The sequence below is a fragment of the Somniosus microcephalus genome, chromosome 30 (genome assembly GCF_052327205.1).
Source record: "Somniosus microcephalus isolate GS21.2 chromosome 30, FLI_Smic_1.0, whole genome shotgun sequence".
NCBI classification, from domain to species: domain Eukaryota; kingdom Metazoa; phylum Chordata; class Chondrichthyes; order Squaliformes; family Somniosidae; genus Somniosus; species Somniosus microcephalus.
The window spans coordinates 6,385,596-6,528,548 of NC_141016.1; the positions used below are offsets into that span (position 1 = coordinate 6,385,596).

The 142,953-nt window shown below is 48.4% G+C and overlaps 3 protein-coding genes across 9 annotated transcripts; 2 read left to right on the forward strand and 1 right to left on the reverse strand.

Annotated features, from left to right (window-relative positions):
• Window positions 1-4,485: 4,485 nt before the first annotated feature.
• Window positions 4,486-38,958, forward strand: LOC147097882 (phospholipid phosphatase 5-like). Of its 4 annotated transcripts, none has more exons than XM_085970931.1 (8): window positions 4,486-4,567; window positions 21,087-21,198; window positions 22,430-22,538; window positions 23,449-23,539; window positions 25,177-25,240; window positions 31,581-31,705; window positions 33,258-33,428; window positions 35,568-38,958. In XM_085970931.1, the coding sequence occupies exons 2-8, from the start codon at window positions 21,128-21,130 to the stop codon at window positions 35,732-35,734; spliced, it is 798 nt and encodes a 265-aa protein (XP_085827057.1). In that variant the 5' UTR covers window positions 4,486-4,567; window positions 21,087-21,127; the 3' UTR covers window positions 35,735-38,958. The 4 variants fall into 4 exon arrangements, with proteins under 4 accessions (XP_085827057.1, XP_085827054.1, XP_085827056.1 ...); XM_085970928.1 differs by lacking the exon at window positions 4,486-4,567 and adding an exon at window positions 15,955-16,026; XM_085970930.1 differs by lacking the exon at window positions 4,486-4,567 and adding an exon at window positions 15,982-16,006.
• Window positions 38,959-47,200: 8,242 nt separating this feature from the next.
• Window positions 47,201-90,745, reverse strand: LOC147097883 (triacylglycerol hydrolase DDHD2-like). Of its 3 annotated transcripts, none has more exons than XM_085970932.1 (18): window positions 90,725-90,745; window positions 82,187-82,566; window positions 80,024-80,234; window positions 78,898-79,091; window positions 77,183-77,272; window positions 74,834-75,044; window positions 71,553-71,694; window positions 70,185-70,393; window positions 68,188-68,294; window positions 66,828-66,917; window positions 61,241-61,336; window positions 58,863-59,030; window positions 57,209-57,259; window positions 54,420-54,575; window positions 53,233-53,335; window positions 51,375-51,551; window positions 49,470-49,641; window positions 47,201-48,449 (listed from the first exon to the last, which is right to left on the reverse strand). In XM_085970932.1, the coding sequence occupies exons 2-18, from the start codon at window positions 82,547-82,549 to the stop codon at window positions 48,368-48,370; spliced, it is 2,622 nt and encodes an 873-aa protein (XP_085827058.1). In that variant the 5' UTR covers window positions 82,550-82,566; window positions 90,725-90,745; the 3' UTR covers window positions 47,201-48,367. The 3 variants fall into 3 exon arrangements, with proteins under 3 accessions (XP_085827058.1, XP_085827060.1, XP_085827059.1); XM_085970934.1 differs by lacking the exon at window positions 90,725-90,745 and adding an exon at window positions 85,497-86,356; XM_085970933.1 differs by lacking the exon at window positions 57,209-57,259.
• A 15,537-nt stretch (window positions 90,746-106,282) lies between these two features.
• LOC147097884 (matrix metalloproteinase-21-like) lies at window positions 106,283-121,393 on the forward strand. 2 transcript variants are annotated; one of them, XM_085970841.1, is made up of 7 exons: window positions 106,283-106,426; window positions 107,007-107,697; window positions 109,928-110,067; window positions 110,463-110,604; window positions 112,555-112,812; window positions 117,257-117,429; window positions 119,699-121,393. In XM_085970841.1, exons 1-7 carry the CDS (start codon window positions 106,283-106,285, stop codon window positions 119,993-119,995), a joined length of 1,845 nt encoding a protein of 614 aa, XP_085826967.1. In that variant the 3' UTR covers window positions 119,996-121,393. The 2 variants fall into 2 exon arrangements, 1 of the variants encoding a protein (XP_085826967.1); XR_015074230.1 differs by lacking the exons at window positions 106,283-106,426; window positions 107,007-107,697; window positions 109,928-110,067; ... (1 more) ...; window positions 112,555-112,812; window positions 117,257-117,429 and adding an exon at window positions 119,053-119,145 and having other exon boundaries at window positions 119,699-119,786.
• The last annotated feature ends 21,560 nt before the right edge of the window (window positions 121,394-142,953 follow it).

Consider the following 142,953-nt stretch of genomic DNA (forward strand, 5'->3'; position numbering starts at 1 on the left):
TATAATCGCTCCACCATTGGCGGCCGTGCCTTCTGTTGCCTGAGCCCTAAGCTCTGGAATTCCCTGCCTTAACCTCTCCTCCTTTAAGACGCTCCTTAAAACCTACCTCTTTGACCAAGCTTTTGGTCACCTGTCCTAATATCTCCTTATGTGGCTCGGTGTCAATTTTTTTTGTCTTATAACGTTCCTGTGAAGTGCCTTGGGACGTTTTACTATGTTAAAGTCGCTATATAAATGCAAGTTGTTGTTCTTGTTGTAAGATGCCAGATGCAGTGTTGCTGAGCATCCAGTATACAGCTCTCTACTACAGTCCAACTCAGACTAACAGTCCTCCCCATTCCCCACCCCACCCAACCCCAGTGCTTAGGACTCAGAGCTGCGGTGCTTTTTTTTGTTCAATAATTTTATTTTGACACAAGATGCAGGTTAAACGATCTGAATTTGATTCTTTTCAAATGGAAAGTAACTGGTCAATGGCATTCAGTGCATAAGATAAAATGGCAGTGTTGGCACGTGAGGTCGGGCAGGTTTACTATCTCAAATGCTGGTGACCTTCTGCCTCAGTCTTCACATTTCCCCGTTCTTGGAGGTGAAGCCATGGTTATCGGCATGTTCGAACCAGGTTGTAATTTCTTGAGACCTGAGTTTTTATTTGCTCAATTATCCAGTCAACCGTCGCTCGTTACATATGAAATTAGTTTGGTTTGAAGCACTGACTCTTCCATTCAAATCAATGTTGGAGAAGCAGTACATACTACCCATTTATCTCCTGCTGACAACGTCTCCTTGACTAACCCTTTGCCGCGCTTTTAAAAAATCTTTTCTCTCTGTATATTTTTTGAACAAAACTGCTGCAGCCGCTTTTCCGGCCAGTCACTCTTTTCAGCCCAACAGCAGTTCCCTGTCAGAGGTCAGATGACACAACACACTGACGTAGACAGAAGCAAGATGAGTCCTTCACAGCTGCCAGTTCTAAACTTGGGGCTCTGTGAGAATGCTGTCCATTAACCTCAGTTTATCTCTTGCTGCAAGAAAATGTTTGCATGCCCTTGAAAGATGGGACTTGATGTACCGGATTGACAAATGGTGACAGGCTGAAGCCTCTGGAAACAGGGACCTCATTATTTGCACAGAGACCGAATGCTGGGCAAGGTTATGCTTATGGCAGTGAATAACAGCCATGACATCTTGAGGCCGCATCTCTTGGAGTGGAATACCACCGACTAACTTTCGACTAGTCATTGAAAATCCTCCATAACATTGCCCGAATTCACTCCTGCCTGATCTCATCATCTACTGAAACACAAATCCATGCCTTTGTTACTTCTAGACTTGATTATTCCAATGCTGTCCTGGCTGGCTCCCATTTTCTACCCTACATAAACCTGAGCTCATCCAAAACTCTACTGCCCGTAATCTAACTCGCACCAAGTCCCGTTCACCCATCACCCCTGTGCTCACTGACCTACATTGGCTCTCGGTCCGGCAACACCTCAATTTTGAAATTCTCATCCTTGTTTTCAAATCCCTCCATGGCCCTCGCCCCTCCCTATCTCTGTAATCTCCTCCAGCCCTACAAGCCTTCGCGATCTCTGTGCTCCTCCAATTCTGTCCTCTTGTGCATCTCTGATTTTATTCGCTCCACCATTGGCGGCCGTGCCTTCAGCTGCCTGGGCCCTAAGCTCCGGAATTCCCTCACTAAACCTCTCCACCTCTCTACCTCTCTCTCCTCTTTTAAGACGCTCCTTAAAACCTACCTCGTTGACCAAGCTTTTGGTCATCTGTCCAAATATCTCCTTATGTGGCTCGGTGTCAAATTTTCACTCCTGTGTAGCACCTTGGGATGTTTTACTACATTAAAGGTGCTATATAAATGCAAGTTGTTGTAGCCCTACAAGAAGTCAGACTTTTTGATTCTTCAACTATCTGGTACAAGTCTTTCCTGACTCTCTGCTTTGGCTTTGTGTGATGAAGGTGTAACAGAAGAGTCTGTTTTTTTTCATGAGGCCTTTTTGGCCAACAACAGAACAACATGCACTCAGAGAGGGTCTTCAGTGAAGAAAAATGTTGCAGATGGGAAACATAGACAGCGAGACATGGCGAAGAGGTGATTGAAAGCTTGGTTGAAGCTGAGTTTTAAGAAGGCTTTTCAGCGTAGAGAGGGAGAAGAGGAGAGGCATTGGATTTAGGGGAGGGACTTCCAGAGAATGGGATTGAGGCAACTGAAAGCTCTGCCACCGATGGTGGGGCAAAGCGAGGGGCTGGGGACGCAGCAAATGGGGCTAGCTGGTCCCAGCATTGAGGAAATATCCTATCCTACAATGTGTCTCTTATCTCGATCAATTATCTTCTTCGTGTGTTCACTGTGTTTTTGAATGTATGGTTGCAATCAGCTCCAACCGCCTCCCTTGGAAGTCCATTCCGTACATTCACCACCTTCTGTGGAGGGAGGGAAGAAGTGCTTAGTCATGATTTAATCAAGGATATACTTGCATTGGAGGCAGTGCAGAGAAGGTTCACGAGGTTGATTCCTGGGTTGAAGGGGTTGACGTATGACGAAAGGTTGAGCAGGTTGGGCCTATACTCATTGGAGTTTAGAAGAATGAGAGGTGACCTTATTGAAACATATAAGATTCTGAGGGGGATTGACAGGGTGGATGCTGAGAGGATGTTTCCCCTAGTGGGGGGTATCTAGAACTAGGGGGCATAGTTTCAGAATAAAGGGTCGCCCATGTAAGACGGAGATGAGGAGGAATTTCTTCACTCAGAGGGTGGTGAATCTTTGGAATTCTCTACCCCAGAGAGCTGTGGAGGCGGAGTCAGTGAATATATTCAAGGCGGAGATTGACAGACATTTGAACTACAGGGGAGTCGAGGGGTGTGGGGAGAGAGCGGGAAAGTGGAGTTGAGGCCAAGATTGGATCAGCCATGATCTTATTGAATGGCGGAGCAGGCTCAAGGGGCCGATTGGCCGACTCCTGCTCCTGTTTCTTATGTTCTTATGATGCTCCATCGTGGTGTAGGGCGGGCTCGATGGACCAGCTGGTCTTTCCCTGCGCATCAATTTTGTACGTTCATTTGGCGCAAGATCCTACTTGTTCTCTTTACTGCTGTTGCACACTGTACTGCTCTATCCACTGGTACACCCGCAATTCAATAAACGTCTTTCAACTTTTAATCACGTTGAGCGATGCCATGAGCTGCCATGTGTAAGGTACATCCTATTAAAAAAAATCACTGTCTGAAGGCACCTGGAACAGAAATAGTGCAGAAGCTTTGTACCTCACCTCTCCTCTCGACTGACCAAAGCGGGTATTGATGGAGATCTGGACCCATCAGTCACCGACCCCCTTTCCCCCACAATCCACTCAACCTCAGACACAAGGATTTGAAGTTGGAAGGACAAAATTACAAGACACTAATCTACTGTCAGCTTACACAACGTCTTAAACCATGATGGGGAAGCGGATTCGGTTTGCTGGTTAGTTGAGTTCTGAGGCTGGAGTTAAGAAGTCATTCTTTGCTAAATAAACGGTGTGTGTGCTTTTTAAAAACCTTTTCTTTGGATGTTACCAGTCAGTCCCATGGAATGGACCCAGACATGGTTATGTTGAATGGAATTTGTAGAAGATTTCACCATCTCTCAGGTGAGGGGGGGAAAAATACAACGAGCTCCACAATGGGGATAACGTAATTGCTGAGGACTCACTGTGGACCTCACGTCCACCCTGCTCGTTGGACCCAGTGACATGGGTGATCTGTGCTCATTCAGAGAGACAGAGAAAGCCTGAACAGAAACAGCGACCCAGCCCAAATTGTTCAACCTCTTTCTCCTTCAGATGCCAACTTGCCCGGCTTTCTCTGCATTTTCTCTGCTCCATTGTGATGGATTCATGAGCTGGAGCTGACATCACGATGTCCTCCCACTGTCAGGTCACACGAGAGTGTCACATCCTCCAGCACATCAGCTGAGCCGAGTTCCCATTTTCCTTTGTCTCTTTTCTGTTCCCCCTTTAGAATAGTTTGTCGCTTCAATTTCCACCCCAAGTGATTGGTTCTCTTTCAGCTTTCGTAGTAGAGGTGTTTAAGGTAGGTAGCTGGTCTGGCTTCTGATCTTGATTTCTCATCATGTTCCCTGTTGATGGTCGGGCTTTCATTCTGGTCTTTCATTCTGGTCTCCAAGAGTCAAGGCTGAGGGATGGGGGCGCAAGGATGAGGGTTCCAAATGGAGAGGAGGGTCTTGCACAAACACCAGGTTTTGAGTCTTGCTTCTTTCTTTCTCTCTCTCTCTCTATCTCTTTCTGAGGAACATTAATGAAGAACCCAGGCTGGAAAATAGGGAGAAGGTGAAGTAAATTCAGAAGCGGTGCTTAGGGATTTCTTTTGCAACCATCACCATGTTGGGGGGCTCGCTGTACTTTTAATAAACAATCATTGGTTTGTGCGCTAGACCTGTGTCGGTCCTGGGCAATGGAGAGAGTGCCAGAGGAAATGGGAGAAACAGCAAGCACAAAGAAGTAATGAAAACCAGCGCCAGGCAACCAGGGAAAAGCAGCAGAGATGCACAGTGAGTAACACAAGTCTGCATTACACTGTAATTGTTGTGTATGTACCTTTAAGAGAAGAACTGATTCTATACTGCAGTACCGGCAGTGACCACCCCTGTATATAAATCCATAGCAGGCTTCTGTACGTCAGTTTTAACTTACCCTCTGTTCAGTAAATACCTGTTATTATTGTTCTCCTGCAGTCCGTGTATTATTTATACTCGGACACTACACTGGCGACGGGCAGGTTCGAACTCACCTGCAGTACTGCATCACCTCACGGGGATCTTTCCCTGAAGAGAAGCTTCTTGGAGGTCGAAGTCAGAGCAACGGGCGTCGACCGCGGGCAACCGCCCAGGAATCCATCGGAGTTCGGAGAATTGCAGGGGAGGCTGTGGAGAGCTGGGCTTGGCTCCCCAGTCGAGGTGTTCCAGCAAATCGTGCTGGTAGCAGGTAGCGCGCTGACCCTTCCGGACTGTGGCGGGCTTGGGCTCGATCGAGCGGCTCTGAAAAAGGAGCCGTGCAGCGTCGTTGGGAGGAAAAGAGAGAGAGAGAGGGTGGAGCGCATAGGGCGCAATCGGTGCTCAAGAACCGGGCAGCGTAGCAAAAATAAAACAAGGGGAAGGAAAAGTGAGACGCGCCGAAGCCGCGGGTCGCCGCCATTACCCTGCAGAACGCTAGGAGCAGCGTGGCAGCAAGGGGAAGAAGGAAAAGTGCGGGAGGCGCCATTTTATTCCATTGAGGAAAAAGGAAAAGCGCGGGAGGCGCCATTTTAATCCATTGGTGAAGAAGAAAAAGCGCGGGAGGCGCCATTTTAAATCGCCCAAGATGCCGAAAAGTGGCAGTATCACTGCTTTCGACAACGAGGTAGAAGACTGGACCACGTATGTGGAAAGAGTTGAAGTGTACTGCAAGGCAAATGAGGTGGCCGATGGAAAGAAGGCGTCGGTATTATTAAATTTGATGGGCGCGAGAACGTACGGCCTATTGCGGAATTTAATTACCCCAGCTAAACCAATGGAGAAAAGTTTTGAGGAGATTGTTAATATCTTACAGGAACACCTAAACCCTACACTGCTGCTGATAGCAGAAAGATTCAAGTTCCATAAAAGAAACCAGCACAAAGATGAGAGCAATGCTGACTATCTTACGGAACTACGCAAGTTACCGAAGCACTGCCAGTTCGGAGCAGGACTGGCAGACACCTTATGGGATAAGTTTGTCTGCGGGCTCCAGAGTGAAGGAACCCAGAAACGACTACTTTCGGAAAAGGACCTGACGCTAGAACAGGCTTTCAGTGTGGCAGTATCCTACGAAGCAGCAGCACGGGGAGCTGTGGAAATACAACAGAAACCACAGGAATACAGCGCTAACGAAATGGCGTATGGAGCAGAGAAGTGCTATCGCTGCGGCAGAACAACCCATGATCAGAAGGACTGCTGGGTTAAGGACAAAGTATGCAGGCAATGTGGGAAAATGGGACACATAGCAAGAGCCTGCAGGTCGGGAAAGAAAACCAACACTACAAGAACTACTAAGGAAAAGTACAAGAAAGTAAAGAAATTGACAAACAGTAGTTCGGAAGATCAGGAGAGTGATAAGGACTCTGGGAGCAGGAGACTAAGTTGTCTAAAGTTACACAACGTGATCACAAAGGAGGATCACCGAACCATTTGGGTCACCCTCATGATAGCAGGGTCCCCAGTAAAGATGGAATTGGACACAGGATCAGCCCTAACTGTCATGAATCGACGAGACTATGAGCGGCTATTCTCACACATACCCTTGAAGGACACGTCCATTGTATTGAAGACATACACGGGGCAAAAAGTCTACCCCAGAGGAAAAATAAGGGTGCCAGTTGAATACAACGGCAAGGAAACACAGAAACTGTATCTATATATACTGCCAGATGGAGGACCACCATTATTGGGACGTGAATGGATCTGAAAAATACAATTGGATTGGCGTTCCATTCAGGCGCTAACTGTGACTGATAAAAAGTATGATGACGTCACACCTGGACGACTGTCAAAGATTCTAACTGACGCGAAAGAAGTGTTCCAACAAGGACTTGGGACTCTAAAAGGAGTAACGGCAACGATAAAAATCGAAGATAACGCAAACCCAAAATTTTTTAAGGCCAGACCGGTACCTTACGCGATCCGCCCAGCCGTTGAAGCAGAGCTGGAGAGTCTGGAGCGTTCGGGTGTGCTGTCCAAGGTGGACTGGAGCGAGTGGGCCACACCCATCGTTCCTGTAATGAAGAAATCATTGAGCAGCACGCCTGGGGAACCGAAGAAGGTTCGCATCTGTGGGGACTTCAAGGTAACTGTGAACCCAGTCCTGCACACAGTACAATATCCACTTCCACGGATAGAAGATATATTCGCCTCACTATCTGGAGGGAAACGCTATACAAAGATTGATCTGGCCCAAGCGTATCTACAAATGGAGGTGGAAGAAGCGTCTAGGAAATACCTCACGATAAACACTCACAAAGGCCTATACCAGTACAATCGACTGGTATTCGGGGTAGCATCAGCCCCGGCTATTTGGCAGAGGGCGATGGAACAAGTCCTGCAAGGGATCCCGGGGACCCAGTGTTATTTGGACGACATCCTGGTTACGGGCGAAAATGACAGTGAACACCTTGCCAACCTGGAGCAGGTGCTCACGAGATTACAGGAATATGGGCTACGAGCCAACCGCCCCAAATGCAAGTTCTTCAGGAGACAAATCTCGTATTGTGGCCACATGATTGATGAGGAAGGGTTGCATAAGTCGCCGGACAAGATTGAGGCTGTAGTCAAGGCTCCAGCACCGGAAAATGTGTCGCAACTGAGGTCGTTCCTCGGGTTGGTGAACTACTACCATAAGTTCTTGCCGAATTTATCTACAATTCTGCACCCACTGAACGCTCTACTGCAAACTGGAGTAACATGGAAATGGAGTGATGAGTGTAAGCGTGCCTTTCAGAAATGTAAATGCCTAATCACTTCAAAAGAAGTATTGGCCCACTACAATCCAACACTACCGATTCGGTTAGCATGTGATGCGTCTCCCTATGGCATCGGAGCGGTGCTGTCACACAAATTCCTTGACGGTTCAGAGAGGCCAATAGCCTTTGTGTCGCGCTCGTTAACCTCAGCCGAGCGTAACTACGCCCAGATTGACAGGGAGGCCCTCAGCCTGGTGTGGGGGGTGAAGAAGTTCAATCACTATCTGCACGGGCAGAAATTCACCCTACTGACTGATCATCAGCCCCTGCTCTCCATTTTTAACCCAAAGAAGGGCGTTCCGGTGATGACGGCGCAACGGCTGCAAAGATGGTCACTTTTTCTAGGGGCACATCAGTACGACAAGGGTACGAAACAGCATGGAAACGCTGATGGGCTGTCGCGCCTACCGTTGCCTACGGTAGAGGAAGCACCCTGTTGAGATATTCCATGCGACCATAGTCGAATGTCTACCTGTTACAAGTATAGAGAAGGAAACCCGAAATGACCCGACACTCTCTCGGGTCTATGATTTGACGGTGAAGGGATGGCCAGCACATGGCGACTCACTGTTGCCAGCATTCTCACCAAGGAGAGAACAGCTGTCAGTGTGCCGGGGGACCTTGATGTGTGGATCCCGAATGGTAATTCCACCCAAGTTGAGAGATAGAGTGCTCAATGAGCTTCATGAGGGTCATCTGGGAGGGGTAAAAATGAAGAGCCTAGCCAGGGCGTTTGTGTGGTGGCCGGGAATCGATCAAGAAATCGAGGATATGACCAAGAGATGCACAGGATGCCAGAAGGTCCAAAACGCTCCACCACAGGCCCCGCTACATCCATGGGAGTGGCCCTCATCTCCATGGCAACGGGTACACATTGATTTTGCTGGTCCATTTATGGACTCAATGTTCCTAGTCGCTGTGGACGCCCATTCGAAATGGCCAGAGGTCATCAAAATGTCCTCCACCACCACGGAGAAAACTATTGCAGTCCTACGGACCATCTTCGCCAGGAATGGCTTGCCAGAACAGATTTGCTCCGACAATGGGCCACAGTTTGTGTCCGAGGATTTCCGGAGGTTTCTGAGGAATAATGGGGTGAAACATTACACATCTGCCCCATATCATCCAGCCACAAATGGATTGGCTGAGAGGTTTCTTCAGACCTTTAAAAAGGCCATAAAGGCAATGTATAATGACGACATACCACTGCAACACAAGGTGGATAATTTCTTGTTTGCTTACCGGAATGCAACACATGCAGTCACCAACCAAGCTCCAGCCGTAATGTTCTTCAACCGAAGGCTAAGATGTCGCCTGGATTTTCTCAAACCAAACATAAGACAAGATGTTGAGGATAAGCAATTCCAGCACAACAATGAGAAGCCAACCAGGAGCTTCAAGATAGGGCAACCAGTCTTGGCCCGCGACTACCGAACAGAAAAATGGCAGCCAGGAACGATATGCACACAGCAGGGACCATTAATGTACACAGTGGACGTTGGAGAGAGCATCGTGAGACGCCATGCTGACCAGATTCTAGAGTCACAGGAACAAGCCAAACCCATACCACGAGCAGGTGCACCTGGTAATCAACCCGAAGTACAGATTGCGTCTACCTCAGAAGCAGTGGTATTGGAAGCTGACGAACCAACCAATGACAATGAGCCAGAATCAACTCCGCCGCAAGAACAGGATACTCGAGAAAGGCGCTATCGAGTCAGGATCAGGAAGCCTCCTCAAAGACTGAACTTATAAATTATTATTTCAGTTGATGTATATAGTACAGAGAAAATTGTAATTGTAATTAGTTATTATTTTTAGTTGTTAAATGAATGTTATGTACTGTTTATCTAAAAGGGGAGGAATTGTTGTGTATGTACCTTTAAGAGAAGAACTGATTCTATACTGCAGTACCGGCAGTGACCACCCCTGTATATAAAGCCATAGCAGGCTTCTGTACGTCAGTTTTAACTTACCCCCTGTTCAGTAAATACCTGTTATTATTGTTCTCCTGCAGTCCGTGTATTATTTATACTCGGACACTACAGTAATATTTCATCAGATCACATTGTTTGGTAATTTTATAATTTCACCATGGGTCTGTAGACTAATGGATGGAGATTGATGATGAGCCAACAGCTCCATTATCATTGCATGATGCGACTACGAGGATGGTGGAAGGCGATCCAAATAGACCTTGTTGTCTTCTCCATCTAGCAATTCCTCCGTTCCTAATTCCCTTTCTATGCTTGCTAATGGGCACCAGAAGTAATCTTTTGATAACCTTGTTTTGACACATGTTCACGGTATATTAATGGTGCCTGACATGAATCAGTCATTCATGAAAGAAAGACTTATGAAATAATACTGAGCGGCCTACGGGTGGTGCTGTCCAGGGAGAATATAAATACTCGGGCATGGGCCCAGCTTGCGCAGGACATTCTTAACAGGAACTAGTGAAGGACACAACTAGACCTCCATGTTGTAAAACAGTTGATTAAAGCTTTGTTTAACGCTTAGACCAAGTGCCTAGTAGTTTTCTAACGTCAGTGCCTACACACGGAAATAAAGGTACAGGAGGAAAGTGCGGTTCGCAGGTCTGGATATGATGTAAAAGCGCTTCTACAATGAGCTTTAAGCACATTTTCTCTGCAACAGATTTAGACGATCTTTATGGTGTTGCCCCATGACTTTTGGTGACACCGGTCAGTCCTTTTTGGAGTATTTAGTATGGATCTGTACATTGCCTAACTTGTTTCCATTAAAGTTGGTTCACTCTTTCGTAACAAAGACTCACTTTAATCACAGATTCCCCCCCCCTTCGACTGAACCTACGATACTTGCATTGACATAGTAACATAATAAAACTCACTACGCACTTGGTTTGAGTATAAGACAAGGCTTTAATCAACTTGTTTCAAAACATGGAGGTCTAGTTGTACTTCACTAGTTCCTGTCTTACAAAATGTCCCTGAGCAAGCTGGGCCCATGCCCGAGTATTTGTACTCCTTGGACAGCGCCACCAGCTGGCCGTTATTTCATGAGTCGTTTCTTTATGATGATGAGATTTATAACACATAGCACCTTTGACATCCCAAAGCCCTTCACCTCCAAAGAAGTGGAGTGATTCTTCTGATGCAGGGAAGCAGAAATGGAAAATAGATATTGTTGAGGGGAAATAGGACAGAATCGGACAGATCTAGTATGGCAAAAGCTAAATACTGCGGATGCTGGACACCTGAAATAAAACCAGAAAATGCTGGAAACACTCAGCCGGTCAGGCAGCATCTGTGGAGAGAGAAACAGAATTAACGGTTCAGGCACCATGGACTTTTTGTTGACATTTTTAATGCTATAAATGTTCCAGGTCAACTTTTATGATCACAAATGATGCAGATTACAAACTGTAGTGGAGGTAGCATCAGTTTCCACATGTACGCTGACGACACCCAGCTCTACCTCACCACCACTTCTCTCGATCCCTCTACGGTGTCTAAATTGTCAGACTGCTTGTCCGACATCCAGTTCTGGATGAGCAGAAATTTTCTCCAATTAAATATTGGGAAGACCGAAGCCATTGTTTTCGGTCCCCGCCACAAACTCCGTTCCCTAGCCACTGACTCCATCCCTCTCCCTAACATGTCTGAGGCTGAGCCACACAGTTCGCAACCTTGGTGTCATATTTGACCCTGAAATGAGCTTCCGACCACATATCCGCAGAATAACTAAGACCGCCTATTTCCACCTCCGTAACATCGCCGGTCTCCGCCCTTGCCTCAGCTCATCTGCTGCTGAAACCCTCATCCATGCCTTTGTTACCTCTAGACTGGACTATTCCAACGCACTCCTGGCTGGCCTCCCACATTCCACCCTACGTAAACTTGAGGTCATCCAAAACTCGGCTGCCCGTGTCCTGACTCGCACCAAGTCCCGTTCGCCCGTCACCCCTGTGCTCGCTGACCTACATTGGCTCCCGGTTAAGCAGCGCCTCGATTTCAAAATTCTCATCCTTGTTTTCAAATCCCTCCATGGCCCCACCCCTCCCTAACTCTGTAATCTCCTTCAGCCCCACTACCCCCCCGAGATATCTGCGCTCCTCCAATTCTGCCCTCTTGAGCATCCCTGATTGTAATTGCTCAACCATTGGCGGCCGTGCCTTCTGTTGCCTAGGCCCCAAGCTCTGGAATTCCCTGCCTAAACCTCTCCGCCTCGCTACCTCTCTCTCCTCCTTTAAGACGCTCCTTAAAACCTACCTCTTTGACCAAGCTTTTGGTCACCTGCCCTCATTTCTCCTTCTATGGCTCGGTGTCACATTTTGTTTGATAACGCTCCTGTGAAGCGCCTTGGGACATTTGACTACATTAAAGGTGCTATATAATTACAATTTGTTGTTGTTGTATGGATCTATGTTCACTTTCAAGAGACACTCCTTAAAATGAGCCTAAGTTAGTGCCACTCCTGTGGCTGATTGGCTGTGTGTCACACAGAATACGGACCAGACACTGCGATGTTAATTAAAATAACAGAAAATGCTGGAAAAACTCAGCAGGCCAGGCAACATCCGTGGAGAGAGGAATAGAGTCAACGTTTCAGGTCGAAACCCTTCGTCAGAACTGAGAAAAAAGCAGGAAATGAAATCCGCCTCCGTGCCCTCTTGCCAGGAGGCGGGAAGCCTTCCTGCCCCGGGTCCCATCTCCTCGAGGCGGGAAAGGGTTTAAAGCCTATTAACTGCCTGTTAACAGGTAGTTAACAGGCAGAAATAGGATTATCCCCATTTTTCGTTCCAAAGTGTGGGCTTCCCGACCTCGGGGAACCCCGCCAGGATGTATGAGCTGAGTAGGAGGTCGGAGGGGGTCAGAGGGGTCTGAAAGTGCAATGTAGAGGTGAGTGATGGGTGCAAGTGTGGCGTGGTAAGTATGTGAGGTGAGTGTTAGAAAATGTGAACTTACCTTTGTTTCTGCCTACAGCCTTCAGCCGCTGTGGAACCGGAGTCCTGACATCTCCATTATCGAGATCACAGACTGGCTGTTGCATCCTCCGATCCAACAGTCATCTGATTTCTACAAAGTAGAAAGGTTTGATGAATCCTGAACACAAGGTCTCATCAAACTACACAGAATGTCAGTGTTTGACAGCTTCACAGAGCTGTCAAATGATGACTTTTCTTCTTTCAAAAATTCTTGACAGATGACACGTCATACGTTGACGTGCTCTGTCACTGACGACCCTCTAATTGGCCTGCTGAGCCCGCTGGGCGGGCTTAACAAGATCAATCAGGGGAAGATCCCGCTGGTTGGCCAGAGGCTGATGGAGGTGGGACTGAAACCAAGCAAGTAGCAGTCACGCCTCCAACACGTCTCCATTGAGAAAATCCAGCCCAAAGTATTTGTTTAATTTCCCTGCCATTTCCTTATTCCACATTATAATTTCTCCTGTCTCAGCCTGTAAGGGACCCACATTTACTTTTGCTAATCTTTTCCTTTTTACATACCTATAGAAGCCTTTACAATCTGTTTTTATGTCTCTCGCTAGTTTACTCTCATATTTTATTTTCCCTTTCTTTATCATTTTCTTGGTCCTCCTTTGCAGAATTCTAAAATCCTCCCAATCCTCAGGCTTGTTGTAAATTATGTATTAATTCTTTAAATGCTAGCCATACCTTTTAAAGTAATTTTCTAATCTACCTTAGCCAACTCGCCTCTCATACCTACGTAGTTTGCTTTGTCTTTAGATTTAAGACCCTACTTTCGGATTTAACTAAATCGCTTTCAAACTCAATATAAAAATTCTATCATATTATGGTCACTCTTCCCTAAGGGAGGGTAGATTTTCTACATGACTGGAGCACAAGAGCTTGGCAGGGCAGAAACGCTTGTTGCAGAATCAGGTACAAGCTGCTCACTAGCTCCCCTCCAAGTCACACACCATCCTGACTTAGAAGTATATCGGCCGTTCCTTCATCGTCACTGGGTCAAAATCCTGGAATTCCCTCCCTAACAGCACTGTGGGAGCACCTTCACCACACGGGACTGCAGCGGTTCAAGAAGGCGGCTCACCGCCACCTTCTCAGGGGCAGTTAGAAATGGGCAATAAATGCTGGCCTTGCCAGCGACGCCCACATCCCGTGAATGAATAAAAATGGTTTTTGTTGTGGTTCATTCTGTTTGAATCTCATGGACCTTTGTTAGGCAAGGGCTGTCATTAGTGCTGCTGACTGGTTGGATACATCCTGAGTCAGAACATGAAGGGTTTAGAGAGAGTAAATAAAGAGATACCGTTTCCAATGGCTGAAGGGTCGATAACCAGAGGCCACAGATTTAAGGTGATTGGTAAAAGAACCAGAGGCGACAGGAGGAAAAACTTTTTTATGCAACGAGTGGTTAGGATTTGGAATGCGCTGCCTGATAGGGCGGTGGAAACAGATTCAATAGTAGTCTTCAAAAGGGAATTGGATAAATACTTGAAGGAGAAAAAATTGCAGGGATATTGGGAAACAGCAGGGGAGTGGGATTAACTGGATTACTCTTCGAAAGAGCCGGCGCAGACACGATGGACAAAATGGCCTCCTTCTGTGCTGTGCTATTCTATGATTCTGTGAAGAGCTGTGGGATCTATGCAAACCAACAGGAACATGGATTTAGATGTTTACAACAGCTTGTATTTATACAGCGCCTTTAACGTAGCAAAATGTCTCAAGGTGCTTCACAGGAGCGTAATTAAAAGAAAAAGTGAAAGGAAGATTTGCATTTATATAGTGTCTTTCATGACCACCGGATGTCTCTTTACAGCCAATGAAGAACTTTTTGAAGTGTAGTCACTGTTGTAATGTAAGAAATACGGCATACAATTTGCACACAGAAGTTTGATAATGACCAGATAATCAGTTTTACAAATGTTGATTGAGGGATAAATATTAGCCAGGACAGAATTCCCCATCTCTTCTTTGAAATAGTGCCATGGGATCTTTTATGTTCACCTGAGAGGGTAGATGGGGCCTTGGTTTAACGTCTCATCCAAAAGACGGCACCTCGGACAGTGCAGCGCTCCGTCAGTACTGCACTGGATTGTCAGCCTATATTTTTGTGTCAGTCTATATGTCTCTGGAGTGGAACTTGAACCCACAACTTTCTGATTTGAGAGGTGAGGGTGCTACCCACTGAGCCACGGCTGACACAGGCATATTCGACAACATTTGAGATGGAGGCACATATTAGGAGAGGTGATCAAAAGCTTGGTCAGAGAGGTAGGTTTTAAGGAGCGTCTTAAAAGAGGGAGGAGAGGTGGAGAGGTTTAGGGAGAGAATTCCAGAGCTTGGGACCCGGGCAGCTGAGACTTTGTGGAAATAACAACAGAAAATGCTGGAAAAACTAAGCAGGCCAGGCAACATCCCTGGAGAGAGAAATAGGGTCAACGTTTCAGGTCGAAACCCTTTGTCAGGACTGAAAAAACACAGGAAATGAAACAGATTAAAGGTCAGTTTGGGGGCTGGGAACTGGAAACATAGAAGATAGGAGCAGGAGTAGGCCATTCGGCCCCTCAAGCCTGCTCCGCCATTCAATGCGATCATGGCTGATCATCCAAATTCAGTACCCTGTTCCTGCCTTCTCTCCATATCCCTTGATCCCTTTAGCCTTAAGATGGGGATGAATGAACAAAAGAGAAGTGAAGAGACATTAAGAGGTATTCAAAATGAGAGGAGATGGTGATAGGACTGGTAAAGAGACAAAAGATGGCTCTACCTAATCACAGAAATCACAGAAACCACACAGTGCAGATAGAGGCCATTTCGGCCCATCGAGCCTGCACCGACACATATCCCACCCGATCCCCGTAACCCCTACAGCAACACATATCCCACCCTATCCCCGTAACCCCACGTACTCAATCCCCCTAACACTAAGGGTCAATTTATCATAGCCAATCAACCTAACCCGCACATCTTTGGACTGTGGGAGGAAACCGGAGCACCCGGAGTAAACCCACGCAAACACGGGGAGAATGTGCAAACTCCACACAGGCAGTCGCCCGAGGCTGGATTCGAACCCTCTTTTGTCTCCACCAGTCCTATCACCATCTTGTCTGGTTTTGAATACCTCTTAATGTCTCTTCACCTCTTTTGTTCTCTCCCAGCCTCCAAACTGGCCTTTTAATCTGTTTCATTTCCTGTGCTTTTTCAGTCCTGACGAAGGGTTTCCACCTGAAACATCGACTCTAATTTTTCTCCAGGGATGTTGCCTGGCCTGCTGAGTTTTTCCAGCATTTTCTGTTGTTATTTCTAGATTAGACTTTGTGGAGTGTGGAAGCTGGGGTCGGGGTCGGGGTCGGGGGGTGGGTCGTGGTGGGGTTGGGGGTGCAGGGTGTAGTACCGCGCCCAGCCTGCAGGGAGGCAGTGTAGCTGGAGGAGCGGCAGGACCCCCGCGGCCCGGTCGCCTCTTGCTGCCACGTCAGGGGTTTCCAGGTAACCGGGCGGCCGAGGCGGTGAGTGAGGGGAGCGGGCCCCGGGAATCAGCTCACACCCGGGGATCGCACCGGGGCCCTGCACCCCGGGACCGGGGAGGAGGCGGTGAGTGAGTGAGGGACCCGGGGACAGCGCACCCCGGGCACCGGCACCGGGGAGGAGGAGGAAGCGGGGACTGGGATCAGCTTACACCTGGACACCCCGCACCGGGGGAAGGCGCGGTCCGGTTTTTTCAATTATTGATGCTCCAGGGTTTAATTTTGTACAAATTAAACCTGCAGCATCTTAAAATGGATGAGCCGGGATCGGCGGGGCTGTAATCCGGGGCAGCTGTGTGTGTTCGGGTGGAATCGGCCCATTCCGTCTGAGAGGAACCGGATTCAGTTCATAGATTGTATTCCAGCAAGGACTGATCACTGAGCATTTGCAGATCATGTCTTGTCACGGGGCAGGGTCCTGGTTAATGTGTTCCCTCCCCCCATCCCATCCCATGTCACTTTTCGATCTCCTAAACATTGGGAATACACAGCAGGTCCGTCCGCACAGACTAGATGGGCCAACTGGCCTCCTGTGCTGTAAAATTAGATCTGATGACGAATACAGCACAGAAGGAGGCCATTTGGCCCATAGCGGTTTTGCCAGCTCTCTGCTGGAGACATCCAACAGTAATCCCACTGCCCGTGCTCTCGCTCCACTGCCCCCAATCTTTCTCTGTGCCAAATATTTGTAAGTTTTCCCTTGAAAGAGGCAGTGGTCTCTGCTTCCACCACTCCCTCCAACAACTGTGTGTGTGAAGGATTTTCTCCAACCCCCTCTCATTCTCTGTGACCTTTCCAGTTCTACACCCCCGATGGTAGCTTTTCACTTCTGACTTGCTGGGCACTTTGAGTATTTTATGATTTGAATTAAAATGTGCATGTGAGAGGGAAGTGTTGCAAATCGAAAATAGATATTTCTTTTGGTGATTGTAGTCGATTTTGTGTTCAGCTGAACAGTGCCTCTTGACACTTTGGTAGGTCATGACAGCACGAGGCAATGTTTGTGCCATCTAACGCGGCTTCCTTAATAGGGGAACTAGAGCTAGCAATAATGTTTAAAACGGTGTAACCATATGCGGGGGAAGAGGTTAGAGGATGTTGTGGACAGTGTTCCCTCTCTTTTTTGGCTGTGTGGTCCATTCAAATTTTGCGCAGGCCCGATTTTTCCATTTAAAAGTTGGTATGCAACCTGTGCGGGACCTCCAGACCGCTGCACAGCCGCGGAACTTAACGCGAGCATTGGTTGTGGACTGTTTCCACTGGCGGGACCTGGGTGTCCTTGTGCACCAGTCGCTGAAGGTAAGCATGCTGGTATGGCAGGCGGTTAAGAAGGCAAATGGTATGTTGGCCTTCATAGCGAGAGGATTCGAGTACAGGAACAAGGATGTCTTGCTGCAGTTGTACAGGGCCTTGGTGAGACCACACCTTGAGTATTGTGTGCAGTTTTGGTCACCTTATCTGAGGAAGGATGTTCTTGCCATGGAGGGAGTGCAGCGAAGATTCACCAGACTGATACCTGGGATGGCAGGAATGACGTATGAAGAGATTGGGTCGATTAGGCTTATATTTGCTAGAGTTTAGAAGAATGAGAGGGGATCTCATTGAAACTTATAAAATTCTAACAGGGCTAGACAGACTAGATGCAGGAAGGATGTTCCCGATGGCGGGGGAGTCCAGAACCAGGGGTCACAGTCTAAGGATAAGGGTAATAAGGATAATCCATTTAGGACTGCGATGAGGAGGAATTTCTTCACCCAGAGAGTGGTGAACCTGTGGAATTCTCTACCACAGAAGACAGTTGAGGCCAATTCATTAAATATATTCAAGGAGTTAGATATATTTCTTAAGGCTAAGGGGATCAAGGGATATGGGGAGAAAGCAGGGACAGGGTACTGAATTTGGATGATCAGCCATGATCGCATTGAATGGCGGAGCAGGCTCGAGGGCCCAAATGGCCTACTCCTGCTCCTATCTTCTATGTTTCTATGGAGATAATTGGCAAAAGAATCAGGGGAAATTAGAAATTTTATTACACAGCAAGTTATGATGACATGAAAGGGCGGTGGAAACAGATTCAGTCGTATCTTTCAAAAGGAAATTGGTTATGCGCTTAATTGCAAGACTATGGGGAAAGCGCAGGACAGTGGGACTAATTAGATAGCTCTTCCAAAGAGCTGGCAAAGGCAATAATGGCCTCCTACTGTGCTGTATGATTCTGTGACTGCACTATAAAAACTGCAGAGCAGATTATGGCTGCTAAATTCATCGTGATAGTTTGAAGCTGTTGGTGATGCTGCAGAGCGAGTGATCCAAGTTGTCGTTCAGTGACTGACGTCAAAGTTTGAGACGTGCCCAGTTAATTGGATAATGGTGGAAATTAGTTTGACACGCACGCAGTGTTATTCTGCTGCGATCACAACAGGCTCCATCTTCACTCCACGGAGCTTCGCCTACACGAGTCTTCTGCATGGGGTTTAAAGGGTTAAATTATGAGGACAGGTTGGATAAACTTGGCTTGTATTCCCTCGAGTGTGGAAGATTGAGGGATGACCTGATCAAGGTGTTTAAAATGATAAAAGAATTCGATAGGGTAGATAACAGAGAAACTATTTCCTTTGGTGAGGGAATCCAGAACGAGGGGGCATAATCTTAAAATTACTGTTAGGCCATTTAGGAGGGAAATCAGGAAGCATTTCTTCACACAAAGTGTAGCAGAAATTTGGAATTCTCCCCGCTTCCCTCCCCCCGGTTCCCAGAAAGGCTGTGGACGCTAAAAGTCAATCGAAGTTTTCAAGACTGAGCTCGATAGATTTTTGTTGGATAAGTGTATCGAGGGATTTGGAGCAAGGATGGGGAAATGGAATTGAGGTATAAATCGGCCATGATCTAATTGAATCGGCTTGAGGGGCTGAATGGCCCGCTCCTGTAACTATGCTTCTGTGGTATTAAACTTCAGTTTGAGGAGTCTGGTTTTTGAATTCGAGACATCCTGGAGTGTGAAGCTGGTACATCAACTAGTCTCAGAGTGGCGGCCGCCTAACTGGTAGCAAACCACGCGCAATATTGGTTTCTTACCGACCGTGGCGGACAGGAAAAGACTCTGGTCCATCCGGCCTGTCCCACAACTGCGATGTCTTGTGCATCACAATATATAGAGTCCCCACCAATGTTCCCTGTCAGCTGCGCTTTGTTCTGCGTGGCCGGTTTCTTTTAATGCTCACGGTCCCTTTAAATGTCTGCGCGTGTGCGGTATTTACACTGTAAAAACCGGTGAGCGGCCTGCGCGGGACCTGGCAGATTACTGCGTGGCCGCGCAAGCATGCAGCTTAGCGGGAACGTTGCTCCCCACCCCACCCACAAGCCATCCCGGGAGAGGCGGGAAAACAGATATTCCTCTCCATCCTCCTTAGTGGGCTCGGTTTAAGAATCCTCAATCAGACTTGTGTTTTAACTCTTGCTTTACAATGCCATATGACGCCACTGTAATCCTTGCCAATGGGACTTGAAAATGATTTACAGCATATCAAATACCTTTTATTAATTTGGTTTTTGGACAACTGACTTGCGCAAACCAGAAGCTCCAGGGGTTTAGAGGAAAGCGCAGAGATTACGTCCTGTATCATAGCATTGTAGAAACTTGCAGCCCAGAAGGAGGCCATTTGGCCCATCATTCCTGCGCTGGTTCTTTGCAAGAGCTCTCTATTTAGTCATACGCCCCTGGTCTTTCACTGTAACCCTGCTGTGACACCCGCCACTGACAAAATGAATAAAATTGCACTCACAGTAGAAATTAGAAAGAAAGAAAGAATTGCATTTATATAGCGCCTTTCATGACCACTGGAAGTCCCAAAGCGTCTTACAGCCAATGAAGTACTTTTTGAAGTGGAATCACTGTTGTAATGTGGGAAACGCAGCAGCCAATTTGCACACAGCAAGCTCCCACAAACGGCAATGTGATAATGACCAGATAATCTGTTTTTGTTATGTTGTTTGAGGGAGAAACACTGGCCAGGACACTGGGGAGAACTCCCCTGCCCTTCTTCGAAATAGTGCCGTGGGATCTTTTAAGTCCACCTGAGAAAGCAGACGGGGCCTCGGTTTAACGTCTCATCCAAAAGACGGCACCTCCGACAGTGCAGCGCTCCCTCAGCACTGCACAGGGAGTGTCAGCCTAGCTTTGTGTGCTCAAGTCCCTCAAGGAAAGAATGATTCAAGGCTGTAACTTTGGTGTTGGCTGCAAATTGCAAGAGCCTTTTGTCCTGTCATTTAAACTCGTCAGAGATCACGACCTCTCCACTTGCAAGAATCAATCTCCGCTACACGCAGGCTACCTCCGCTCTGCTCCTACAACGATGACGGATATTTACATAGTAACGTATATTAACGTAATAAAACGCCCACCTGCAGGTAAATGTTGAAGTCACAAGCCGATGATTCAAAGCTTGGTGCGCTGAATCACTTTTGCACGCTTGTCCAACACACGTTCCAATCGCTAGTGTGTGAAATTAGCAATAAAACTAGTTCATAATACAGGAAACTTTTTTTTATCCGGGACCGACGTGGTGCCAGTTCATCAAAAATTCCGGATAACCGAAAGCTATAGTAAAAGATACGGCGTATAAAGCAACAAACCCTGTTGCTTAGCAACAGCTTCAGAACAATGGCAACAAGTTCCAAGCGTCTCTGTAGCTTAGCAACAGCTACAGCCACACCCTTGCACAGCAACAGATAGAGGAAGGCAAGTAATAAAACTTACCTTAACCTACTCCTGAATTTTGCCGGTTAACCGAGATTTCCGGTTATTTAGGTGCCGGTAAATCAAAAGTTTCCTGTACCCGCCCCGGGGGATATCAGAGCAAAGTGTGGAAGTTACTTGTTGCCTTGCATTGCATTCCTTTCTGTGACTTGTATAAGGTGCAGATGGAATATGGCGGGGGTGGGGGAAACATCACCAGAGAAAAGAGCCCCTGAAAATAACTGAAAGCTTGCGAGCGGTTCTGGTAACGGGACATCTAACACGGCGGTCTTGTCTTTCCAAACAGATTGGCACTGAAACACCGGACAAAATAAAACTCGGGTCAACATGCGGAAGAATGTCGTGGTTAACCTGATCTGTGAAGTTACACTAAGATTACTCCTGTTTGGAATATTCCTGTAAGTGTTTCAGATTACTGGCAGAACTCCCCAGAAGCAACCTCCTTTCTAGTGGTTTGTCCCGCATTAAATTTTGAGCATGGTCACAAACTGTCAGCAGCCATCGGTTCCAGCAAGTTTTTCTGGAGTTTTGGCACTTAAGCTACTTTTTGTTTTGAAAAGCAAAAAAAAACACTCAAAGTGCCAGTTTTCATGGTGCGTTTAAAAACTGCCCTTTCACCCAGATCCGTGGTTTAAGAAGCATGGTGAGTCATGCTTCTGTGGAGCTGGCTGTACTCTGCATTCTTTTGGAGAGTGACCGACTGTAGCTGGAACACATGTCGAAACCAACTCATTAAAGGGTCAGCGGTCTCCAGCATCTTCTGGGTGCGAGGGCCCTGCATGAAATGAGTTTGTGCAATCTTAACCAGTTCCTAGTGGCCACAGCACAAAAAAAAGACTTGCATTTATAGAGCGCCTTTCACGACCACGGGTCATCCCAAAGTGCTTTGCAGCCAATAAAGTACATTTTGAAGTGTAGTCACTGTTGTAATGTAAGAAACGCGGCAGCCAATTTGCGCACAGCAAGCCCCCACAAACAGAAATGTGAAAATGACCAGATAATCTGTTTTAGTGATGTTAGTTGAGGGGTAAATATTGGCCAGGACACCGGGGAGAACCCCCCCAGATCATCTTCAAATAGTGTCGTGGGATCTTTTACGGAACCTCCGAAAGACGGCTCCTCCGACAGTGCAGCACTCCCTCAGTACTGCACTTGGAGTGTCAGCCTAGCTTGTGTGCTCGAGTCTCTGGAGTGGGACTTGAACCCAGAACCTTCTGACTCAGAGGCGAAAGTGCTGCCCACTGAGCCACGGCTGACCCCTAAGTTCACTGAATTAGTTTGTGGGGGAACTTGGGGGCAAATGTCAGTGATAGGTGGTAAGCTTTTCTCTTCAGAGATTGAAGCTAGGGCGCATTGTTGGGGCTGGGGAGAGGGAGCGTCACCTTGCGTGCAGTGGGCCAGCACCTGACCTGGAAAGGATTGATGCTGTCACTGAGTGTTGCATTCCCCAGCACCGACGTCTTCACCTCGAGTGCAAGAGGATTTTTATTTCGGTGAAGTATTTAAAAAAAAAAACTGTTGTCCAGCGGCGTACGCTCCTGACAGACTAAGGGATTGATACGGTGTATAAAGACATTGAAGAAGCAATTCTCGCAAGTCTTAAACTGACCCTCTGTGTGTATTCGGCAGGATTTCCGAGACCTTGACGCCATTCCACCGAATTATCCATCCAGAGGAGATGTGGCTGTACAAGAACCCCCGGACCGAGAGTGATACCGTCCCTACGTGGCACATGTTTGTACGTAAAATATTGTAGCACTGTATTAAAGTCAAGTGCTGTAACGTTTCGTTTGGCAGAATGAAAAGAAAGACTTGCATTTCTATAGCGCCTTTCACGACCACCGGACGTCCCAAAGCGCTTTACAGCCAATGAAGTACTTTTGAAGTTTTGTCGCTGTTGGAATGTAGGAAACGCAGCAACCAATTTGCGCACAGCAAGCTCCCACAAACAGCAATGAGAATAATCAGAGAATCTGTTTTTGTTACGTTGATTGAGGGGTAAATATAGGACACCGGGGATAACTCCCCAGCTCTTTGAAATAGTGCCATGGGATCTTTTACGTCCACCTGAGAGAGCAGACGGGGCCTCGGTTTAACGTCTCATCCGAAAGGCGGCACCTCCAACAGTGCAGCGCTGAGGGAGCGCTGCACTGGAGTGTCAGCCTAGATTTTTTTTTGGTTTTTTGTACTCAAGTCTCTGGTGGGACTTGAACCCACAACATTCTGACTCAGGGGTGGGAGTGCGACCCACTAAGCCACGGCTGACACTGAATGACTTGTGCCTTGCTTTTAGGCGACCCAGTCCAGTCAAACAACCCACTTCCTGGATAGAGATGGGCAATGGCACCCTGGCAGATTGTTCTCTCTCACTCAGGGACAACGAGGCTAATTGTGGTGCGCACCCCCCCGCACTGACACCTTGGCTCACATTCGCGAACTCTGCACAGTCTGGGATGAAGGTTCATTATTCTGGTCTTTATAATTTCACATATACAGTATCTTAACCAAGAGGGCCAGCAGAGGAGCGTGGCCTATCATTAAAACCCCTCACTGGTAGTTTAAAGCCTGTCGTCTTGTACAAGGTGCACACCCTGTGGCCCCCATTTTATAAATTCGACAAATAACGTTTTCCGTTCTTCCTTCAACAGGCCATTTCCTTCCTGACTCCATTGATGACGATACTTCTGATGAAGCTGCTGAATAGAACAGAAAACGGGGATGTGAAGGAAGGTTGTTTAGGTGAGGGAAACCCATCGGTTCGGTCTTGCGTGCCGTCAACTTCAAGCCGGTGAATATTCTTATTAAAATCCTTCTGGTATTGGGTTACGTCATAAAAGGACAAAAAGAGCCTTTCACCTCCTCAGAACATCCCAAAGTGCTTCCTAGACACTGAGTTATTTTTGAAGTGCAGTCACTGTTGTTGTGTAGGCAAATGCGGCAACCAGTGTGCACAGCAAGATCCCACAAACAGCAAATGACATAGATGATTAGTTCGTCTGTTTTTAGCAGTGTTGGTTGAGGGATGAATATTAGCCAGTGGGAGAACTTCCCCTGCTCTTTGCATAGTGCCAAGGGGTCTTTTACATCCACCTGTGAGGGCAGGCGGGCCCTCGCAAGACGGCACCTCCGACCGCGCAGCACTCCCTCGGCACTGCACGGGAGGGTCAGCCCAGATTATGTGTTCAGCCCCTGAAGGTGCCAGGTTCTCGCCCATCCTGTGCCGCATTGCCTGATGTTAGCCAGGTTTGTTGCAGTTGTGCACTGCCGTTGACCCGTGCGCTACTTTGGTCAGGGAGTGGGGGCGGAAGAGGAAATCTGCTCCTGATCGATCGTTGTTGTCCAGTGACACGTGTGGTGCGGAGAAGATTGAGCTCAACTGGGACAGCGATTGGGGTGCGATTATGGGCCTCAACTCTCCCGGGCTAGCGAAAGGAAAGGAACTCAGCTGGGCTTCCTGCTCTGCACTGACTCCTGGAAAAGTGTAAACTCAAAATAACAACAAAGTCATCGACCTGAAACGTTAGCTCTGTTTCTCTCTCCACCGATGTTGCCTGGCCTGCTGAGTTTTTCCAGCATTTCCTGTTGTTATTTCGGATTTCCAGCATCCGCAGTATTTTGCTATCGTAAAAGTGTAGACTTGGTTGTGATCGATCAATCTGCTGGATCACATAAGGAATGACGACGTCTTGGCAAGATTAGAGAAGCATATCCCGGCAGCGAACCTGCACTTTAAGGAGAAGAGGGCAGTAAAATGGCAAAAGATTTAGAAATCTTAGCCTTCTGCATCCATTTCAGTTCATCTTTTCCTGTTCCGCTAAACTGTGCTATGTTACAATCTAAGTGGTACAGTCAGTTCAGTGGTGTCTTGTCTGATTTATTTATCTGCTGAATTACAAACCAACACTAGGGGGACCTGGATACAGTGGGTTTGATCTTGACCTTGCAGCGTTTCAGTTCAGACTGACTGAATGACCATTACCTCTGCTGGCTGCGCAGGTCTCCCTGAAATTCGGGCAGTGTCAATCTCACTGGGCCAGCCATTGGGCTGCGATTATCGGCCGATGGTAGACATGGGGTTCACAGCACAACATTGGCCCTAAATTAGGGATAATACGCTGGGGCTAGGAGTCGAGGCATCTGACCTGGGGAGTACTCGATGAGACACTGGGTGGTTGGAATGGAGAGTGCTCCATTCCCCCAGCGTCCTTGGCGAGCGAGTGAAAAAATACTTGAGTCCCTGGTAACCTTTGTTGGGGATACTTCACATTAAAGTCCCATGAAGTTTCTTTTTTGAATCTGTGGCATTGTTACAGGCAGTTCTCTTCAATTTTTGTGATTGCACAAATGAAATGTACTCATTGTGTTTGCACTTGCAGCAGCGTCTCTGGGCCTGGTTTTGAATGGAGTCATCACAAACACCTTGAAACTGGTGATTGGAAGGTGAGCTAGGATCTGCACAGCTTTAAAGGCACAACTGTGCTTTGTTGAAGAAATAATCCAGGGTGAAGTCCCTTTGCATGGCCTGAAGATTTGGGCATATCCTGGCTCCGAATGCCAACGATTTAAGCTGTAGTCTGTTTTAAAAGCTCCGCGCGTCACCTCTGCTCACGTTCATTGGGCTCACTGTTGTAGCAAGAAGCACCGAAACATCATCTTTAAGCACCTTGCCTTGAACTAGCCATAAGACATGGTACAGAGTTGGTCAGGGGTCCAGACTTTGGGACACTTTTGTGACCTGATAAAAGTCAGATTGAAATTGCTACCGCTCAGCTTGATTGTGATCATTTGTGTCCTGTGAGAGGCAATGTAACTACCCTCGTCTTCCTTTCCCAGCGATAAACGAGACCCCCCCTGCCTTAAAGCAATAATTAAGCATCAGGCCCAAAGGCCTTCTGAAAAGAATGAATTGTGCTCACCTCCCACCAACCCTTTCTACCCTTGTTTTCTGACTTGCTGGGGCGTTGTTTCAGGAGGGTCAGGGCCCTCAGTAATTGACCATTCTTTGAGGTCCACCATTCTCTGGGAAAAGAACCACCTCCTGTCATCTGACGATGATCTGGCCAGATGCAACTTAAAATTGTGACCGCTAGTCCTCCCATACCTACTTAGTTGAAACAAACTGTCTACTCGAACACTATCTGCAGGAAACTTTGTTATATCCGGCACCGACGGGACCGAGCTGTTGCCGATCTATCAAAACTGCCGAACATACAAAGTTAACGTTGAAGGATACGGAGGTTTTCATCTCCGTATCCGACAACAAACACTGTTGCTTAGCAACAGCTTGTAAACAGTCGGCCCGTACCTTGGAAGCGTCTCTGTAGCTTAGCAACAGCTTCAGAGAGACTTTCCAAAGCCCGACTGTTGAAAACAAAGCCACGAGAAGAAAAAAAACCTAACAAAACGGCTCCTGATTTCTGCCGGTAGATCGAGGTTTCCGGACATACAACCTCCGGATAAACCAAAGTTTCCTGTATTTCCTTTATCACCATACAAACCTCAATCAAATCATCTCCACATCTATGCTTCTCAAGTGCTGATTCCCAGCTCTTTTAGCCTATCTTAATAATTAAGATACTTCAAACTGGGAATTAGTCTAGTGGCCCTCCTCTGCACCTTCCCAAAACCCCCCTCACCCACCATGTGAGGAGACAAAAACTGGACACAGTATTCTAATGGAGGCCTGACCAAGGGTTTTGTACAAGTACAAAATAGGTTGCCCTGTCTTATAGCCAATTGTCCTATAAATGCACCATCACCTTATTCACTCTATCGCTTCACGGCATTGCGCATGAACCTTGAGCGATCTATGCACTAGAACGCCCAGGTCTCTCTCTCTCCACCTGCTTCAGTGCATGTACGTTGAGCATTCGCACTGCCCAAATGCATAACGCTGCATTTTTATTTTACGTTAAACATCATTTGCCAATCACAAGCCCAATCCCCCCAACACATCAAGTCCACCTGAAACAATAGAGCATCGTCCAGAGATCTAACGCTCGCACACATCTTAGCATCGCCTGCAAACTTGCAGATTGTGCCCCCAAGACCTACACCCAGATCATTAATAAAAACAGTAATGAGCAGTGGTCCCAACACCAATCCCTGGGGGACACCACTGGTGACCGGTCTCCAAACAGATCCAAATCCATCTACAACTACTTTCTGCCAATGTCCGTTCAGCCAGCTTATAATCGAGTTCAATATATTACCAAAATATCAGAGACTTCGATCTTGTGGAGAGGTCTCTTATGCGGTAGCTTGCCAAAAGCTTTTTCATAAATTCATAGAATGGTTACAGCACGGAAGAAGGCCATCCGGCCCGTCGAGCCCGTGCCAGCTCTCTGCAAGAGCACTTCAGCTAGTCCCACTCCCCCGCCCTTTCCCCGTAGCCCTGCAAATTTCTTTCCTTCAGGTGCTTATCCAACTCCCTTTTGAAAGCTGTGATTGAGTCTGCCTCCACCACCCTCTCAGGCAGTGCATTCCAGATCCTAACCACTCGCTGCGTAAAAAAGTTTTTCCTTACGTCGCCTTTGGTTCTTCTGCCAATCACCTTAAATCTGTGTCCTCTGGTTCTCGACCCTTCTGCCAATGGGAACAGTTTCTCTCTCTCTACTCTGTCCAGACCCCTCATGATTTTGAACACCTCTATCAATCTCCTCTCAGCCTTCTCTGCTCTAAGGAGAACAACCCCAGCTTCTCCAGTCTATCCAAGTAATTGAAGTCCCTTATTCCTGGAATCATTCTCATAAATCTTTCCTACACCCTCTCGAAGGCCTTCACATCCTTCCTAAAGTGCAGTGCCCAGAATTGGACACAGTACTCCAGTTGAGGCCGAACCAGTGTTTTATAAAGGTTCATCATAACCTCCTTGCTTTTGTACTCTATACCTCTATTTATGAAGCCCAGGATCCCGTAAGCTTTTTTAACTGCTTTCTCAACCTGCCCTGCCATCTTCAACGATTTGTGCACATATACCCTGAGGTCTCTCTGTTCATGCACCCCCTACAGGATTGTACCCTTTAGTTTATATTTCCTCTCCTCAATCTTTCTACCAAAATGTATCACTTCACACTTTTCTGCGTTAAATTTCATCTGCCACATGTTCGCCCATTCCACCAGCCTGTCTCTGTCCTCTTGAAGTCTATCACTCTCCTCCTCACTGTTCACTGTACTTCCAGGTTTTGTGTCATCTGCAAATTTTGAAATTGTGCCCTGAACACCCACATCCAAGTCATTAATACAGTATATTAAAAAATCTCTCTTAGGCAGTCCCTCGGAACCGAGGATGACTTTTAATTTTTTTTTTACATTAATATATATCAAGAAAAGCAGTGGTCCCAGTACCAACCCCTGGGGAACGCCACTGTATACCTTCCTCCAGTTGAAAAAACAACCATTCACCACTGCTCTCTGTTTCCTGTCACTTAGCCAATTTTGTATCCATGCTGTCCCTTTTGTTCCATGGGCTTCAACTTTGCTGGCAAGCCTATTATGTGGCACTTTGTCAAACGCCTTTTGGAAATCCGTGTACACCACATCAACCGCATTGTCCTCATCAACCCTCTCTGTTACCTCATCAAAAAACTCGATCAAGTTGGTTAAACACGATTTGCCTTTATCAAATCCGTGCTGGCTTTCCATAATTAATCCACACTTGTCCAAGTGACTGTTAATTTTGTTCCTGATTATTGTTTCTATAAGCTTCCCCACTACTGAGGTTAAACTGACCGGCCTATAGTTGCTGGGTTTATCTTTACACCCTTTTTGAACAAGGGTGTAACATTTGAAATTCTCCAGTCCTCTGGCACCAGCTCCCGTTTCTAAGGAGGATTGGAAAATTATGGCCAGTACCTCCGCGATTTCTTCCTTCATTTCCCTCAGCATCCTCGGATCCTGGTGACTTATCTACTTTAAGTACAGCCAGCGTTTCTAATACCTCGTCTTTATCAATTGTTATCCCATCCAGTATCTCCTCTACCTCTTTTACTATGTCTATGGCAGCATCCTCTTCCTTGGTGAAGACAGATGCAAAGTACTCATTTAGTACCTCAGCCATACCCTGTGCCTCCATGCGTAGTTCTTTTTGGTCTCTAATTGGCCCTACCCTTACTTTTACTACCCGTTTTCTATTTATATGCCGATTGAAAACTTTTGGATTCCCTTGTATGTTAGCTGCCATTCTATTCTCATATCCTCTTTTTGCCCCTCTTATTTTCTTTTTCACTTCTCTGAACTTTCTCGGATGTATTCTCGATCTGACCTCTGTCATACATGCTCTTTTTCTGCTTCATCTTACTCTCTATCTCTTTCGTCACCCAGGGAGCTCTGACTTTAGTTGCCCTACCTTTCCCCTAGTGGGAATGTACCTCGACTGTACCCAAACTATTTCCTCTTTAAAGGCAGCCCATTGTTCCACTACAGTTTTGCCTGCCAATCTTTGATTCCAGTTTACCCGGGGCCGATCCGTTCTCATCCCACTGAAATTTGCCTCCTTCCAATTAAGTATTTTTACTCTAGATTGCTCCCAGTCCTTTTCTATAGCTAATCTAAAACTGATGATACGATGATCTCTGTTCAATAAATGTTCACCTACTGACACTTGCTCCACTTGACCCACCTCATTCCCCAGAACCAGATCCAGCAATGCCTCCTTCCTCTTTGGGCTGGAAACATACTGATCAAGAAAGTTCTCCTGAACACACTTCAGAAACTCTTCCCCCTCGCTGCCCTTTACACTTACTATCCCAGTCTATGTTCGGATAGTCGAAGTCCCCCAGTATAACTCTATAGTTCTTGCATCTCTCTGTAATTTCTCGGCAAATTTGCTCCTCCATATTTTCCCACTAGTTGGTGGTCTATAGAATAGAATGTAATGGCACCTCTATTATTTCTCAACTCTAGCCATATAGATTCTGTCCTTGACCCCTCCAGGCCATCTTCTCTCTCCAGCACTGTCACATTCTCCTTAACCAATATTGCCACCCCACCGCCTTTCTTTCCTTCCCAGCTTTCCAGAGCACCTTATATCCAGGAATATTTAATACCCAATCCTGTCCTTTTTTGAGCCAGGTCTCCGTTATTGCCACGACATCATATTCCCATGTGGCTTTTTGCGCCTGCAGCTCACCAAGCTTGTTTACTCTGCTTCGTGCGTTCGCATACATACACTGTAAACCTATCTTAGACCATCCTGTGTTCTCTTAGTCTGACCCCACCTAATACCTTACTATTTCTTGCTTTAGTGCTATCCGTATCTCCCAATCCTTTGTGCCCTCTGTTTCTCATTTCTAATGCTACATCCTGGTGCCCATCCCCCTGCCAACTTAGTTTAAACCCTCCCCAACAGCACTAGCAAACCTCCCCGTGAGGATATTGGTACCGGCTCTGTTGAGCTGCAACCAGTCCGGCCTGTACAGGTCCCATCTCCCCCAGAACCTGCCCCAATGCACCAGGAATCTGAAGCCCTCCCTCCTGCACCATCTCTCTAGCCACGCTATCCTCTCCTATTTTGATACTCACTCGCGCGTGACACCGGGAGTAATCCAGAGATTACTACCTTTGAGGTCCTGCTTTTTAATCTCTTTCCTAGCTCCCTAAAATCTGCCTGCAGGACCTCATCCCTCTTTCTGCCTATGTTGTTGGTACCAATATGGACCACGACCACTGGCTGTTCACCCTCTCTCCCCCCCTCAGAATGTTCTGCAGCCGCTCAGTGACATCCTTGACCCTGGCACCAGGGAGGCAACATACCATCCTGGAGTCATGTCTGCAGCCGCAGAAACGCCTGTCTGCTCCCCTAACTATTGAATCCCCGAATTTTGGAAGTCTTAAGTAGACAATGTCAACTGGGCTTTCCTCATCCACCATCTTGGTGACTTCTTCAAAAAAAGACAATTTCACTTGTAATCTCTATCTCTATATTGCATCCCTAATGATTCCCTCCAGAATCTTTCCCATTACTGACATCAAAGTTTCCCATTCTGTAGCTGAAAGAGGAGGCGTGGATGTTGGAGCAGAAAGCAGCTAGCATTTCTACCTTCCACTTGGCCTTGCTGTTCAGATGGGGAAAGGCTCCAGATGTTGTCAACCAACCTGCAGCTTTGTAAAGAAAGAACAGGAAACTTTCGATTTACCGGCACCTAAATAACCGGAAATCTCGGTTAACCGGCAAAATTCAGGAGTAGGTTTTACTTCATATTGTACTTGCCTCCCTCCATCTGGTGCTGTGCAAGGGTGTGGCTGCAGCTGTTGCTAAGCTACAGAGACGCTTGGAACTTGAGGCCATTGTTCTGCACTTGTTGCTAAGCAACAGGGTTTGTTGCTTTATACGGAGCTCTCAGCTCTCCCTATCTTTTACTATAGCGTTCGGTTATCCGGAATTTTTGATGAACCGGCACCACGTCGGTCCCATCGGTGCCGGATTAAAAAAAAGTTTCCTGAACTTGGATAGATAGAATGTACAGCCATTCAGCCCAACGGGCCCATGTATACTCCACACCAGCCTCCTCCCACCCCTATTCACATATCCTTCTATTCCCTTCCTCCCTCATGTACTTATCTGGTTTTGCCTCAACCACTCCCTGTAGTAGCAAGTTCCACATTCTAACCACTCTCTGGGTAAAGAAGTTTCTCCTAAATTCCCTTTGGATTTATTACACTACCTCAGGACGTCCCAAAGCACTTCACAGAAAATGAAGTTCTTTTGAAGTGTGGTCACTGTTGTAATGTGGTATGAATGGTTGAGCTGGTGACAGTGTGGTTGTCTCACTGTTTGCAGGCCTCGGCCAGACTACTTCTACCGCTGCTTTCCGGACGGAGTGGTGACCGAGGACATGCAGTGCACGGGTGACCCCAGTGTGGTAGTGGAGGGAAGGAAGAGTTTCCCCAGTGGCCACTCTTCGTGTAAGTACACGTCGCCGCGCGTTCATCACATCGCCGTATAAAAAGACCTATAATGGTCTTGCCATTCTTCAGCGGGAGGTCAAATGGTTCAACGCTCTACAGGTGAGATCAAGAACGACCATTTGTCAGTTTGTGGCCCCACTAAAGATTTGACGCAATGTTCAGCTGTTGCTCGATCTCTTAACTTTGTAACCGCGCTTAAATTTTCTCCGTTGTAAGATGCTGACTGCGCTGGACACTAGCTTCCACGTGCCGGAACTTTGGTATATGGAGTTGGGTCACAGCTCAGCCATGATCTCATTGAATGGCGGAACAGGCTCAAGGGACTGAATGGCCTCCTCCTGTTCCTATGTCTGCAGACAGGTGGCATCGGCACGCATCCAAGCACTTCCTGCATTGCCCGACTTGAACTCGTTCTCATATTGAAGGAGCTAGAAAAGTTGGTGCTGTAATTGTTCCCTACAGTTAGCTGCCCAACCAGCTCTGCTGGCCTTAATGTGATACCGTCTTATGCTCAATGAAAACTGCGCTGGCAGGCTAATTTGAATGGATTTGATCCATCTTCAGCATCGATGAGGAGCTGACGTTGCAATTGTACATGTAAAAAAAAAATCAAAATTACTTGACCCCTCCCCCAATTTCCACTGCCTCGCTAAGGAAGCATCTCTCTTCATTCGTTCGTTCGCTCCTCCACTTCCCAGGAGTCCGAACTCTTCACGTGGACAATCATTGGGCGCCATCTTAGATGGAAGGGACCGTGCCCCACTGCAACTTCTATCATTCATCGTTTGAACCCTTTGGCTTTCAATGTTATTTACGTATTTGGGATCTGATGTTTTATCAGGACGCTTGCTTTACCCTTGTGTTCCTCAGTGTTGTCACTAGACTTTGTGGGCATGTTAATGATGATATCCTTTAAGCAAAGAAAAATCTCTCGCGTGTTCAGTGTGGTCAAATTCCGGTGAGGTGTCCTAAATGCATCAGCTCGAGCTGCTGCCTTCCAAGTGGCAGACTCCTAACACTCATGTGTAAAGGTCTCCAGCTGGGTGCAAGCCATGCTTTGATGAACAAGACTCATGGGTTGCTCTCGCCGTTCAAGTGATCATAGCCTGAACATTTCATAAGGAATACGATTTGCCTTTTGCTAAAATGCTGGTGGCAGCGGTGACTTGCCCCAGGCAAGGCGACAGACTTGGTGACTTGCTCCCAAGCATCTCGCCATGGCTTGTGTAAATAGCTCTTTGGAGAGGATTGCCGGGTCCAGTAACACAGCACCTTCCCAAAACTGTGCATGAGGGCAGTAACTTGCCACGTGAGCAGTCAGAGCTGCAAAGCTTACAGCAGTTCTTGGGAACGCTGGTATATTCATTCTTTTCCAAGCCCTCAAGTGTAACTCCTTGGTATTGCCCTACTCCCTGGCTTTCCTTTCCCCAATCTGGGGGGTCCTGTGCTGTTGCCTTTGACCCTTCACCTTTATTCCTGTGCCAGGGGGTGTAGTGGGTTGGGCAGGCAGAATCGTCTTTGAATCTTGTTCTTTCAATTCTACTCGCAGTTGCTTTTGCCGGCCTGGGGTTCACAGCCTTCTACCTGGGAGGGAAGCTCCACTGCTTCACGTCAAGGGGCCGTGGAAAAGGATGGAGACTGTGTGTGATGCTAATGCCCTTGTACATCGCAGCCATGATCGCTCTGACACGTGCCTGCGACTACAGGCACCACTGGCAAGGTGAGAAGCACGGGCAATTCGGACTGCATAACACTGAACCATTTCAATCTTATCACGCTTACAGCAGTTCTTGGGAACGCTGGTATATTCATTCTTTTCCAAGCCCTCACGCTGTTTTACATTTTTCTAGTGACTCCAAGAGGGTAACTTGTCCCACCCGATAACTAACCTTTACATTTCTCGTTTAGAACAGTGGCGAAGTCCGAGCGCAGTGCAGGAAAGTCGACAAGAAGTATTCATCTCTAGTACTGTCCCCACCCCTTACACCTTCCACTCTTAGCAGCCAAATCGATAAATACACGAGGGAGAAAGGAATAGAAGGATATATTGATTGGGGGAGAGGAAGTAGGGGTGGGAGGGGGCTCGTGTGGAGCATAAACACCAGCACGGAGCAGTTGGTCCAAATGGCCTGTTTCCGTGCTGTAAATTCAGTGTGAATGGCACTAACCATTTGCCAGTACCATTGGCGTCAAATGCACCGGCTTCACTTTTAACAAGTTGAGTGTGCCGGCTATTTTGGGCAGTTCAATAAATTCTTCGCACCTCGTTAACGTATTTGTATTTAGATCCCTCCATGGATCGTTCTGCATCTGTTTTGAGCCCACGATCTCTCTCATGGTTAACAATCACCCATCCTGAACCAGAATCTCACCCATGGCTGAGTTAGAATTAACTGTTAGATTTAAGAAATCCCATCCCTCCTGTGTTTCACCAGCTCCCGATTTAATTTTTTTTTTTATAGAAGATAGGAGCAGGAGAAGGCCATTCGGCCCCTCGAGCCTGCTCCGCCATTTAATGAGATCATGGCTGATCATCCAAATTCAGTACCCTGTCCCTGCTTTCTCCCCATATCCTTTTAGCCTTAAGAAATATATCTTAACTCCTTCTTGAATATATTTAATGAATTGGCCTCAACTGCCTTCTGTGGTAGAGAATTCCACAGGTTCACCACTCTCTGGGTGAAGAAATTCCTCCTCATCTCTGTCCTAAATGGCTTACCCCTTATCCTTAGACTGTGACCCCTGGTTCTGGACTCCCGCCATCGGGAACATCCTTCCTGCATCTAGTCCTGTTAGAATTTTATAAGTTTCAATGAGATCCCCTCTCATTCTAGCGAATATAAGCCTAATCGACCCAATCTCTCTTCATACGTCATTCCTGCCATCCCAGGTATCAGTCTGGTGAATCTTTGCTGCACTCCCTCCATGGCAAGAACATCCTTCCTCAGATAAGGTGACCAAAACGGCACACAACACTCAAGGTGTGGTCTCACCAAGGCCCTTTTTTTTTTCTTTCTTCAGTCGGTAATTTTGTAACATTGAGAAACCCTTGGTTTTAGTCCCGGACAAACAATCTGCTGATCCCAATTGGAATTGGAGCAGGCAGTAGAGAATTGGAACCCAGTTAGATGTTTGTTTTCTTCACTGCTCCCGTTCTCTCTCTGTGTCTACTGTCCAAACCGAGGAAGCAGTCTTGCAGTTTTTAGCCCTTAAACTTGAGTTAATCCAAAACTCTGCTGTTTGTGTCCTAACTCGCACCGAGTCCTCTTCACCCATCACCCCTGTGCTCGCTGTCCTGCATTGACTCCCGGTCCGACACAGCCTCGATTTAAACATTTCAAATCCCTCCATGGCCTCGCCCCCTCCCTCGCACTGTAACCTCCTCCATCCCTGCAAACCCCCGAGATCCCTGCGCTCCTCCAATTCTGGCCTTTTGCGCATCCCCGATTTGCATCGCTCCACCATTGGCGGCCGTGCCTTTAGCTGCCGAGGCCCTAAGCTCTGCAAATCCCTCCTTAAACCCCTCTCTCCTTTTAAGATGCTCCTTAAAACCTACCTCTTTGACCAAGCTTTTAGTCACCATCCTAATATTTCCTTATGTGGCCCTGTGTCAAATTTTGTTTGAGAACGCTGCTACAAAGTGTCTTGTCATGTTTTACTATGTTAAAGGTGCTATATAAATGCAAGCTGTTTGCCTTTTCTCTTGCTAACTAATAACAGACATGACATTCTCAGCAATCGCTCACACAATCTCTGTTGCACGGGAATATTCAGCAAGATTTTAGCCGACTGACCAATACAGGCTCTCCTCCCTAAAACCGTTTGCTCTCCTCGAGTAACGTGCCATTTTGTCTTGCAGATGTGGTGGCTGGCTCTCTGATCGGACTGACTGCAGCGTACACCTGCTACCGACAGCACTACCCGAGTCTGTCGGACCCTGAATGCCACAAGCCGTACTCGAAGACCAAACTGTCAACGGCGCAGGAGCGCAAGCTATCGAACCCCAGCTTCAAACTGGACGTGTAGAGAGCCGCCCCTTTAGCAGCCTCCTCCAGGGCAATCCAATCTTGTCCTCGCCATGTAAACGTGCTTTTCTTTTTTGGGCAACATTTGCACATATTTATAATGGGACCTTTTGCAACACCTTAACGAGTGCGCGCGCGCACACACACACACACACACACACACACACACACACACACACACACACACACACACACACACACACACGTGCAAAACAAGGGAATTAAATGGACCAGCAAGAGACCAGAGCATTTCAGATTTTATTGGTTCGTGAAGTTAAAGCAATTGATTTTACCCTTTTTTAAACAAGCCATTTATTTATTTTCCTTTTTTTTTTGCTCGAATCTAAAAATTGGCAAATAAAATACAGATGGTATGAAGGCAATAGTTCAACATGGTTGTAACAAGTAAGTGTGTTTAGACTTTCAGATGGATCACTTTTCTAAGGCGATGACAGTTCGAGTATAATTACTTTACTGAACCCACTTGTTCTGTGGCATTAATTTCAGTGGGAACAAATGACTGCAACAATCTGCCCCGTCCAAACTCCCGTACCGTGCAGTGATCGCCAGGACCAAGTGGCTGAAATTAATTCCACAGAATAAAATGTGCCAGTGGTGATCTCTGCTCCTTGACACATGCGTCTTGTCGCAATTTAGGTTAAGGAATTTGTGATTGCTTCTCACCAATGGATTTATTGTGATAGGGGAAGGTGTGCAATTCTCTACAATCTTAAACGGAGGTTGCGCTTCCAGGTTCCCTTCCCACAGAAACTTAAAACAACAGAGAGATTTTCCTCTTTTGGTGAATATTATTTACGTCGGTCCCAGGTCAGTCCCGTCGCTGTGACATCGCTGCACCCATGGTCTTGAATGTGGCTCCTTGCCCCACCCCAGCAAGTGAGCCGTTGTTCCTGGCTAGCTAGTGGGCGATTGCAAGTTCCCTGGTCAGGGCTGAAACCACTACTCGATGTTCAAATGACTCTGGATAGCAGCAAGTCAGGAAAGAAACGAGACACGAAGTTGAGACTGGTGTTGGTACGAGTCACCCACCCCCTCACTTGGAGTGACAGCGTTCTGGGCTCATGAGACTAGCTAAGTTTAAAAATCCTGTTTTTTGAGACGGTGATGGTGGTGGGCCGCCTTGAACCGCTAGGATCAGTTTTGATGCAACTGAGTGGCTTGCTAGGTCATTTCAAAGGGCAGTTAAGAGTCAACCATGTTGGAGTCACATATAGGCCCAGCCTGGGTAAGGACTTCAGGTTTCCTTCCCTGAAGGACATTAGTGAACCAGTTAGTTTTTTACAACAGTCTGACAGCTTCACGATCACTTCTGCTGATTCCAGTATTTTATTTCCAAAACACTTAATACAGATTCTCAAATTGCCATGGTTGGATTTGAGCCTACATTCTCTGAATTATTAGTCCAGGCCTCTGGATTACTAATCCAGTAACATAACCATGACCCGACCGTACCCTTTCATAGCATGTCTGTGGACAGGATTTTAAAAGGATTTTATACCTCTTGCGCTGGTAGCCCTTCTCAGTGAAATACTTTCTCATTTTGTAACAAAGCCGTCGCAAGTAAGAGTGTGTGGGGGTGGGGTGGGGGTAAAGTTCACAATGACCTCGGCAATGTTGTTTAATTTATATACAATGAAACGGTTGCATCAGGGAGGTGGGATGTGATTTGCATCCCTTAAATTAATTGAGCATTCCCTTGTGAGTTATGTCCACCCCTGTAATTGCTGGTTATTAGGGCCACTGGCTTGCAGGGACAGAACACATCAAGTCCCGTTCCCTGTTGGGATTCAGATATTGTTCTTGGGAATCGCACTCCACGATTCCATTCGGCAGACTTGCCCATGGTGAGTTTACACGCAGATTTATACGTTGAATCAACCTGTGACTGGTATATTTATGTCGCTGTGCTGCTTCAAGTATTTTGTACAGAATGTTATGTATTGTTTCCACGGACCTACCGCATCCCTTTCACGGTGAGAGGGCGGGAGCAGAAATGCTGTTGGCCCTGGCCACAGACGTGCCGTTCACATTCCATTTACAGATGGGTACCGGCAGGGAGTGCCTGGTCTTCAAAGCAGCCGCCTCTGCCAGGGGCGGGGGATTCAGGCTTGCTGTGGGACTAGGTAGAGATCAGTGTTCCCTTTAGGCTGCGTGGCCGCACAGCGATCTGGAGGTCCCACGCAGGCCACCCGCCGGCTTTATAATGGAAAAACCGCGCCTGCGCGGAAATTCACGGGCCACGCACCCCGCCAAAAAAATCAGAGGGAACATTGGTAAAGATGATGGTTTTTCAAATCACATTTCAAATAGACGAGGGTGGGTGGGGGGGGAGAGCGATGCACCGACTGTTCAATCACAAGACTTCAGTCAACCGCCCCCGGTTTAACCAAAGCTGCATCTTAGAGCCAGGATTGGTTAGGTGCAGCAGTGAATAAAATACACACGCACACACCTTCACCGTTTTGCTTTAGTGCCACTTCCAACAAGACTCCAATCCTGAAAGGACGCGCTCTTGTTGGACACATTCCAGCTTATAATGTCATGTTGTGATATTCCTGTCATGGACATTAGTCTTAACCATGGATAAATAGCACGACTGTAACGTCACTGCTGTGGCGGTCTGTTGAACAGGCCGCTGGTTGGACCTTAAACTGAAACGTTAACCGTATTCCTCTTCACCATGATCCACTGGTAGTCTTTTGAATAGAAACTATTTCCAATTGCAGGAGAAATAATGACCTTGTGAGTCGTGCCGTCTCCAGTTGTGCATGTGGTTCCGTAGTACCCAGTGCAGCACCTGTTCACGCAAGTGTAACTATCGAGACACGTGTAAGCAACTGTCTATATAACCAAACTTGCTGTTTCTGTTCGGTGCTTCGAATGGGCACAGTAACAGGCTACAGTCGGGGGTCTAGTCCGAGGGAAGGAAAGCACAAAGCAGCACACACATGCACGTTGGGATATTCCCGTTCCGCTTCCCTGGAATGTGAATTTCACCAGATTGTGGTAACTGCAGATCCCAACTGTTGTCTTTGTGAATTTATCAATTCACTGACTGTACTGTGAATATACAAGGGGAGACTGTGGCAAGTTTTAGTCCTATGTTGATCACGCTGTCTGAACAAAGTAATCTTAAGTCAACCCTGTGTGTAAATGGGAGTCATCTCTTTGTCTTCAAATAAAACAAAGACCAATATTTAAAAAGACGTTTTAGATTTCTTTCTGGTATTTTTCTCTTCTGGGGTTTACCTGCATGGCACAATGATTAGGGTCTGTCGACAAGCTATACTGTACTCCAGTCTGCCATTCCAGAATCCAATCCCTCTGAATCTCTGTCTGCTCCTTACAGCTCTGATTCATGTCAGCACAGAAGCTCCTCCCTCAGAAACAGCAGAGGTAGCTTTTTGCTGAAAAATAAAATCCCAGTGCATTGGTCTACATACAGTTTCACACGAAATGATACAGAAATATTTAATAATGACAGGTTGGAGCCCAAGGTGGCTCAGTGGGTACCACTCGCGTCCCTTGATCCAGAAGGTTGTGGCTTCAAGCTCCGCTCCAGAGACTAGAGCATGTAAACCAGGCTAACACTGCAGGGGAGTGCTGCACTGTCTGAGGTGCTGTCTTTCAGATGAGACGTTAAATCGAGGACCCATCTGCTCAGGTGGAAGTAAAAGATCCCACGGCTACTATTTCGATGAAGAGCGGGGCAGTTAACCCTGGTGTCCTGGACCAATATTTATCCCTCAACCAACATCACTAAAACAGATTATCCGGCCATTATCACACTGCTGTTTGTGGGAGCTTGCTGTGCTCAAATTGACTTGCGTTTCCCTGCCTTACAACAGTGACCGCTCTTCAGTAAAGCACTTTGGGACGTTCTGAGGTCATGGAAGGCGCAATATAAATGCAAGTCTTTAATTTCTTTTTAATTGTGTAATCCACTTTGTAGTGCAAATGTAAGAGTTGGGAAACTGAACATGACATTATTGGGTTCAGTATAAAATGTGAAAAGGAGAGTGAATACTCAAAGGTAAAGGGACTTCATTGGACAAGAGTCAATTTCATTGAAATGAAAAGGGAACTAGCCCGTGCAAAGTGGGCAGGAAAATTGGCAAATAACATCAGAAAATATTGGAAACACTCAGCAGGTCAGGCAGCATCCGTGGAGAGAGAAACAGCGTCAACGTTTCAGGTCGGTGACCCTTCGTCAGAACTCTGTTTCTCTCCATGGATGCTGCCTGACCTGCAGAGTGTTTCCAGCATTTTCTGTTGTTATAAATGCTGGTCTTGACAGCGCCGCCCAGATTCTAGGAAAGAATGAAAAAATAAGGGAGTTGGACAAGAACGTGAGGAAGAGGAACTTTTACAGGGTTAATGAAAAAAATGGGCGTGTGGGACTCGGCACGACTGCTCTTTCAAAGAGGTGGCACAGGCATGACGGGCCGAATGGCCTCCTCCTGTGCTGTAAGTTTCTATAGAGAAATTCTAATTTAAAATATGGTGAGAACAGGCAAATCTTGGGCTGATATAAAATATAAGGGGGGGGGGGAAATTGAGTTGCGACCCCTTTGGGGCGCTAACTTTCCCAGGGCACTACTTTTAGCGCCCGGAAAAAATTAGCACCCCCACGGCCAAAATTCATTGGTAGCGCCCCAAGAGGGAAGCTCTACTGGAAGCGCCCCGCCTCCCTCTTGGTGCGCTGCAAGGGAACATCGCGCCACGCTCTGCGGCACATCGTGCTGCAGGCCTTCTTAAAAGGGAGGGGCCTTGTGTAGCGCGACCCGGGGCCCAGCTTGGCCACTAGGATCGGCGTGCCAGCAAAAGATGGACCGCAGCTGGCACTCTGCGGTGGGGCTGCTCAGGAGGCCAGGGACGGCAACGAGGGCAGATGCTGGCAGGTCGCCAGCAACAAAAATGGCCGCCCAGCACCTCGCCTTTAATTAGCGCCGCCCTGGCCACAGGCAGGCCCCCCTTCATAGTGTCCCGCGATAAGCCGGGGGCGCTACCGAAGATCGCCGCCGGTGGTGCAGCGCTGCAGGGTGCTAGCGGTTACCGTCGCTGCTAACCTCACGCTGAATTTCGCAGGAGGCGTTGGCGGCGCCGTGCCTGGGCGCTAGTTGCTTTGCGCCCCGTTAGCACCCTCTTGGGGCGCTAATGGGAGGCGCAAAGCAACCAAATTTTTCCCCCCAGGAATATAAATGAGAAAAGGTTAGCAAGGTGAAGAGATGGCGTGAAGAAAGATTGGTGGATAACGTAAAGGGAATTAGTGGATGATTTTATGAAACCATCAAGAATAGTTAAAGGAAGGTTGGGGCCAATTAAGAGTTGAAAAAGGAAATCTTGTGGCTGATAACGGACGCTAAATCAGAGCTCGGCCTTGGTTTTTCACAGAAGATTGTAGTCCTGTGAGTGAAATGGTACAAGAGGAGGAGGAGACGGGATAAGATAATGGAATTAGATAATAAAGATAATAAAGTTGTACTGGAAGAAAAGGTGCAACTCAAAATGGAAAAACTTGCTGGCTTGCATCCAGGCCCAGAGAGAGAGCGTCACCAGCTGACCAAAGCTGACAAGTGCACACCAGGTACAACTGAAGTAAATGTATGCAACTGTTTATCTGTTTTTCCCTCTCTGTGAAGATTGCCTTTTTTCTCTCTAAGCTTTAGAGAATTTAAGTGCATTTTATGTGGTCTGGGCAACGTGCTCCAAATCAGTGAATCTGTTACAACCCCAACTCCCTCCACCCTCACAGCCCAACAACGAGAGGGGGAAAAGGAGTTGTGGACATTCAACTTTGCTTTACTTAAGAGAGACTTGCATTTCTGTCGCGCTTTCCACGACCACCGGACGTCCCAAAGCGCTTTACAGCCAATGAATGACTTTTTGAAGTGTAGTCACTTTTGAAACGTGGCAGCCAATTTGTGCACAGCAAGCTCCCACAAACAGCAGTGTGCCAATGACCAATCTGTTTTAGGGATGTTGATTGAGGGATAAATATTGGCCCCAGGACACCGGGGGTAACTCCCCTGCTCTTCTTCGAAATAGTGCCACGGGATCTTTTACTTCCACCTGAAAGAGCAGACGGGGCCTCGGTTTAACGTCTCGTCCGAAAGATGGCATCACCGACAGTGCAGCGCTCCCTCAGTGCTGGCACTGGGAGTGTCAGCCTGGACTTTGGTGCTCAAGTCTGGCTTCGCAGTGCTGAGGACCATCACTGCTGTCCACTTCACAGTCCCAATGTAACTCCTGAGCTTGGTACCTCCTGGTTTTGCATTTAACAGTCTGGGCCATATAGCCTAGGACCCTGCTTTCTCTGGCTGTGCCTCCCTGATTCTGAGAACCCAAACCTTGAGGCAGTAATTAATGATTGTTTCCAACTCTTTCTCCTTCTATGAGTAGAAAGGTTGTGTTCTAACTGTACTAATATGCAGAATACGTAGCCTCTGACCTGCTCTTGTTGCCACAGTATTTATGTGGCTGATCCAGTTAAGTTTCTGGTCAATGGTGACTCCCCCAGGATGTTGATGGTGGGGGATTCGGTGATGGTAATGCCGTTGAATGTCATGGGGCGGTGGTTAGACTCTCGCTTGTTTGGAGCTAGTCATTGCCTGGCACTTGTGTGGCGCGAATGTTACCTGCCACTTATCAACTCTTCAAGGCTTCTTCGGCAGCACCTCCCAAACCCGTGACCTCTTCCACCTAGAAGGACAAGGGCAGCAGATGCGTGGGAACACCACCACCTCCAAGTTCCCCTCCAAGTCACACACCATCCTGACTTAGAAGTATATCGCTGGTCCTTCATCGTCGCTGGGTCAAAATCCTGGAACTCCCTCCCTAACAGCACTGTGGGAGTAGCTTCATCACATGGACTGAAGCGGTTCAAGGCAGCGGCTCATCACCACCTTCTCAAGGGCAACGAGGGATGGGCAATAAATGCTGGCCTTGCCAGCGATGCCCACATCCCATAAGCAAATAATAAAAAAGGACATTCAAACCCAGGATAGGAAACAGAAGCAAAACGCTGACCTTGGTTTCATGCGCCAACGAGTGTTCAGTTTTCAGGCAGAGAGAATGGAATGGCAATGGTGAGTACCAACCCAAAAGATTGAAGCAAAAGAAATCATGGTGGCTACGAGGTCGCAAATTTGCCTTCCAATCTTGATGCTGCATGTGAAGAGGGTTCTTAAACCCCACTTGTAAGCCATTGTCATTGAGTGAGGAAACAACATATACAATTTAAAGCACAGGGAATGGAATGGCGTCAACCTGGAAGTTCGAGTGGTTCAAAGCTGGGTTTCCAATACCTTGGCCTTTGCGTTTGATTTTTATGGTGTAAAGAAACAAAGTATATAATTTAAAGCATGGTAAAGGGAGTGGAGATGTTAAGTATCACCCCAAAAAGGCTCTGTAATAGGGAAGTTTAAATGGCTTGTGGTTAAGGTGCTCACTTCCCAGTGTTGGAGGCATGTGTGTGAAGTAAGTTCAAACCCAGGTAGAGATTTTGGATAGGGTGTGATGTGCTCCATATTTTCAGATCTAAAGAAATGAGGGATGTTAAGTATCAACCCCAAATATACTAAAACCCGGGAAGGCAGAGTGGCTGAAAGGATTGCAAACTCGCCTTCCTGCGATATGGGTATGTGCAATTCAGGTTCAAGACTAGCTAAAGGCAGTAAAGTTAGACACAATGGGGCAGAGTGAGATTATGCATGGAAGAGTGGGGCTAGAGTAAATGGATTGGTTAAGGGGAAAATGATGGGTTAGACCAGTAGAAAACAGTGAAGAAAAGCTGTTCAATGAGATAAGAGAAGTGGTGAAGGAGGATGCTAGAGGCAGCTGTCTCCCTGTAGTAGAAATGAATGGTGAATGAAGGACAGCTGCCCCTCCCCTGGGGATGGGAAAAGAGAGGGGAGGGATAAGGCCCTGTCCTTGATGAGAGAGTGTGAATCCAGGGGAAGAGGAATGGTGAAGTAAATAGATCTTCACGATAGGTAACCTATTTTCTTCATGCCTACTGTAATAGATAACCTATCATGAAGATCTATTTACTTCACCATTTCCCCCCCTGGATTTACACTCTCTCATCAAGGACAGGGCCTTATCCCTCCCCCCTCTTTTCCCATCCCCAGGGGAGGGGCAGCTGTCCTTCTTCACCATTCATCTCTACTAGAGGGAGACAGCTGCCTCTAGCATCCTCCTTCACCACTTCTCTTACCTCATTGAGCAGCTGTTTTCCACTGTTCTAACCCATCAATTTCCCTTTAACCAATCCATTTACTCTAGCTCCACTACTTCCTGCACACTCTCACTCTAGTCCACTGCATCTAACTTTACTGCCTTGAGCTAGTCTTGAACCTGAATCTCAGATACCCATAGCGCAGGAAGACAAGCTTGCAATCCTTTCAGCCACTCTGCCTTCCCTAGTTTTAGTATATTTGGGGCTGATACTTAACATCTGCTCCCTTCATGACTTTAAAGAACATCAGCATTTCTTTAAACCAGAAAAGATTTGCACTCTGTCTACAATCACTACTAAGGTTTGAACTTGCTTTATACACACACACACACATTTCCCCCATTGGAAGGTGAACACTTTCTCCACAAGCCAGTCAATCTGCCTTACTACAATACTTTTCACTTGTTACTTAACAGCTTCATTCCCTTTAAAGTGTCTTAAATTATATACTTCACTTTTTCACCCAATGAAAATTAAGCAACAAACTCCACGCAGCTTTGAACGTAGCTCTTACACACTAGCACCATTTAAAAACCAACCTTGCATCCTCTGAGCCAGCCTGAAACTCTGGTTTAAAGACTTTTTTGGGGTGTTACTTAACATCTTCATTCTCTTTAGAGTGCCTTAAAACACACAACTAGCTTTTTGACCCAATGAAGACTGCGACAAGCCCCAGCCAGCTTTGAACCTGGCTCTGGCACACACTAACACTATTGGGAGACCAACCTTGTATCCTCTTAGCCACCCTGAATCAGCAGCCTGGACTGCTTTTGGTTCGATAGCTCTTCAATTCTCTGTGACTTAAAATGATCCATTTCTTTACACCATAGGATTGGTCCATAATGCTCCAGTGGGGCTTCAATCTTGTTCCGACACTGGACTCCTGCTTACGCATTACCGTACCCAGATTTTCACCTGTTTCCTACCTAACACTCAAAGGAAGCATGCTATTCATTTTCAGCACTTTTAGGTAGATAGTGGATTATAACCATTCCTGTCACAACACCTTAAATAACTCTTTCTTTAACTGTGAAAATAGAGGATTAGAAGCTAATGGAGGATTTGTCACCCAGTGGTGCTGGTGGAAGGGGCAAGATGGTTGAGATTTTTCATGTCGGAGTTGGTCATTGCACAGCTCTCATATCATCCATTTGTTACCTGTCACTTGTCAGCTTAAGGCTAGAGTGTGTCGATGTCCTGCTGTCAGTCAGCAGAAGCTTCTACTTGATTACTGATCTTGTGAATGGAGCTAGAGACAGCAACATCCGCTGCAACAGCCCCACTCCTCATGATGAGGGAAGCTTATGGGTGACCTCAGCTAAAGATATTTGGGCCAAGGACACGGGCCTGAGCTATGCTCCCAGTGATGGTCTGGGAACGCACGGACTTCCTCCAGACCTTGTGCGGCTGTTACGACTCCGTGGACTGAAGCATTTCCTTCTGTGCAGTGGAGCCTTCGGTCGCCTGAGGAAGAGAGTGTTTGAAGATCAGGACCTCACCCCCGGCACCAAGCCCATGGTCTACAGAGCAACAGTGATACCCGCCCTGCTGTATGCCTCAGAGACATGGACTGTGTACAGCAGGCACCTCAAAGCATGGGAGAGGTACCACTAACACTGTCTCCGCAAGATCCTGCAAATCCATTGGCAGGATAGGCGCACCGACGTCAGTGTTCTCGCTCAGGCCAACATCCCCAGCATCGAAGCTTTGACCGCGCTCGATCAGCTCCGATGGATAGACCACATTGTCCGCATGCCTGATACGAGACTCCCAAAACAAGTGCTCTACTCGGAGCTCTGACATGCCAAGAGAGCCCCAGGTGGGCAGAGGAAACGCTTCAAGGACACCCTCAAAGCCTCCTTGAAAAAGTGCAACATTCTCACCGACACCTGGGAATCCCTGGCCCAAGACCGCACAAAGTGGAGGAGAAGCATGCGGGAAGGCGCCAAATACAGAGGCCTAGAAATTGAGTTTTGGCGCAGCCAGGGCTTTAGCGCCGGAAGTTAGTGCCGGAGCTAAGTCGCGCTGGTCGGGCCCAAAATTCAATAGTTCTGCGCCCAAACGGCTGCCGGCGCTGCTGAGAGCTGTTTGCGCCTGAAAACTGGCGCAACGCGCTGAATTTCGGCGCTATTCTGGCGCTGCGGCGCCCGCTGCGGTGCGGCAGGTTCGGGAAGTGCAGGCCTCCTCCTTCCCTTAAGGAGGAGCTGCCTGCACCCGGCCGCGGCCCGCGAAAATCTTTTTAAAAATGAGCCCGGCACCTCGGACAAGTGCCGGGCTTGCTTCTGTTCCGGGGGGGGGGAGGGAAGTCCGGGGAGGGAGCTGCGGCCAGGCGGCCGGCGGGAAAGCGGCCGGCCGCCGCGGGGCCTTTAATGCGCCGGCGCAAAAACATGTTGGACTCTGTTGCCAGAGTCTTAGTTGCGGCTGCCACGGGCGAGGCGGCCGCAACTGAATTTCGGCGCTGGGGCCCGTCGGCATGGCAACCGGGACGCTGCGCACACCGATGACGTCATCGGTGCCGGCGCAGCACTACCGGTCTACCGCGGCGGAAGGGCCCCAGGTAATTTAGGCGCCGGCGCCAATTGCAGCGCTAGGCCCTCTAGCGCCGCAAAATCGGCGCTAAGGGCACTGAATTTCTAGGCCAGAGTCTCTTCGCCGGGAGCAAGCGGAAGCCAAGCGCAGGCAGCGCAAGTCAACCCAAGCACCCCACCCACCCGCCCCTTCAACCACCGTCTGCCCCACCTGTGACAGAGACTGTAGGTCCCGCATTGGACTCATCAGTCACCTGAGAACTCATTTTTAATGTGGAAGCAAGTCATCCTCGGTTCCGAGGGACTGCCTAAGCGAGAGAAGTAGAGGGAAAGGAAACCCTGCGTCAAAAACGGCACAAGTTGCGACACATGGCCTTGGCCACCAGCCAAAGAAACATGGATTGCTCGCTCCTTGGAGGGTCAGAAGGGGAAAAGATGAAACAGTGTGTGTTGCTGAGGCTATTTTGCTGGGGTTTGCAGCGAGAGCTCAACCTGACTCTGCAATGACCTCGTCGTAAGGGGGTCGTCCGGCCAGATTGCCTCCCTCTCTTCCGTGGCCATGTTCGCGCCCGGGTGGCCCTGGAGCTGGAGCAGGCGGTGTCCGCCGGCGCGCTCGATCACGTTTGTGACCGGTGGGCGCCGCGGGGCCTGGAGTGCATAATTGGGCTGGAGGACCAAATTTTAATTTGATTATTAAAGGTTTATTTGAAGTTTTATTGGTTTATTTACAGTTTTATTGGTTTATTTACAGTTTTAATGGTTTATTTACAGTTGTTATCTGTCTAAATTTATGGTTTCACCAAAAGAGGATGACCTCGTCGTACACTGTCCCTGGCTCCAGTCCACCCCAGCATTCGTCTTCTGCTGGACCTTTGCAGAACACACACTGCTAATACATTATAGTACGCAGCTGCAGGTATTCAGAAATAGTCTCTTGCTAACATTACAGTGCATACAATATTCAGAAATAGTATTATTTTATTGCTGGTACACAGGTGACATTGCACTTGGTTCACTTACAATCACCCCGGAACTATTGAGGACACAAGGAGTAGTCTTTGTATTTTGAGGGAGGAGGAGGAAGAGGAGATAAAAGAGAGCATCCAAATTCAAAAATGATGTTATAAAGCAGCTGTTCTGTTAGTCATATTTAAATTGTAAACTGGCGATTCATCAAAACAACACGGTTGGAAATATTTCTGTTTAGGTCTACATTTATCTTACAGGTGCAATGTCAACACAAACCAGAAAGCCACAAATAAATAAAGTCGGTGGTGCAGAAATCGCGACTGGTCCAATCAAGAGCGACAGCTGCACTTTCCAAAATGTTGTCGCGGACAATCCACACTTCCAGCTGCTGAAGACCCACACCCCATTGGCCAAGGTTGAGCTTCCATTAGTCGCTTGCAAGAGTTGGCGGCCATTAGGGATTACGCTGGTGGGTGAGTTGCGGAGGAGGACGTCGCTTCTTGTAGCCATTTTCAGCATCTGCTGGTGAGGCAGGTGACAAGTCCTCGAGAGCAGCTGCGCTTGGCGGTCTGCTCACGGGGTGCGCTCCCTTCCCCGCCTTCACTGCCGCGCCGCACAAACAGACACCTCAGTCGGACAAGAGTTTCCAGGAGGTTTGAAAACCAACCTCATCCCTGCTGGAGGGCAGATGAAGTGCTTTCCCCCGAGGGAAGACGAACCAACCACGTGGTCCGGGCAAACTGCTCCAGATTAGCGATTCAACTTCAAAAATAGAAAAAAAAATAGAACAAACAGGGCGAGGTGATACATCAACGCCTCCCCTGGGTCCAGTCAGTGTTTGTACGATTGTTGGCGAGGAGTTGAGATTCTGTGCCCATTAGTGTTGCGCTTGTTCAAGACGGACTCCCAGTGTTTGGTAGACTTCCTTCAGAATTAAGAGTGCGGTGTCTTCAGATTCCCTGGAGGACAAAACGAGAAATGTGGGTCAGCTTCCAGAGAAATGGCAACATGTATAAATGACGGATAGAAAGCATGCATCTAATTGTTGGCTGAAGTGGTGTTAAGGACATAAAAGGTCGGTTCAATGGGCCCGCCTGCCCCATCCTGGTCCCACGTTCTTCGGTGAGTCGATGAGCCAGAATGAAGACAGGCTGGATCCTCAACAACTTGCATTTATATAGCACCTTCAACGTAGAAAAACACCCCAAGGCAGTTCACAGAAGGGTAATCAGGCAAAAAAAGGGACGTCGATCTGAAAGGAGGCGAGTGGGAGAGGTGATCAAAAGCTTGGTCAAAGAGGAGGGTCTTAAATAGGAGAGGGGAGGGAATTCCAGAATTTGGGGCCTGGAAGGCTGAAGGCACGGCCACCTAAGGTGGGGCGGGGGGAGGCGGTGGGGGACACACAAGAGGCGAAATAAATGCAAGTTTATTTACAGATCTGCTGCATTTTCAGAATTTGTGGTTTCGCCCCACTTTGTACACCAAAGCAGTCTGTCCCAGTAAAATGGAATGGACTATTTTTCAGTAAAGAAGACATTTCCTGTCCCGATCATGTTCTGTTCCACTCATTATATCTCTGCTCTTCCCTTCCACCAAACATGTGCACCTTTGACCTTTCACTGGCCCAAGCCCGCGCACTTGATTCAACTGTCACGCGCTACAAAGCTGACAGGACGATGGTGACGTGAAAAACACCACGAGCTGTCAACAGGGCATTTCTGACCCAACTCATCCGACTAGCGAATCGGCCTCAGCCTCAAATCTTATTCTGTGTCGTAGTCTCACACTCAATCAACCGAGCTGTTGGATCAATCTCTTGTCCCCCTCTCTCGTCTGGTTCATCAAACCCTGGCACTGCCCTGACCCTCGCACTGCCCTCGTCACTGCCCTGACCCTCGCACTGCCCTGGCGCTGCCCTGACCCTGGCGCTGCCCTGACCCTGGCGCTGCCCTGACCCTGGCGCTTCCCTGACCCCCTACCAGTAACAGAGGTGGCTCTGGAGTGCGAAGAGATACTCGTTGAAACTTTCGATGGGCTTTTCCTGGAGTACGTAATCAATGCGCCGTCCTCCATTCAGCATTCCCATCTTGATCTCCTCCTCCTCCTCCTCCTCCTCCTGCAAGGAGCTGCTGCTGTCCACCTCCGACCCAGCTTCAAAAAAAAATAAATAAACGGGGAGGTTACACAGCGAGTGGTTCGGATCTGGAATGCGCTACCCGAGAGGACGGTGGAGGCAGACTCAATCGCAGCTTTCAAAAGGGAGTTGGATAAGTACCTGAAGGAAAAAAAATTGCAGGGCGGGGGAGTGGGACTAGCTGAAGTGCTCTTGCAGAGAGCCAGCACGGGCTCGACTGGCCGAATGGCCTCCTGTGCTGTAACCATTCTACGATTCTATGAAGACCGGCGAGGGTTCCTCAAAGCATTGCTTCACGGGTGGCAATACTAAGATTATTCTGTGCCTTCTGCCGTAAAGCCTCAAAGGGCTTCTCTCGCACAAGTCAAAGATATTATTGGGAGGCGGGGGGGGGGGGGGGGGGGGTTGGGTGGTGGCGGGGGGCACACAGTGATGGGTAGGGAAAAGTGGCAGATGGCCATGAGCCGCATGGCCACATAAAGTGGCTGAGGAAGACAAGTCGACTAGGACACTGGGAGAACTCCCTGCTCCTCTTCAGAGGGGGACGTGGGAACAAGGGTTCTCGTCACCAGAGTACCTCAAATGTTCTTTCTGGGCAGTGTGTGGGGTCAGTACAGCACGTGCTGTAAACTGTGTCAACAGGCCTGAAAGGAAAGGTATCTTCACAGGAAAGTAGAACGTGCAAGAGTGACTCAGCCGCATCTGTCATGGTCTGGAACGTGTCAGCTTGGTCACTTGTGTTTAGGGGAATGGGAAGAGTTTATGACGGCAATTAGCTCACTTCTGGTCATGGTACTAAAATGGTGGGAAGAGTTTTTTTAGGGCAATTAGGTGACTGGTGTTCATGGAAGTGCCTGTTTGTTTAGTTCACGCTGTTATTCTGTTGGCGTTGGTATGTAGCTTTGATTTATTGGTGGTCTGCATGGAATATGGTGACCAATGGTGAAATTTGGTGGAAGATATGTAAGGGAACCCACTGTTCAGTAGCTCATACTGAAGTGTGATGTTTCACAGAGCTCTCATGCTGGTTTAGTGAAGTATGGAGTTGCAATAAATTCCTGCTCCTGCATTGCTACAACTGAGTGTGTATGTGTGTGCGAGTGTATGTGTAAAATCTGGCGTTTAAAGTAACGAGACGGAAAGAATGAGAGGGCAGTCCAACAAGGGCCACAAGATGCCAGGTCCAGAGACCGGGACACACGCCCCCTGGCCCTGGAATGTCAGCCTACAAACCCTGATATTCAGCTCTAACCTACGACTGGCTGACCCCCGGGCAAGTGCTCCCAACTGAGCCAAGTCTAACGGGCGCACCGTACGTGCGACCCGAGTGGAATCTGTCCGGAGGAGGGGGATATCTGGGGAGGGAAAGAGCGCTTTTAGATGCTTTAAAATTGAGACCGATTTCCATTCATTTCGGCAGGACCTGCATTGGAGAATTGACCGGCGAGGTGGACGCGAGTTAAGAATAGAGACGGAACGGATCATGCATCTTTCCCCGCACTGTCGAGACGTAGAGGTTTTCTTGCTTTTGTTCAAACCTGAATTCACCCACCCCCGCCCTCCCAGCAGGCAGCCATGGTTGGAGATGGAGAATCGGGGCTGCAATGCTGCAGCCTCGTCCCCCTGTGGGCCCGGAGACTCGCCGAGAGGGCAGGATTGGTGAATCTATCCCATTTGTCGTTTGGGACGCGGACGTTTTATAAAAAGATATGCAAGAGACACAGGGGATAGCAGAGGGAGTGGCCGCCACCTTCGCTTTCCTTGGCCGCCAGCTCGTTGCCTTGGTGACCCATCGCGGCGGCGTCGTCCGCCAGCAGTTGTGGTGTGGGTGACTGGATCCGGGTAAACGATTGCCAGGCGTTTCTCAGGGAGCAAAACAATCCATTCTTCAAGTCAGAGCCCATCCGGGTCAGACTGTCCTTCAGTTCTGCTTGGACAGAAACAAAAACAGATGGTAGTATAGCAAAATAATCAGGGTCAGCCTGTGTCTCAGTGGGCGGCACTCTTGTCTCCGAGTCAGAAGGTTGTGGGTTCGAGTCCCGCTCCGGAGACTTGAGCACATAAAGCTAGGCTGACACTCCAGTGCAGTGCTGAGGGAGTGCTGCACTGTCGGAGGTGCCGTCTTTCGGATGAGACGTTAAACCAAGGCCCCGTCTCCTCTCTCAGGTGGATGTAAAAGATCCCATGGCAATATTTCGAAGAGGAGCAGGGGAGTTCTCCCCAGTGTCCTGGGCCAATATTAACCAACATAACAAAAACAGATAATCTGGTTATTATCACATTGCTGTTTGTGGGAGCTTGCTGTGCGCAAATTGGCTGCCACGTTGCCCACATTACAACAGTGCCTACACTTCAAAAACTACTTCATTGGCTGTAAAGTGCTTTGAGATGTCCGGTGGTCGTGAAAGGCGCAATAGAAATGCAAGTCTTCTACCTATAAAACTGAAGAACCCGACACATCGACCCCAAGCACTGTCTGCAGGAGATGGATATCTAGGAGAGAGTGTGCCAATATTTGCAAGGGGTCCCTCCACACACAAGAATTTTTAAACAACTGTCTGGAGACAGACATCAATAGACTGGAAGGGAAAATATATATTTTGTATCGCATTTTCCTAACAAAAAAAAAGTTCTTCCACTCAGTATTTTACTGACTCCCATTTTCTTTTTCAAGTGGCATTCAATCCCATCAAAGAACGACCCGCTCTTGGTGCGCTGCCTCGGCAGTTCGAGTTGCTGCCAGGCCCCTAGAAACCAGGTGGCCATTTAGCCTCGAGTCACCTCCGAGCGCACCTTGGTAGTTTGGCTATTGACATACAGGCATTGCTACGGGGCAGGCCTCCTCCTCATTACTGCTTACACTTCGTCTGGCCGATATAGATGTTGAGCAACAACTACAATTTGACGTGTAGGTGGTTAAGCCAGATAACTGCGTCGGGAATAGCGGAGCGGATCGCGGTGATGCCTCCCTCGTATTTGTAAATGGGGCCTTCGGGCCATTACATGTACCGCGGTCTGTTCTGGGTGACCACAGCCGCACACTGGAGAGCTTTGAATTCTCCATCCGTGCATCAGGTGCGCCACGGTTTGTGTGGTCGCGGTTCAGGGTTTGCCCATAAGCCTCGCGGGAGATCGAAGCCGGGGAAATGCGGCAGCCTATTTGCGCACAGCAAGCTCCCACAAACAGCAATGTGATAATGACCAGATCATCTGTTTTAGTGATGTTGATTGAGGGATAAATATTGGCCCAGGACACCGGGGAGGACTCCCCTGCTCTTCTTTGAAATAGTGGCCATGGGATCTTTTACATCCACCTGAGAGAGCAGACGGGGCCTCGGTTTAACCTCTCATCTGAAAGACGGTGCAGCACTCCCTCAGCACTGCACTGGAGTATCAGCCTAGATTGTTGTGCTCAAGTCCCTGGATTGGGACTTGAACCCACAACCTTCTGACTCAGAGGCAAGGGTGCTGCCCACTGAGGCACGGCCGACACCGGATAAACTGGAAGTCATTGGTTGCACACGGTCAGATCTTCCACTGGTTTAAAAGGTGCCTTGGTCGGGTCTGACCACCGCCGGACTCTGGTTGGCAGTCAGGAGGTCCCTTACCCAGGTGCATTCTCTTCCTGCCCTTGTGGTGAGGGATCAGCATCGGCTCCAGCTCCACATCGGGCACGATCATGGGTTCAACCCTGTAGGCAACGGGATCAAACTGCAGGGGAGAAAGAGAGAGACATCAGAATTACCTCAGACCAGCTCCTGTCTTCAAACTCAACCCCTAGGCACCTTTACAAGGAATCACAGAGGAAATAAGCCAAAAGAGGTAAAGCAGCGGTGTTACTTATGGTGAATCCAGCTCGTTACCTCTAGACTTGACTATTCCAATGCACTTCTGGCCAACCTCCCACGTTCTACCCTACGTAAACGCGAGGTCATCCAAAACCCTGCTGCCAGTGCCCTAACTCGCACCAAGTCCCGCTCGCCCACCACCCGAGCTCACTGACCTACATTGGCTCCCGGTTAAGCAACGCCTCAATTTTAAAATTCTCATCCTTGTTTGCAAATCCCTCCATGGCCTTGCCCCCACCCCCTCCCTATCTCTGTAAGCTCCTGCAGCCCCACAACCCCCCTCCAAGATCTCTGCGCTCCTCCAATTCTGCCCTCTTGAGCATCCCCGATTTTAATCGCTCCACCATTGGCGGCCGTGCCTTCAGCTGCCTGGGCCCTAAGCTCTGGAATTCCCTCCCTAAACCTCTCCGCCTCTCTCTCCTCCTTTAAGATGCTCCTTAAAACTGACCTCTTTGACCAAGCTTTTGGTCACCTGTCCTAATTTCTCCTCATGTGGCTCGGTGTCAAATTTTGTTTGATAATCGCTCCCGTGAAGGGCCTTGGGACGTTTTACTACGTTAAAGGCGCTATATAAATGCAAGCTGTTGTTATTCAGCAGAACAATCCAGCACCACCAGCACCTCCGAGACCATCATTCCACCCCACTTGATGGGAAAAGGAACCTGCTTTTTAATCACTCTGCTCTGCATCATCTCAGCGTTACTTCAAACTCTTCAACAGACCCCTTTGTAACCCAGAAATTACTGCCAACCGTTCTTACGGGACCCACGCTTAGCCCATTTTAGTAGAGGGATCACCTCCTCATAAAATAAATGGCTTAAAGCCTCCGTTATAACAGTGGGCGGGAGGAGCGTCATTTGAATGCGTGGAGTGTCCCCACCGACAACCATTGCTATCCTTGCACCACAGAGCTTCACCTTCTCCAAGCTGTTGGAGCCGATACCTACGGGGTGGTAAATGTTGAGGAATCTCCTGCACGTCGGGAACGTGTAGTTGGGATCGATCCTTTTCAGTCCTCGGACCGTGAGGAACATTCCAATCGGCGAGCCGAACGCAAAGAATTCCTCCGGTTCGAAGTCGAGGCGCGGATAATTAACTGAAACCTGAGAATGGGTGAGGGAGGGAGGGAGGGCAGGGCGTTGGAGAAAAAGAGAGAGTTCTTTTTAAAATTCAACATTAACAGCCAGTGGGCACTCCACCTTTAGAGAGATGCTGTTGGCTTATGCTGTGCAGCCTGGCCATTCAGTAATTCCATCACCGACTGATTCCTGGGATGAGAGGGTTGTCCCATGAGGAAAGATGGAGTAGACTCGGCCTGTACTCTCTGCAGTTTCGAAGAATGAGAGGTAATCTCATCGAAACGTGTAACATTTTTTTTTTTTTTTTTTTTAAAAAGAGGGCTCAACAGGGTAGATGCCGAGAGGTTGTTTCCCTGGCTGGGGAGCCTTGAACCAGGGGTCACAGTCTCAGAATAAGGGGTCGGCCATTTAGGACTGAGATGAGGAGAAATTTCTTCACTCAGAGGGTGGTGCATCTTTGGAATTCTCTACCCCAGAGGGCTGTGGAGGCTCAGTCGTTGAGTATATTCAAGACAGAGATCGATAGATTTTTGAATATTAAGGGAATCAAGGGATATGGGGATAGTTCAGTAAAGTGGAGATGAGGTAGAAAATCAGCCATGATCTTATTGAACAGCGGAGCAGGCTCGAGGGGCCGAATGGTCTACTCCTGCTCCTATTTCTTATGTTGCCCTTCGCAACGCAAGCCAAAGGGGCACAATTCATGGCTGCAACAGGAGGCACCAATTCCTCTAAAGATAAGCAGCTTCCCCCAGATGACCTTTCACCTTCCGCGTGTCAGTCCAAGCAGCTGTGAGGTCAGCACCCATTCGGAAGCAGACCGGAGTCACGGCTGCACTGCCCCTGTTCAAAGAAGGACCCATGGAAACCGCATCCCCTGCACACCCTTCGTTTTTGAGCAGGTTGTTCCACACTGCTCGTGAATGCCATGACTAAAGGCCATCTTGCAATGCTTCATGCCCAGGCTGCACTGACTGGGTGATGCGGTTGTTGCAGCAGCGGTGGTTTCGGATTCGCACCACCTGCAATGCCATGCGTTGGATCATCACCCATGCTGGCGTACTATGCATTGACCGCACAAGCCCAACAACACAGCGGGAAAAAACACTATACGCTAAGAATAGGATGCTCTGAAAAAGCTTAGACTATCCGACTGGACACAACATGCAGTTTGGCTACGGTGCATGGTACCAAACACCCAATTTGAGCCTGCCATTCCCTTCAGGGTGGAGGGGCTACAGTAGTTCAGCTGACTTGTCTTTATATAATATTATAGACAGCAATTGATGTTGCAGTGATTTATTGTGTGTCAGCCTGTGGATCAGTGGTCGCACACTCGCTTTTGAGTCAGAAGGTCTGTGTGATGTTCAAGTCCCACTCCAGAGACTGGAGCACAAAAATCTAAGCTGACACTCCCAGTGCGGCACTGAGGGAGCGCTGCACAGAGGTGCCGTCTTTCGGATGAGACGTTAAACCGAGGCCCCGTACGCCCTCTCAGGTGGACGTAAAAGATCCCACGGCCACGATTTTGAAATAGAGCGGGGGAGTTCTCCCCGGTGTCCTGGGGCCAATATTTATCCCTCAACCAACATCACTAAAACAGATGATCTGGTCATTATCACATTGCTGTTTGTGGGATCTTGCTGTGCGCAAATTGGCTGCTGCGTTTCCTACATTACAACAGTGACTCCACTTCAGAAAGTACTTCATTGGCTGTAAAGGGCTTTGGGACGTCAGGTGGTCGTGAAAGGCGCTATAGAAATGCAAGTCTTTCTTTCTTTAAAAACCTCATCCTGGAGCAGAGTCCTGCCCCTTTAAGCTGCCGAAACCCAGGAGTCTTCCACTTGTAAGGGCACTTAAAAATAGCCAATGGGAAGATAGAGGCAGCAAATCTGCCGCGAGCTTCCGATAGAAAAACAGGAAGAGCAAAGTTAAAGATGGAAAAGTTAAGAACACCGGGGTCCCTGCCAATTTCCACGCTCTTGGATATATACTGTGTGTTCCATTTCCCTGTGAACAAGGCTGGATTACTCAATAAACTCGACATTTACAGATGACTTGGGGAACAGGAAAAGATGCTCGTGAGCAGGTAAAAGCAGAGGAGCAGAATGCTGAATCAGCATTTAATCGCTGGGGCTGCAATTGGTAGAATGCTAAATATTCACTGGGCAGAATCATTTCAGATAAAACCCCATGAAATGGCCCACGCCACCACTCATTATACTCGCTTCCCAGGGGCACCGACATGCGATCCTGACCCGTGCTCCCCCAAAGCTGCACGGCCGCGCTTTAATAGGAGGTCCCACGCAGGCCGCTTAACGGCTTTGGCATTGTAGAAACCGTGTGCGTGCAAAATTTAAAGGGACCGCGCAGCAATTTAAAGGGACCGCGCACGGGAAAAAAAAATTAGAGGGAACATTGCGCACATGCGTGGAAATTTAAAGGGACCACGCACTAAAAGAAACAGGCCGCGCAGAACCAAGTGCAGCTCACAGGGCACATTGGTCCTGACGTGCTCACATCAGAGATTGCACACAAACACACACCTTCCATGCAAACAGTGCATGCAGCTGACTAGAGTGACAGGGACCAAGACCAGGGGACAATACATCAAACACAGAAGACTAGTGAGAGAAAAGGGTACACGAGAGACCAACCTGGCCAATGCCAATTGCCAAGTGCCAGCTGGTGGCATTCGGGGGCACGGGCTATTCACAGAAAGATAAATAAAAAAAACACACAGGGGTCATCAAAGTCAACAAAGCAGCTGAAACCGACCTTTAGCTGAAACCTTCAATAGAAACAGAAAATGCCGGGAACACTCAACGGGTCGGGCAGCGCCTGTGGAGCGAGAAACAGAATCAACGTTTCAGGTCGAGGACCCTTCGTCAGAACTGGAAAAGGTTAGAGGTGTAACAGGGTTTAAGCAAGTGTAGGGGCAGGGAAAGGGGGGGGGTGGGGGGAGGGAAGAACAAAAGGGAAGGTCTGTGATAGGGTGGAAGGCAGGAGAGATTAAGTGACAAAAGGGATGATGGTGCGAGGCGAAAGGCGATGGTAATGGGACAAGTAAAGAAACAAAAGATGGGTCTGGAAGTGTAAATGGCAACAGCAGAACCATTACCAGCACCAGCTGGCCAAAAAAATAGCATAACCACTCCTCCCATTTTTTTGGACGGCAGCTGTTGCCCTTTACACCTCCTCCAGAGCCATCTTTTGTTTCTTAACTTGTCCCATTACCGTCTCCTTTTGCCTCGCACCGTCATCCCTTTTGCCATTTAATCTCTCCTGCCTCCCACCCTATCACAGACCTTCCTTTTTGTTCTTTCCTCCCCCTGCCTCTGAACTTGCTTAAAACCTGTTAACATCTGTAACTTTTTCCAGTTCTGACGAAAGGTCTTCGACCTGAAACGTTAACTCTGTTTCTCTCTCCGCAGATGCTGCCTGACCTGCTGAGTGTTTCCAGCACTTTCTATTTTTATTTCCCATTTCCAGCAGCTGCAGTATTTTGCTTTTGTTTTAATAAAAACTTTCGCTGGTACAGAAGCAGATGAGGCAGCTGCGTATACAAGGTGCTGGGGCTGTGGGCGGACAACCGGTGAAGAAAATTTCCATGCCTTGTTGTGTTGGTGGAGCTACGTGTGAGCGGTGAACTTTGCAGTTACACACACACACTTCACTTTGGGGTGTATTATCAGCCCCGGGGATTGCAAGGACACGGTGAACTCGGGAGGAGACACACAAAGAGCTTGAGAGGGGAGGCTGCATTCACTGGGATTCTATCCAAGGGGCTCCTGACAGGTGCGAGCTTGTGATTAACAAATAGTTCGTGCAACAAGGACAGCTCGAGTGGCTGTGGGCAACACCTCAACTGCACTCTGCCATTGTTGTAGTTGCTCTGTAATACTCTACGATGCTGCCCTCCAACAGCCCTGCATTCTACCAGAGTAGCATATCCCAAAGGACTGGGTCAGAGTCAGAGTTCACAGGAGCAGCACCCCTTGCAGGGACCGATATCTTGACAGCTCTTGGCAGCTGGGAGACCTTGGGACTCCCTTTAGCTTCCTTTACGCGCGTCAATTATTGACCACTGCCGAGGAGGGACAGCGGAAGGAATGCTTCGGTTAGGCGTATTGAATGGATGAAGTTTGTGTTCAGACAGGTTTGTGCAGTCACACCCGGTTATTGGTACCTTCTCAACCTTCAATAAGCTAAAGCAACGAATAAAATCCAGGCCCGTGCCAGTCGCAGATTACATTTACTCAAGGTACGCGATCAGCGCCTTCTTTCAACCGACGGACGAGCCGCGCCTACCTGACCGATGCCGACATCGAATTGCTCGTAGTTGATTGAAGTGACGCTGCTGCTGGACAGGGGGCGCTGTAACTGCTCGCCGCCGCCCCCCTCCTGCGAGGATTGGGGCATTCTCTCAGGAATGGCCCTCGTCACTGGCTCGCCAATTTGCTCCTCTTCCCGGTCCTCCTGCCAAATGCATAAACATACTTGCACTAATGCCGCCAAGGTTAATGATCCAGGAGACGCTCGCTGACGTCCACAGTTTGATAAGCGACAGCCCTCGCCAACATCTATTTGCATTACCAGTCCCTGTGGGGAGAATCCCTGGACGCCAACAGTGATAGCCTTCAAATTGGAATTGGATAAATACTTGAAGGAGAAAAAATTGCAAGTATATGGGCAAAGAGCGGAGGAGATGAAGGGGTTATCTTATGAAGAAAGGTTGAGCCTATACTCATTGTAATTTAGAAGAATGAGAGGTGATCTTATCTATCTATATATATAAAGCGGCTCTTGTCTGTCTTGTCTGTCCGCCTGGTCTCTATACGTTTGGAAGTTAGAGCGTACCGACGCGCGCGTCGCCTCAAAAGAAAGCTTGCGATTCCGGACCGGTCATAGGCCTATTTACGTTTCGGCCGGACAAAAATCCCGCCCGCGGTATCCCAAAAACGTTCAGCGTTCCGCTCATCCAGCATCTCATCAGCGACCGTGTGACGTCGAGGTCTTCCTGCAGTTGAGTGTCGAGTGACTCGACGATTGACCAATCCTACGCTTCGGTGACCTGACCGGTCGACCAATGTGTGGGCGGGCCTTATCCTTCTGAACCGAGGTGAGTGGCCGCCATCTTGATTTTCCACGATTTTTTCCCCCCACACTTTCTGTGTGTTAGGGAACTAAGGTAAATATTTCAATTATGTGTTAGGCAATTAATTAACAATTTATTTGAGTTTTATATTGTGTTTAGCAACCCCCCCCCTCCTCCTCACCCTCACGCAGGGGGGACTCGGGGCCTGAAGCTGAAAAAATTTCTCTCTCTCTCTTTCTTCCCTCTCTCCTTCTCCTCTTCCCTCTCTCTCCTCTTCCCTCTCTCCTCTTCCCTCTCTCTCCTTCTCCTCTTCCCTCTCTGTCTCTCTCTACCTCCCCCTCTCAGGTGTCGCGGACGGAGCGCGGGCGCGCCGCCCGAAGTTTCCCGCTCGCTAACGGCCTTGCCGGCTCCCGCGGGCCGCCCGCACTCACCGCGCATGCGCCGCCCGCCCGCACGCAGCGGCCGTCCATCAGCCGCGCGATACGCGGGGGACCTCAGCAACGGCACCGGACCTCAGGCGCTAGGCAGGGGGAGGGGCCGGAGAGGGGGACAGAGGGGAGTGGGGGGGAGAGGGAGACAGGGGAGGGGAGGGAGCGGGGGGAGGGGAGGGAGGGAGAGAGGGGAGGGAGGGATAGGACAGGGAGAGGACATGACAGGGAGAGGGGGGCACACAGGGACAGGGAGACCAAACGCCCCAAAATTGCCCTCGCGCCCCAAAATTGCCCTCGCAACGCGGGGCTCCCCAGCTAGTTGAAACATATAAAGATACTGAGGGGGCTCGACAAGGTAGATGCAGAGAGGATGTTTCCCCTCGTGGGGAAATCTAGAACTCGGGGGCATAGTTTCAGAATAAAGGGCCGCCCTTTTAGAACTGAGATAAGGAGGAATTTCTTCTCTCAGGGGGTCGTAAATCTGTGGAATTCTCTGCCCCAGAGCCGTGGAGGCTGGGTCATTAAATACATTTAAGGTGGAGATAGGCAGATTTTTGCAAGATAAGGGAGTGAAGGGTTATGGGGAGCGGGCAGGGAAGTGGCTTTGAGCCCAAGATCAGCCATGATCTTATTGAATGGCGGAGCAGGCTCGAAGGGCCGAATGGCCTCTTCCTGTGCTGGACCGTTCTATGATTCTATAACACACTGCGGACGGTTGAAAGAGAAATCTCAGCGCAGGAAGTGGCCTTCTGGCCGCTCAGGCCAGCGCTCACTTCACGCCCCCACCCATCAGAGCAGTCACCTCTGATCCTCCGTCCCTGCTTTCTCACCAGGTAGACTTAAAAGTTAAAGCCAATTCCCTTTGATCGATTTGGCCACTTAGAATAGAATCACAGAAACTTGCATCACAGGAGGAGGCCATTCGGCCCGTCGTGTCTGTACTGGCTCTTTGAAAGAGCAGTCGTGATCAGTCCCGCACCCACCCCCCACCCTCCGATCTTTGTACAGAATCACGCGGTAGTGCATTCGACAACCGAATCCCTCCACCGTGTGACAACATTCCTTCCAACTGCCCTCTTCACGTCGAGGCAGAGTCGGAGCTTATACCAGCAGGACAGGCTCAGGCAAGCGGCTCAGCACGGAGCGATAAACTGGTGTACCTGGACACTGGCCAACTTCTTGGCCAAACTGAGGATTTTCTTTCTTGGTCCCAGAGGAATCCCCAAGTCCTTCAATTCAGCATCTGAACACATCCCCTGATTAAATAAAAAAAAATTAAAAAGTGAACAGAATCTGAAAACACTCCGCTCTGTGAAAATCAGGAACATTTTTACATCTTTTATATTTAATTTGGTGATTGATGGCTGGGTCAGGAAGATTTACAAGGTTCATTTTACTCCAATGATTTGGTCACAACACATTCCCGTCACGCTTTCCCTACCTCCTGCAGATTTGATTCAGACTTGCAGCGACTCTGCACAGACTCACAATCCCGCACCTTTACCGGTGGGAATGGGGTTCTCCAGTCGTGTGTCATGGGCAGGCAGGTAGGAGATAAAAATCAATGCAGAGAAATGCAAACTGCGGCACAGAGGCAAAAAAATTCCAGGAAGGGGCCATTACTCAAAATGGAAAGAAAATAATGTGCGTAGAAAATAAGAAATCTGGGTGCCCTGGTCGACAATACATTGAAGCCACCTCAACAATGCTCTGTGGCAGTGAGTAAGGCAAAGCAGATGACTGTATTGGTGCCGTTTCCTGCTCTCGCCCTGAACTGGATAAGTTCATTCACTTTACTTCCAATTTCCACTCTTCCCTCACCTTCACATGGTCCATCTCCGACTCTTCCCTTCCCTTCCTTGACTTCCCCATCTCCATTTCTGGCGATCGGCTTTCGACAAACATTCACTACAAGCCCACCGACTCCCACAGCTACCTGGGCTATACTTCCTCCCACCCCGCTTCCTGTAAGGACTCTAATCTATTCTCCCAGTTTCTCCGTCTCCGCCGCGTCTGCTCTGACGATGCCACCTTCCATACCAGTGCTTCCGACATGTCTTCCTTTTTCCTCAACCGAGGATTCCCCTCTACCGTGGTTGACACGGCCCTTGACCGTGTCCGTTCTATTTCCCGCACTTCTGCTCTCACCCCTTCCCCTCCCTCCCAGAACCACGACAGAGTTCCCCTTGTCCTCACCTTTCACCCCACCAGCCTCCACATTCAACGGATCACCCTCCGCCATTTCCGCCACCTCCAACGTGATCCCACCACCAAACACATCTTCCCCTCACCTCCCCTTTCAGCATTCCGAAGGGACCGCTCCCTCTGCGACACCCTGGTCCACTCCTCAATCACCCCCAACAGCCCTGCTCCTTCACCTGGCACCTTCCCGTGCAAGCGCAGGAGATGCAACACATGCCCGTAATTTTACCTCCTCCCTTCCCACTGTCCAAGGCCCCAAACACCCCTTCCAGGTGAAACAGCGATTTACTTGTACTTCTTGCAATTTAATATACTGTATTCACTGCTCACGATGCGGTCTCCTCTACATTGGGGAGACCAAACGCAGATTGGGCGACCGCTTTGTGGAACACCTCCGTTCAGTCCATAAGGGTGACCCTGAGCTTCCGGTCGCCTGTCACTTTAATTCACAGCTTCACTCCCACTCTGATCTCTCTGTCCTCGGCCTATTACATTGTTCCAATGTAGTTCAACGTAAGCTCGAGGAACAGCACCTCATCTTTCAATTAGGCACTTTACAGTCTGCCGGACTCAATATTGAGTTCAACAATTTCAGATAATAATCCCTGCCCCCATTTTTCATGCTGTATGATTTTTGCCATTCCCATTTGCAACATTTTCACAGTATGTTCTTTAAATTCCTTCCTCCCCTCCTAAACCCCTCCGCCCCCTGTCTCTGCACCTGCTTAATATCTGTTACATCTCCAGCTTTTTCCAGTTCTGATGAAGGGCCCCAGACCTGAAACGTTAACTCGGTTTCTCTCTCCACGGATGCTGCCTGGCCTGCTGAGTATTTCCAGCATTTTCTGTTGTTATTAAAGCAGATGTTGGCGTGCATTGAATGGTCAAGTGTCAGCTGTGGCTCAGTGGGCAGCACTCTCTCGCCTCTGAGTCAGAAGGTTGTGGGTTCGAGACCCGCTCCAGAGATTTGAGCGCAAAAATCCAGGCTGACACTCCCAGTGCAGTACTAAGGGAGCGCCGCACTGTCGGAGGTGCCGTCTTTCGGATGAGACGTTAAACAGAGGCCCCGTCTGCTCTCTCAGGTGGATGTAAAAGATCCGACGGCCACTATTCGAAGAAGAACAGGGGAGTTATCCCCGGTGTCCTGGGGCCAATATTTATCCCTGAACCAACATCACTAAAACAGATGATCTGGTCATTTATCACATTGCTGATGGTGGGAGCTTGCTGTGCGCAAATTGGCTGCCGCGTTTCCTACATTACAACAGTGACTACACTTCAAAAAGTACTTCATTTGCTGTAAAAAGCGCTTTGCGATGTCCTGAGGTCATGAAAGGCGCTATAGAAATGCAAGTCTTTCTTTTTCTTTCAATATTGAGCCGAAATAGCGCGGTAGTCCTGCCACTTTATACGCTGTTGGTGTGACCTCACTTAGAATGCTGAGGCTAGCGTCATGTTTAGTCAACAACTCCGTTATTGCATTATGTGACTTCCAGGATGGTGAACTAGATGGACCTCGTTTTTTTTTTTTTTTTTTTTTTTTAAATTGTCCAGCAATTCTTAATTATATTCAAGACAGAGGTCGATAAATTTTTGGGAATTAAGGGAATCGAGGGATATGGGGATCGGGAGGGAAGGTGGAGTTGAGGTAGAAGATTAGCCATGATCTTATTGAATGGCGGAGCAGGCTCGAAGGGTGAAATGGCCTACTCCTGCTCCTATTTCTTATGTTCTCAAGTTCCTATGTTCCTCCAACTCTGGCGTCTCGTGTGAGCTCCACTCCTTTAGCCCCACCAATGGTGTCTGTATCTTCAGATGTCTACACCATATCCTCTGGAATTCCCTCCCTAAAACCTTTTCATCTCCCTTGTCCGCGTTGAAGACTCTACTTAAAACCCGTCTCTTTGTCCGCCAAGCTTTTAGAACCCTCCCAAAATCTCCTTCTTTGGCACAGTGTTGATCTCTGTCTGTTTATTCGTGTGATGCGTCTTGGGACATCTTTCTGCGTTAAAGGCTCTACATGAATGCAAGTTGTCGTTGTATTACTCAAAGGGCAGCGCCAAGTTCAGCGGTGAGGAGATAGCTTGAGCAAACTGAAGAACTGTTCCCCTACTCCCCTATTCCTAAATACTTAACTTACTGCTGGAAGAAGAATGGGCAAGAATCATTGTAGTGAGCAGTTAATTGGGTTCGAGTGTATTCTTCCTAAAGCTTTATCTAATCAAGGAGTAAACTATGGAATGGGTGTAGGGTTCTGTCCAACTGGATGATTGAAGGACACAATGGAAAGTCAAGCCTAGTTGAGAACATGAGCTTGGCAGATTCTCAGATTCAATAGGGACAGAACTTCAATCCAAGTCTCAACTGACACATGCACTTTGGCTTCCCTCTTGAATTGGTCAGTCCCAGGTTGTCCACCTGTGTTACAAAAACAGCGGTTGTGTCAAGGAGGAAGGGGACAGAGGAGGCGCATCTCAGCACACCAACAAGTTCATAGAAACATAGAAAAATAGGAGCAGGAGTAGGTCATTCGGCCCTTCGAGCCTGCTCCGCCATTCAATATGATCATGGCTGATCCTCTATCTGAATACCATATTCCCCCTCTCGCCCCATACCCTTTGATGCCTTTTGTGTCTAGAAATCTATCTATCTCCTTCATAAATATATTCAGTGACTTGGCCTCCACAGCCTTCTGTGGCAGAGAATTCCACAGGTTCACCACCCTCTGAGTGAAGACATTTCTCCTCATCTCAGTCCTAAATGTCCTACCCTGTATCCTGAGACTGTGACCCCTTGTTCTAGAACCCCCCCCCAGCCAGGGGAAACATCCTCCCTGCATCCAGTCTGTCTAGCCCTGTCAGACTTTTATACGTTTCAATGAGATCCCCTCTCATTCTTCTAAACTCTAGTGAATACAGGCCTAGTCGACCCAATCTCTCCTCATACGACAGTCCTGCCATCCCAGGAATCAGTCTGGTGAACCTTCGCTGCACTCCCTCTATGGCAAGTGTATCCTTTCTTAGGTAAGGAGACCAAAACTGCACACAGTACTCCAGGTGTGGTCTCACCAAGGCCTTGTATAACTGTAGTAAGACATCCTTGCTCCTGTACTCAAATCCTCTTGCAATGAAGGCCAACATACCATTTGCCTTCCTAACTGCTTGCTGCACTTGCATGTTTGCTTTCAGTGACTGGTGTACAAGGACACCCAGGTCCCTCTGTACATCAACATGTCCCAATCTATCACCATTTAAATAATACTCTACCTTTCTGTTTTTCCTACCAAAGTGGATAACTTCACATTTATCCACGTTAAACTGCATCTGCCATGAATTTGCCCACTCACTCAACTTGTCTAAATCGCCTTGAAGCCTCTTTGCATCCTCCTCACAACTCACAATCCCACCTAGTTTTGTGTCGTCAGCAAACTTGGAAATATTACATTTGGTTCCCTCATCCAAATCATCGATATATATTGTGAATAGCTGGGGCCCAAGCACGGATCCCTGCGGTACCCCACTAGTCTCCGCCTGCCACCCCGAAAAAGACCCATTTATTCCTACTCTCGGTTTCCTGTCTGTTAACCAATTTTCAATCCATGCCAGTATATTACCCCCAATCCCATGTGCTTTAATTTTGCACACTAACCTCTTATGTGGGACTTTATCAAAGGCCTTCTGAAAATCCAAATACACCACATCCACTGGTTCTCCCTTATCTATTCTACCAGTTACATCCTCAAAATACTCCAGGAAGTTTGTCAAACACGATTTCCCTTTCATAAATCCATGTTGACTTTGTCTAATCCCGTTGATATTTTCTAAGTGTCCTGTTATCACATCCTTTATAACAGACTCCAGCATTTTCCCTACTACTGATGTTAGGCTAACCGGTCTGTAGTTCCCCGTTTTCTCTCTCCCCCTCCTTTTTTAAATAAATAGTGAGGTTACATTTGCCACCCTCCAATCTGCAGGAACTGTTCCATAATCTATTGAATTTTGGAAGATGACAACTTAGAAATACAGGAAACTTTGGTTTATCCGGAGGTTAACTGTCCGGAATGCTCGAGCCACTGGCAAAAATCAGGAGCCGTTTAGTTAGGTTTTTTCTTTTCGTTGCTTTTTTTTTTCCCCACCAGTCAGGCTCTGCAAGGTCTCGCTGAAGCTGTTGCTAAGCTACAGAGACGCTTGCCAGGTACGGCCGACTGTTTAGAAGCTGTTGCTAAGCAACAGGGTTTGTTGCCAGATACGAAGCTCCGTATGTTTCAACATTAGCGCTGGTTTGTCCGGCAGTTTTGATGGGACGGCAACAGCTCGGTCCCGTCGGTGCCGGATAGCACAAAGTTTCCTGTATTACATTTGGGTCCATTGACTCAGCTCCTTGGAGCTCCATGGGTTCAGGTGTCCCAGGCTACCAAGGGCTGCATAGTTTTCAGGTGCTTCATTTTGGAGAAGGGGGTTGGGTTGGGTGGGGCGGGAAAGAGACGTGGAATTGACGAGAATTGAGAGAAGTAGAAATGGAGGGAAACTTTCAGCCGGATCTTACCAGTGACTCCAAGTCCAGCTTTTCCTTTTCCAAAATGCTCAGGAATTCAGACAATCCATGTTTCTTCAGAGCTTCTTCCACACTCATCTCCTGGGGCATTCAACAGAAGAGAAAAAGCTTCAGCATTGCATATAGTTCGGCCGAGCTTCCCGCAGCCGATAGCTGTCCAGTGATCCCCCTGCTCTAAGAGCACAGATACTGATGTCGGGTAAGCTGTGCTGTCCTTGACACTTGAACAGCCTCGCTCATGTTCAACGTCGAGGTTTACAGCTGGCTATACGGGGGCGGTACATGACAACATCTGGTACCTGTCGAACTGGCCCCAAACCAACAGCAAGGGGAGGGGGGTGGAAATTTGACAATAAAAAAAAAACTACACAGGCTAGGAATTGCTGTTCGCGAAATTAGCAAACAAGCGGCGAGTGCGTTCCAATGACGTTCCTTTGTCCGCTATTTTAACACAGGCATTCACCCATTTAACATCTCGACTAAAACAGTAAAGGAATCTCACACAAACTCAGTAAGCAGTTGTACACTAACACTGCTGTTACTTCAGACCAGCAGAAGGCAGCGGGAATACGTCAGTGGGGCAGAGAAGGTGAGGTTTCAAATTTCAGTTTTAGAACATGTAAATATATAGAACATAGGAACAGGAGTAGGCCATTCAGCCCCTCGATGCTGTTCCACCATTCCATTAAGATCATGGTTGGTCGATCCTTCAACCCCATTTACCCGCCTTTGCTCCATATCCTTCAATACTCTGACCCAACAAAAATCTCAATCGACACCCAGCATGCAGTGTCTTTGGGAAAAGAATTCCGCATTTCCAATACCCCTTGTGTGGAAAAATGGCTTCCTGATTTCACTCCGGAAATGTAGAGATTTAATCTGGACACCCAACTCCTCCTTCACCAGGAATTGGCAAATTTGAGGACATTCCATTGAAAGCGGTTAATTAGCTCTGTGAATGTGTTGCAACCACGCTCCCTCCCGCGTCCCGCACCGCCGCTCCCTCCCGCGTCCCGCACCGCCGCTCCCTCCCGCGTCCCGCACCGCCGCTCCCTCCCGCGGCCCGCACCGCCGCTCCCTCCCGCGGCCCGCACCGCCGCTCCCTCCCGCGGCCCGCACCGCCGCTCCCTCCCGCGTCCCGCACCGCCGCTCCCTCCCGCGTCCCGCACCGCCGCTCCCTCCCGCGTCCCGCACCAACTAACGGTGAAAAACCTGGGGCAAATTCCAACATACAACTCTCTAATTCTCCACCCGTCCACAAATCCCAGTAAAGCCCTTCCACAAACCACGCGCCTTGTTGCACTGGTGTGACTTGCGCCCTAGGCCTCCACGCGGGAATACCCGGCAGTACCTTGGTGCACGAATGACAATTCTCTCTGGCATCGTGTCGTCTTGCAGTGGATTCTTTGGAGCTGGAGCTCGTCTGGTTTGTCAGAATGTCGAAGAGTATCAGCGAGCCTGAGAAAAACGGGACACCAGGTTTAGAATCAACAGTGGAAGCGAGTTCCACATTCTAACCAATCACTGGGTGAAGAAGTTTCTCCTGAATTCCCTATTGGATTTATTAGTGACTCTCTTATATTTAAGGCCCCTAGTTCTGGTCTCGTATATAGAAACATCTCTACGTCTATCCTACCAAACCCTTTCATAATCTCAAAGACCTCAATCAGGTCACCCCTCGACGTTAGTTGGAGTTACGTACCTCCTTGTGTCAGCATCATGTAACTTCAGCTCCCCACCCATCTGCGAGATGTAATCGTAAAGGCTCATCGCCTCCTCACCCACAGCGGGCTTCCCAGCTGTCACAATAGGAAGGCGATAGCTGGGAGCGGGTTAGAGGCAGAAATCGAATCGAGGGCTCCCATGGTTTATATATAATGATAACACCGGTCACCTCTACGTCGCACATCATCCTCCATTCTCGCTGGATCAAACTCCTGGAATTCGCTATCTTACACTATTGCGAGAGGACCATTGGAATGATACCAGAACTGAGAGGTTATTCCGGTGAGGAAAGGTTGAACAGGCTGGAGCTCTTTTCCTCTAGAAAAGAGAAGACTGAGGGGTGACCTGATGGAGGTCTTTAAGATTATGAAAGGGTTCGATAGGGTAGACGTAGAGAAGATATTTCCACTTGTGGGCGAGACCAGAACTAGGGGCCATAAAATATAAGATAGTCACTAATAAATCCAATAGGGAATTCAGGAGAAACTTCTTTACCCAGAGAGTGTGGAACCCGTTACCACAAGGAGTTAAGGCGAATAGCAGAGATGCATTTCAGGGGAAGCTAGGCAAGCACAGGAGGGAGAAAGGAATAGAATGATACGTTGATGGGATTCAGTGAAGAAGGGTGGGAGGAGGCTCGTGTGGAGCACAAACACCGGCATGGACCAGTTGGGTAAATTCTTGGTCATTGCAGAAGGACTGCAGGGAATCAAAGCAGTGGCCCGCCATCTCAGGTCAAGTAAGAATGGCCAGTTGGTCAGCTCTGCCCGCATCCCGAGAACTAATAGAAAAACTAGCGACTCCCCAGGAGTGAGTTACAGCCGACACCTCATTGCCCGGTTCCGGTGGTTTATACGCAATGCCGTGGAAAGCTGGGAATGTGTTTAGGGTCAAAACCTAACTGAGGGTTCATGCGATGAACTTGCAGCCTGCAGCTCACTCATAGTAACATAGAAGATAGGAGCAGGAGTAGGCCATTCGGCCCCTCGAACCTGCTCCGCCATTCAATGCGATCATGGCTGATCATCCAAACTCAGTACCCTGTCCCTGCCTTCTCCCCATATCCCTTGATCCCCTTAGCCTTAAGAAATATATCTAAATCCTTCTTGAACTCCTTCTAAGGATAAGGGGTAGGCCATTTAGGACAGAAATGAGGAGGAATTTCTTCACCCAGAGAGTGGTGAACCTGTGGAATTCTCTACCACAGAAGGCAGTGGAGGCCAATTCATTAAATATATTCAAGAAGGAGTTGGATATATTTCTTAAGGCTAAAGGGATCAAGGGGTATGGGGAGAAAGCAGGGACCGGGTACTGAATTTGGATGATCAGCCATGATCGCATTGAATGGTGGAGCAGGCTCGAGGGGCCGAATGGCCTACTCCTGCTCCTATCTTCTATGTTTCTATGTTGAATAGAGCAAAACTAGAGCCATCTAAACGAAAAGAGACGGGATTACAATTCTGGCCACTCACAGGCAGCTGTTACTTTCCTAAAAGAAAAAAAGCATCGGATCCCCTTGATCACAACCGCTCGAAAACACAAGCAACTAGCACAGAGACCAAACAGGAGAAAACAGAAACGCCGGACTGGCAATCAGAAGGAGACAAGGAACCCCTGCTTTACCGAGACTGTGTCCAGTCACCGAGATCCTTCCCTTGAAGTCGGGGTTGCGTTGCCGGAAAGTGGTCAACAGCTGGTTCATCTCGTTGGCCACCGTGTCCACGATGGTCTGGCAGTAGGTGGGGCTGTTGTAGAAGAAGAGGTCGAGCAGCGTCTCGTTGGTGAAGTGCCTCAGGCGGCTGATGCTTGGCAGCGTGATCCTTCGAATGTCTCTAACAGGGCACAGAGCGAGAGGGCGTCAGGCTAAGCGCAAATGGGCGACACCAGCAGCACCGACAGTTTCACTATTATACAGGAAACTCTTGTTTAAACAGCACCTAAAATATCCGGAGTTCTCTATTAACCGGAAAAATTCATACTCCAAAAACACCACCTCAATAACCGGCAATGTTGCCGAGTCCGAGTCTCCCGCGGTGGCCGAGTTAGTCCCTGGGGGGTAGTTCTCCAAACTGCCACTACTCGGCTTCTTGGCGCTGTCGGAAGTCCGAACACCTCAATAACAGGAGTCCGACTCTCCTGCACTGCCAGGAGTACCCAATTACTGTATACTGCATGATGTAAAAAGACTACGAAGCACTTGGTTTGAGTATAAAACAAGGCTTTAATCAACTGTTTCAAAACCAGGAGTTCTAGTGACATCACTAGTTCCTGGTTACAGAAACATCCTGAGCAAGCTGGGCCCACGCCCAAGTGTTTATACTCCTTGGACGGCGCCACCAGCTGGCCGCCCAGTATTACTTCATGAGTCATGATAAGATTCATGACACTGCACATTTCTTGATTTTTTTATTTTTGTTTGTTAAAAATAGCCTCGGTAGATAACCCTCTCCGTCATTTTAATCAACCGGCAACATCCCGGTCCAATCGGTGCCGGATACCAAAGAGTTTCCTGTACCTTATGAATTGTCGCTTGATGAACATCTAGGTTGAGGTACATCATGGGAAATGGAACATTTTTAAAACACGGTTTAAATTTGGTGCAACCACCAAGCCTCTAGGATAGGTACAGGACAAGTTGGGATAAAGCTCCCTTGGTTCTGTCCTGCCCCCATGCGCCCATGGCAACAGGGCGACATTTTAACTCCAGCATTGGCTGTTTCCGGGAGTCGCAGAGTACTTGGCTCCCAATCCGTTCCAAATGAACAATCTCTAGTGGATCCAGTGTGGCCATTTTAGAGTGGCGACCGCTTAACTGGCAGGTGTGAAATAGTCCGCGCCATATTCGGGCGCAGAAGAGAATCAAACCTACAAAGGGCAAGACAAGCCAAAAAGTACTTGAAACGCATTAGAATCACATGCTGAAGCACACTTTGCAAGACATTTTGGTTAAAAAGCTCGATACATATATATATTGGGAATCAAGATACTCACTCGTCCACTCCCGTCGCATCTCCGTGCAACGTGCAGTACCAATTGACCGGGAGAAATTCCACCCGACCGACTCTCTGCTCATCTTGTGCTTTCTTGAAGTGCGTCTGCAGCAGGTTGAGAGAAGCGTTCCGAAAATCGTTCACTGCAACGGGCAGGAAGAAAAGTGGGTTAACCGGCAGCTTGGGAGCCGTCGGGAGGCCTGAAGACCAAGTGGCTCCAGGCAACCCACACGGCAGAAGCAAGGCTCCCTCTAAGCTGCGCGCGCGAGCGCGGCCACGCAGGGATCGGCACAGGCTGCTCGCAAGCTGTTCCGAGATACCGCGCAGCACATTTTAAAGGGACCCCGCATTGAAATAAACTGGCTGCGCACAACCAAGAAAATTCAGAGGGGAACATTGGTCAGGAGGCACCATCTACTTTTACAGCTGTTGTATCACAACGGGCCAGAACGGAGAAGCCGTTTGTCGCCCCCAACTCCCACGGTCGAAGTTGGGGCCCCACATCGCATCTGATGAGAAGCAGCAGAAGGTGGACTCCGACAAATGAATCACGAGGATCGGGGAGCTGTAGGGATAGATCTTACAGGCGTTCACGGGTGCAGCTAAATGGTACACTGGGAGAGCTACAGCTCAGGAGGGAACGGGCCGAAATTCTCCCCCCGACTTATACCGTCAGCTGGCCGAGAATCATTAACCAGAACCCACGGGGCAAAGTTCTAACTATAGCAACCCCCGCCCCAATCTGAAATGGGATTTCTTTGTAATACTTCAGGGCATGGGTTCAAATCCCTGGCGGAGATTTTAACTTGAAGTTCTTGAGTTTAGTAACCCCCGTGCCACCCCACCCCAAAATTAGTGGGGCCGGTCAGTTTTAAGCTAAGCTGGAAAGCGTTGGGTGCCAAGGAGCGAACACATCTCGTGAAGAAACTTTGGGTTAGAATTTCTGCTTTGGCAAAAACAGATTTCTGCACTTTGTACTGCAACCGACCACAGCCTCAAACCATCACTGCCAGATGAGTCACTAAGCCAACAGCAAGAGTGTGCAAGATACCCTGGTTGTGTATTACATACATATGTAGGGTCAGCATTTAGTTTAATTGCATATGATTGAGCTTGTTGCTTTCTTTTCACTTCTAAATGGCTTGTGGATTTGTGCTGTAGCTAGAAATAATGACATGGTTAAAGTTGTTCATTCCCTGGATGCTTTAAGGTTTAATGTGCCGGGGTACAATTTAGCTTCTGCTGAAAGTGCAGTGATTCGTGCCTGTTGACTTCTTTTAGTTGCCACCTTGCGAAACGAGATAGCCAAGACAGTCTTGAGATAGGAAGTGGGACAACAGGCCAGGATGGTAAACAAGTTGGCATCTGGGGTTTTGTCGGAACTCTCTCATTTCTGGGGGCCTTGTTAGTACAGTGTCAGCTGTGGCTCAGTGGGTGGCACGCTCGGTTCGGAGTCAGAAGGTTGTGGGTTCGAGAGACTTGAGCACAAAAATCTAGGCTGACACTCCCAGTGCGGTACTGAGGGAGTGCTGCACTGTCGGAGGTGCCGTCTTTCAGGTGAGATGTTAAACCGAGGCCCCGTCTGCTCTCTCAGGTGGACGTAAAAGATCCCATTTTGAAGAAGAGCAGGAGAGTTATCCCCGGTGCTCTGGCCAATATTAATCCCTCAATCAACATCTAAAACAGATTATCTGGTCATTATCACATTGCTGTTTGTGGGAGCTTGCTGTGCGCAAATTGGCTATCCCATTTCCTACATTACAACAGTGACTACACTTCAAAAAGTACTTCATTGGACGTAAAGCGCTTTGGGACTTCCGGTCGTAGGGAAATGTGCTATATAAATGCAAATTTTAATAACACTTGACATGCCACAATGGTCAGCAACGACACAGTGTGTGTGACTAGAGACCTATAAAGATCTTGAGCTTTCCTTCAGAATTTGTACAGAGATTCGGGATCGAAAGGATGGACGAAAGGTACGTCTCTACCCAGAGGGAAAATGGGGTCATTGCGTTTATTTCTCTGTAGGTCTACTGTTAGAAAACATTGCGTGTGTCTGGACTCGGTCGAACATAATAAAAAGGATTACGTCGCAACCCTATTTAGTGTGTGTCAGATTCGAATTTTCTTACAAGTGCATTCTAACAAACAGCAGACAAAGGAATTGTCTAACGTGCGACTGTCCCACAGGAAGGTCCTACATTGGATCTCCACTTTGCGTTGAGCTCGCTGATTTCAGCAGTAAGGGGCGCTACATTTGGCCATGGCACCCTGTCGGAGTGTTCCTGCCCCTGCACCAGACTGATTCCTGGGATGGCAGGACTGTCGTATGAGGAGAGATTGGATCAACTAGGCCTGTATTCACTAGAGTTTAGAAGAATGAGAGGGGATCTCATTGAAACGTATAAAAGTCTGACAGGGCTAGACAGACTGGATGCAGGGAGGGTGTTTCCCCTGGCTGGGGGGTCGAGAACGAGGGGTCAGTCTCAGGATACGGGGTAGAACATTTAGGACTGAGAGGAGGAGAAATTTCTTCGCTCAGAGGGTGGTGAACCTGTGGAATTCTCTACCACAGAAGGCTGAATATATTTAAGAAGGAGATTGATAGATTTCTAGACACAAAAGGCATCAAGGGGTATGGGGAGAGAGCGGGAATATGGTATTGAGATAGAGGATCAGCCATGATTGTATTGAATAGCGGAGCAGGCTCGAAGGGCCGAATGGCCGACTCCTGCTCCTATTTTTCTATGTTTTCCTCTATGAAGACTGCTCAGTAATTGCTGATGGAAGGTGAATGCATTTGGGTGCGCTACAGTTTGCCCCATTGTCTCTTAAATAAGATGACCAAAAAAAAAACATGTTGTTCATAATGTTTATTGGGGGCAAAATCCTGGCCAGGACACCAGGGAAGAGTGTTGGAATAGCGCGTGGCATCTTCGCACCTTCCTGAAAACCAAGCAGACAGGGCCTCGGTACAAGGTCTCTCACAAATGACGACACCTCTGGCGATGTGGTACTCAACTCGAGTCTCAACGTAGATTTTGTGCTCAGGGGAGAGCAACAGGTTAAACTGGTCAAGACCAAAATGGGGGGGGGGGGGGGGGGGGAAACCGCGCACGCGTGCAAATTTGAATGGGCCGCGCAGCCAGTTAAAAGGGGCAGCGCACCCGTTGGCCAAGACTGCAGAAATATTTGCCTTTTTGCACAGAGGGAGCCGGTAGGTGCAACAACTTGTAAAAAAAGGCCAACAAGACCGTGCCTGGGATGGCGAAAACTCACCGCACTGAATGATGCTGCGAAAGTGAATGTCGCACGCGGGCCCAATTCCATGGACCATGAACACCAAGTGATCCACCTTCACGGGCTCGCCAACGAAGATGTCCCCGTAGGTCTGCTCGGTCCCTCTCTTTACAGTCCAAGGTTTACTCTGCTCGGTGGAGGTGGAGCCCCACTCGTCCAGCACTCCCGACGGTTGGAAATGCATCATCAGCTGAGGCACACACGAGGGCGAGGGGAGGAAAACAGGTGGACATTAGGCAGCGCGGCGCAGGGAGAGCTCCAACAATGATTGTTTTGCTTTTTTATTCGTTCATGGGATGTGGGCGTCACTGGCAAGGCCAGCATTTATTGCCCATCCCTAATTGCCCCTTGAGAAGGTGGTGGTGAGCCGCCTTCTTGAACCGCTGCAGTCCGTGCGGTGAAGGTGCTCCCACAGTGCTGTTAGGGAGGGAGTTCCAGGATTTTGACCCAGCAACGATGAAGGAATGGCCGATATACTTCCAAGTCAGGATGGTGTGTGACTTGGAGGGGAACTTGGAGGTGGTGGTGTTCCCATGCACCTGCTGCCCATGTCTTTCTAGGTGGTAGAGGTCACGGGTTTGGGAGGTGCTGCCAAAGAAGCCTTGGCGAGTTGCTGCAGTGCATCTTGTAGATGGTACACACTGCAGCCACGGTGCGCCGGTGGTGGAGGGAGTGAATGTTTAAGGTGGTGGATGGGGTGCCAATCAAGCGGGCTGCTTTGTCCTGGATGGTGTCGAGCTTCTTGAGTGTTGTTGGAGCTGCACTCATCCAGGCAAGTGGAGAATATTCCATCACACTCCTTACTTGTGCCTTGTAGATGGTGGAAATAATAAAATAATTTAAAAAATACAGCGTTGCCAGCCTTGGCTCAGTGGGTAGCACGCTGCCCGAGTCAGAAGGTTGCGAGTTCGAGCCCCCACTCCACAGACTTGAGCACCAGGCTGACACTGCAGCGTAGTACTGATAGAGTGCTGCACTGTCGGAGGTGCCATTAAACTGAGGCTCCGTCTGCCCTCTCGGGATGGATCTCGTACCCCTCCTCTGGCACCATTTGGAGAGCAAGGGAGTTGTTCCAGTGTCCTGGCCAACATTTATACCTCGACCAACACCAAAAACAGCTGATCCGATTATTATGTTGTTGTTTGTGGGAGCTTGCGGTACGCAAATTGGCTGCTGCGTTTCAACATTACAACAGTGACGACACTTCAAAAAAGTACTTAATTGGCTGTAAAGCACTTTGGGACGTTCCAGAGTCATGAAAGGCGCTATATAAATGCAAGATCTTCCCTTCTTTTCATTGTGTTCATCTAAATCTCTTCAAAGGCTGATTTTTGTAACGGCCACCGCTGGCTGAGGGTTTCGGAGAGGGCAAAAAGAGAAAAGAAAGCGGTCAGGGTTTCTCCAGCTCGTGACACCGGACGAGGCCGGAGCGGACCCACCCAGAGCTGCCCAGCCTGCCAACTCTCGCTGCCGGATACAGTGCCCACTCGGGCGAGATGCCACTTTCCAGGGTTACAATGAACGGGCGCTGCGGCAGGAGTTTGCACGCCAGAGAGGCAAGGTAGCAGTTAAAAAAAAAAAAAAATATTCGGTGCGCTTTTACTACGAAATTCTTAAATATACATAACTGAAGATGGACGATAACCATCTAAGTTCTAGGGACTACAGGATAAGGGGTGATTTGATCGAATTTTTCAAAATAGTAAAGGGGAACTGATAGGGTAGATAGAGAGAAACTATTTCTGCTGGTTGGGGAGTCTAGGACTAAGGGGCATAGTCTAAAAATTAGAGGCAGGCCCTTCGTAAATGGTTAGTAAACACTTCTACACACAAAGGGAGGTAGAGTTTGGAACTCTCTTCTGCAAACGGCAATTGATGCTAGATCAATTGTTAATTTTAAATCGGAGATTGATCGATTTTTGTTAACCAATAGTATTAAGGGATATGGGGCAAAGGCGGGTGGTATGGAGTTTGGTCACAGATCAGCCGTGATCTCATTGAGTGGCGGAACAGGCTCGAGGGGGATAAATGGCCTCCTCCAGTATCATCACTATCTCGCAAGCCCTTTGTCGTTGTGTGACGAGTCCATTTTATCGTTCACTGCTCCTTCCGCACCCCAGCCCCCGGCCAGGCGCCATGGTGTGAATACACACGTTAGAACTCTCACACAAATATCAGCCCTGGTCTGTACTTTGCTCCTTCCCCGCCCATAAAGCGCACAACACTCAAACAAAGCTACAAAAAAGGGAAAACCCCGGGTTTTGCCTATTGCTATCTGTGGATTAAATCATGATGCTGCTACAACACTCAACACTGCGAGACCGTCACCTTTGGATTGTGCAGGACAATGATTTCTCCCGTAGGAAATTCCACCTTCTTGTTCCATTCATTGGTTGTTACGGCTTCCTTGTACGTTTTCTGCGGGGAGTCAAGAATTTCGGTTCAGTCTTTTGCACACAAGAGTCTTGCTTTCAAACGGTGTTCTTAAAATAGACACAGCCTTGCTTAGTATTCATTCTGGTCAAGGTAACGGCTGTCACAATGGACTTTGAACAATGGAAATTGGTTGGAGGATTTGAGAGGGGCGTTGAGGAGAACTTTTTTCACCCAGAGGGTGGTGGGGGTCTGGAACTCACTGCCTGAAAGGGTGGTAGAGGCAGAAACCCTCATCACATTAAAAATACTCGGATCTGCACTTGAAGTGCCGTAACCTGCAGGGCTACGGACCAAGAGCTGGAAAGTGGGATTTGGCTGGATAGCTCCTTTTCGGCCGGCACAGACACGATGGGCCGAATGGCCTTGTTGTGTGCCGTAAAGGTCTATGATTCTATGACTACTCTTCCATTTGTGGCAACTAGCATGAATCTCAAGCAGCCCGCAGGTCCGTTGTGGCCCTGGCTGGGTGCAGAATCAGCCAGGCTCTGCACCCCCCTCAGTATCATCATCACTCTTCTCCCACAACATGCCCATTTCCCACACCGAGACCTGCGTTTGGCATTTTCTTTGCACAGCAAGGTAGCCGGTTTAGCATCTAGTTCGAAGTCATGCAGTTCAACGCCGTGGACTCGTGCCCACAAGGAACTGGGCCGAGGCTTCTCAAACTCCTCACTTGTGCATCAGCTGATAAAAACAGAAGAGATTTATAATCCCTTCAGTCTAACGTGCACGAAAGCCCAGAGGCTACAGTGGAATCTAGTGACTCACTGCATCAACCGAACCTGCTGTATGGGGCAATCTTCAGTAACACACTGCAACAGTCTGTTCCAACATGTCCTCCAACCTCATATTTCAAATATTCCAGCTACCTGAATAGGCCCAACTGAAATTAATATGTGCAGGGTCACCGACTGAGGTCAGACTGGTTTAGCAAAGGGCAGAACTCGAGCAAGAGGCTGCAGGAACAGTGGATGTCTGGGGAGAAAAAGGAGGATCAGACAAGTCCGATTTGATCTTTACAAATCTGAACTCCTGGGGTTCGAAGGACTGGACGAGCCCACGAACTGAACTGAACTGGACAGGAACATCTGGGCCCTCCCTGAAGCCCAGGGACATTCCCATCTGCAAACGCCAGCTTGCCGTGAGGAGGAGGGGCAGGAAAAGGGTGGGTTGTGCAAAACAAATGGCCCAGGTCCAGTCACATAATTCACTGTGAAGGGCAGATTTTAATCAATGGACATGCCTGGGAATTGGGGCTTGGATGTCAGTGTGCCTGACACGATGCAAACGGAAAGTGCTGAGGGAAATGCCAGAATTCCTGATATGCATTCCTGGTAAGTAAACCTCTGCATCCGGAGCGCCAATTGATCAAATCTTTTCCTGAATTCTCAGCTGGAATTATTTCACAGCAACACAGGGTCCCAAAGACGTGAGCTGCGGAGCGTTCTGACTAAAGCAATGAGAATGAAATTAAGGCAAGATTGGAATGACCGCAACCGACAAGCGGCAACTGTCTCCTGAGCTGCAACGAATGTTTGCGACTCTGGCGAGACGTCGCTAGCGGTGGCGATAATTAAAAAGGTAGATCTCAGGGAGTGGCATCGTACCTCGATCTGCTCACTCTGCTCCTCAGCGTATGGGTTAAACCTGCTGTCCTTTTCACCCTTGGAGAACCAGGTGCACCTCCTCACGTGAGTGGGTGCCTCCAGCCAGTACACTGCATGCCTCAGGCGCCTGGCCAGAAATACGTCATACCGCCCGCCATCGGTCGCGACTGCTACGTCCTCCGAATCCAACGCTTCTGAAAAAAAAAGGGGAAGAAATTCCTGAGAAGACGCACTTCCCACCATTTTTTGTCCTTCCGGTCAATCTCCCTTCCTCCAGACAGTAGGACCGACGAATCAGAAATGTTCACATCACTTGCACCAATCCACCACCATCTGACAGGACCAGGCTTCCAATCGCCACATGTGCCGCAGTGCTCCACGCAACCTTGACAGCAAACTTGTCCAACAGTAGGGGAGTCACGTACCACTAATCCCCACCCCATCGGACCCTCCCCTCCCCTCGTCGGGTTTTTTCCCCCTCCCCTTCCTACAATCTCCAAAACTTTCTATATGCCAAGTGTGTAACCTGCTCCACACCATCTTTACACTAGAGCCACACGGGGATATTCACGAGTGCCCAAGGTTGGTTTTTACCCTCCAGAGGTGCGAGCTTACCGGCTCCCTCTACGCCATGGAGATTGGGCAGCTGGGATGACCAGCGTCATGCATGGCACAGTTACAAAGACTATGTGACAGGCCAGTTTGGCCTCTTATACATCGCCGATTTTAATCGCTCCACCATTGACGGCCGTGCCTTCAGCTGCCTGGGCCCTAAGCTTTGGAATTCCCTCCCTAAACCTCTCCGCCTCTCTCTCCTCCTTTAAGACGCTCCTTAAAACCTACCTCTGACCAAGCTTATGCCCCAATATCTCCTAATGTGGTTCCATATCATTGCAAGTTATTGTAATTACAGCTCCTACAACTTGTCCAACAGCAAGGGAGTGCTAATTTCAGTCAAGTACCACTGTTTCACGCCCCCCTGCCCCGCCTCTAAGACTCTCCCCTTCCCACAATCCCCAAACTCTGTGAATGCCAAATGGTGGCAACAGGCTTCCACCAAACCAAGTTACATTCGAAGGGTTTCGAACACGAGATCCTCCCTAAAGTGCAGACGCCTGGTGCTTACCAGAGCAATGCTTCTTCTCCAGCGTGAGGGAGTCCATTTTACTGAAGGGAACCCAGATGGGTTTGGAGTCCTCCATCTTGCAGTAGAACCAGTGAGGCTGCACTGCTTCATACAGGTTCAGTACGGGCTTCACCTTGGTGGCCTCGCCATGATGGGTTGGCAACGATAGATTGCGTTGCCCCTCTCCCGAACCCATCGTTCCTGGGGGATCCTAAAACATTTGAACAAAGCATTTGCTGCATTCCAGTAGAAATTGCACATGTACATAATCTTAACACACACACACGGTATGGAGATACAACAAGCCCCAAGTAACCCAGCAGAGCCTAGACATCCAGCGATTAAGAAATCGAGGCTGTTAATATGCTGCTGCACCAATCACACGTGATCACTGGGTATTCCGCCACCAGCCCCTCCCAACTTTAGTCTCTCCAGTCCTGAAGGCGCTGGTACTGATCCGCACCTGTATGTAGGCCTGTGTTGTACATCCTGGAGAGATGTACGTTGGACCTCTTGGGGAGTTAAAGGTTAATAGTCGAACTTCTTTGTATCGTGGAACAACAGACTTTCCCAGATAAACAGGATGGCTTTGAAGTGGAAATAAGTGACAGTAATGACGTCAGCCATGAGTAATTAAAGTTCAACTTTGGTGGCTAGGGTAATAAACATAGGTAGAGGGATTCATTAACTGTAGTACAGAAAGATAATGGTTAATAAAGCCTGTTCTTCAAAGAGGTTAAGAACAGTTACATCAGGAACATAAGAAATAGGAGCAGGAGTAGGCCATTTGGCCCTTCGAGCCTGCTCCGCATTCAATGAGATCATGGCTAATCTTCTGCCTCAACTCCATTCACCGGCCCTATCGCCATATCCCTTGATGCCCTTACTAGTCAGGACCTTATCGAGGGCCTTCTGAAAATCCAAATACACATCTACCAGTTCCCCTTTGTCTACTCCACTAATTACATCCTCAAAGAACTCCAATAGGTTTGTTAAAAAGGATTTCCCTTTCATAAATCCATGTTGATTCTGCCCAATCTTACTATTAGTTTCTAAGTGCCCAGTTATTGCATCCTTTATAATAGATTCCAAATGAGATCGGTTGGAGTTAATCTGTTTCGGTGGTGCGGGTTGCGGGCTGAAGACTGGTCGAGACTTTAGAGAGTGCCGTCAGATCTTTCACAGCTGCCTGACCAGGCAGATGGTGCCTCAGTTTGACATCTCAGCCAAGAGACGGCACTTCCAACAGGGCAGCACTCCCCCGGTACAGTACTGAAGCCACACCTCTCCACTTGGGAGGCAAGTGCTACCATTGAGCCAAAACTTGAGACCGTTCCAACCGTCCTCGCGCAACAGTTTGATGTTCCGCTCGGAAGCACGGGCAACATTTCAGGGCAGGCCAGTGCCTTGGGCGAGATGCTGCCTTACCATCTCCGGAATGTGGGTTTGAATCTAGCCCCAGCCAGTGAAATGAAAAGCCTGCACTGCCTGCAAGAATCTCACGGGAACTGAAGTTGGTCGGTCTTAATCCAGCTCATAGTGCACATGGACCCACAGCGTAAAACTGCCCCGAATTCAACACCGATTGGCAATTAATTAACGTTTTCACTCTAAGGGTGGTCGTTGTGGGAAATGGAATAGACCACACTGGTGCAGGAGGCATTAGGACAAAGCAGAAGCAGCTCTAATCTGTACCCAACGGTGCTGTACCGGAGCCAGATGGGCTCAGGTTGGCAACTGTTCCATTATCCCCCAAACTTGCTGACATGAATCAGTCATTCATGAAAGAAAGACTTATGAAATAATACTGAGCGGCCTGCAGGTGGCGTTGTCCAGGGAGAGTATAAATACTCAGGCACGGGCCCAGCTTGCGTAGGACATTCTTAACAGGAACTAGTGAAGGACACAACTAGACCTCCATGTTGTAAAACAGTTAATTAAAGTTTTATTTAATGCTTAGACCAAGTGCCTAGTAGTTTTCTTACGTCACTTGCATCCTTCACCTTGATGAGGAAGGAGCAGAGGGCAAGTTTCTCACCCGGCTTCTTGAGCCATTCCTGGCTTTTAGGATCGCCAAGCTCCCTGCTTGCGAGGTGCAGAATCCTCCTTTCCATCAAACCCAACATCAGCTCGACCGCAACGTTGGGAGAGGGTGGCACTCACCTGCTGGGCTGGGGTGGCGGGCGGAACGGTTTGCTGCTGCTGGTCAGAATGAAGCACGGCTGCGCGGTGCCCCTCCTGTGGCACGCTGCGGAACACGGGGCGCTGCTCCTCCCAAGCCTCGGAGCTGGGTGCTTCGGCAGCCTCGGGCCCTGCTGCCTCAAGGCAGGCTGCGCTGGCAAACGGTTGAAAGCCGCCCGGCGCGGAAATAGGCGGAGAAAGCGTCGTCTGCAAGGGCGCCACCTGGGCGGCCGTCGTCAATGGCAACCATCCCGTAGGCTCCGCACCAAAGTCAGTATCCAGAATTCCACTTGCATTTTGCACCCCATCGCTGGTGGCAGCAACAGGATAGGGCGGCCTGTCCATGTCTCTAACCAAAGGATCTGCACACCAAGAATAACACAAAAACAATTTAACGCCACAGTTCAATGCAGTAGTCTCCATTTCATTTTTGCAAACGGTACCAACGAATGGCCTCCTGCATCACCCAATTGCTTTCGAATCGCCATGACCCATCACTCAACCCAGCGACTACCTTTTCAAAAATACCACTGGTGCAAACCTCATGGCATCACTCGCAACAAGAACTTGCACTCGTCGCAGAAAAATATGCCAAGAGGGCACGATCAAAACTAAGGTGGTACCAAGTCAAACCAGGAGTTACTCAGAGGGGGTGACCATAAGCTTGGGCAACCAGGTGGTCTTTAAGGAGGGTCTTAAAAGGCAGAGGTGCGATAGACGAGCAGTAATCAAGCTAACAGCCGTCAATCCTTCGGTGCAGCGTGGCCACAGGCCAACGTAGCACACTCGCTCTGTGTTTCTCACTGATACTCAACAATCAGGTGGGACCGTTCGGCTGATGTAGGTAGCTTGCAAGATATGATTTGGAGGAAGTGTTGGAATTATTAGATAAAACCCTCTCTAATACAGTCTCTACTTCAGCCGTGTGCTGAAAAGTGAAAAAGAGCACGACATGAATCACAGAATCATTTAGCACAGGAGGCCATTCGGCCCATTGTGCCTGTGCCGGCTCTTTGAAAGAGCTCTCCAATTAGTCCCACTCCCCCTGCTCTTTCCCCACAGCCCTGCAAATTTTCCCTTTTCCAGGTATATATCTAATTCTTTTTTGGAAATTATTAGTCAACCTGCTTCCACCACCCTCAGGCAGTGCATAACTCGCTGCGTAAGAAAGAAATTCTCCTCACTGGCACCCCCCACCTGGATTCTTTTGCCAATTATCTTAAATCTGTGCCCTCTGGTTACCGACCCCCCACCCCACCAGCGGAAACAGTTTCTCCCGATCTACTCGATCAAAACCCCTTTGATGTCATTGAGGAGCAATGACCCCAAGTGAAAACTACAACAGGTGAGACATGAGAACATAAGAAATAGGAACAGGAGTCGGCCATTCGGCCCCTCAAGCCTGCGCCACCATTCAATAGGATCACGGCTGATCTTCGACCTCAACTCCACTTTCCCTGCCATATCCCTCGATTCCCTTAGTGTCCAAAGATCTATCGATCTCTGTCTTGAATATACTCAACGACTGAGCCTCCACAGCCCTCTGGGGTAGAGAATTCCAGAGATTCACCACCCTCCGAGTGAAGAAATTCCTCCTCCTCTCAGTCCTAAATGGCTGACCCCTTATTCTGAGACTGTGACCCTGGTTCTAGGCTCTCCAGCCAGGGGAAACATCCTCCCAGCATCTATTTCTTACCTCCGAGTCAGAAGGTTGTGGAGTCAAACCCCACTCCGGGTCTTGAGTGGATAGTCTAAGCTGACGTTTCAGTGCGGACGGGCTGTTGCTTTCTGGGTGATGTGATATTAAACTGAGGTCTTGGGAATGTTCATTAAAGCCACAGAGGAGGCAGCCGAGATGGCTGGCCAATTGGATGTGTTGTTTCCAGAGATTGAGGGCAGGGAGACCAAACACGGGACACCTGGAGTGAATTCGGTTTTGGTAAAAAAAAAAGCGCTTTGTAAAAAGTTATTGGGAAGTTGCAATGCATCGGTTTTCAAACTGGCCGCATGTTTGCAAGATCCAATGGAACTTGTGCAGCCATCAGGGCATCCCAAACTACTTTACAGCCAATGAAGTACTTTTTGAAGTGTAGTCACTGTTGTTAATGTAGGAAACACAGCAGCTAATTTGTGCACAGCAAGCTCCCACAAACAGCAATGTGATAATGACCAGATAATCTGTTTTAGTGATGGATAAATATTGGCCCCAGGACACCGGGGAGAACTCTTCTTTGAAATAGTGCCATGGGATCTTTTATGTCCTCAGAGGGTGGACAGGGCCTCGGTTTAACGTCTCATCCTGAAAGACGGCACCTCTGACAGTGCAGCACTCCAGTGAAGTGTCAGCCTAGATTTTTGTGCTCAAGTCTCTGGAGTGGGATGGCTGACACAAACAACCCTGTTCTAATATATTTTTTTGACCCACTGGTTTGTTCTGTTCGAGTTTTATGGGCCTGGGAGCTTTGGAAAAAGGCTGTTTTGGCACAGTTTAGTGGGCGAAACCCAAATCAGAAACCCGAGATCTGTGTCAGCTTCCTATGTGTGTAAGTTAATAGGAACACGGATTTAAAGTGGCTCCACTGTTACACACCAGTGTGGCCCCGCAGTCGAGCCCAATTGAAGAGGGTCACAGCGTGTGTGACATCTGACCGTCACAAATACAAACCAGAAAACTGGAAGACTGTTCTGAAAAATGGGTGAAAGAACCACGCAGAATGCAGCAAGCTCTCAACTCAAACCTACAAGCTTGAGGCGCTCCCACATTATACTCACTCTCAGTGAAACTTACTTGATGCAGGAAGGATGTTCCCGATGGCCGGGGAGTCCAGAACCAGGGGTCACAGTCTAAGGATAAGGGGCAAGACATTTAGGACAGAAATGAGGAGGAATTTCTTCACCCAGAGAGTGGTCAACCTGTGGAATTCTCTACCACAGAAGGCAGTAGAGGCCAATTCATTAAATATATTCAAGAAGGAGTTGGATATATTTCTTAAGGCTAAAGGGATCAAGGGATATGGGGAGAAGGCAGGGACAGGGTACTGAATTTGGATGATCAGCCATGATCGCATTAAATGGCGGAGCAGGCTCGAGGGGCCGAATGGCCTACTCCTGCTCCTATCTTCTATGTTTCTCACACGCAGAAGAGGGGCAGAGGATTATTCCAGCAACATCCTTTCTGAGATTCGCAGCCTTTCAAAGCAGATCTCAGCACATTCCGGGTCTCACTACAATCTCCTCCCCCCCACCCACCACCCCATTGCTTTGAACAAAAAACAAAAAAAAAGAGACAAACCTCGGGCGTCCAGTTCAGTCCAGTCCAGTGGTGTTGCAGCCAAGACTTCCTCGGGGCCGGGCGAGCACAACAGTTGCAACAATTTTCAAAAGGTTACAATTCAAATGGAACGCTGCGACTGTTTAAAATGATACAAATGCCCGGGCCAGCGTTCCAAAGACGGGCGCACGCACCGCCCGGCCAGAATGAAACTAACGCTGCTTGGCACTGAAACTGACGCTGCCGATGGCGGCCTGATGCAGACCCAGGCTCTCTCTGGGAGATGAAGAATCGCCACTGTCACCGTCTTCTCAAGCCTTGCACGAAAGATTCCACCAGCCCGCACCTCCTCCCCACCGCTATTTCCCTTTCGCCGTCGGTTTGGTGTTTGTTTGTTGCTTTCTCTCCAACCCCCGGCAACACATTCACTCCCATTCCATAATAAAACGTCACCGACAAGAGCAAAGGTCAATCGGCGTCACCACGTTGGACAAGTTTTGCAGAATGAAGCCTTTGCAAAGCTGACAGATTGCACCGGGTCCACAAATACATTCCCCACGCATTTGCTTTTATCCACGAGAGATCGTTAAAGGGGAAGCAAAGTCCACGAAAGGCACTTTGGCTCCAAGTACTCCCCCTATCGAAGCTTTATAAAATAACCTCTCAAAGTAAAGAATAGACTTGCATTTCTATAGCGCCTTTCACCGGGTGTCCTAAAGCGCTTTACAGCCAATGAATCACTTTTTTTGAAGTGTAGTCACTGTTGTAATGTAGGAAACGCCAATGGCAGCCATATTGCGCACAGCAAGCTCCCACAAACAGCAATGTGATAATGACCAGATCATCTGTTTTAGTGATGTTGATTGAGGGAGAAATATTGGCCCCAGTACAGCGGGGGTAACTCGAATACAAAAGCAAAATACTGCGGATGCTGGAAATCTGAAATAAAAACAAAAAATGCTGGAAATACTGAGCTCGAGGAACAGCACCTCATCTTTCGATTAGGCACTTTACAGCCTTCTGGACTCAACATCGAGTTCAACAATTTCAGATCATAACCTCGGCCCCCATGTTTTTTTCATTTTTCTCTCTCTCCCACAGGGCAGCTGTCAATCTTTCAACCATCGCCATTTACACTTCATCTAGAGCCATCTTTTGTTTCTTAACTTGTCCCATTACCGTCTCCTTTTGCCTCGCACCATCATCCCTTTTGTCTCTTAATCTCTCCTGCCTTCCATCCTATCACAGACCTTCCCTTTTGTTCTTTCCTCCCCTCCCCATTTCCCTGCCCCTGCACTTGCTTAAAAACCTGTTCCATCTCCAACTTTTTCCAGTTCTGACGAAGGGTCATCGACCTGAAACATTAACTCTCCACAGATGCCATCTGACCTGCTGAGTATTTCCAGCATTTTCAGTTTTTATACCAGGGATAACTCTTCTTCTAGAATAGAGCAGCAGGATCCTTTACACCCACCCGAGAGAGCAGATAGGGCTTCAGTTTAACATCTCATCCTAAAGGCAGCACCTCCAACAGTGCAACACTCCCTCGGAGTGTCAGCTTAGATTTTTGTGCTCAAGTCCCTGGAGCGGGACTAAGAACCCACAACCTTCTGACTCAGAGGCGAGGGTGCAGCCCACTGAGCCACGGCTGACACCAAATGGTGGACAAGACAGAATATACTGTATTTACTAGTTCCTCTGCTCACCCTCTTGGTGACAAACATGGCAGGGAGGGGCTGTGTGCATCTTAGAGTAACTCCATTCATTGCAGTGGGGACCGTGAATTTGGACTTTCACCTCATGGCTTTTGGTGGGCAAAGGAGTGCACACAATTATACACTTGTTAAATACCATGGGACTGAAAATGAGTGCAGATCCTTGCTCCACCTCAGCCCACTGCCACTTCCTGCTGCTCCATGGGTCAATTATTGGTGCGGGCGGGAATTCCTGTGATTGTTTTGCAAGTTTGGGATTCCCAGCTCCTCATTGGGGCAACAGGAAATAGGAGCGGGAGCAATGCTGAGAGTGCAAGGAAAGGGGAGCAGCGACTGAAAGGGAGGACGGAAGACTAAGAGGCCGACTTTAACCGGGGAGTGGGAGAGGGGAAATGGTTAGAGTCACATGATGCCCCTGCGAATTGGGGAGAGATAGAGTTAGAGTAAAAGTTTCGCTGCTTTGGGAGGAAAGTGGGTTTTATCAAGGGAGTGCTTCTAAATTGGGGCTAGTTAGAAGCAGTAAGAGATGGCAAGTTACATGAAGTACTTAAAACAATACAGACAGAATCAGCCAACATGGGGCTAAAAATCTCCTTGTTGTATCATCTTGCATGAAACAGTCTTTCGTAGAGAGTGGTGGAACAAGTACGTCCCGTTCACCCATCACCCCTGTGCTCGCTGACCTACATTGGCTCCCGGTTAAGCAACGTCTCGATTTTAAAATTCTCATCCTTGTTTTCAAATCCCTCCATGGCCCTTGCCCCTCCCTCTCTCTCTAACCTCCTCCAGCCCCACAACCATCTGCGCTCCTCTAATTCTGCCCTCATGAGCATCCCCGAATTTAATCGCTCCACCATTGGTGGCCATGCCTTCAACTGCCAAGGCCCTAAGCTCTGGAATTCCCTCCCTAAACCTCTCCTCCTCTCTACCTCTCTTTCCTCCTTTAAGACGCTCCCTTAAAACCTACCTCTTTGACCAAGCTTTTGGTCACCTGCCCTAATTTCTCCTTATGTGGCTCGGTGTCAAATTTCATTTGATAATCGCTCCTGTGAAGCGCCTTGGGGCGTTTTACTAGGTTAAAAGGTGCTGTATAAATGCAAGTTGTTGTTGTTGATGCTACTGACCAATCTTTGGGGTGATGATCTGCACACAAGTGACCTGAGCAACTAAATGTCTTTGAAGTCCTCAAGCAGCTCGAGAGCACAGCAGAGTTCACTCCCTATGGGGGAAATGTTAATATAGAGCTATCCAGCTCTTCCTGCAAGCATCTCTCTTTAATGGTTCAGCCACCAAAGTCAGTTAAAGTTGACCAATTCCGGCTCTGGTCAACACTTCAAAACAGCCAGTCTTAGTCATCGACAAAGCTGTAATGTAATTAACTGGGTGCTACGCCGAGTTTAACACTACCCTGTCATCTCAGGAACCCAATGTTTGAATCCAGCTCAGACTATTGGGAGGAGATCTCCCTCTCAACGGCTGCAAGAGTCCAGAGAGCCCGCATCCTCTTTCACGATTCACAACATCATGAGAGAGCAGAGGCATTATCACAGACACAAAGAAGCTATTCCTAGTCAGACAACTCCTTTACCTCAGCCCAATAGAGCAACGAGTTACGTGAACTGGTCCAAGTGACACGTAAATAGCTCTTTTCCATTAGAGATACAGGCTGTTAACAATATTAAATGATGTTTACTCTGTCTATCTAAAGTCATATAAAATATAATCTGACAAGTGTGGCATCAAGAGTCTCTAATCATTTGACAAAGTTCTTCATATTGTCTCAAATTTTGCCCGGTTCCAATACAGCATAAGCTTCTCATAGAAGGTGATTGTGAAGTTATTCACTTTGGTAGGAAAAATAGAAAAGCAGAGTATTTTTTAAATGGTGAGAGATTGGGAAATGTTGGAGTTCAGAGGGACCTGGGTGTCCTTGTACACGAATCACTGAAAGTTAACATGCAGGTACAGCAAGCAATTAGGAAAGCGAATGGTATGTTGGCCTTTATTACAAGAGGATTTGAGTATAAGAGTAAAGACGTCTTACTGCAATTATATAGGGCCCTGGTGAGACCACACCTGGAGTATTGTGTACAGTTTTGGTCTCCTTACCTAAGGAAGGATATACTTGCCATAGAGGGAGTGCAACGAAGGTTCACCAGACTGGTTCCTGGGATGGGGGATTGTCCTATGAGGAGAGATTGAGTAGACTAGGCCTATATTCTCTAGAGTTTAGAAGAATGAGAGGTGATCTCATTGAAACATACAAAATTCTTACAGGACTTGACAGGGTAGATGCAGGGAGGATGTTTCCCCTGGCTGGGGAGTCTAGAACCAGGGGTCACAGTCTCAGAATAAGGGGTCGGCCATTGAGGACTGAGATGAGGAGAAATTTCTTCACTCAGAGGGTGGTGAATCTTTGGAATTCTCTACCCCAGAGGGCTGTGGAGGCTCAGTCGTTGAGTATATTCAAGACAGAGATTGATAAATTTTTGAATATTAAGGGAATCAAGGGATATGTGGATAGTGCAGGAAAGTGGAGATGAGGTAGAAGATCAGCCATGATCTTACTGAATGGCGGAGCAGCCTTGAAGGGCCAAATGACCCAATCCTGCTCCTATTTTTTATGTTCTTATGTCCAATACAGCACAAGATTCTCATAGAAGGTAATTGTCAAAAGAATCAGAGGCGACAAGAGGAAAAAAAAATTATGCAGCGAGTTGTTGTGATCTGGAATGCGCTGCCTGAAAGGGCGGTGGAAGCAGATTCACTAGTAACTTTCAAAAGGAAATTAGATAAATATATAAAGGGAAAAAATTCGCAGGGCTAAGGGGAAAGAGCAGGCAAGTGGGACTAATTGGAGAACTCTTTCAAAGAGTTGGCACCGGCACAATGGTCCGAATAGCCTCCTTCTGTGCTGTATCATTCTATGAAGACTAATTCATAATCTGTTCAGATCGTTAGCTTTTGTAAGATCCCTTTCTGTCTCAAAGCTGCTACTTTTCAACTTCTTCAGCATCAATGCTAGGATTTTTTAGCAGCTCTTGACTGTTTTCTTGCTCCCAGATCACAATAAATAATAGTATATATATCATGCGGCCCTCCAGTTATTTACCTATGAATGGATTACTAACTAATGTAATAATGCTTCAATCATTAATCCAATTAAATATACTTAACAGATTTCATCACACACAAAAGGGAGATAAGATTGTGGACGGGTCACATTGTCCGCATGCCTGATAGGAGACTCCCAAAACAAGCGCTCTACTCGGAGCTCCGGCACGGCAAGAGAGCCCCAGGTGGGCAGAGGAAACGCTTCAAGGACACCCTCAAAGCCTCCTTGAAAAAGTGTAACATCCCCATCGACACCTGGGAATCCCTGGCCCAAGACCGCACAAAGTGGAGGAGAAGCATCCGGGAAGGCGCCGAACACCTCGAGTCTCTTCGCCGGGAGCAAGCGGAAGCCAAGCGCAAGGAGCGCACGTCAACCCAAGCACCACACCCACCCGCCCCTTCAACCACCGTCTGCCCCACCTGTGACAGAGACTGTAGGTCCCGCATCAGTCACCTGCGAACTCATTTTTAATGTGGAAGCAAATCATCCTCGGTTCCAAGGGACTGCCTAAGAAGAAGAAGAAGAAGAAGATTGTGTCTGCTGAGATACAAACATGTCCTGGTCAAATGGGCATCAGTCTTTTTCATCAATATTTGCTAATGCTTATGGCTAGACAGCAGTTTCTCTAAGGAAACAGAGTCCCTTATCAACAAAAACTTGTACCTTCTTCATCGTTGTGTGCGGGACCGAGTGCCCAGGTTTAATAATTAACTCCTCATCGTGATATATTGCTCACTGGAGACTGCATGGGGTGACCACCACCTTCTTAGATCACTTCCAAATCAGAAAAGAACATGTCACCAGACCAGTGGGTACAGGCTAAAACTATTTGGTCAGATTTATTTGATGTGGAATTTAAAAAAAAATAGAACCACAAGAGTATACTGAAACAGCAGAATTTTTACGAAGAGTTAACTGGAATCCGGCCACAAGAGGTTGACATACCCATTCCCAGAGAATGTTTCTGATCGTAACTTCTCAGCAAGCTCCTGCAAACAAAGTCTTGGATGTTGGGTAACTTGGGAATAGTTCCTCATACAGCCCCGATTAATATGCATTAGCGTGGGGTCAAATGTGGGACTCGGCAAAGGTCGAAGTTCTAAAGGTGCCTTTTTCCTATGATTTTTTAAAATTTATTCATTCACGGGATGTGGGCGTCGCTGGGCAAGACCAGCATTTATTGCCCATCCCTAGTTGCCCGTGAGAAGGTGGTGGTGAGCCGCCGCCTTCTTGAACCACGGCAGTCCGTGTGGTGAAGGTGCTCCCACAGTGCTGTTAGGAGGGGGGAGTTCCAGGATTTTGATCCATTGACTTATTCTGGTTGGCCAGGCAATAAAAACTGTAGTGTATGTACCTTTAAGGGGAGAACTACTTTTTACAGCTCTTGTATACTGTAGTACCGGCAGTGACCACACCTGTATATAAACCCTGAGTAGGGATCTGTACAGTTAGTTTTAGAGTAACCCTCATCCAGTAAACACCTGTTGATTGTTCCCTGCAGTCTCTTGTCTAATTATTGAAGGACACACAACATCAAGAGACACGGATCTAACAGTGGCGACGAGACGATTCAAACCTACCTGCAACTCTGCATCACCTCCCAGGGATTTGCTCCTGGAGAACAGTGAAAGAAGAAGGCCGAGTCCAGAAGCACGGGCGTCGACCATCCAGCGGAGATTTGAGCATCGCAGGGGAGGCAGTTGAGAGCTGGGCTTGGTTCTCCAGTCACGGTGGTCCAGCGAAACGGGCTGGCAACAGGAACGGTGCAGACCCTTCCCGGACAGCGGCGGCTAGAGCCGACCGATGGCACAGAAAAAGGCCGAGCAGCGTCGACGGAAGAGAGAGGGTAGAGCGCACAGGGCGCGGCCGGTGTTCAGGACCGAGCGGCGTCGGCGAGAGAGAGCAGAGCGCAGCCGGTGTTCAAGGGCCGAGCAGCGTCAACGAGAGAGAGAGGCGCGCAGGAAAACGCACAGAGCGCAGCCGGTGTTCAAGGGCCGAGCAGCGTCAGCGGGGAAGAAAGGAAAGCACGGGAGACGCCATTTTGAGCCGCAGCGGAGAAGAAGGGAGAGCGCAGGAGACGCCATTTTGAGCCACAGCGGAGAAGAAGGGAGAGCGCGGGAGACACCATTTTGAGCCAGTCTAACCACACCCAGGGATGCTGAAGAGTGGCAGTGTCACAGCGTTCGACAATGAAGTCGAAGATTGGACGACATATGTCGAACGCATAGAAGTGCACTGCAAGGCGAATGAAGTGCCAGATGACAGGAAAGCGCTGGTATTGTTGAATTCAATGGGTGCAAAAATGTATGGCTTACTGCGAAACCTAGTAACCCCAGAGAAGCCAGTGGAAAAGGATTTTGAAAACATAGTGTCAATCCTAGGACCACTTAAACCCCACAGCGCTGCTGATAGCAGAAAGATTTAAGTTTCACAAAAGGAACCAGCATAAAGATGAAAGTAATGCTGAGTTTTTAACGGAACTGCGCAAGCTATCGAAACACTGCCAGTTTGGAACGGGACTAGCAGATACTTTAAGGGACAAGTTTGTGTGTGGGCTTCAAAGTGAAGGAACCCAGAAACGGCTTCTATCAGAAAAGGATCTTACGCTGGACAAGGCTTTCAGCATGGCAGTATCACACGAAGCTGCAGCACGGGGCACGGCAGAGATACAACGGAGACCGCAAGAATATGGCGCAAATGAAATGTCATACGGAACAGTGAAGTGCTTTCACTGCGGCAGAACAACACACGACCATAAGGATTGCTGGTTCAAGGACAAAGTGTGCAGTGTGGGAAAGTAGGACACATAGCAAGAGTCTGCAGGTCGGGAAAGAAAACCAGCAGCAAGAAATCTCCACAGGAGAAGTACAAGAAGGTACATAAGGTGACGGAGAGTAGTTCAGACGAACAGAAAAGTGATACAGACTCCGGAAGCAAGGAGCTGGGTTGTCTGAAACTACATAATGTGATCAAAACGGAGGATCACCAAACTATCTGGGTCACGCTCAAGATAGCCGGAGTCCAAGTGAAAATGGAATTGGACACAGGATCAACCCTAACAGTCATAAACCGAAGGGACTACAAGCGGCTATTCTCACATATACCCTTGCGAGATACAGAGATTGTCTTGAAGACGTACACGGGGCAAAAAGTCTACCCCAAAGGAAAAATAAGGGTGAACGTTATATATAACGGCAAGGAAACACCAAAAATGGACCTATATGTATTGCCAGATGGAGGACCACCACTACTAGGACGTGAATGGATCCGGAAGATACAGCTAGATTGGCATTCCATTCAAGCACTGACTGTAGATGCCAAAAAGGATGACGACGTCACACCTGGACGACTGTCAAAAATGCTAACTGACGCACAAGAAGTGTTCCAGGAGGAACTCGGAACACTAAAAGGCATAACAGCGATGATCAAAATAGAGGAAAATGCAAGCCCAAAGTTTTTTAAGGCCAGACCGGTACCTTATGTGATCTGCCCAGCCGTTGAAGCAGAGCTGGAAGGTTTGGAACGTTCAGGAGTACTGTCCAAAGTGGACTGGAGCGAGTGGGCTACACCCATCATTCCTGTAATGAAGAGGTCATTGAGTAATACGCCTGGGGAACCAAAGAAGGTTCGCATCTGTGGGGACTTTAAGGTGACAGTGAACCCAGTCCTTCACACTGTACAATATCCGCTTCCGCGGATTGAAGATATTTTCGCTTCGCTATTTGGAGGGAAACGCTTCACTAAGATTGATCTGGCCCAGGCGTACCTGCAAATGGAGGTAGAAGAAGCCTCAAAACAGTACCTCACGATCAACACTCATAAAGGTCTCTACCAATACAACCGTCTGGTGTTCGGGGTAGCATCAGCTCCGGCTATTTGGCAAAGGGCAATGGATCAAGTCCTGCAAGGGATTCCAGGGACCCAGTGTTATTTGGACGACATCCTGGTCACGGGCAAAAATGACAGTGATCACCTCACCAACCTGGAGCAGGTGCTCACTAGATTGAAGGAATATGGGCTCCGAGCTAATCGCCACAAATGCGAGTTTTTCCAGAAGCAGATCTCGTATTGTGGCCACGTTATTGATAAAGAGGGGTTACATAAGTCCCCTGAAAAGATTGAGGCAGTAGTCAAGGCTCCAGCACCGGAAAATGTGTCACAACTGAGATCATTCCTCGGGCTGGTGAACTACTACCATAAGTTCTTGCCGAATTTGTCTACCGTACTACACCCACTGAACACCCTACTGCAAACGGGGGTACCATGGAAATGGAATGACGAATGTAAATGAGCTTTCCAGAAGAGCAAAGAATTGAGCACATCAAAAGAGGTGTTGGCTCATTTCAACCCAGCACTACCAATTCAGTTGGCGTGTGATGCATCACACTATGGCATTGGAGTGGTGCTGTCGCACAAATTCTCGGACGGCTCAGAGAGGCCAATAGCCTTTGCGTCACGATCACTAACCTCGGCCGAGCGTAACTACACCCAGATTGACAGGGAGGCCCTCAGCCTAGTGTGGGGAGTGAAAAAGTTCAATCACTATCTGCACAGGCAGAAGTTCACCTTGCTGACTGACCACCAACCACTTGTCTCCATCTTTAATCCAAAGAAGGGCGTTCCGGTGATGACTGCGCAATGGCTACAAAGATGGTCCCTTTTTCTAGGGGCGAACCAATATGAAATCGAGTATAAGGGCACGAAACAGCATGGAAATGCTGATGGGCTATCACGCCTGCCACTGCCTACTGCAGAGGAAGCACCAGAAGTGGACCCTGTCGAAATATTTCATTCGACTATAATTGAACGCTTGCCAGTAACTAACACTGATATAGAGAAGGAGACCCGAAATGACCCGACACTGTCTCGGGTATATGACTTGACGGTGAAGGGATGGCCAAACACATGGTGACTCACTGTTGCCAGCATTCTCATCCAGAAGAGAACAGCTGTCAGTATGCCAGGGGACCTTGATGTGTGGATCCCGAGTGGTAATTCCACCCAAGTTAAGGGAGAGAGTGCTCAATGAGCTTCACGGAGGCCATCTGGGAGGGGTGAAAATGAAAAGCCTTGCTAGGGCTTATGTGTGGTGGCCGGGGATTGATCAGCAAATCGAGGGCCTGACAAAGAGCTGCTCAGGATGCCAGAAGGTCCAAAATGCACCACCACATGCCCCTCTACACCCATGGGAGTGGCCCTCATCTCCATGGCAACGGGTGCATATTGATTTTGCTGGTCCATTCATGGACTCAATGTTTTTAATAGCCGTGGATGCGCACTCGGAATGGCCTGAGGTGATCAAAATGTCCTCCACCACCACGGAGAAAACTATTGCAGTCCTACGGACCATATTTGCCAGGAACGGCTTGCCAGAGCAGATTTGCTCTGATAACGGACCACAGTTTGTGTCCGAAGAGTTTCAAAGATTTATGAAAAGGAATAGGGTAAGGCATTACACATCGGCCCCGTATCATCCAGCCACAAATGGATTGGCTGAGAGGTTCGTACAAACCTTTAAAAAAGCAGTAAGGGCCATGTGCGATGACGACATTCCACTGCAGCATAAGGTGGACAATTTCCTGTTAGCCTACAGAAATGCAACACATGCAGTCACCAACCAGACCCCGGCCATGATATTCTTTAACCGAAGGTTGAGATCTCGTCTGGATTTGCTCAGACCAAATGTACGAAGAGATGTTGAGAATAAACAATTCCAGCACATCAATGAGAAGCCGACAAGGAGCTTCAATGTAGGGCAACCAGTCTTGGCCTGCGACTACCGAACAGAGAAATGGCAAACAGGAACGATATGCACACGGCAGGGGCCACTAATGTGCACAGTGGATGTTGGGGAGAACATTGTGAGACGCCATGTTGACCAGATCCTAGAGTCACAGGAACGAGTCAATCCCATGTCTCGTGTACCTGGTGATGAAGCCGACATACAGGTAGCATCTACCCCAGAAACAGTAGCATCAGAAGCTGATGAACCAACTGACGAGAGGGGGCAAAAATTGCCTCCGCACCAAGAGCAGGACACTCAGGAAAGGCGCTATCCAGAAAGGATCAGGAAGCCTCCCCAAAGACTGAATTTATAAATAGGCTATTTTCAGTTAATGTTGCATTTAAAAGTGTTAATTGTAATTAGTTGATATTTAATTGTTAAATGAATGTTATGGTACTGTTAATCTAAAAGGGGAGGAATTGTAGTGTATGTACCTTTAAGGGGAGAACTACTTTTTACAGCTCCTGTATTCTGTAGTACCGGCAGTGACCACACCTGTATATAAACCCTGAGTAGGGATCTGTACAGTTAGTTTTAGAGTAACCCTCATCCAGTAAACACCTGTTGATTGTTCCCTGCAGTCTCTTGTCTAATTATTGAAGGACACACAACATCAAGATACACGGATCTAACAAAAACGTTAACCCGTTTCAGCACTTGGGTGAAGTGAGGTTTCCTGGCGGTTTATTTTTGACACCTGATTGCAGTTGGAAACACAGGTCCTGTGAGTGGCATTAAATGGAATTAACGTATAAATTAGCTCTTTTTGTGCAAACAATAAACAAATAAACTGTAACTTAACAAAAAACATTAAAGGAAACTTAACAATTGAAATTAAAATGTGGTTGCCGGGGGTGATGATGCACTCCAGCCTCTCCGGTGTAAAGTAACCCTTGTCCGGAAAACCCATAATTGGATTAAGTTGGGATTAAAGGTTTCGAACCAGGCCGGCGTATCCCGGGGCACACACTTTTGTCACGTGGAGGTTTTAAGTTAATTCCATCACAACAGAATAAATCAGTTCTTTGTATCACAGGAAAAAAAAACGCTATTTAAATCAAATGATCAAATGGTGTTATGTCAAAGACACTGTCTGAACGCCAAGGTCAAGGAAACAAATGAAACAGCCTTTGTATTGAATCAAATACCAATCTCTTGCTTCCTCCAGAGGAGTTAGAAAACTTAGCCCGTCAAATTTCAAAAAGAACTCAATAATGCTGGTGCTCCCACATCACAAACCAATATTGCTAATGCTCAGCATCACATGGTCTTTCTGTGGCATTGGGACCAGTCAAGATGCAATTGTAACAGCCAGCAACAAAATAAAGTTTTATACCCGTCATCAGCTTCAAGCCTTGGCCTAATTCTCAGGGTTCAAATATTTAGATCACGGTCAGAGTTAACGATACCAACCGAGGCCCTTGATCGGATTAAAAACGGAAAATGCCGGAAACACTCAGTGGGTCGGGCAGCATCTGTGGAGAGAGAAACAGAGTTAACGCTCCAGGTCGGTGACCTTTCATCCCAAGGTTGGATTCCGGTGTTAAATTTACTGAGCAGTTCTGGGTTAAGCGACAGGAGCAACCACAGTGGTCGGACTTTGCCAGCATGTTGTGCGGTTCAGCAGCTTTCCAACTCTGGGACCTGCTCAAAAACATCAGCATCATATCAGTAAGACGGTATGGAATTCAACGTGTTCCATCTCCCCAGTGGTATGCTGGTATGACTAAAGAAATTTGGAATGTCCCCCCAGATTCTCACCAACTTCTACCGGTGCACCATTGAGAGTATCCTGTCCGGTTGCATCACTACCTGGTATGGCAACTGCACCGCCATAGACCGCAAGGCTCTACAGATGGTGGTGAAAGCTGCACAACACACTATAGGAATTAAACTACCTGCTGTGCAGGATATCTACCCCGAGAGGTGCCGGGGGAAGGCCCTGAGAATCATCAAAGACGCGAGCCACCCCAGCCACAACCTCTTCGCCCTGCTCCCATCCGGTAAGAGATACCGAAGTATACAGTCTCGTACCAACAGGTTTCGAAACAGCTTCTACCCCCAGGCCATAAGACTCATGAACAAATCATTTATTATTATTTATTACTGTTATCTTATTTATTATTACTGTATTTCTATTAGTATTTTATCATTGTTATGCCATATTTATTCCAATGTTGGGAGGACTCGTAAAAATCAACATTTCATTGTGCAGTACACACGTTTGCTGCATATATGACAAATAAAATTGAATTGAATTGAATTGAAATTGTTCTATTTACATTAGAACATAAGAAATAAGAGCAGGAGTCGGCCATACGGCCCCTCGAGCCTGCTCCGCCATTCAATAAGATCATGGCTGATCTTCGACCTCAACTCCACTTTCTCGCCCGATCCCCATATCCCTTGATTCCCCTAGAGTCCAAAAATCTATCGATCTCAGCCTTGAATATACTCAAAGACTCAGCATTCACAGCCCGCTTGACTTACCATGTGCAACACCACAAGCGATCAACCAATGATATCTCGAATTTACGATGTCACAAACTCCCAAACGGGAAGGTTAACTCTGTTCTAACCTCCGCCTCCCCCCTCCCGCTCCTCGTGTGACTGCATTACCTAGTCATTGATGCATAGCAATGCCCCCCTTCCCTCCCTCGCTGTGTAAGAAAGAAAAGACTTGCATTTATATAGTGCCTTTCACGACGTCCCAAAAGCGCTCAACAGCCAATGAAGTACTCTTGAAGTGGAGTCACTGTTATAATGTAAGAAATGCGCACAGCAAGCTCCCACAAACAGCAATGTGATAATAACCAGATCATCTGTTTCAGTGATGTTGGTTGAGGAGTAGATATTGGCCCAGGACACTGGGGCGAACTCCCCCTGCTCTTGGTGCCCTGGGATCTTTAACCTCTATCTGAGAGAGCATCCGAAAAACGGCACCTCCAACAGCGCTCCCTCAGTACTGGCACTGAAGCGTCAGCCTGGATTATGTGCTCAAGTCTCCCTCGGAGTGCGATTAAGAACCCACAACCTTCTGACTCAGAGGCGAGAGTGTGGCCCACTCAGCCACGGCTGACAGCTGCCCAGTTTCTGTGCAGCCGGGGGCACAGGTGTGAGCCAGAGTACCGGATCTTCTGTGGCTTTGCCTGCAGGAAGTCAGGACAAAGCCGATTCCCCTTCAAGTGCATCAAGTGTAGCTGTAAGCCCTCGGTATGGAGACCTGCAGCTTCTGGCTCTGATGAACTCCATCTAGTGGTAGCTGCGGGTGTGACGACAAATCACAACAGGGTGAAGCCCATTTCGTGAGTTTGTGACATTGTAAATTCGATATATTATTGGTTGATCGCTTGTGGTACTGCACATGGTAAGTCAAGACCAAGTTTGCAGGTGAAAGAGGTTGGGGGGTGGGGGGGAAGAGATAATGAAACTAGACATAATTCAGTCCCTATTTTAAAGCCATGCATCGAGTCCTTTTTGTATTTGCATTATAAATTCCTTTGTTCATGATTATAATAAAACTGCCTATTTAAGCTTGTTATAATGTGCCTCGCAGCATGTTTAAAGTGCCTAAATCTCTATCCGTCGGAAAGAATAATCTAAGACACCACTGGCTGGCTTTGGTGTTAAAACCCGACAGATCAGTTCTGTCCGGGTTATCTGCCATCACTGGCAACAGGAGTCCCTCAGTCCAAGCACTCTGCTTGTTTTTAAATGGAAGATTAAAAAAAAACACATAGTGCCTTAAATATAAAAAAAAAATCCCAAGGTTCTTCACAGTGGAAATATATGTTTAGAGTCATAGAATCATCGAAATTTACGGCACAGAAGGAGGCCATTCGGCCCATTGAGTCTGTGCCGGCCGAAAAAGAGCTATTCAGCCTAACCCCACTTTCCAGCTCTCGGTCCGTAGCCCTGGAGGTTACGGCACTTCAAGTGTATATCCGAGTACTTTTTAAATGTGATGAGGGTTTCTGCCTCTACCACCCTTTCAGGCAGTGAGTTCCAGACCCCCACCACCCTCTGGGTGAAAAAAGTTCTCCTCAACTCCCCTCTAATCCTTCCACCAATTACTTTAAATCTCTGCCCCCGGGTTATTGACCTCTCTGCTGAGGGAAATAGGTCCTTCCTATCCACTCTATCTCGGCCCCTCATCATTTTATACACCTCAATTAGATCTTCCCCCAGCCTCCTCCGTTCCAAAGAAAACAACTCCAGCCGATCCAATCTTTCCTCATCGCTAAAATGCTTGGTCACGGTTATGGAGGGAGAGATTATTAAGGGCGGCAGGTAGCTTGGTACAAGATTGTTACAAAAAATACACCTGACCCGACGCACTACGTGAGAAAAGGGGATCGGGGCGGGATGGTATAAGGTGAAATTCCACTCAGCCGTCAAAGTGGGTAATGCCCAGTTTCCCTGGATATCACTTGCTATGCGTGCCTTTGAAACATGCAATTGCTGAGAATACGATTTTATTAGCAGGCTGTTGGTTACGGAGAAAAGTCTCCCATTTTTCGTTGAACGTGGAATGTATGTGTCAGCTGTGGCTCAGTGGGCAGCACTCTCGCCTCGGAGTCAGAAGATTGTGGGTTCCAGCCCCACTCCAGAGACTCGAGCACAAAAAACTAGGCTGACACTCCCAGTGCAGTGCTGAGGGAGTGCTGCACTGTCAGAGGGGCCGTCTTTCGGATGAGACGTTAAACCGAGGCCCTGTCTGCTCTCTCAGGTGGATGTAAAAGATCCCATTGCACTATTTCGAAGAGGAGCAGGGGGAGTTCTCCCCTGGGGCCAAAATTCATCCCTCAACCAATATAACAATAACAGACTCTGTGGTCATTATCTCATTGCTGTTTGTGGGAGCTTGCTGTGTGCAAATTGGCTGCTGCATTTCCCACATTACAATAATAACTGTATGTCATTGGCTGTAAAGCGCTTTAAGACATCCGGTGGTCATGAAAGGCGCTATAGAAATGCAAGTCTTTCTTTTATGTCAGCCCCAGGAGTCTTAATGCCTGGTAACAAACAGTCAGGCAAACTCCTACCAGAGTAGTGCAGCAAGACTTGTGCAGGGGGCGGAAATAAACAAGACATGGCTTACAAAGGAACAAAAACAATGGAAGAAACAAGTTTCCTTTCTCAGAAACTGGATTTAAAGGAAAGAAATTAATCAGTTCTGGATTACCTGTGGAGCTACACAGCAAGATCCACACATCACTGCTCCCCACAGCTACTAGATGACCTGGTTTCTGACCCCGGTGGTTGACTGAGGTTTGGTAATCAGTAATTTGACGCGATTCTGGCTGCAATTATATAGGGCCCTGGTGAGACTATACCTGCAGTACTGTATACAGCTTTGGTCTCATAAGAACATAAGAAACAGGAGCAGGAGTCGGCCAATCAGCCCCTCGAGCCTGCTCCGCCATTCAATAAGATCATGGCTGATCCAATCTTGGCCACAACACCACTTTCCCGCTCTCTCCCCACACCCCTCGACTCCCCTGTAGTTCAAATGTCTGTCAATCTCCGCCTTGAATATATTCACTGACTCCGCCTCCACAGCTCTCTGGGGCAGAGAATTCCAAAGATTCACCACCCTCTGAGAGAAGAAATTCCTCCTCATCTCAGTCTTAAATGGGCGACCCTTTATTCTGAAACTGTGCCCCCCAGTTCTAGATTCCCCCACGAGGGGAAACATCCTCTCAGCATCTACCCTGTCCAAGCCCCCTCAGAATCTTATATGTTTCAATAAGACCCCCTCTCATTCTTCTAAACTCCAATGAGTATAGGCCCAACCTGCTCAACCTTTCGTCATACGTCAACCCCTTCATCCCAGGAATCAACCTCGTGAACCTTCTCTGCACTACCTCCAATGCAAGTATATCCCTCCTTAAATATGGAGACCAAAACTGTACGCAGTACTCCAGGTGTGGTCTCACCAGCACCCTGTAAAGTTGCATCAAAACTTCCCTACTTTTATACTCCATACCCCTTGCAATAAAGGCCAACATTCCATTAGCCTTCCTAATTACTTGCTGTACCTGCATGCTAACTCTTTGTGTTTCATGTACTCGGACCCCCAGGTCCCTCTGAACCACAGCATTCTGTAGTCTCACTCCATACAAATAATAATTTGCTTTTTCATTCTCCTTACCTAAGGATATACTTGCCATAGAGGGAGTGCAATGAAGGTTTACCAGACTGGTTCCTGGGATTGGGGGGGGAGCGGTGGGTGGGGGGGGGGGGGGGATTGTCCTATGGGAAGGTTTTCTGTAGCATCATAAACAAAAGACTTATAAACTTCCTTGAGGAGCACAATGTCTTGAGTAAAAGCCAAATTGGATTCCTGCCAAACTATAGAACATCCGATCATATCTTCACCCTACAGACCCTAATTGACAAACACGTTCACCATAACAAAAGCAAAATCTACGCATGCTTTGTAGATTTCCAGAAGGCTTTCGACTCCATCTGGCATGACGGTTTATTTCTGAAACTTATCGAAAGCGGGGTAGGAGGGAAAACATATGATGTAATTAAATCAATGTATACAAACAACAAATGTGCAGTTAAAATTGGAGACAAACAAACAAAATACTTCCCACAGGGGCGGGGGGTGACGCAGGGCTCGCCAATCTCACCGACACTCTTTAATATTTACATAAATGGATTGGCAAAACTACTTGAACAATCTACAGCATCCGGCCTCACCCTATATGAATCCAAGGTTAAATTCCTCCTCTATGCAGACGACCTGGTTCTGCTGTCACCAACTAAAGAGGGGCTACAGCAGAACCTGGACCTGCTGGAGTCGTACTGCCAGACTTGGGCCCTGACAATAAATCCCCAAAAAACCAAAGTCCTTGTGTTCCAGCAAAGATCCAAACATCAGGGACCCAAAATAAATTTCACAGTAGGAACAACCAAAATTGAACAAACCACTAACTACACATACTTGGGCTTAAAAATCAGTTCTACGGGAAACTTCAAACTGGCTGTGAATGAACTGAAAGAGAAAGCAAGAAGGGCTTTCTATGCCATCAAAAAATCAATCCAAATAGAAATCCCAATTAGCATTTGGCTCAAAATTTTCAAATCAGTAATTGAACCAATTGCACTCTATGGCAGTGAGGTATGGGGACCGCTAACTCAACAAGAATTTGCAAAATGGGACAAACACCCAATTGAGATCCTACATGCAGAATTCTGTAAAAGTATCCTCCGGACTCAAAGGAAAACAGTAAACAATGCATGCAGGGCGGAACTAGGCCAATATCCATTAATAATCACTATCCAAAAAAGAGCCACCAAATTTTGGAATCACCTACAAATGAGCAATCCCCAATGCTATCACTACGACGCCCTGAAATGCCAAGAGCTGACCATAAAGAAGAATACCCTCAGTCAACTAGTCCTGGGACTCAGTGAAGTAACTACTAACAATACTAACAATAACCAGCCCCAGGACAGTGACAGGGTAACACAAAGAATTCGACCCAACACAATCGTCGCTAAGCAAAAGGAAAAATATCTGACATATTGGGCAGAAACAACAAAAACCCAAAGCAAACTCAATTGCTACTTGGCCCTAAACAGACAATACAACATAGCTGATTACCTGACCATGGTAAAGGATAACAAACTGAGAAGAACCTTGACAAGGTACAGACTTAGCGAACATAGCCTAGCGATCGAAAAAGGCAGACACAGGCAGACCAGGCTGCCAAGAGAAGACAGGATATGCTCTCACTGCAGTCAGGGAGTAGTGGAGACAGAGATGCACTTCCTCACAGCCTGCAGAAAATATCAGGGCATCAGGGAGAATTTCTACCAAAAATTCTCACAAATATGCCCTGATTTCAGAAATCTGAATGACAACCAAAAACTCCCATTCCTACTGGGAGAGGAGAGAAGCTGTGTAACACTGGCGGCACACTATGTTACAGCTTGCCATGAACAGAGGGACAACCAGTAAACTAAGAAAAGAATATATATAAACAATGCGAATGTATATTTATACACTCAGGGATATACCTGTTTATACACTGTATGAATAGAACTGCGTTTATGTGCTAAACCATAAATGTATTTTGATGCTTTGGCAACATAAGATGTAACTTATCATGCCAATAAAGCGATTTGAATTGTGAATTGTGAATTGAGTAGACTAGGCCTATATTCTCTAGAGTTTAGAAGAATGAGAGCACTTGGAAAACAGTGACAGGATCGGACAAAGTCAACATGGATTTACAAAAGGTAAATCGTGCTTGACTAATCTACTGGAATTTTTTGAGGATGTAACTAGTAAAATAGATAAGGGAGAACCAGTGGATGTGGTGTATTTGGACTTTCAGAAGGCTTTCGATAAGGTCCCGCATAAGAGATTAGCATGTAAAGTTAAGGCACATGGGATTGGGGGCAAGGTATTGACTTGGATAGAGAACTGGTTGGCAGACAGAAAGCAAAGAGTTGGAATAAACGGGTCTTTTTCCGACTGGCAGGCAGTGACTAGTGGGGTACCACAGAGATCGGTCCTTGGACCCCAGCTATTCACAATATATATTAATGATCTAGACAAGGGAACTAGATGTAATATCTCCAAATTTGCAGATGACACAAAGCTGGGTGGGCGTGTGTGCTGTGAGGAGGATGCCGAGAAACTGCAGGATGATTTGGACAGGTTGGGTGATTGGGCAGAAGCATGGCAGATGCAATATAACGTGGATAAATGTGAGGTTATCCACTTTGGTGGCAAAAACAGGAAGGCAGATTATTATCTGAATGGCAATAGATTGGGAGAAGAGGAAGTGCAACAAGACCTGGGCGTCCTTGTGCACCAGTCGCTGAAGGTAAGCATGCAGGTGCAGCAGGCGATTAAGAAGGCAAATGGTATGTTGGCCTTCGTAGCGAGAGGGTTTGAGTACAGGAACAAGGATGTCTTGCTGCAGTTGTACAGGGCCTTGGTGAGACCACATCTTGAGTATTGTGTGCAGTTTTGGTCGCCTTATCTGAGGAAGGATGCACTTGCCATGGAAGGAGTTCAGTGAAGATTCACCAGGCTGATACCTGGGATGGCAGGAATGATGTACAAGGAGAGATTGGGTCAATTGGGCTTGTACTCGCTGGAGTTTAGAAGAATGAGAGGGGATTTCATTGAAACTTATAAAATTCTGACAGGACTGGACAGACTAGATGCAGGAAGGATGTTCCCGATGGTCGGGGAGTCCAGAACCAGGGGTCACAGTCTAAGGATAAGGGGTAAGTCATTTAGGACAGAGATGAGGAGGAATTTCTTCACCCAGAGAGTGGTGAACCTGTGGAATTCTCTACCACAGAAGGCAATACAGGCCTATACATTTAATATATTCAAGAAGGAGTTGGATATATTTCTTAAGGCTAAAGGGATCAAGGGATATGGGGAGAAGGCAGGGACAGGGTACTGAATTTGATCAGCCATGATCGCATTGACTGGCGGAGCAGACTTGAGGGGCCGAATGGCCTACTCCTGCTCCTATCTTCTATGTTTCTATGAACACCTCGAGTCTCTTCACCGGGGGCAAGCGGAAGGAGCGCACGTCAACCCAAGCACCCCACCCACCTGTCCTTCAACCACCATCTGCCCCACCTGTGACAGAGACTGTAGTTCCCGCATTGGACTCATCAGTCACCTGCGAACTCATTTTTAATGTGGAAGCAAGTCATCCTCGGTTCCGAGGGACTGCCTAAGAAGAAGAAGAAGATATAAATGCAAACTATTATTTCTATGTTAGCCTTTTCTTGTGAAATTGTGGAGAACGATTTCTTTGCAAAGAGGGAATTGATGAATATTTCTTCAAGATGCCCACTGACTCAGTATTGCAGTTTAATTGTTGCAATCTATCCAAGTCTCGCCTCGCCTCCAATATCTTTCTGATGCACTGAAGATCTGGGAATTCAAGTCTTGCAGTACAATGCAGCTGACCCACAACAACAGAGAAAACTTAAATCTTAAGTGTGCTGGCCAGGCACAACATTGTTCTGTGTTCTTCCACTGCAAAGATTATTTGGCAAAAAAAACACTTCTCTTCGCCTCGATAGTTCAGAGGTGGAGCCAGGTGAGTATAAAGAGCGAGAGGGGACACTCCTCCACCCCCCGACCCAACTATCCCTGCAGAAGCCTTCCATGTACTGAATGAGACCGAGCGCTTCAGAAATGAACGGCCCCGCTGTCTTCTCGATCATTGCCTGGACCGTCTGCAACTTGGCTGCCTCGGAGAGAATCTTTCACTCCCGAGACCGCTCCGATATCAGAGTGTCCCTTCAAGCGACCCCCATCGCCGCCCAACACTCCGCCCAGGTAACGGACTGGCGGAAATCACTCGATCTCCGTCTGGTTTTAACATCAAAATTATTGGTAAAGAAACAAAGTTTCTGGTCGCTAACTTTTACGCGTTGAACGCATTCTTTGCAACTCCAGTTATTATCCCATAAAAGCTGGGTATGAATTCCAATATTTGTCGGAATATTCTATTGCTGGCAGGTTATAAAGGCTGTTTCCATTGGATCCCAATTGATAGTGAGAAAGGTGTTGAGGTGGACAGTTTGGCTGTCATCCACCAAAAGCTGCTTTCTTTCCTTGAAGCTTTTGCCCATCAGAATCACCAGACCCTTGTTGAGGTCCAGTTTCAGAAAACGCCACCTTGCTCAGAGCAAGCCAATCATGTGCTGTTTTCTAAAGGACGGGGTTGTTATACCATGTATTATTCTGCTGCAGACTGTAGCCAAGCCCGATTCATACCCAGGTCCCTGGGTAAACTGCTAGCCACATCCAATCGCCTTCATTTCAAAATCTGGAGTGCTGTGCAAGAGATTTCAGCAGATGTCTAGAACCAGCTATCCTTGAATGCTAACAAACTTCGTCTCTCTATCCCAATTAGAAATTCCTCGCCAGGTATGGTTGGACCCAGCCTGTTAACTGGGAGGCCATCTCGCACCAAGACACAGCAACGGCCACTGGTGAAGATCCAGCTCCTCCAGACTTGATGAGCCTCATTGGAGAAGACATTGAAGTCCCAAGCCAGACGGGTCCTTCGACAGACCAAGCCACAGAAAGCCCAGCTTTTGTCCAGGCCTTGAGGGATTTCCAAGAAACAAACGGGCTATCAGTAACTGGTATTCTTGACGCCCCTACAAGAGAAGCGATGAACGCACCCAGGTGCGGGGTGCCAGATCAGAAATCCCTCCCTGATGCTCAGTTACCCCTCAATGCTACATCTTCCGCGAACGGCACAGACAGCACCAGCCAGAGGGCTGGGGGCAAAGTCAACGCGGCTGGAAGGGGTCTTGCCCGCAAGAAGCGATTTCTGCGCCGCCTCTTTCGTGGTCGAAAGTCAAGAGCGAGGAGAACGGAGGTTGCAGACGGCAATGTCTCCGGCCTGGCCTTCGGCAAGCGGAAGCTCAAATGGCGATTGCTGAGCGAGGGGTACAGCTCTCAATTGTCGGTCATTGAGCAGAGAGCAGCCATCCGGCTTGCCTTCAGACTGTGGAGCGAGGTCACGCCCATAGACTTCGAAGAGGATCTGAGATCATCTGTCTCAGTTGTGGACATTACACTGGGATTTGGAACAGGTAAAGAAGTCACCAGGTTCTCTCAGATCTGTTCAGTGAACACAAGTGTGAGCAGCACCAAGCATTGAGGAAAGATTGGAGAGGCTGGGGTTGTTTTCTTTGGAATAGAGGAGGCTGAGAGGAGACCAAATTGAGGTGTATAAAATTATGAGGGGCCGAGAGAGAGTGGCTAATAAAATCGTATTCTGGGCAATTGCATGTTTCAAAGGCACGCATAGCAAGTGATATCCAGGGAAACTGGGCATTATCCACTTTGACGGCCGAGTGGAATTTCACCTTGTACCATCCCGCCCCATCCCCTTCTCTCGTGTAGTGCGTCGGGTCAGGTGCATTTTTTGTACCAATCTTGTACCAAGCTACCTGCCACCCTTAATAATCTCTCCCTCCATAACCGTGACCAAGCATTTTAGCGATGAGGAAAGATTGGATCGGCTGGAGTTGTTTTCTTTGGAACAGAGGAGGCTGAGGGAAGATTTAATTGAGGTGTATAAAATGATGAGGGGCCTAGATAGAGTGGATAGGAAGGACCTATTTCCCTTAGCAGGAGGGTCAATAATCAGGGGGCACAGATTTAAAGTAATTGGGAGAAGGATTAGAGGGGAGTTGAGGGGAACTGTTTTCACCCAGAGGGTGGTGGGGGTCTGGAACTCACTGCCTGAAAGGGTGGGAGAGGCAGAAACCCTCATCACATTTAAAAAGTACTTGGATATGCACTTGAAGTGCCGTAACCGACAGGGCTACGGACCGAGAGCTGGAAAGTGGGATTAGACTGGATCGCTTTTTGTCGGCCGGCACAGACACGATGGGCCGAAGGGCCTCCTTCTGAGCTGTAAATTTCTATGATTCTGTGATTCACAAGCACCAGAAGTATTTTGACAAGTGCAATTTGACCAGGAGCTAAATGTTGCTCTTTCAAAATGGGGGTGAAAGCAGCTGTTGGTTCCGAGCACCAACCATTGAACGCTGGGCTCCACTGCCATTGGTGGCTTGTGTGATTATTGCACCACCTTGAACTTGGATTGGTGGAGACCGTCCTTATCCTTTTCATCCAGGAATGTTAAATAACAAACGGTGGGTGGGGTGGAAATAGAAGATAAAACTAAAAAGAGAGAAAGAAATCAGGGGAGCTTGGGGTTTGTCAATATACGCTCAGTCTGTGAGATTGCTCGTTACAACAAGGAAAGAAAGAAATTGCATTTCTGTAGCGCCTTTCACGACTTCAGGACGTCCCAAAGTGCTCTACAGACAATGAAATACTTCTCTGAAGTGTACTCTCTTATTCTTAGGCAGTCCCTCGGTACCGAGGATGACTTGCTTCCACATTAAAAATGAGTTCGTAGGTGACTGATGAGTCCAATGCGGGACCTACAGTCTCTGTCACAGGTGGGGCAGACGGTGGTTGAAGGGGCGGGTGGGTGGGGTGCTTGGGTTGACGTGCGCTCCTTGCGCTGTTTGCGCTTGGCTTCTGCTTGCTCCCGGCGAAGAGACTCGAGGTGTTCGGTGCCTTCCCGGATGCTTCTCCTCCACTTTGGGCGGTCTTGGGCCAGGGATTCCCAGGTGTCGGAGGGGATGTTGCACTTTTTCCAAGGAGGCTTTGAGAGTGTCCTTGAAGCATTTCCTCTGCCCACCTGGGGCTCTCTTGCCGTGTCGGAGCTCTGAGTAGAGCACTTGTTTTGGGAGTCTCGTATCGGGCATGCGGATGATGTGACCCATCCATCGGAGCTGATCGAGCGTGGTCAAAGCTTCGATGCTGGGGATGTTGGCCTGAGCGAGAACGCTGACGTTGGTGCGCCTATCCTGCCAATGGATTTGCAGGATCTTACGGAGGCAGTGTTGGTGGTACCTCTCCAGTGCTTTGAGGTGCCTGCTGTACATGGTCCATGTCTCTGAAGCATACAGGAGGGCGGGTATCACTACTGCTCTGTAGACCATGAGCTTAGTGCTGGGTTTGAGGTCCTGGTCTTCAAACACTCTCTTCCTCAGGCGACTGAAGGCGGCACTGGCACACTGAAGGCGGTGTTGGACTTTGTCATCGACATCTGCCCTTGTTGACAGTAGGCTCCCGAGGTATGGAAAGTGGTCCACTGAAGTGTAGTCACTGTTGTGATGTCGGGAAACATATTCTGCAGTGTCCAAAATGTTGCACTATAAAACAGACATCAGGTCCATGTTGTGGTCACCAAACCCGTGTTCGGAGCTCTGAATTAACACACGCCGTTCCTTTCCTCAGGACGCCACTTTGGCTGCTCTCAGGCTTTCGACGGGGCTGGGCAGGAGCTGGCACACTCCTGGCAGAATGGAGCCATTCACTTCGACGACGACGAACATTTCACAGCAGCCAGCAACAACCAGGGCATCAACCTGCTGAGGGTGAGCGAGAGGTCTTGATAGAATAGATAAAGTAGGAATGGTTTCCAATGGCAGGCAGGTCACCAGAGGGCACAGATTAAAAATCATTGGCAAGAAAACCAAAGGCGAGATTTTTCTCTTTAAACGTTGAGCGTAATGACAACCTGAAAGGGCGGTGGGAGCCGATTCAACAGTCACTTTCCAAAAGGGAATTGGATATATACTTCAAAAAGGAAAAATGTACAGGGCTATGGGGAAAGAGTAGGGTGGGAAGTGGGACTAATTGGAGAGCTCTTTCAAAGAGCCGGCACAGGCACGATGGGCCGAATGGTCCCCTTCTGTGCCATATGATTCTAAGCCCAGGTTCCCAACGTAACATGGAATAACCGTGCTCTGTGCATTTTCCTCACTTTTAGGTGGCCGTGCACGAGGTAGGACATGTCTTGGGCTTGCCTCATATATATGGCAGGGGGTCAATAATGCAGCCCAACTACAGTGCGGTGGGCAGAGGCACAGAGCTGGATTGGACGGACAGAAAAGCCATTCAGCAGCTGTATGGTAAGGGTTCTCTCTGTAAGTCGGGACGCATTTTGAAAATTGGCCCAAGCACAGGACACCTGGTTCCCAACTGTATTTTTTATTTAATAGTCATTCGTTCATTCATTCACGGGATGTGGGTGTCGCTGGCAAGGCCAGCATTTGGTGCCCGTCCCTAAATGCCCCTCGAGAAGCTGGTGCTGGGCCGCCTTCTTGAACCGCTGCAGTCCGTGTGGTGAAGGTGCTCCCACAGTGCTGTTAGGGAGGGAGTACCAGGTACAGGACTTGTAGGCGAACTTGGACAAGATGGTTGGAGCAGCTATTGACAGTCGCCGTCACCCAAGAGCATTTCTGAAGCTGTCGTTGCATTCAGCAGGAGGCCACTTCCTTAGATTCTCAAAATTCACAGGGTCAGCTTTACAACCAGATTTGTCACTCCTGGCTTGCACTAAGTCCTAGGTTCCATGGATTGTGCCCATGGGCCATTATACACTGACCTCAAATCACGATGCCTGCTGCTAATCAGTACATAATGTAATATTATGGCTGTTTTGTTGGCAGCACCCATTACCATTCTTGCCAATTCTAGACGAGGTGGGATGTTCACGACAGGAACTTTGACAAGCGGAGATTGCGAGCCAACAGATTAAACTGCGGTTTTCCAGCATCCGCAGTATTTTGCTATTGTATCAATGTTCCTTCCTCCCCTCCCCCTTTACCTGCTTAAAATCTGTTACATCTCTAGCCTTTTCCAGTTCTGATGAAGGGTCCCAGACCTGAAACGTTAACTCTGTTTCTCTCTCCACGGATGTTGCCTGGCCTGCTGGGTTTTTCCAGCGTTTTGTGTTGTTATTTTGGATAAGATGGTGTTGAGATATACCAGGGGCGCTAGACTGACGCTCCCAGAGACAGTCAAAGGAAGCGCATCCCACGAGATTGTGGGCGCACGGCCTGTGATTTTCTGACCCTTAAAATTCAAAACTGCAAAAATCATGGGCCGTGTACCCGCGATTTTCCGAGATTTGCTCCCTGCCAACATCACTCCTCGCTGGGAGCCCCTGATCACGTGATCGACCCCATTGGTTTTCAGGCCCAATATTCCCCCGATCCACTTACAGGACCGACACTTGCTGAGGACCGGTTCCACAGGCAGCAGCAATCCTCCAGCAGCCCACCCAAGTGTCCGTCCTTCACTTGTGCCAGCAGGCAGGTGCTTTCATTGCGGGGGGGGGTGGCGGTGAGGCAGTCTATATGGCAGGGTTTATTGTGAGGGGGGTTGATGGGGGAGTAAATACAGAGCGTGTGTGTGTGTTAGTTACAGGAATCTCATCGAAACCTAGAAAATTCTAACAGGACTGGACAGACTAGATGCAAGAAGGATGTTCCCGATGGCGGGGGAGTCCAGAACCAGGGGTCACAGTCTGAAGATAAGGGGTAAGCCATTTAGGACTGAGATGAGGAGGAATTTCTTCACCCAGAGAGTGGTGAACCTGTGGAATTCTCTACCACAGAAGGCGGTTGAGGCCAATTCATTAAATATATTCAAGAAGGAGTTAGATATATTTCTTAAGGCTAAAGGGATCAAGGGATATGGGGAGAAGGCAGGGACAGGGTACTGAATTTGGATGATCAGCCATGATCTCATTAAATGGCGGAGCGGGCTCGAGGGGCCGAATGGCCGACTCCTGCTCCTATCTTCTATGTTTCTATGTTTCTATGAAGGGGGCAAAAGTAAATGAGTGTGTGTGGGACAAGTAGTTGCATGAGTGGAGTAGAATTGGGGTCAAGTAGATGCGAGAGAAAAGTTACCAAATGCAGCGTCGCTCATGCTGTCAAGTTACAGATGTTGTGAACCATCTATTTCCTTATAAAAAGAAACATCGTCAAATTGAAAATAAAAAGACCACTTATCTTTCGCTGGTAACAAACCCTTGAAGCACAACTTGTCTCTCTTCTTTTCTTCCCGGCCAGGGGTCTGCGAGGGGCCATTTGACACGGTCTTCGACTGGGTGCGAAGGCAGAGGGGTCAGGACGGCAGGCTGACCATTGGCTTCAACACATACTTCTTCCGAGACAGTTGGTACTGGATGTACGAGAACCGCCACAATCGCACGCGTTACGGAGACCCGCTGCCAATCTGCACCGGCTGGCACGGCATTCCCAGTGCGGGCGTCGACGCCTTTGTGCATGTCTGCACATGGTCAAAAGACGCCGCCTACTTCTTCAAAGGTAGCAGACTATACAGGACACAACCACAATGGCCAAGAGGTTCCGCAATCAGCGAGCGCACAAAACTCTTTATTTTAATTTGTTTTTTTATGGGATGTGGGCGTCGCTGGCAATGCCAATATTTATTGCCCATCCCTAATTGCCCTCGAGAAGGTGGTGGTGAGCCGCCCATTAAATATATTCAAGAAGGAGTTGGATATATTTCTTAAGGCTAAAGGGATCAAGGGGTATGGGGAGAAAGCAGGGACAGGGTACTGAATTTGGATGATCAGCCATGATCGCATTGAATGGCGGAGCAGGCTTGAGGGGCCGAATGGCCTACTCCTGCTCCTATCTTCTATGTTTCTGTGTTTCTATGCCCTCTTGAACCGCTGCAGTCTGTGCAGTGAAGGTGCTCCCACAGTGCTGTTAGGGAGGGAGTTCCAGGATTTTGACCCAGTGACGATGAAGGAACGGCTGATATATTTCCAAGTCAGGATGGTGTGTGACTTGGAGGGGAACTTGGAAGTGGTGGTGTTCCCATGCGCCTGCTGCCCTTGTCCTTCTAGGTGGTAGAGGTCGCGGGTTTGGGAGGTGCTGCCGAAGAAGCCTTGGCGAGTTGCTGCAGTGCATCTTGTAGATGGTACACACTGCAGCCACGGTGCGCCGGTGGTGGAGGGAGTGAACGTTTAAGGTGGTGGATGGGGTGCCAATCAAGCGGGCTGCTTTGCCCTGGATGGTGTCGATCTTCTTGAGTGTTGTTGGAGCTGCACTCATCCAGGCATATCGCCGAACGCGAAATCTGCCACGAACCAGCACAATCGGGCAGTGTTTTAAAATGTATTTTTTAAAATTGTGCTTTAAAAAATATTCTTTGATAATATGCAAGAGCAGTAACTTGGTGCAGTTTGATTAATTATGGCTGAAAAATGGGTTTATCGCAAAAAAAATGCTTTTTTAATTACAGTGTCGATCCATCAGCTGTGAACAACCCGATTTGAAATAATTGAAAATGACTTAAAAAGATACAGAACCATTTCCTAGTTATATTGGGGTACAGTAGTCAGTTTCTTTGTAAATTTGAAAATAATTGCATTCAAAAAGCTTTTCAAACGTCCCTACTTGTGTCCTTGCGCCCAAAAGAACCAGCTTCATTTTTAGAGCCTCCTCGAAGTCCCGAAACGAGCACAGTTAGCGGAAACGCCCAACGGTGATGGATTCATCCCGTGGGCGTGGCCAGTTTTGTGGGCGGGGCTGGCCTCCAACACGATGCTTTTTAAACCGGCGCAAAAGATCACGGAAACTCGAGTTGCGCTGAACGTAATTGGCGCTTACGATTCCGCGATCTTTTGCGCGGGTTACGCCGATTATGGGCGAATTATGCCGAGGAAACCAGCGCAGCCGAGCGGCAACTCTACCCCAACATTTTTAGTCAGGGACCAAACAATTTTATGGAAAAATAAAATATGCTTTTCTGTGCAGAGGTGACCTGCGGATTCTGAAGGACTCGGTGGAGTGGAAGTTTGGAGATATTCACGCACTTAATGTATAATAGCTTGACCGTTTATTTTTGTGCTCGAGTTAAGGAAGATCAGTGGCCCTTTTAACTTGCCTGTATGCACACCAAACTGCCACTGGGTGTCCTACCTTCTCCTGCTAGTCATTGGTCACAATACCCCGGTTGCTGTGGTGATGTTACCGTTTCTCACAGCAGCCAGCCAGCCTGGTGGACACTTGGAATGAGATTGGCAATTTAGGGGAAAAGTTTAGGCAGTTTGTGCTGAGGGAGTTGGGTGGCGGGGCGGGGTGGGGAGAGAAAGAGAAAGAGAGGGGGCTCACACAGCCATTAGGAAATAAGCTGAGACAACCCAAACTCATTTTGAACAGAGAGATTTTCTACCCAGCAGTATGGGCTGACTCCTTTTATCTCCAATTTGTTCTCGAGTTGTGGGCAACACTGACCGTATCGAGTACTGCGGAGCCATCTTTTGTTTCTTAATCTGTCCTATTACCATCTCGTCTCGCCTTGAATATCTCTTAATGTCTCTTTACTTCTCACAGACCTTTCCTTTTGTTCTTTCCCAGCCCCCAAACTTGCTTTTTCACCTGTTTCATTTCCTGCTTTTTTCTCAGTTCTGACGAAGGGTTTCGACCTGAAACATTGACTCTGTTTCTCTCTCCACGGATGTTGCCCTGGCCTGCTGAGTTTTTCCAGCTTTTTCTGTTGTTATTTCAGATTTCCAGCATCCGCAGTATTTTGCTATTGTACAGTTTTGGTCTCCTTATTTAAGGAAGGATATACTTGCATTGGAGGCAGTTCGGAGACGATTCAATCGGTTGATTCCTGAGATGAGGGGTTTGACTTATGAAGAAAGGTTGAGCAGGTTGGGCCTATACGCATTGGAGTTTAGAAGAATGAGAGGTGATCTTATTGAAACGTATAAGATACGGAGGGGGCTCGACAAGGGAGATGCAGAGAGGATGTTTCCCCTCGTGGGGCAATCTAGAACTCGGGGGCATAGTTTCAGAATAAAGGGTCGCCCTTTTAGAACTGAGATGAGGAGGAATTTCTTCTCTCAGAGGGTCGTAAATCTGTGGAATTTTCTGCCCCAGAGAGCCGTGGAGGCTGGGTCATTAAATACATTTAAGGTGGAGATAGATTTTTGCAAGATATGGGAGTGAAGGGTTATGGGGAGTGGGCAGGGAAGTGGCTGATGTAATAAAACTCACTACGCACTTGGGTCGAGTATAAAGCAAGGCTCTAATCAACTTGTTTCAGAACATGGAGGTCTAGTTGTACTTCACTAGTTCCTGTCTTACAAAATGTCCCTGGGCAAGCTGAGCCCACGCCCGAGTATTTATACTCCTTGGACGGCGCCACCAGCTGGCCGTCCAGCGTTATTTCATGAGTCGTTTCTTCATGATGATGAGATTTATAACAGTGGCTTTGAGCCCAAGATCAGCCATGATCTTATTGAATGGCGGAGCAGGCTCGAGGGGCCAAGTGGCCTATTCCTGCTCCTATTTCCTATGCTCTTATGTATTAATTGACCATCCCTAGTTGCCCCGAGGGCATTGAGTCAACCACGTCATGTAGGACTGGACTCACATGTAGGCCAAACTAGGGGTCAGGGCAAGTAGGCTTCCTTCCCTGAAGGACATTAGTAAACCAGTTGGGTTTTTACAACAATCCAACCGCTTTCATGGTCATTTTTCTGGCGCCAACCCACCAATGACCCATTTTATTGAAATCAGTTTCACAACTCGCCACGTAGGATAAGAACGCATGATCTCCGGGTTATTCCTCCAGTTCTATCACCACTAGGTGACCGTACCTGGAGAGGTGAACAGACAGCATATCACCAGTAGATCACGTCCCCTTCACGTGTACCATTACAATGCTCAGCAATGAAACTCTCGGTTAACATCGAGGATATAGCTTGTCTATATGTGTACCTGAATCTCACTGTGGACCAAAAAGACGTTGAGTTTATGATCTCTGGCATTCTTGCTCTTCAATGAAATGACCTTTTAACATTAAAAAGGAGGAATGGAAGAATTATAAAGGGAGGGGCAGAGAATTGGTAGAATTCTTGTGATAGGTGCCGACAGCTGAAACTAGTGAAGAGCAGGCAATGGAAGCAGGTTGAGCAAAGCCTCGATTTTTACAATTCTCGTCCTTGTTTTCAAATCCCTCCATGGCCTTGCTCCTCCCTATATCTGTAACCTCCTCCAGCCCTACAACCCTCAGAGATCTCTGCACTCCTCCTCCAATTCTGCCCTCTTGAGCATCCCTGATTATAATCGCTCCACCATTGGCGGCCGTGCCTTCAGCTGCCTGGGCCCTAAGCTCTGGAATTCCCTCCCTAAACCTCTCCACCTCTTTCCTCCTTTAAGATGCTCCTTAAAACCTACCTCTTTCACCTGTCCTAATATCTTCTTATGCGGCTCGGTGTCAAATTTTGTCTGATAATTGCTCCTGTGAAGTGCCTTGGGATGTTTTACTATGTTAAAGGCGCTATATAAATGCAAGTTGTTGTTGAGATGAAATGACAGCTAAGTGTGCGAAGAGAGGGGGGCTGTGCCCCCTCCAACATCTTTGGGGACATTGCAAGGGAAAGACTACATCAGCTCCCTATTTCCAGGGGTAAAGACAGAACTTGCATTTATATAGCGCCTTTCACAATCTCTGGACGACTCAAATTGAGAGAGAGTTCAGAAACTCACTCACTCCACAGAGTCACCTCGTGGCCAGAGCCTACAGCTACATCACGATAGTTGTCACGACAAATATGAATGGGAAATGTTGACAGCGGTGTACAATGGTTGACAGAAAAACCTGCCCAGCGATGGTAAGAGGAAGCAAGTTTTGTGGACAGGAAGTGAGCCTCCTAGTCAATATTTTTTTGATGACATTTCATAATTTTGCCACACGCAATTAAATATTGTTCCATTTGCCCGATAGGAACTCAGTACTGGAGGTACGACAGTATAAACGATCGTGCTTACACAGAGGACTCGCATGGTGTCAGATATCCCAAGCTCATCTCCCGGGGATTCCCTGGTATTTCTGGTCCCATTAATGCCGCCTTCTTCGACAGACGCGATCAGTGTATTTATTTCTTCAAGGAAAGCACGGTGAGTGTTATTTTCCTGTCCAATAGTGGCTGTAACTCTCTGCTTCTCCACCTATGGCAGTGGCAGTGTATTCATTTTGCCTTTCCCTTCAGGCTTGCTGCAGGGATGGGGGTTTCCAAAGTTGCAATGGGGTGACCTAATAGAGGTCTTTAAAATTATGAAATTATGTGGACCCAGAGAGACAGTGTTTCCACTTGTGGGGAAGAGCAAAACTAGAGGCCATCAATATAAGATAGTCACCAAGAAATCCAATAGGCAATTCAGGAGAAGCTTCTTTACCCAGAGAGCGGTGAGAATGTGGAACTCGCTACCACAGGGAGTGGTTGAGGCGAATAGTATCGATGCATTTAAGGGGAAGATGGATAAGCATATGAGGGAGAAGGGAATAGAGGGTTATACTGACAGAGTGAGATGAGGAAAGACGGGAGGAGGCTCGAGTGGAGCATAAACGCCGGCATGGACTGGTTGGGCCGAATGGCCTGTTTCTGTGCCGTATATACTATGTAATCTATTATAATTAATTACATAAGAAACACTGACTCCAAGGATTTCCGGCGGACTCTCATACCTCCTGTGTTACACTGTAGCCCACAGACATTCCTGCGTCATTCTTGTGCCTGATTACTCCTACCAGCAGAGATCTACTAACAATTATTCGAGATACATAAACAATGTTACATTTAGCGCACGGTTTGTTTGTTGCAGTTCAACCATCAGACGGTGGCATGTGAAACACCCAACCTTCCTATTCATAAAACTGCAGCAGTTCACGTCTGAACAGGTGTGACTCGGAATGCAAACCACCATTCATAAAAAAAAGTACGAATCAAAAAATGGGAACTTTACAACGGTGATCAGTAAAACAAAATTCAGAATAAATGTTCAGCCTCCTTTCCCCGAATGTGTCGTTCTGTATACGCACTCTGCACTGCAACTCGGGCCTCGAAGCTGCAGAGGACGAGTGTACCAGACTCGGACTTAACGCCTGCAAAAGTGGCCATTCAAGGAGGACGACGGGACTTGCTGTTTGCAAGCCAGCAATGGAAAAACACATTGGCCCGTATTTTCCGATGCCTACGGGTGGGCACGGGCTGTGTACACACCCGTAGGGACATCGGAAATGCCGGTTTCAAGCATGCCAAGCACACGCGCTGAAAACCGGTATTTCCGATCTGTCGAGAATGCTCCTGACAGATTGGGCACCTGCCCTGGAGAAGGGCCTCTGCGGGGGGGGGGGGGGGGGGAAAGAGTTCCGCTTTCTGCACAACCTCCGCCCGCTGAAAACCCTTAGAAATCTTACGCCTGGTAAAAGCAGGTGTAAGGTCTGCTTTTACCAGCATAAGAGTTGAAAAAAGTAAAAAAAAAACAATTTTTCACTCACTTTTAAAAAAGGTAAGTTTATTTTTAGCCCCGTAAAAAACTTTAATTATTTTTTGGTTTAAAATATTGAATTTAACACATTTTAAAAATGTGATGGTTTTTAAAAACGTTTATTTCATGTTTTGATGTGTTGGGGTGATCTCCATTCATTTATTTGACAGGTCTATCCGTCAAGTGTATGAAGGGAGATTCCCTTCTCCTATTGGCTCCCCATGGACCACGTGATCCTAGGGACGCTTGTGAACCGCCTGCGCCCCTGGGATACGCGGGCCTCTGCGCAGTTCGAGTTTGGAGAGGCCCGGGAGCGGAAGTGTCCGCACCTCGGGAGCCCCTCAGGTAAGAGCGTAGATTTTTTCCCGATAGGAGGCTTCCGCACGCGGGAAGCCTCCGATCAAAAATGACGGGCCAATGAGAAGCACCAGTACTAAAAGGCAGGAAGCGGTTATGGTAACTGCAAAGATAAATAATGTTTTACATGAAAGCATCAAAACAAAGCAAAACGTGAAGTTTTAAACGCAACCTAAGGTCACTCAGACTGCAACATCTAAGTAACTATTCAAGGGGCCCCTGCACTCGCTTAAAACCTGTTACATCTCTAACTTTGTCAGTTCTGACGAAGGGTCATCGACCTGAAACGTTAACTCTGTTTCTCTCTCCACAGATGCTGCCCTGACCTGCTGAGTGTTTCCAGCATTTTCTGTTTCAGATTTCCAGCATCCGCAGTATTTTGTTTCTATTTGACTATTCAAGGGGTTGTTTAATTACAGCAAGAATTACATTTCTGTCATTGTAATCTTGGTGAAAGTGGGTTTGCCATTGTTTTTTTTTCTCTTGAATATTTCCTTAATGCAACTCTTTTCAAATCACTACTAAACTCTAATTCTAACAGGTTGCAGCATTTAATGTCAACACTAACCTGAGGGTCGCTGGCTACCCGAAAAGGGTCATCGACGTCTTCCCGCCCGTGGTCTCAGGAGATCATCCGATGGGCAACCTGGACGCGGTCTACTATTCCTACACCCACCGGGCCACCTTCTTCCTCAAGGGCGTTTATTTCTGGAGGGTGGTCAGCAGGCGGGACAGGGTGGCCAACCCCAGCCTGCCTTACAATGGCCTGCGACCCAAGCGCAAGGTCAGCACGCAGTGGCTGGATATCTGCGACGTGCACCCCTCCACGATGACATGAGACCCGAGAACCTTACTCTGACAAAGTCAGAGGAGATAAAGTCGGGGAACGTTTGATGGGGTGGGGAGGGTGAACAAGACAAGAGGAAACACAAGGCTCAAGTTCTAAACCTTTCCACCCGCGTGGTACCCCTGAGTGGCACCGCAGAGGTGGGAGGCGATCTGTTTTAAGGCTCGCTCTGAGCTCTTCAGACTATAGAGCTTCAAGTATCTGTAGAGTGAATCGAGCATTTGGCTAGGTGTGCAAGATCCTGGTTCTGCCACACCATAATGGCATTTTTATTGAAGACAACGACCACATTCTCTGGAGAGGTCGCTTGTACAATACGACTGTAAAATTCAACAGTACTTTGCCGCGTTTAACATTTCTTCACCATTGAGGTGGTTTCCCCACCCAATCGGTGCTTCAGTTGTACATCATTGAGTTTGAGCAACATGACAGTTCAGTTCACTGTTGTGAGTTAAAATGTTCAATTCCTTTTTTTTTTATTCATGGGATGTGGGCATCGCTGGCAAAGCTAGCATTTATTGCCCATCCCTAATGGGCTTGAGTGACTCACTAGGCCATTTCAGAGGGCAGTTAAGAGTCAGCCAAATTGCTGTGGGTTTGGAGTTACATATCGGCCAGACCGGGTAAGGGCAGCAGATTTCCTTCCCTAAAGGACATTAGTGAACCAGATGGGTTTTTACAACAATCTGATAGTTTCATGATCATCATTACTGATGCTAGCTTTTTATTCCCGATTTATTTAATTAACTGAATTTAAATACCCCACATTTGAACTCATGTCTCGGGATCATGAGGCCAGGCCTTTAGATTATAAGTCCAGTAACATTATCACTGTGTTACCGTTCCTTGTCACAGGATGACCATGGATGCAATATTTACCCTCTGGGATAACTTTTACTCAAATCATTTTTGGCCACGTGATCTTTTTGAAGATATTAGTAAGACGATTAGATTTAAATATAACAGAACATATTTTACAACCCAAGAATGAAGTGGGCTGCTTGATGCATATTAACATGACGTCTTGCTGTAGAATTGTCGATTCAGCTTCACTCTGATTGCTTTTCGCTGGTAAAGTTTTATGCGGGTTCGGTTGAAAAGCATTACTGTTGGGGAACGGAACACTTGCACCTCGGACACCCACCAGATATGGTCATATGGAAACTAAAGCTCCCGTGACCCCCAGCAGTCTCACTGTCCCCAGTCTACTCATACTGCAGCAGTGCGCTGTGTCGTTAGAAATGTGCACAGGGCAGATGATAAGAAATCTCCAGTTCAGATCCTGCCTGGTTATATGCAAGCTTGATTATATACATAGATTCCCGACAAGGTGAATGTTATAAATCTCATCCTCAAGAAACTACTTATGAAATAATGCTGGATGGCCAGCTGGTGGCGCCATCCAAGGAGTATAAATACTTGGGTGTGGGCCCCAGTTGGCCATCCAGTGTGTTTTCATAAGTAGTTTCTTGATGATGAGATTTTTAACAGTGAACAACTTCAACAACACTGGGACAGCGACAGCCTTTTTGAGTTCTGGTGCCCTTGGCCAATATTCCTCCCTTAAATAACAGCGCCTAAAAAAAAAAGGGCTCTCTGATTGAATGTGTGTGGGATCTTACTGTGCACAACTTGGCTGCTGCGTTTGCTTGCGTGACAGTGACTGCGCTTCAAAAAGAAACCCATTGATTGTAAAGCATTTTGGGAAGTCCCGAGAATATGAACGGAGCCACGTAAAAGCAAGTTCTTTCTTACTGATGGCTACCGATGCGACACTGGTGCTGGGAGTAAGGGAGCAATTTGATGGCTGCAATCCTGATCTGATCACGAGAAATTTATTGCTTTGCGTTGCGGGTGCTTTGGTGCGAATTTTTTTCTGTCACATATTAATGTCAACACACTGAATAAGCCTGGGGACATGGTGACAAATCTCACATTATTGGAACAAAATATACAGAAAGCAGTGAATCGAGTTTTCTAGCACTGAAGGCAGTCATTCAGCCCATCATGCCCACGTCTGGCTCTTTGAAGGAGCTGTCGAATTACACCCACTCCCCCGCTCTCTCCCCCCCATAGCACGACAGTTTTTTTTCCCTTTTCAAGTACTTATCCCATTCCCTTTTGAAAGTTTCTATTGAATCTGCTTCCACCGCCCTTCCAGATCAGATCAACTCACTGCATAAAATGATTTCTCCTCACCTTCCCTCTGGCTCTTTTGCCGATTATTTTAAATCTGTCTCTTCTGGTTACCGACCCTCCCGCCAGGGGAAAGTGCTTTTCCCCCTTATATATTCGAACAAAATCCCACATCATTTTGAACACCTCTTTTCAATCTGCCCTCAACCTTCTCTGCTCCAAGGAGAACAGTGCCAATTTCCCTAGTCTCCCTACACAATTGAAGTCCCTCATCCCTGGTACCATTCCGTTGAAGTGCAGAGGGAGAGCTGGAATCAGTGCGTTGAAACATTCTAACAGGACTAGACAGACTAGATGCAGGAAGGATGTTCCCGATGGCCGGGGAGTCCAGAACCAGGGGTCACAGTCTAAAAATAAGAGGTAAGCCATTTAGGACAGAGATGAGGAGGAATTTCTTCACCCAGAGAGTGGTGAACCTGTGGAATTCTCTACCACAGAAGGCAGTTGAGGCCAATTCATTAAATATATTCAAGAAGGAGTTAGATATATTTCTTAAGGCTAAAGGGATCAAGGGATATGGGGAGAAGGCAGGGACAGGGTACCGAGTTTGGATGATCAGCCATGATCTCATTGAATGGCGGAGCAGGCTCGAGGGGCTGAATGGCCTACTCCTGCTCCTATCTTTGATGTTTCTATATGTTTCATTCGCTGCCCAGACACTGGGTATTTTACAGCGCTGCCAATCATTAGTGGGAGCGTGACTGTTTAAAATGTTCTATTGCTTTGACCTGAAACAGGTCCTCTCGCTATTTTGGAGCCACAGTACTGTAACTGTCTGTTTTTTTGTTCACTCCTATTAATTAAAAAAAATGTTATATGTACAGCCTGCACTTTGCTGCATATTTTGCAATGACAGCATTTATAAGAGTGACAGTTTGTTGGTGAATGTGTGTGTACTTTAGTGTCATATGCTTGAGGATCAATGGGGATATTGGTGATTGTCTTGGGAGAGGAAGAGTTAAAATAAATGTCCTGTTAATCTCACCTTGTGAGAATTGATTTTTTCACTGGACTGCTTTTTCTGTTGATGAATTTGAGAGATATGTATTCATTGTGACAACTTTCTCGCTTTTATGTTTTGCTGATTAGAAATAAATTGAGACTAAATATCTCTGGCTGAAGGATGCCTCTTTTAAACTTCTCACATGAACAAAGTCCTCATGACCACAAAGCAAGAGATATCTCAGTCTGCATCGCTCCAGATTCAGATTCAGATCAGGCCTCTAATTCCGCACTTACACTCTCAGTTTAGTCTCAATGCGAAGTCCTAGCTCCTTTACATCACTAATGAGAAAGCATCCCTTGTGGTGATATCCCCCCTTAAATTGCAGGCACATTGCATAGACTATCTTCTTGTGATAATACTGCGTATCCCGCACGCTTGCAATCAATCTCAAGCATAGGGTCATCTAGTCACCAATCCCGAGTTAGCTCGTCTCTGGTCCTGCGCTCAGAGAACATACCTTCCTCAATTTCCAATCGAACCTACTCCCAAACAGACACAAGAACAACAAATTATTATTTAAATGGTGATAGATTAGGAAATAGAAACATAGAAGATAGGAGCAGGAGTAGGCCATTCGGCCCCTCGAGCCTGCTCCGTCATTCAATGAGATCATGGCTGATCATCCAAATTCAGTACCCTGTCCCTGCCTTCTCTCCATACCCCTTGATCCCTTTAGCCTTAAGAAATATATCCAACTCCTTCTTGAATATATTTAATGAATTGGCCTCAGAATTCCACAGGTTCACCACTCTCTAGGTGAAGAAATTCCTCCTCATTTCTGTCCTAAATGGCTTACCCCTTATCCTTGGACTGTGACCCCTGGCTCTGGACTCCCCCGACCATCGGGAACATCCTTCCTGCATCTAGTCTGTCCAGTCCTGTCAGAATTTTATAAGTTTCAATGAGATCCCCTCTCATTCTTCTAAACTCCAGCGAGTACAAGCCCATTCGACCCCATCTCTCCTCATACGTTATTCCTGCCATCCCAGGTATCAGCCTGGTGAATCTTCGCTGAACTCCTTCCATGGCAAGAACATCCTTCCTCAGATAAGGCGACCAAAACTGCACACAATACTCAAGGTGTGGTCTCACCAAGGCCCTGTACAACTGCAGCAAGACATCCTTGTTCCTGTACTCGAACCCTCTCGCTACGAAGGCCAACATACCATTTGCCTTCTTAATCGCCTGCTGCACCTGCATGCTTACCTTCAGCGACTGGTGCACAAGGACACCCAGGTCTCATTGCACTTCCCCTTCTCCCAATCTATTGCCATTCAGATAATAATCTGCCTTCCTGTTTTTGCCACCAAAGTGGATAACCTCACATTTATCCACATTATATTGCATCTGCCATGCTTCTGCCCAATCACCCAACCTGTCCAAATCATCCTGGAGTTTCTTGGCATCCTCCTCACAGCACACACGCCCACCCAGCTTTGTGTCGTCTGCAAATTTGGAGATATTACATCTAGTTCCCTTGTCTAGATCATTAATATATATTGTGAATAGCTGGGGTCCAAGGACCGATCCCTGCGGTACCCCACTAGTCACTGCCTGCCACTCGAAAAAAGACCCGTTTATTCCAACTCTGCTTTCTGTCTGTCAATCAGTTCTCTATCCAAGTCAATACCTTGCCCCCATTCCCATGTGCCTTAACTTTACACGCTAATCTCTTATGCGGGACCTTATTGAAAGCCTTCTGAAAGTCCAAATACACCACATCCAAATACACACATCCCTTATCTATTTTACTAGTTACATCCTCAAAAAATTCCAGTAGATTAGTCGAGCACGATTTACCTTTTGTAAATCCATGTTGACTTTGTCCGATCCTGTCACTGTTTTCCAAGTGCTCTGCTATTCCATCTTTTATAGTGGACTCCAGCATTTTCCCCACTACCAATGTCAGGCTTACCGGTCTGTAATTCCCCGTTTTCTCTCTACCACCTTTTTTGAATAGTGGGGTAACATTAGCTACCCTCCAATCCATGGGTACTGTTCCAGATTCCATTGAATGTTGGAAGATGATCAGCAATGCATCTACTATTTCTAGGGCCACTTCCTTAAGTACCCTAGGATGTAGATTATCAGGCCCTGGGGATTTATCGGCCTTCAATCCCATCAATTTCCCCAACACCATTTCCCTACAAATATTGATTTCTTTCAGTTCCTCCCTTTCATCAGACCCTATGTTCCCCGACATCTCTGGGAGGTTATTTGTGCCCTCCTTTGTGAAGACAGAACCAAAATATGTATTTAATTGGTCTGCCATTTCTTTGTTCCTGATGCACTAACACCAAAAACTACGAGTTGAACTTATACGAAGTAGGCTTTTATTGACTAAGAACTGGAGCATGCCTCTGCTAGTGGATCCATCCTAAGAGCTCCCGGGGGAAGGGTGGTGAGTCACCTTTATACCCGGGCTTAGGGGTGGAGCTAGGGGCGGAGACATGCCCGGACCTGTACAGAGTTAACAGTGGTTTACCACATTCACCCCTCATTTAAAAAAGAGTCCGGCGGGGTGAAGTGTTTCAAAAGTTCGTATACGAAAGTCTCTCCGGGGGTCTTGTCTGCCGTAATGATCTTCGTGGTGCCGGTTGCGGCGGTTCTTTGCCCGTGGCCACTTCTCGCGTGGGACGGAGCACTGGCGTGTCATCCTCTCGGGGTAGGGATGGCACCGGCATGTCGTCAGTTCGTGGTAGACACCCCGGTGGTGCGTCGTGGGTAGTGGTGGTGGGTGGAGGTAGTGGATGGTGATCGATGGTGTTTCGGGTGGTACCTGAGGGTGCGAGGTCTCGAATTGAGACTGTGTCCTCCCGCCCATCAGGATACGCCACGTAGGCGTACTGTGGGTTGGCGTGGAGGAGGTGAACCTTTTCGACCAGGGGGTCCATCTTATGGCTCCTCACGTGTTTCCTGAGCAGGACGGGTCCCGGAGACGTCAGCCATGGCGGTAGTGATGTCCCCGAGGTGGATTTCCTGGGGAAGACGAACATCTTCTCGTGAGGGGTGGCGTTTGTGGCAGTACAGAGCAGTGATCGTATGGAGTGGAGCGCATCAGGGAGGACATCTTGCCAGCGGGAGATTGGGAGGCCCTTGGATTTTAGGGCGAGCATGGCGGTCTTCCACACCGTTGCGTTCTCCCTCTCTACCTGTCCGTTACCCCGGGGGTTGTAGCTGGTAGTCCTGCTCGTGGCTATGCCCTTCTCGAGCAGGTACTGGCGCAGCTCGTCGCTCATGAACGACGAGCCCCTGTCGCTGTGGATGTAATTGGGGAAGCCAAATATGGCGAACAGGTCGTTGAGGCACCTGATGACTGTGGCGCTGGTCATGTCCGGGCAGGGGATGGCGAAGGGGAAACGGGAGTACTCGTCAATAATATTGAGGAAGTACGTGTTGCGGTCAGAGGAGGGAGGGGGCCCCTTGAAATCGACGCTGAGACGTTCGAAGGGGCGGGTGGCTTTAATCGGGTGTGTCCTGTCTGGCCTATAAAAATGCAGTTTGCATTCGGCGCAGATCTGGCAGTTCCTGGTCATGGTCCTGACCTCCTCGATGGAGTAAGGCAGGTTGCGAGCTTTAATAAAATGGAAGAACCTGGTGACCCCCGGGTGGCAGAGATCATTGTGGAGGGTCCGTAGCCTATCGACTTGTGCGTTGGCACATGTCCCACGGGATAGGGCGTCTGGGGGCTCATTAAGTTTCCCGGGCCGGTATAAGATATCGTAGTTGTAGGTGGATAACTCGATCCTCCACCGCAATATCTTATCATTTTTGATTTTCCCCCTTTGTCTGTTGTTAAACATAAATGCTACTGACCGTTGGTCAGTGAGCAGGGTGAAACGTTTACCGGCCAGGTAATGCCTCCAGTGCCGTACAGCCTCCACTATCGCCTGGGCCTCCTTCTCGACTGAGGAGTGTCGAATTTCGGGGCCCTGGAGGGTCCGTGAAAAGAAGGCCACGGGTCTCCCCGCCTGGTTAAGGGTTGCGGCTAGGGCGAAGTCGGATGCATCGCTCTCCACTTGGAAAGGGATGGACTCATCCACTGCGTGCATTGTGGCCTTCGCAATGTCCTCTTTTATGAGGGTGAAGGCCGCACGGGCCTCTGCCGTCAGGGGGAAGGAGGTTGACTTGATGAGGGGCCGGGCTTTGTCTGCATAGTTGGGCACCCACTGGGCGTAGTAAGAGAAGAACCCTAGGCATCTCTTCAGGGCTTTTAGGCAGTGGGGGAGGGGTAGTTCCAGGAGGGGGCGCATTCGGTCGGGGTCGGGGCCGATGACTCCGTTTTCCACCACGCAGCCAAGAATAGCGAGGCGCGTGGTGCTGAACATACATTTTTCTTTGTTGTATGTCAGATTCAGCCGTTGGGCCGTACGGAGGAGTTTTTCTAGGTTGGCGTCGTGGTCATGCCGGTCATGGCCGCAGATGGTGACGTTGTCTAGATAGGGGAAGGTGGCCTGCAGCGCGTTCTGGTCAACCATCCGGTCCATCTCCCTTTGGAAGACCGAGACCCCGTTGGTGACGCCGAAAGGGACTCGGAGGAAGTGGTAGAGGCGACCGTCAGCCTCGAAGGCCGTGTACTGGCGGTCCTCAGGCCTGATGGGGAGCTGGTGGTATGCCGACTTCAGATCAATCGTCGAGAATACCCGGTATTGTGCTATCTGGTTGACCATGTCAGATATGCGGGGAAGTGGGTATGCATCTAATTGCGTGTATCGATTGATCGTCTGGCTGTAATCAATAACCAGGCGCTGTTTTTCGCCGGTCTTCACTACCACCACTTGGGCTCGCCATGGGCTGGTGCTGCCCTCGATAATCCCTTCCCTCAGGAGTCTTTCTACTTCTGATTTAATAAAGCTCCTATCCCCGGCACTGTACCACCTGCTTTTAGTAACAATTGGCTTGCAGTCTTTGGCGAGGTTAACGAACAACGGGGGGGGGTTTGACCTTCAGGGTCGACAGGCTGCATACTTTGCGCGGTGCCGTGTTTAAATTCTGCTGGCTGCAGACTGTAAGTGGGGGCAGGAGCCCGCCATATGCCATCGTGACGCTCTCCAGATGGCACTGGAAGTCTAATCCTAGCAGTACGGGAGTGCAGAGCTGTGGCAGGACGAGGAATTTAAAATCTCTGTACTCCACGCCGTTCACTGTCAGAGTCGCTACACAGTAGCCGCCGACGTCCGCCGTATGGGACTTTGCGGCCATAAAGACCTGGTGGCGTGTGGGCATAACCGATAGGGAGTAGCGTCGCACCGTGTCGGGGTGGATGAAGCTCTCCGTGCTTCCGCAGTCGAAAAGGCAATTTGTGGCATAGCCATTTACCTTTACGTTCATCATGGACCTGGCTAGTTGATGGGGCCTAGATTGGTCCAGGGTGATGGAGGCCATCGTCGAGGTCGGTAGGTCGCTGTAGTATTCGCCCGCGCCGGGGGCCTGGTCCCGAAATGGTGTCCAAGATGGCGGCTCCCCCGCGGTTGGTGGTGCCCAAAATGGCGGCCCGCACGGCTCACACGTGGTTGGTGAGGTCCAAAATGGCGGCCTGCACGGTTCACACGCGGTGCTGCTGGAATTGGGGGTCGATTTCGCCCTGCACACTCTCGCGTAGTGGCCTTTCTTGCCGCATTTGGGCAGGTCGCGTCCTTTGCTGGGCATTGCTGTCTGGGGTGCTTGGCCTGGCCGCAGAAGTAGCATTTCTGGCCTCTGGTCATTGCAGCTGCAGTTGGGCTGCTGGTGGCTTGTGGCCTTACCGGGTCCCAAGATGGCTGCTCCCGTGACATCCACGTGGCCATCCGGTCAGGGGGGTAGGCGTCCATGTTCTGGAGGGCCACGTCTAACGAGTTAGCGAGGGCCACCGTCTTCTGCAGGTCGAGCCCCCTCTGTTCCAGCAGCCTCTGCCGTGTATAGTTGGACCTGATGCCGGCTACGTAGGCGTCTCGGATCAGGTCTTCCGTGCATTCCTTGGCCATCACCGCTTTGCAATTACAGGCCCGGCCAAGGACTCTCAGTGCCAGTAAATATTCGGCGCCCGATTCCCCGGGGCGCTGTTTTCGGGTAGCCAGGAGGTGTCTGGTGAAGACCTCGTTAACAGGCCTCACGTATTGTTCCTTTAGCGTCGCGATGGCGGCCGCGTAAGTTGTGGCATCTCGGATGATCGAGTAGACTCGGTGGCTCACCTGTGAGTTCAAGACAAGCCATTTCACGTCATCTGTAGTGACGGTAGTGCTGGAGGCCTCCAGGAAGGCTTCGAAACAGCTCAGCCAGTGTTCAAAGTTATTGGCTGCATCTGCTGCTTGAGGATCCAGGTCTAAACGTTCCGGCTTCAAGATTTGCTCCATGTCGAAAATTTAGTCAATAAAATTGATGCACTATCAACAACACCAAAGACTACGAGTTGAACTTATACGAAGTAGGCTTTTATTGACTAACAACTGGAGCATGCCTCTGCTAGTGGATCCATCCTAAGAGCACCCAGGGGAAGGGTGGTGAGTCACCTTTATACCCGGGCTTAGGGGTGGAGCCAGGGGCGGAGACATGCCCGGACCTGTACAGAGTTAACAGTGGTTTACCACAGTTCCCCATTATAAATTCCCCTGATTCTGACTGCAAGGGACCTACGCTTGACTTAACCAATCTTTTTCTCTTCACACATATCTATAAAAGCTTTTACAGTCAGTTTTTATGTTCCATGCAAGCTTACTCTCATAGTCTATTTTCCCCTTCTTAATTAATGCCTTTGTCCTCCTTTGTTTAATCCTAAAAATGTTGATGTACAAAGGGACCTGGGTGTCCTTGTACACCAGTCACTGAAAGCAAACATGCAGGTGCAGCAAGCAGTTAGGAAGGCAAATGGTATGATGGCCTTCATTGCAAGAGGATTTGAGTACAGGAGCAAGGATTTCTTACTAGTTATACAGGGCCCTGGTGAGACCACACCTGGAGTACTGTGTGCAGTTTTGGGCTCCTTACCTAAGAAAGGATATACTGGCTATAGAGGGAGTGCAGCGAAGGTTCACCAGGTTGATACCTGGGATGGCAGGACTGTCGTATGAGGAGAGATTGGGTCGACTAGGCCTGTATTCACTAGAGTTTAGAAGAATGAGAGGGGATCTCATTGAAACGTATAAAAGTCTTGACAGGGCTAGACAGACTGGATGCAGGGAGGATGTTTCCCCTGGCTGGGGGGTCTAGATCGAGGGGTCACAGTCTCAGGATACGGGGTAGGACATTTAGGACTGAGATGAGGAGAAATTTCTTCACTCAGAGGGTGGTGAACCTGTGGAATTCTCTACCCCAGAAGGTTGTGGAGGCCAAGTCACTGAATATATTTAAGAAAGAGATAGATAGATTTCTAGACACAAAAGGCATCAAGGGGTATGGGGAGAGAGCGGGAATATGGTATTGAGATAGAGGATCAGCCACGGTCATATTGAATGGTGGAGCAGGCTCGAAGGGCCGAATGGCCGACTCCTGCTCCTATTTTTCTGTTTCTATGAATGCCGCAAATGCAAAATGAGAAGCAGAATCACTACTGGAATCACCCAGATGTAAAGTGAAATGATAGACTAAGATGTCAGATTGAATAAGTCAGTCCATGAGCAAGTTAACCTGGATTTTCTCTTTCAGATGCCGACTATTTCTGGTTTTATTCCTGTTCGGAGCAGTCAGTCTGTAGACCGTCTCTTGTCCAGGTCCAGGCTGTAGAGTCTATCTGGGGCAGGCCAAGCTCAAGCATCTTTCCTTCTATGGCAATCTGGAATTATTATTTTTTAAAAAAAAGAAAAGATTATTAATTATGGAGCCCCTCAAGAGGAACTGAAGGCCTATGTAACTCTATCCAGACATGCTGAGGTCAGCTGAAGATGTGAAATCTGACCTCCCATAATACAAGACAGAACTGAACCATTAGTGAGAGAGAGAGGGAGGGTGGCTGGCCCAAGTCCCCTCGCTGTGCAGCAAAGTCCTCCAGCCCCCGCTGGCTGCTACAGGTGATACACTAGATCACTGTCAGCCCTCGAAAGAGAGAACAGAGACATCAGCGTCTGGCCTCCGTGACACAATCTACTCGGAGTTTTCAAGCAGTTAAGCAGCGACACGGTTGAGCGATGCTCTTTACAGGGGGCACTGTCACCATCGAGGGGAAGCAGAGAGAAGCTCGAACAGTCACCCATTGTTTCCAGCCAAGAAATCCACCCAGGGTCAATTGACGATTCTGTTTTCTTTAAAATAAAATGTTTCCACTCCCCCCAGTTTCCTCCCTTTCTCTTTCCCTCCCGTCCTCACCCCTTCTTGCAGTATAGGAACATAAGGAATAGGAGCAGGAGTCGGCCCTACGGCCCCTCGAGCCTGCTCCGCCATTCAATAAGATCATGGCTGATCTTCTATCTCAACTCCACCTTCTCGCCCGATCACCATATCCCTTGATTCCCTTAGTATCCAAAAATCTATTGATCGCTGTCTTGAATATACTCAATAACTGAGCACCCACAGCCCTCTGGGCTAGAGAATTGCAAAGATTCATAATCCTCTTAGTGAAGAAATCTCTCCTCATCTCAGTCCCACATGGCTGACCCATTACTCTGAGACTGTGAGCCCTAGTTCTAGACTCCTCAGTATGATTCCATGGCTGCACATCTTTTCCCTGCACCCCACAAGAGTGGCCATTTTTTTCATCCCGTGAACCTGGACAACGTCTGTGCACTATTCTACATCAAAGCCCAAGCCCACCCCTACCCTACCCCCAAGGCAACATACTGGCCCATTCCACCAGGGGTCATTGGATAGCCACACTGTCAAGGAACAACATAGAAACATAAAAACATAGAAGATAGGAGCAGGAGTAGGCCATTCGGCCCCTCGAGCCTGCTCTGCCATTCAATGAGATCATGGCTGATCATCCAAATTCAGTACCCTGTCCCTGCCTTCTCCCCATATCCCTTGATCCCTTTAGCCTTAAGAAATATATCTAACTCCTTCTTGAATATATTTAATGAATTGGCCTCAACTGCCTTCTGTGGTAGAGAATTCCACAGGTTCACCACTCTCTGGGTGAAGAAATTCCTTCTCATCTCAGTCCTAAATGGCTTACCCCTTATCCTTAGACTGTGACCCCTGGTTCTGGACTCCCCGGCCATCGGGAACATCCTTCCTGCATCTAGTCTGTCTAGTCCTGTTAGAATTTTATAAGTTTCAATGAGATCCCCTCTCATTCTTCTAAACTCCAGTGAGTATAAGCCCAATCGACCCAATCTCTCCTCATACATCATTCCTGCCATCCCAGGTATCAGCCTGGTGAATCTTCGCTGCACTCCCTCCATGGCAAGAACATCCTTCCTCAGATAAGGCGACCAAAACTGCACACAATACTCAAGGCTTGGTCTCACCAAGGCCCTGTACAACTGCAGCAAGACATCCTTGCTCCTGTACTCGAATCCTCTCGCTATGAAGGCCAACATACCATTTGCCTTCTTAACCGCCTGCTGCACCTGCATGCTTACCTTCAGCGATCTTATCGAAACATATAAGATTGTGAGGGGCCTTGATTGGGTGGATGCGGGGTGGATGTTTCCACTGATGGGTGAGACTAGAACTAGGGGGCATAATCTAAGAATAAGGGGCTACGCTTTCAAAACTGAGATGAGGAGAAACTTCTTCACTCAGAGGGTAGTAAATCTATGGAATTTGCTACCCCAGAGAGCTGTGGAAGCTGCAACATTAAATAAATTTAAAATGGAGATAGACAATTTCCTAGCAGATAAGGGAATTAGGGGTTACGGGGAGAGGGCAGGGAAGTGGACGTGAGTCTAGATTCGGATCAGCTATGATCCTATTGAATGGCGGAGCAGGCCCGAGGGGCCGTATGGCCTACTCCTGCTCCTACTTCTTATGTTCTTATGTTAACTCTGTTTCTTTCTCCACAGATGCTGCCCTGGCCTGCTGAGTTTCTCCAGCATTTTCTGCTGTTATTTCAGATTTCCGGCTTCCGCAGTATTTTGCTATTGACTTAAGTGTCCAAGCCCGCCGTCTGAAGCTGTTCATCATTTGCCAATCTCATTTGGAGGGAGAGCTTGTAGGGAACGCTGCTACACTGGTGCACTAGGGGGCAGCCTTGAGCTAAGGGCCAAACAACATTGTGGGGGTGGTGCAGAGGGAGATTAACTCTGCATCTAACGGTGCATTCACACCACCGGTGCAGCTGGGACGCTGCTTCTCACTGCCTCTGCAGTCAGTGTAAGTGCAGCCTGAACACGGAGTCAAGGCCCAGTCCCGACACTGAAGCAAAGCAGGAGCGAGACATCCCTGGAGGAAGCAAACTCACTCTGCTTTGGACTCACTTCAGATCCTCACACTCGATTTACAAACCGCACGTTTAGCACCAGTGTGTAGCTGTGCAGCCGACCTGGGATTTGGGAATGTTTGGCCTCATAACGGGCAACAAATGCAGAATTTCCTGGTACAGGCATCATCATCCTGCTGATTGCACAAGATGTGCACACTTTTTTTTCCGTTCATGGGATGTGGGCGTCGCTGGCAATGCCAGCATTTATTGCCCATCCCTAATTGCCCTCGAGAAGGTGGTGGTGAGCCGCCTTCTTGAACCGCTGCAGCCCGTGTGGTGAAGGTGCTCCCACAGTGCTGTTAGGGAGAGAGTTCCAGGATTTTGACCCAGCGACGATGAAGGATCGGCTGATACATTTCCAAGTCAGGATGGTGTGTGACTTGGAGGGGAACTTGGAGGTGGTGGTGTTCCCATGCGCCTGCTGCCCTTGTCCTTCTAGGTGGAAGAGGTCGCGGGTTTGGGAGGTGCTGCCGAAGAAGCCTTGGCGAGTTGCTGCAGTGCATCTTGTAGACGGTACACACTGCAGCCACGGTGCGCCGGTGGTGGAGGGAGTGAATGTTTAAGGTGGTGGATGGGGTGCCAATCAAGCGGGCTGCTTTGTCCTGGATGGTGTCGAGCTTCTTGAGTGTTGTTGGAGCTGCACTCATCCAGGCAAGTGGAGAGTATTCCCTAATATTCCTCAATTAGCAATGAATTCTACACTGTCCAGAATGTATCCTGCACCCATTCCAGTACTTACACATCTCCAGCCATGCAATGGGGGGTCATTTTAACCCAACCCGCAGGCGGGAATCCCACGGGATCAGGTGGAACGACGGTTTTACACCTCGCCCAATATTGCTCCCTGTTGACTTCAATGGAGAGTTAAACCAGCGTTCCACTCGATTCCGAGGGGTTCCCGGTTGGCGGTGAGGTTAAAATTGCCCTCAAGTATCTCTCATTTGGAAGCCAAAAATTCCAGACATCGTCCCTTAAGATACCTTACGGGGTGCTTACTTTTGAGGGAGAGCTTTATTCCCGATTTTTGTGGGTATTTCACAGCTTAAATGCGCTGATCATTTGTGTGGAGCCCTTCACACTCCCAAAAGCATCCTCCTTCAACCAGAAATACTGCAAAGAGCAAAAGGTTAAAATTAATGGAGATAAATGCTCAGGCAAATGCTGAGATGGTAAACTCGACTGAGATAGGTTTTTTTTTGCTGAGCGCTACATATATTTTCCAATCAGTCAAGAGAACAAGACGGACCATTGCCTGCAGCAGCTGTCACTTGCAGACATTACCTCATCGCAGACACACATCCCGAAGCAGCTCATTATTCCTACCACTTTGTGGCCCCCCCAGCCAACAGATCCGCAGTGCCTTCGATAACTCACCGCGTCGCCTCCCGCTTTTCACGTCCTCCCATTCCTTTTTTTGTGGCTTAAACACGGGGTAACTCATTTGCCGCGGTTTCACGCCACGCCATGCCAGCTTCGCGCACTGCCGGCATTTCCCACCTCTGCCAAAGCTGCTGGTCTCCAGAACCACCGCAAGTAATCCCGGCCCACGCTTCAGTTGACTCTTGAGGGGTGTTGAACGTTCAGAGGCGCTTCTGCACCCGCCCCGTCCCCCCGAATGAGAGGCGTTGGCGGGTCTTTAGGATGCAAAAGATGCTACATAAAGAGCAAATAAATTTACATTAAAGTGATTTCCAATCACCCTCACATACAAGACAAACAGTTCTAATAATAAATCTGCTGCTTTAACTCCCACGAGGCTGTTGGTGTATAATGGAATTGTACTAGTACAATATTAACCAGAAGCCCCATTAAAACTAGCAGTTTACTCTACCAGCACTGTGTTAACCAGATGGAGTGTGGGATCTAGACGGTTAAAGTCACATCTGCCAATGCAGCCAGACTGTGCCAGATCCACATTAACCAGCAGCCCGACCTAAGAAAGAAAGACTTGCATTTCGATAGCGCCTTTCATGACCACCAGACGTCCCAAAGCGCTTTACAGCCAGTGAAGTACTTTTTGAAGTGTCCTCACTGTTGTAATGTAGGAAACACAGCAGCTAATTTGCACACAGCAAACTGCCACAAACAACAATCCGAATATGACCAGATTATCTGTTTTTGTTATGTTGATTGAGGGATAAATGTTGGCCCAGGACACCGGGTAGAACTCCCCCGCTCTTCAAAATACTGCAAATGGGATCTTTTATGTCCACCTGAGAGAACAGACGGGGCCTTGGTTTAATGTCTCATCCGAAAGACGGCACCTCCGACAGTGCAGCACTCCTTCAGTATTGCACTGGGAGTGTCAGCCTAGACTTTGTGCTCAAGTCCCTGGAGTGGGACTTGAACTCACAACCTTCTGACTAAGAGGCAAGGGTGCTACCCACTGAGCCACTAGTTGACGCTGTGCCAAAGTCACATTAAGCAGCAACCCTTCAGTGACTCCCCAGAATGGCAGTGGGAAATCCACAGCCTTGGAGCTGCACGGATGAACACAGCCCGGTTTGGATCTCTAGTCTGTGATGAATGGGCTGGGGCAGCGGTGGCGCTGTTTCAATTGGCTGCCACACCCGTGGGTTGTGTGAGGTGGGGGGGGGGGCGGGGGGTGGTGGGGGGGGAGGTGAAAGTCAGCAAGATTCCCGCTTCCTGGGTGATGTCTGCTGGAAGTCCAAATGTAAAGAGGATCAGGATCAGGCTCAGTGAAGACATCCTCCAGAGGGCAATCACCTTCCGTAACTGGTCAAGGCTCACAAGGGAATGATGACATCAGGCACCTGTGGAATAGGACCCAACAGTGAGCAAATGTTATGGTGCCCCATGCCAGTGGCAATGTTCTGTCCAAAGAACAATCAGTTGACAGAATTATGATGATCTGATCAATGTTGTCTGCAGGCCAGGCTTCTTCGGCAGTGCAGGGCCTCGCAAAAGCTTTAAGAGTCCACTATTTTTCTTGAAGCATCTCCCCACTTTCTCCTCTCTTGTGCAGCTGTGCGGGTAGATGAATGCCCATGTCCCAGACCTCAGCAAGTGCGCTTCTTCAATCAACTGCTTCTTGACTATGGTCTCAAATTCTGCCTCATTCTTTCCCGAAAACCAAACACTGCCACACTCCCAATTCTTCCTCAGTCACCCCCTCCCTCTGGCAATCGATCGCCTTTTTAAATCTCTGGTTTAGCGTCACTATTTATTGATTTACCTCGTTCTTTCCCAGCGCACCGGGATTTCCTGGGCTGTGGGCCTCAGCTCTTCGCTTCGGTTTCCCAGGTTTAAAGAAATATAGACAACAGTGGGGCAGCGATGATCCCTCAGGACTAACCCAATAATCCGGTTGGGATGGGAAGCATCATCCCACCCGCTCGCAGAGAATGTCCAAAGACGGTACTCCTGAGATTCTGGGAGCAGGTCCTTCACCTGCTGTCTTGGTTGTGGACATCAACAAACTGGCACCAATTCCCTTCAAAAATTCTCTGGACTTTGGAAGACTGAGAGGTGAGCTCATTGAAACGTGTAAAATTCTTAGAGGGCTTGACAGGGTAGATGCTGAGAGGCTGTTTCTCTGACTGGAGAGTCTAGAACCAGGGGTCACAGTCTCAGGATAAGGGGTCGGCCATTTAGGACTGAGATGAGGAGAAATTTCTTCACTCAGAGGGTGGTGAATCTTTGGAATTCTCTACCCCAGAGGGCTGTGGAGGCTCAGTCATTGAGTATATTCAAAACTGAGATCGATAGATTTTTGAATATTATCAAGGGATATGGGGATAGTGCAGAAAAGCGGAGATGAGGTAGAATTTCAGCCATGATCTTATTGAATGGCGGAGCAGGCTCGAGGGGCCGAATGACCTACTCCTGCTCCTATTATGTTCCTAAAATTAATTTTTAAAAAAATTATGTGACGTTATTGCACATTTTTCTCTAGCTATTTCCTACATTATCCCTTACCACTGAATCTGTCATCAGAGATATTCTAATGGGATCAGCTGGTGTCACTCTCTCTCTCTCTCTCTCTTTTTCTTAAGTCTTGAATGTATCAAGGTTCCAGACAGGTTGCTGCACCAGTTCGTAGTTCATTTAGCATCGGGGACAAGCACTCAATAGGATGATGTTACGTTACTCAATTACCAGCCGTAACACTACACAGGCTTCAAGGAACCAAGCTTCATGAGGTGACCGAAGCCATTTGTTAACGAGCCCCTCTGTTTCATTCAGGCTCTTTTAATTGATTTCCAACAAACTGCGGACAGTAGGTGATGAAGAAAGAGACAATTCATCGAGCTCTGAATGTGTCTTTCAAGTAAGATGATCGCAGGAGCCCCCGTGCTTGACTAGACTTAAATGAAGCAGAAAAACTATTAACGCTTTTCATTCACATGAAAACCACCCCTCCCCCTGCAAATATAATACTGACCTCGCTGAGCCAGTCCCCGAATTCCTTCGCTACCCCTCCTACTCCCAGCGAGATTGACAGGGCACTCAACTTCAGAGCATCTTTGTACCAAGCCCGGTCACTCTAGAGCGACCCAGAACAGGTTGTCCCAAATCACTAGATAACAAAAAAGAAAATACTGCAGATGCTGGAAATCTGAAATAAAAACAGAAAATGCTGGAATTACTCAGCAGGTCAGGCAGCATCTGTGGAGAGAGAAACAGAGTTAACATAACGAAAGGTCATCAACCTGAAACGTTGGGGTCGATTTTCCCGCAGGTGTGGGGAATTGTCGGGTTCCCCGAATGTCGGGGTTCCCACACGAATGTAAATGGGTCTGCCAGATTGATGCAATTTTCCTTCAATTGGCCAATTCATTTCCAGCGTGTGGGAACCCTTGCTAATTGACTATGTCCAGTCAGAAAGCCCCACAGTATGATGTCATCATTCGTGGTGCTTTTAAAGTCTATAGCAAGCATTGCAACCCCTGCAGGCTTCCAAACGAACCACACAGGATGGCAGAGGAGCCTGCAGCAGCTGTGGCCAGTGCCAAACCCCGAGCTGGCAGAAAATTCGACAAGGCTTCACTGCAGGCATTATTGGATGGGGTGAGGGCCCACAGGGAGGTCCTCTTCCCTAGGTCAGGGAGGAAGAGGCCTCCCATTGAGACCAAGGCTGCATGGATGCAGGTGGCAGCAGATGTCAATTCGCTGGGAGTCACCAGAAGAACCTGGATACAGTGTCGGAAACGATTCCATGACCTTCACCGTACAGGAAAAGTAAGTACAGGTAGACTACCCTTTATCCGGACTTCCGAAAACCGAAACCCTCTAAAAACCGAAGGTTTTTTCGTTCAGCGTAAGTCGTGCGTACGAACGAAAAGGGTTCCGGTTTCGGAAGTTCGGATAAAGGGTAAGTCGTGCGCACGACCCCCCGCCGACCCCGCCGGCCCCGACAACCGACCCCGCTGCGGACCCCGCCGGCCCCGACAACCGCCGACCCCGCCGCGGACCCCGCCGGCCCCGACAACCGCCGATCCCCCCCGCCGACCCCGCCGGCCCCGACAACCGCCGATCCCCCCTGCCGGCCCCGACAACCGCCGACCCCGCCAGCCCCGACAACCGCCGACCCCCCCGCGGACCCCGCTGCGGACCCCGCCGGCCCCGACAACCGCCGACCCCGCCGGCCCCGACAACCGCCGACCCCGCCAGCCCCGACAACCGCCGACCCCCCCGCGGACCCTCGCCGACCCCCCCGCGGACCCCCGCCGACCCACCTTCCGAAATCCGAAATTCTCCTTTATCCGAAACTCGGCTGGTCCCGAGGTTTTCGGATAAAGGATAGTCTACCTGTATGAAGTTTCCACCACCCTCAAACTGATCCCCATTGCCTTTCCCCACCAGCACTCAGCTTTAGCACTGTCTTCCTCCACATCCCACTTCACAGTCACATCCATGCACCCTTACCCATTCCCTCTCTCTCTATGCTCACATTCACATAACTATTCCACCATGCAGCCCTCACACTCCCTCTCACTCTGATGCTTTGAGCACAACTGACAACACACAGGGAGGGCCCTTGGTCTTGCAGCCTCACACCATCTTTGTCTCCCTCTAAGTATCTATGCTATGCAATCTCTACACTCACTCCTTCATTCTCACTCAAACTCCACTTGTCTCCCTCATTGCAGGAAAAGAGAGCTCACAACAACAGAGAGCGAGCCAGGACAGGAGGAGGCCCACCCTCAATAGCCCACCTGACCCCCTGGGAGGAAGGAGTGCTGGAAATTGTCGGGGCTGATGTGGCTGCGGAAGCTGGGGAAGGAGAGACGGGGCAGTCCCGCAAGCTGGTGACAGAATAGTTTTCCATCTCTCTCATTGACATAGCATGAGTCGCTGTTATGATTCTGAAGCTACATCATTTGGACTTCTGAACATCTGCAAAATCCAATGTGCATGTAACCTTGGCATCACATCTCTAACTCTTTCCTTTACTCCCCCACAGGACCATCCAAAGCCCCCGTCCCCACTGCGGAGGAGGAAGAGGCTGAGCAGCCAGATGCCTCAGAGGACACTCCCACCTCTGAGGGCGCAGCGTCAGCAGAATTCAGCGCACCCAGCACCAGCGCAGACACTCACACCTCGGTGGGACCTTCGCGAGATAGAGTAGTGTTGTCACCTGGTGTATCACAGCTCACAAGTGAGCATCAGCAGATGGTGGAGACAGGGACAGCAGTGGAGAGTCCTCGTCGGAGGGCGCAGGACTCTGCCAGCTCAGCTCTGCTGCATGTCGACCCTCTGCCTCTGGGTCCATCCGCAAGAGAAGAGGTGATGGATCTCCATGCACAGATGCCGGAGTCTCTGGCAGGTTTTGTCTCCAGGGTCGCTGCGAGTGTGGAGTGAATGGAGGAGTCCATAGCGAACATGAGCAGAGCCTTTGTGGAGTCATTGGCGCATGAACGCATCACCACGGAAAGGATGGCAACCTCCGCAGAAAGGATGGCTACAGTAGGAGAGGATGGCTACGGCCATGGAGGAGCTAAGTCGCCAGAGTGTTGAAAACATGGTGAGTGTTCAGAATAGACTGACATCTCTGGAGGAGCGATGGTCAGCTATTGAGCAGAGAAACCAGACCTTCATGGCAGGCCCTCTGAGTAGGACTGCCATTGCAGATACGGGTCCCCATGGCCCCCCTGATGTGCAGCAAGGTGCTCTCAAGCCACTTGCAGGCTCTGAAGGGGACCTGACCCATGAGAGGGAGGTTGGTGGCAGACCTCAAGGAAGTGGGGGCTCCTCTCCAAGCGCTCACACTTCCATGCCACTGCAGAGCCCTCGGTCAGAGCCCCGCCGGAGTCCACACCCAACGGAGATAGAGGTCTCAACCCCTGCACAGCTGCAGGAGCAGCAGACTGCTGGCGAGGCCTCACAGGCTCGCCAAAGGTGTCGAGACAGGAGCAGCAGGAAAGTGAGCAAGGGGCCTCCACATCTGCTGAAGCCACAGGGGAACCACTACGTAGGAGCACGCGTAAGAGAAAAATAAAGCACCACTAATCACAAGGGTAGTCACTTGGGTGAAATGTGTTTATTTTAAAAATGCCATCAGTTGGTTATTGTAAATAAAATTTCAGATGGCAACTTCTGCAGTTGTGGAGTGTGTCATTTCGCGATTGGGGCTGGAGGTCCTCTAATGCCAAGAGGGGAAGGAAAAAAAGGCCTCCCATGCTTCTGGTAGGTGCCTCAGTTGAGGAAGCGCTGAGTGAGGGTGGCGAGAGGGGCTTCCCAGGAGCTCACACTGGAGAAGTGTGTGAGGCTCCAACCTTCCACAGCTGTGCCTAAGCCTGGAACAAGTTGCCCCAAGCCTGAAACAGCAAAGCCCTGCAACCTACAAATGCTGTCTGATTAAATCTCTTCTTTCCTGATTGACCTGCAGCTGAAAGTAAGCAAGCCGACATTGTTCACGCCAGGTTTCATCAGCGGGGTTCCCACCAGACGTGTTTAGCGTGGGAAAAGGCTGAAAATAGCAAGGGCCCCTTAAAATGGCATTAAAGATGCCAATTATTGGTGATTAGGCTCCCGACGACCAGTCCCGCCAGCTGCGGGCGGGACTGATTCGGGTCGGATTGAAACGCCGGGGTGAAAGTCGGACGGGGCGGGGAATAAGGCGGCGGGGGTGGGTGGTCACGACCCCCTATTTTTGCAATTTCCGCCCCCCCCCAACACGCCTGAAACCCCGCCTGACAGCTCCAGGAAAATTGACCCCATTAACTCTGTTTCTCTCTCCATAGATGCTGCCTGACCTGCTGAGTATCTCCAGCATTTTCTGTTTTTATGTCCCAAGTCACACTGCACACTCAATCGTCGCTCTCCGCCCCTGGACTGCGGAGCGCGGTCCTTGCAGAGTTGGGCAGGTCGAGATTGAAACGTCATCGGCAGAGACTGTTGCTTCTCCGTTAACATCAAAAAAAAAATTGCGCTAAGTATCTTCAACAACAACTTGCAAAATGTCCCACATCGCTTCACCGGCAGAATCGTCAGACAAAAAAATTGCCATCGGGTGAAAGAGGTGGGTTTTATAGAGAGGGAGGTGGAGAAGCAGAAAGGGTAAAGGATGGTGTGATGGATCTAAAATAAAAACAGAAAATGCTGGAAATACTGAGCCAGTTGGGCAGCATCTGTGGAGAGAGAAACAGAGTTAACGTTTCAGCTCGATGACTTTTTCCAGTTCTGACGAAGGGTCATTGACCCAAAACGTTAACTCTGTTTCTCTCTCCACAGATGCTGCCTGACCTGCTGAGTATTTCCAGCATTTTCTGCTTTTTGTACACTTAAGTGCTGAGTTGAGACTGTCCACATTTAATTCAGATAGGTTCCTTTGTGTTTTCTCACTCCCTCTCTCTCTCCCTCTCCCTCCCCCTCCGGAGGGCTGGGTGGGCTCAACAAGGTCAATCAAGTCAAAATTGCGTGGGTTGGCTAGAACTCGATGGAGCCGGGACTACAACCCCGAAAGTTGTAGTCTCGCCTCCTACCCGACTCCTCAATGAAAATCCAGCCCACTGTTTCAGGTCGGTGACCCTTCGTCAGAAGTGGGAAAAGTTAGAGATGTAACAGGGTTTTAAGCGAGTGTAGGGGCAGGGAAAGGCGGGGGGGGGGAGGAAAGAACAAAAGGGAAGGTCTGTGATAGGGTGGAAGGCGATATTTTATACATTATATATGCAAAACCAACTAGGAACGCCATGCATAACAATTAAACAAACTGTGCAGTTGAATTTGAAAAATAAAGCTATTAAATTGTGATAAAAGGTTTCCTTCGCAAACTAATCTAGAAATGATTGCAACCAATTTCATGCAGTTAATACATGGCATTTACTAATAATTCAAAGCCAATGTTCATCCATTCAAAGAGCAATCAACCAAGACCGGATTGATTTAGGATTAGGAGTGCACTGTGCACATCAACAGAATCAGGCTGCAACAGGTATTAAAGGAATTGTT

Excerpts from the sequence above, each read along its gene's own strand:
- LOC147097882 (XM_085970931.1), top strand. The coding sequence starts at position 21,128 with ATGCGGAAGAATGTCGTGGTTAACCTGATCTGTGAAGTTACACTAAGA. Across the intron at positions 23,540-25,176 it reads TGTGAAGGAAGGTTGTTTAG|CAGCGTCTCTGGGCCTGGTT; the intron begins GTGAGGGAAACC and ends TTGCACTTGCAG. Across the intron at positions 25,241-31,580 it reads TTGAAACTGGTGATTGGAAG|GCCTCGGCCAGACTACTTCT; the intron begins GTGAGCTAGGAT and ends CACTGTTTGCAG.
- LOC147097883 (XM_085970932.1), bottom strand. The coding sequence starts at position 82,549 with ATGGACAGGCCGCCCTATCCTGTTGCTGCCACCAGCGATGGGGTGCAA. Across the intron at positions 79,092-80,023 it reads GGAGAAGAAGCATTGCTCTG|AAGCGTTGGATTCGGAGGAC; the intron begins GTAAGCACCAGG and ends TTTTTTTTTCAG. Across the intron at positions 59,031-61,240 it reads AGAAGTTGGCCAGTGTCCAG|GAGGACCGGGAAGAGGAGCA; the intron begins GTACACCAGTTT and ends TGCATTTGGCAG.
- LOC147097884 (XM_085970841.1), top strand. The coding sequence starts at position 106,283 with ATGAACGGCCCCGCTGTCTTCTCGATCATTGCCTGGACCGTCTGCAAC. Across the intron at positions 106,427-107,006 it reads CCGCCCAACACTCCGCCCAG|AAATTCCTCGCCAGGTATGG; the intron begins GTAACGGACTGG and ends TATCCCAATTAG. Across the intron at positions 117,430-119,698 it reads ATTTCTTCAAGGAAAGCACG|GTTGCAGCATTTAATGTCAA; the intron begins GTGAGTGTTATT and ends TAATTCTAACAG.